At 36.9% G+C, this 144,179-nt stretch overlaps 1 protein-coding gene and 2 long non-coding RNA genes across 3 annotated transcripts; 1 reads left to right on the top strand and 2 right to left on the bottom strand.

Annotated features, from left to right (window-relative positions):
• Positions 1–1,081: 1,081 nt before the first annotated feature.
• On the top strand, positions 1,082–20,823 carry LOC115413025 (uncharacterized). Its single transcript, XR_003934417.1, has 3 exons — positions 1,082–1,399; positions 16,627–16,641; positions 20,813–20,823. It is a non-coding gene; the product is annotated as an uncharacterized LOC115413025 (long non-coding RNA).
• A 23,244-nt stretch (positions 20,824–44,067) lies between these two features.
• mao (monoamine oxidase) lies at positions 44,068–134,350 on the bottom strand. The gene is made up of 15 exons (XM_030124764.1): positions 134,227–134,350; positions 94,199–94,293; positions 93,965–94,102; positions 63,274–63,378; positions 63,094–63,185; positions 61,807–61,948; positions 54,438–54,587; positions 52,337–52,496; positions 51,037–51,133; positions 48,937–48,990; positions 48,793–48,850; positions 48,605–48,702; positions 47,470–47,581; positions 46,222–46,284; positions 44,068–46,128 (listed from the first exon to the last, which is right to left on the bottom strand). The coding sequence occupies exons 1-15, from the start codon at positions 134,279–134,281 to the stop codon at positions 45,973–45,975; spliced, it is 1,575 nt and encodes a 524-aa protein (XP_029980624.1). The 5' UTR covers positions 134,282–134,350; the 3' UTR covers positions 44,068–45,972.
• On the bottom strand, positions 95,338–118,561 carry LOC115412329 (uncharacterized). The gene is made up of 3 exons (XR_003934334.1): positions 118,435–118,561; positions 98,947–98,957; positions 95,338–95,347 (listed from the first exon to the last, which is right to left on the bottom strand). It is a non-coding gene; the product is annotated as an uncharacterized LOC115412329 (long non-coding RNA).
• Positions 134,351–144,179: the final 9,829 nt, after the last annotated feature.

The following is a 144,179-nucleotide window of genomic DNA, read 5'->3' as shown; positions in this document are numbered from 1 at the left end:
TGTGATTCTGGACTCTTCGTCCGGGCTGTGAACGGGGAATATGGATGGTCAGCACGGCCGAGCCGGAGGATTCCCGTCAACACCCCGACTAGGGCAAAACAGAGGATAGTCAAAAAACAAGCCAGGTCATACACAGGAGGGCAATTCAGGAGGCAACGGGACATGAGGGAAAGGCTACTCACGGTCAGGGTCCAGGCGAGGGTCGATACACAAGGTAACACGTTGGAGGCTGAGGTAGTCAGGGAATAGGCAGAATCAGAAGTCGATGTACGAACCAGGTCAGAACCAGACGAGCAGGCAGACAAGGAACAGGCAGGATCGGTGGTCGGAAGGCAAAACGGGTCAAGAACGGGCAGACAGACTGACAGGTATCCAAAAACGCTGGTAAGTGAGCACACAAAGGTAGAACACAAACTGGCCAAGAAACAGGGGAAAACACAGGGTTTAAATACACAAGAGGGAGGGAAGACAATTGGACACAGGTGGAGATAATCAGGGAGGAGTCAGGTAATCAGGAGCAGGTGAAACAATCAAGGAGGGGAAGTAAAGACACCAGACATGACACAAGAGGGAAACTTAACAAAATAAAACAGGAAATGACAGAGAAAACAGAAAAGACAGACACAGTCTGGGAGCAGACATGACATTCTGTAAATGATGTCTTTGCTGATAAAGTCATTTTTTCTTAAGTTTTCTGTATTTTTGATATAATGACCCTCAACTTTGATCTGAGCTTTACTCATCTACATTATCAATAAATGAAATATAGTGAAATAGCTGATTTTCACATTAAAAAACACAAAACACAGAGGATAATATTCTAATAAATGGTGATAAAACACTTGAAAACTGTTAAATACAGAGAAAAATCTTTATGGGTTAAATTTAAAGCTGCACGATATTGGAAAAAACCACCATTACGATTTTTTTTTTAACCCTGCGATATATATTACGATATGAAAAAATACTCAGGAGGATATAATAGCTGTGTGGTGCCGACATAAATGCTCAGACAAATTAGTTGTGTTACCTCTTGTTGTGTAAGGGCACTGTCAACACAGAACATGTGTTTCAGTATCATCCTTCTTGTAGCCAAAATAATTCCAGATAACAGACATTGCTTTTCTTTTTGGCACCAAGTCTTCATTTACAGTGATTTTCTCTTGTTTGTTGCTCACTTTTCAAAGTTGTTACCAGAGATTCACTCCAAAGTGATTAAGAACGATTGTGATGGGTGGATCGCTGCGTGCAGTGTGTCATATACTCTTGAAATTAGATTAGAACATTTTGAGTTCATTTACCTCCTACATCACAGGACCTGCGATGTGACTATTGCGCACTCGTACATCGTGATGTTGATGCTCAAAAGATATATTGTGCAACTCTAGTTAAATTTGCTGTGCCACAATTGGTACAAAGTTATGGATTGTGGTACTTTGTCACAAGGTTATACAGGGTGGGGAAGCAAAATTTACAATATTTTGAGGCAGGGATTGAAAGACAGTGTATGACCAGTTAGTTTATTGAAAGTCATGAGAATTTATTTGCCACAAGAAAATGTACATAATATAAAATGTTTTTATTCTATGTGTCCTCCTTTCTCTATAACTGCCTTCACATGCTTCCTGAAACTTGTGCAAGTGTTCCTCAAATATTCGGGTGACAACTTCTCCCATTCTTCTTTAATAGTATCTTCCAGACTTTCTCGTAATTGTTTTGCTCATAGTCATTCTCTTCTTTCCATTATAAACAGTCTTTATGGACACTCCAACTATTTTTGAAATCTCCTTTGGTGTGACGAGTGCATTCAGCAAATCACACACTCTTTGACGTTTGCTTTCCTGATTACTCATATGGGCAAAAGTTTCTGAAAAGGTATGGATAATAGTGTTAGGTATGATTATGACATCAATATATGTTTGGTTTCAAAATAATTGACGTAGTGCCCGCTGAGAAAAAACAACTAAATGTTCATTGTAAATTTTGCTTCCCCACCCTGTAACAGTTCTGGATTTTTCATTATAGTTTAGTTTTATTTAGTTTTGACTTTTTTTTTTCTCTAATTCAGTTAGTTGTAATTAGTTTTTAGAGCAGATTTGCTAGTTTATATTAGTTTTTGTTATTTTCTAAATGCTTAAAAATGCTTAGTTTAGTTTTTGTTTTTTCATATCTTTCATCTTCTTCACCATCGAATTCAAATAAATCCCAGACAGGACTCTGCTGCTTTCTCCCAAATTTAGTCTTCATGTTTCCAGGTAGAGTGGGGACCAGAAGACGACTCTAAACCACAAGTGACAAGAAGTGACGGACCGTTAAATATCATACGGTGCAAGCAGCTAAAATTGCTTGAGGGAAATAAATCAATTTCATATCAATCCGACACTGACAAAGACAAAAACGAAGGGAATTTTATCCATAATTTTTATACGTTTTAGTTAGTTTTGTAAACACACAATACAGTTTCAGTTAGTTGTGTTTTTTTTTTTTTTTTTCTTTTAATTATAGTTTTTATTTATTTCAGTTAACGAAAATGTTTGTACAATTCTAGTTTTTGTCGTTTCGTTAGTTTTCGTTAACGATAATAACCTTGCTTTGTCATTGGTAAAAGTAGATCCCTAGAAAAAGTTCTGAAAACATGAGTGTATTCTAAGTAACCCTTTCAACACTACACACACACACACACACACACACACACACACACACACACACACATAGACATATATTTGCATACTGGTCAATCACTGTACTGAAAACATAAACAACTGGGGATTCAGGTCACCAGTGGAAACAGAGCAGCTAAGGAGATTTCCCACTGTGGAATATTCTGCCGGGGCTTCAAAGGGGAGGAAGGCAGTAAGTACAGATTGGATTTGGGTGCTGTTGGTGTGTGCTGCAGTAAAACCATCTCAGAGCACTGAGTGGTTTATCTCCTCTACTGCCTGGGCAACTGCCTCTCTACCCCCCTCTGAAGGGAATTAGGCTATTAAAAACCACACACATGCATGCACACACATTTATGCAGGCTGGACTCACACACAAACACACACATTTACCCAAAACCAGAAGCAAAATGTGGAGAGTGCAGTACATTTGGATCAAGCTCACTCAGAGTAGCATGGTTTCCGGGTGAAAACCCCCCAGGGGGCCCAACACCATTAGCATCAAATGGACTCTTTATGAATGTAGGGGCAGGAAACAGGAAGGAACAGGTGCTAAAATGCGTCAGTCTGTCACTCTCACCATGAGGCTGATTACTGGACATCATACAAGCTTCACACCACATTATGCACAATCCCACACCTGATTTTCACGGATTGTGGGATATTTTTGTGCTTCGGGAGGTGAAGCGGTAATAATGAGACCTCAGTGGAGAGATGGTTAAGAGGTCAGCACGTACTCAAACCTGAAATGTTCTTTCTTTTTTATTTCCCTGTAAGTTTTTCATTATTAGTAAAGTGATAGTGAGCTGTTGTCTCGCTCAGGGCAGCCCAACCTCTCCTTTCATCTTTTGCAGATCAAATCATATTTTAGTCTTGTGGTAGTCTTACAGTTCAGTATAACAGGTTTACCCTCTCCAGCTTCTTCTCACTTGAACCCTTTCATGCATAGTGGTCACTCCAGTGGACAGTTCTTCTCCAGCTGTTCTCTTGTATGTTCATGGGTTTTGTTGTTTTAGTTCCATATCAGCCGACACAGTGGACATTTATGCATCATCCTATACACTGACATTCATACATTACTGTCACTGCTGCTCTTCATAAACCTGATCTGCAGTAGCATGTTTGAGTGGAAATCAATTGCTAATTGTTATTAGACTGTAATTAACAGTTTTCTGAAACAAAAGGCTTTTTTGTTGCATATTATCTCCATGAAGTGAGTAATAACTAGTATCAGAGTATGATAAAATACGAGAAAACATCAGATTAGCGGCATCAAAAATGTTTTTAGATTGTAGTTTTCACACAGTATAGAAGTTTAAAAAAAATGCCTTAAGTTTAAAATTATTTTAAAATATTGAATTGAGATGGTAGATATGTTTTTTTTTTTTGTTTTTTTTTATGGTGTGAATGCTCGATGCTGTACACATTTAAGTTGATGTAAGCAGTGTATTAGGTGAAAAGGACAAGCAAAAAAATAAGCTTTTGCTTCTAGCCTATTCCTTTTTTGGTTTTTATGTTTATTACGATTAATGCACTAAGTGCAATGATTAATGTAAAACCAAAATTAATTAATTAATTAATTCATTCATTCATTCATTCATTCATTCATTCATTCATAGTATATCACTTTCTGATGATGGGTTTTAACTGCATGTTTCTTTGCTTCAAAAATTAAACACATGGTGTCCAGCTAAGTGGACATTTTTGTAACTTCATGAAAATAGGTTCATAAAAAAATGTCAATTGCATTGTTTGGTCATGCCTAAAGAGGAATAAAATCACTAAAGAAAAAATATTGACTGAGGTTCTCATAATTCATGCATGAAAGGGTTAATGTTCCAATAAAATACAGCCTGGCTAATATACATTTTTCACAGTCCTTCTTAGACAATAAGCAGTGTAGACAACCAAAAGGTGCATTTTATCCAGGCCTAAAGGAGGAAGCAAAGTGCCATGAATTAAATACCTGATGGTAGATGTTCAATTTCAGCAGAATAACAGAAACCAGTTTGGTGTGTTTTCTGTCTCTGGAGAAGTCATGGGAACGGTGCAGAAAGATGATGATGTTTACTCTGCTCTGTTTTCCTCTGTGGTTGAATCAACATTAGTTTTACCATCTGCTGCAGGTGGAACACAGCACGACATGGTGTTCTTTTCTTGAATTTATGTTTTTGTGACGTCTAGTGGAATTATTGATCGCAAACAAATTGAATAGACTTCTCTACAGTTTTTTGTTTGTAACAAAGGATTGAAGAGAAGTCTATCCAGTGTTTGTTCTGTCTGTTGTTACCGTTTTATTCAATGGGATATTAACTTTGGTTCACGCAGAAACATTGTAAAGGATGGTTACGCTTAACACTGGATTCAACTGCTATAAAACCAAAAAAAAAAAAAGAACATGCCTGTTTTGAACGACTGTAGCAATATGGCCATAAAGACGAACCACTCACTCTGTCTCTCTAAGGGAAGAAAAACATAACAATTCTTATTTTTATCAGTACTAACAAAAGCATAATTATGAATATTACTCCATTTATGCAGTTAAATCCTCCAATATTCCCACAGATCTTCACATTGAACCTTAATCTGCCAAAAAAGTTGAATATTATTCACCAAATTGATCTGGCCTGATTCTTACTGTTATGTGGAAATAAATCAAACTTATCAACAAAGTACTGAAAAAAACAACCTCTAGAAACTCTAGTGACGCTGAAAGAGTGACAGTCTGTGGAAAAACCTGTAGTTACTGACTAAAAACACTGTTGGTTTTTAGACGTGAGAAGATACATCACACTTTAAGTCTTTTCAAAACCAAACTAGTCAGTGTAAAATGCACATAATTACCCCGCCCCCTGAAGGGGAGGCAAGGGGTTAACACTCTCAAGGCAAAACTATTGGTTGAATTCATACCAAATTTGGTTTATCGATTGCCAGTGACCCAGAATAATCCTAATTACATTTTGGGAACAGCAGGTCAAAGTTCAAATTTTTCATGACTTTTTCAAATTTTTTTTTTTGCTCCTGTTCACTTATAATGGGTGAAAGTTTACATGTCTGTAGCAGCAAAACTATTGCTTGAATTCAAACCAAATTTTGTTTATAGATTGCCAGTGACCCAGAATAGATCTCAGTCCATTTTGGGAAAAATAAGTGAAAGTTAAAATTTTTTATGAATTTTTTACATTTTTTTTCTCCCCATTTACTTATAATGGGTGAAATTTCACATTTGTCGCTGCAAAACTATTGGTTGAATTCATACCAAATTGGGTTTATAGACTGTCAGTGACCCAGAATAGATGTTATGACATTTTGGGAAAACTAGGTCCAAGTTAAAATTTTTCATGATTTTTTTTAATATCTTTTTTTTGTCCCATTTACTTAAAATGGGCAAAATTTCACATGTCTATAAAAACATCAATTTTGTTTCAATTTACTTCAAACTTGGCACATACATAGAGGCAAATGATATGCTGACATCAGCACATGCATAGACATGATGACATCAGCTGGATCGATGCTACAGTACATGCGAGGGGTGGGGTTTGTTGTGCCTGGCACCACTTGTTTCAGTATGTAACACAGTTATATTAGACTTTATTATTACCAGATTCTTCACTAAGATGAACTGTATTTTCTCTCTCCCCAAAAAGAAATAGATTTTTGACAATGATTGCAAATTGCTGAAGTTGCTAGTTAACTGAGTGAAGTGTTTTGATTATTGTTATTTTCTTGTTTTACTTCACAATTAGAATTTTCTTTAAAAAAAAAATCATACATGTTAATGCACAGGTGTCAAACATGCGGCCCGGGGGCCAAAACCGGCCCACCAAAGGTTCCAATCTGGCCCGCAAGATGAATTTACAAAGTGCAAAATGCAAAAATTACCCTGAAGACATTAACAGTCAAGGGCATCAAACTCGAAAATAACGGCATAATAACCTAGAAATAATTACTCCAAATTTTCTTCTTGGTTTAATGTGAAAAAAAAAAAATGGCATCATGCCTGTGAATAATGGCAACACCAATTTTTTCTCTTTGATTTATTGCAAAGAACAGTAAATTCGGATATCCTTTAACAAGAAAATGACAATAACCTGAACAAATATGAACAACCTGGAATGTCCAAAGAAAAATAAGTGCAATTTTAACAATATTCTGCCTGTTTTGTGTCTTGGTAGTTCTGATCTGTAATGCACATGTAGAAATCATAAGTTGAGGCAGAATATTGATAAAATTGAACTTATTTTTCTTCTGAAATTTCAGTTTTTTCAGGGTTTTCACATCCTTTTGTTTTGGATAGAAATAGTTTCATCATTTTATGTTATTTTTTCCACTAAAAAATTTGGAGTTGTCATTATTTATAGGTTATTATGCTATTATTTTATTGGTCCGGCCCACTGCAGATCAAATTGGGCTGAATATGGCCCCTGAAAGAAAATGAGTTTGACACCCCTGTGTTAATGTAATGTGACGACATTTCTCACAGCATCATTTCTATTCGGACCGCAGCTTTCCATGCAGATTCATTTTCCATTGGACAGATTTGGGAAAACACTGGTCCGTCTTAAGGCCCAGATGCATGAACTTTGAACTGCAGCTTTACACAACGATCACCTTTGTAGAGCGAGTTCAGGGACAGAGCAGACTGTTCTGTATTCACTGGGCCTGCAGGAGATTAGACTGGAGAGCAGCAATTAAACCACGACACAACTCTGCCTATCCCCCTCCACCTTTCTCTCTCCTCCCACCTCATGCGAGACTCACACAACTACAGGTTACTATGGAAACTACTTCCCTCCCTCCTTCCCTCCCATCTACTTTCCCTCTTCCTCATTCATTCGCTCTCAGTCTGACTTTTGCTTCCCCATCCTTATGTGTTTACCTTGTAACAGACCATAATAACCATCCTGCCTTTTTTTAATCTCTTCATTACCTTCTTCACCACCTTTCCCATTGTCCCTTCTCCATCGTCGTTCCTCTCCCTCCTCTTCCCACCACCCTCCATGTTGCTCTCTCTATCTGACTTTCTATCTGTCCTGCTGCTTGCAGCATGAAACCAAATGTCAGGTCTGAGCTGGCACTGAGAGAAATCATAAGGGAGGCAGATGGATGAGCAAAATGAAAAGAGAGACAGGCAGAGGGAGGTGGAGAAGCAGTGGGAAAAAGACACAGGGAAGGTGGAGATGGTGGTGGAGGCGACCAGACGCAACTCCTCTACAGACAGAGAAGAGCAGTGGCATCAACAACACATGAAAATGATACAGCTGACGTTTTTAACACTTTTTTTTTTTTTTTTAATTTGTTTAGTTGGACACAGATTTGATCTATAAATAAACCACTGAATGTAAAAAATAGTAATCAGAGAAAAAGGCCTACACTACATGAACAGGAAATCACATAGCAAAACATACACTGTTGCCCATAAAGTTCGAATAAATTATTTTTACCTCTTCTCATGATGTGATTGTGACATGAATGTGGTTTATAGTTGATAGATAAAGTGTAACTGGGACTCATTATGTAATCATTGAACTTGATTAACCCATAAAAAACTGGTACTAATTTTGTGGCAGTTCCCAAATGAATTTTGAAATAATTCATCACTATTTCTTATAATATAATCCTCTGTATTTAGCATTTTTCAGTGTAAATCATGCACTTTTCCATATTCAATTCACTGATCATGTAGCTATTTATGAAAACTCATAGAAAATTCAAACGTTATTACATCAGAAACCGAAAAAACTAAAGAAAAAGTGAGTTTTTTAGCAAAGATATCAATAATTGAATGGGAAAACAAGTGTCTCCATCCACTGTCATTTATCAAAGTCCACAGATTTACTGATGAATCAATGTTGTAGAAGATGGCGGTGTCTCCACGTTCACTACGGAACCTCTGTACGTCCAAATGGGTCATATCTGATGACCATGAAAAGATGATAAACTGAACCAAAGTAACTCAAAGGGATTTAAAAGTGCTTTATTTTTTCTCCCACTACGACTTAACCCTTTATTTGGCAAGTGACTATTTTTGGTAATTTCATAAAACATTAAATATGGGGCCAATCCCGTGCTTTGGTGAAGTCAAGAAGCATGTTGGGTTTTATAACATACAGTGATTCAGAGAGATTTTAGAGACATTTTGAAGCTGTAAACAGTGAATATGAGTGATTTTTGTCAGTTTATGACCTTATAACAATTGTTTTATAGCATGTGTTTACTTTTTAGCAAGTGCTACTGGGATGTTTTATGGCAAGAGGAGGGAGACTGTTGTCCATGCAACCGATGAGGAGGATGTCCAATGACACATAAGTTTGAAATTTTAAATTTCAGAGTATTTGAGTGCCCTGTAAAGGGTTAAGGCCTATTTGCATGGGACTAGTATAACCTGTGATTTGGAAATGAAACCCTCATGTCTGTTTAATCCAAAGTCTGTTTTTTACTTAACTTTACTGTCATTATGTTCCAGTTCTGATGTCAAGGACAGGGTCATCACATACAGATCGCTGTTGAAATACAGAAAAATGTTCTTAACTGTAGCTGTCGTTTGTCATCCATTTCATTGTCATTTCAGATGTCGCTCCTCTGAAAGGTTTCAGTTGGCTCTGTCAGTGACTATCCACGCTGAATTGTGACATGAACCCCTTGAATTTCCACCTGAAACACATTTCAAACTTTAAATTTATCGTTAACAGCACAGCTCCCATCATCCATGACCAGGAAATAGACTGAACAAGTGGTGTCAGGCACAGTAAACCCCGCCCCTCACATGTGCTGTAGCTTATTTTGGTATCGATCCAGCTGATGTCATCATGTCTATGCATGTGCTAATGTCAGCATATCAAATGCATCTATATACTGTATGTGCCAAATTTGATGTAAATTGAAACAAAATTGATGTTTTTATAGACTTTTGAAATTTCACCCATTATAAGTAAATGCGAGAAGAAAAAAGATTTTAAAAATTCATTAAAAATTTTGAATTTTTATCTACTTTTCACAAAATGTAATCACACCTATTCTGGGTCACTGGCACTCTATAAACCCAATTTGGTATGAATTCAACCAATTGTTTTGCTGCTACAGACATTTGAAATTTTGCCCATTATAAGTAAATGGGTGAAGAATTTTTTTTTTTTTAAATTCATTAAAAAAATTTCAGTTTGACCTACTGTTCCTAAAATGTAATCACATCTATTAAGGGTCACTGGCAATTTATAAACTCATTTTGTTATGAATTCAACCAATACTTTTGCTACTACAGACATTTGAAATTTCGCCCCTTAATAAGTAAATGGAAAAAAAAAAAAGATTTAAAAAATTCTGAAAACGTTTAAACTTTGACCTAATTTTTCCAAAATGTAATGACATCTATTCTGGGTCACTGGCAATCAATTATACCCAATTAGGTATGAATTCAACCAATAATTTTGCTGCTACAGACATTTGAAATTTCGCCCATTATAAGTAAATGGGGAAAAAAAAAAAATTAAAATTCATAAAAAATTTAAACTTTGACCTACTGTTCCAAAATGTAATGAGAATAGTTTTGCTGCTAGAGTGTTAACAGCAAACACACAAAACGAAGCGGAACAAAAACAATACCCCTTTCCTCTCCTTCAGGGGACGGAGTAATAAATCAATGGAGGAAACAAGAAATACTGGAGATTCACACAGGACTAAGATTATTATTTACATGAGACTAACATCATGGACGACCTCCACAATTATTATAAACTGACAGAGATTCACTGACAATACCAGTTCTGCTCACAAAGGGATTTATCGGCAATTACTGTGACTTCTTTTTACAGAGCAGAAATTGTCCTTGTATTGGTATATTTCATTGTTTTATTAATACTCTGACATTTTAAAAGCTGTTTTGTTTTGTTTGAACACTGGTCTTGTTTCATATGAAAATCAAACTGTCAAATAGTCTGTAAACAAGAACAAATACAACAATTATTGAGATAATTTGAGTTAATATACGCGTCTGTTAAATGTCAGTTCTATGTAAAATAAGACATAACCTGCTGTTGTCGGCTTCTACTGACTAAAATAACTTGATATAATTATTTGTTGAACCACCTACAGTGCTCTATTAATGTTATACCGGCAAACAGAAAAGTTGAACGAAAGCTTATAATTCATTTAATGTTTTTTATTTAAGTGCGACAGGCTTGTCAGCGACATGCGTTTCTTGATTTAAGGCAGCACTGAACAAAAATGTAAATGTTTTTTTTTATTTAAAGAAAGAATTTTCAAAGAGAATGTTGGATCATGAGACTTTAAGGAGTGTGATCTGTTTTGTTTTGCTACGGGGGTGTGATGCATGTCCCCTCATGCCATGTCAGACTGGCTTGAAGATCAAAGTTTCTTTTCTGTGTCACGAGTGGGAACAGTCACCCTTTTTATCACAAGTACTTTCATCACAATGTACCGTTTCATCACGCACATTTGGCATTTAATTACCTTTTCATGGTAGTGAGTTGACAACTTTTAACACCAATGTTATGCAAGTAACCCCATTTTTTTAATGGCTAAAGGAATCTGTTTTTCATCCTGTTTTTTTTTTCCTTTCCACTGTTGGAACTTATGGAATTTATCTCTCAGTGATGAGAGATAGGAAAATTTGAGATTTTGTGACCTTGCTGTGACCTTGAACTTTGGCCTGCTTGGCCCAAAATTTAATGGGTTTGTCCCAGGGCCTAGGCCTATCTGTGAGTACAATTTGGTAAAGATGGTTGTAATCGTTTTCCCGTAAAGTTGCTAACAAACATGCAAAAAAACAAACACACAAAGCAAAGTGATCACAATACCTCCTGGTGGAGGTAAAGAGAAATTTAGACATATTTTCCCCCAGGATGTACCTATTGATGACCTCCGATAAATGCAAAAAAATTATACTCTTGCTCTGAGCCATCCCAAAATTAATGAATTTTCAATTAAATATTGGGGCCAAAAATAGGACCAAAATTGCGACATGAAAAGCTGGTGAGGTAGAGCTGGGTGTCATCTGTGTTACAGTGAAAGTTGATGTTATATTTCCGGAATATATTGCTGAGGGGAAGGAGGTAGATGATGAAAAGGAGGGGCCCCAGTACAGATCCCTGGGGCACACCTGAAGTGATGGGAAGTGGTGGGATGTGACAGATTTGAGCTGAATAAACTGAGTGCAACCAGAGAGGTATGATTTAAAGCAGTCTAATGGAGTGTGGGTGATGCCGATGGAAGATAATCTATTGAGAAAGGTGTTGTGACAGATGGTGTCAATGGCCGCGCTCAGGTATATACCACTTTAAATGAAGACAATGTGTTAAATTTGATGATTCTAGTGGCCTTTCTAATACAGACATGTGGGTTTTTCATGAATCGTCAGTCTCATTCCAGGTTTCGCGTGTAACCCATTGTGTCCACTCGTGTTACATGCTGAACCTGCCCATTTAAATATATTAAAATCACAAGTGATTTTGCAGCAGTGGTCATTTTTGTGAAACACTCTTCTTTACATAATTAGTTTGATTGCCAAAATGTACCTGTTAGAGAATAAAAAGACATATATATAAAAAAAAGTGTGTAATTTTCATGTCCTTTTTATCGTGTTACATGCAAATTTTTGTACAAGAATAATATAAAAATGTGTTTTATCTGAAAAATAGTTTCTCTTTTATCTCAGTAAATATTTATTTTTAAAATAGACTCAAAGTGCTTCCAAACTTGCTTCATAACATTAGTCTACATCTGGTTTGAATTTTTCATCATTTTTCATTTTTTTTAGGGACCAGTTTCATAGAAGCACCCAGTTATTAAAAAAAAACACATATAATACATACTTCCCATATGTCCTGATAGTATCTTATTACAGAGACTGACAAATATATTTGTGTGGTCATTATAACTATATTAAACCAACAAATCTAATGTTTGGCACAGAACTGCATGAGTCCTCTTTTTTTTAATCACCTCTTTGCACATTTCCATGTCCTGGTGTTTTCCTCTAACTCTAAGTGTTGCAGTGCCAAACTCTAACCACTCATTACTAATAAGACTCATTATTATAGCCTCATTTAGTCAAGCTCACTGGATGTAGTCGCTGGAATAGAAGTGAATATTGTCTTTGTGCAGTGGCAGTGATTGCTGTTCTCTGTCCTTCCGCTATCTCTACATTTTCCCATTGAAAGTCCCCTTGGCTACGTGAAAGAACAACCTCTGAGCAGCAACTACACCCTGACATGCAGGTTTTTTTGTCATATAACGTGCCTCCTCATACAAACCCTGAACAACAGTGGAGGATAGACTTACACTATATGGACAAAAGTATTGGGACACTTTGAATTCAACTATTTCATTGCTAATGGGCTGAACTACAAAATGACAATGACAAACATCATAATATCATTTTATATTGTAATAAATATCATTGCATGTGACATTCCTCAGGTAAATTTGTTTACATTGGCATCTAGGTTTATAAAATACTTCAGAGTTTCTTTGTTGATTTGTTATTCATTATGATGTTTTAATAATATACTGTACCTCTACATTTCTGGAATATAAGTCACATTCTGCTTCAGATAAATATTATAAACCACAAGTAATTATCTGGTTTCTTCAACTCTCACTCATTAGTTTGACATTTATTATGATAATTAGCAACAACTGACTTTTTTTATCATGAGAGTGGGAAGTTTTACAAGCTGTTGGTGTGATGTGTCATTATATGTTTCTATACGTTGTGTATTTGCAGCACTGACATGGTGCTAACCAAGTGTGACGATAGGTGTAAAGTAAGACTAAGCCTTATTCTATTATTAACCTTCTAATGTTAGCCCATTTATGTGGAATACCTGTGGTTTGCAGAAACATACCCTATGGCAAGTGCTTTACTTGACAGACTAGATGTTACTAGTTAATGAAAGGTCAGACAAAAGTACAATATAAGTATAGCAGGTAATAACATCAAGATACAATGATGAAAAGTAAGAGGAAAAAAAAACTTGTACGAAGTCTTTAAGAGGTATTAAAAGCTACGAGAATAAGAATAAAATAAGTAGTGCTGTCAAATGATTAAAATTGTTAATTAGATTAATCACAGGGTTGCTGTAAATTAATTTTGATTAATCATGATTAAATATCATTTGTTTTTAATCTATACTAATCAAGTTTTATTTTACATGAACAAACAGACTCAAGAAAGAACGGAATATATATGCACTTAATGTATCTGAGGCAAGCCGGGTGATGCGTTAGCCTAAGTGCTAGCAGAATCCCCAACTAAAGTATGCTTCGTGTTAATGTGGTATTTGGAGCTGGAAGTGCTTCGGTGAAAAGAAAACTCCTTCCCGCAGAGAGTGTATAATACTTCATGTCAGTTGAGTGTTCCATGTTGTTTTTTTTGTTCTCATATTTCCATCCAGAGGGACAACGTGCTGTTTAGCGTCTTCCATCTTTATGGGTTGGTTCTGCTGCCTGTCACTATCAGATCACATTTGCACATTTGCCCATGCGTGATGCTAACTCTACTTGGACGAACTGACCCAAATGCGTTGGCAGAGACGTTCAAAGTCATCTGCACTACAGATGGGTAAAATTTTTAATCAGATTAATCATGACGATGGATTAATCCATGTTAACTCGTTAATTATGATAGCCCTAAAAATAAGATGATGGGTTTATAAACATCCATCCATGAAGCAGACAGCAGATATGAATGTTCAATAAGATTCATTCATGACACTTTATGTCTATTACCACCCATATAAAATGGCTGCATGCTCCTTCATTTCCATTTCCAATCCTCCATTTTTCCATTTTTCTCTGCTTCTCCATCCCTTGTCCGTCTGTCTCCAATCCCAGTCTCTTTCTGCTTCTCCATCGTCGGCCTTCGCTCCTCTCGCTCCACCCATGTGTCAGAGTTGGAGATGAGGTCAGCCTCTCCACCAGCCTCCCAGTCCGGCTATCAGCCATGCTACCCACAATGCCGGTGGCCAGCGGAGCGTGTGAATGGGGTCATGCCTGGGAGATGGAAGACAGAGAGCGAAGCTGCATTCCGTGAGGGAAGAGCGGGATAACAATTCCTGAGGCTCTCCCTTCTGCATTAGCAATAACTGAAGGCCTACAATACAGTTTGTCCCTTTCCTCATGCTGAAAGGGCCAAGCAGAGGAGATGATATATGCTCTGATGAAAACGTCCCTCCTGCTGTGTGCACATCGAACAGACTAAAACCTACTGGAGTATTCGCCGTTCTCCAGTGCATAGTAGGCGTTTGATTTGTTCATATTCCCTCTTCGTCTTTTTAATGCCAGTGGGAGATGGTGCGTTCGATATATTTTTGATCGTTCTAATCATTCTTCCATTTCCTGGAGCATAACTCAGCCAAGTACAGATTTATCACCAGCGTCTCTCTGCTTCTGTTTGTGTATAAATAAACGTCTCTAATCAGTGTCTCAGGTTGAGATGAGCCATAAACTGGATATGAGGAAAAATGATACTCACTCGACTGTTTTCCACCACTTGAATTCAATTAACAGGTTAATGGATGCATTCATGGTCTCCTCGCAGGGTGTAAATTAAAAACTTCAGTTGGGTGTAAATGAATATTTGGGCCTCAGTGGGGGAAGGGATGTACAACAGTGCATGAACACTCCACTAAGAAAAAATGTTAACTGGTTCAAATGCTATTAACTTCTCACCTCCATATCATATAGTGCACATAATCTTTGCTGAAGTAGAAGCAAAGATGTTTGAGTAAATAAATGACTGGTGCAAGGTTCAAGTATATGCAAGTATTAACCCATAAAGACCCAAGGATACTTTTATGTCAGTTCCCAAATTAATTTTTCTCTTTTTAACCTTTCTTAAATGATTTATCACCATTTTTCATAATATTATCCTCTCCATTTTGCATTTTTTTCAGTGAAAAGCTGATATTTTCCTATACTAGCGGCTAGGGATGGGAATCATTAAGAATTTAATGATTCCGATTCCATTATCGATACTGCTTATCGATCCGATTCCTTATCGATTCACTTATCAATTCTCATTGAGTGAGGGAATAAAAGAGTCCAAATGGGTGTGTTTGCATTAACTGTCTTTTATATTTCCATCTCTGCACAGAAAATATAACATATACAGTATGTACAAATAATAATAACAGATGATGCCGGGCCAGGTTTGGCGGGGGGGCGTACAGTGAAAGTGAAACTAAAGACACTTTAATAATTCCTCTGTTGCCGCATTTCTACTACGTGGAACCGGTTCGACTCGGCTCGGCTTGTCTCCCGTTGTTGTGCACCTCATTTCCTTTCCCTTCTTATCTTCATAAACTTGTATTTGAGGAGTTACGACGTTTGTTGCCCACACCGGAACTGGCCCGGTGTTCACTCTGCTGCTACATTCACAAGCGCCGCTGAGTAGCATACCAAATATGTGACATTCCTGTAAATGAGTCACATGCTGTGGACAAATATTTGAGGATATTGGAGGGATTCCACCCTTTTGAAGACATGGAAGCTTTGACAGTGTTCCAGTGGACCTGGTGTCATCTTTTTAGACCGTTTCTGCCTCAACGCCATGTTGGCTACGTTCTGACCAAGACAATGCAGCGTACGTGTGACGTCATCGCGCATGCACAACGAAGGCGGATTCGATTAGCAGAATTGTTAAGCAGGAAGGCAAACGATTCCAAGGAATCGAACCACTGGGAACAGCTTCTCAAAAAGAACCGGTTCTCGATTCCCACCCCTACTAGCAGCGTTGTACCCGTGGTGCCTCTGTGTGATAGCATGATAAGGAGAACTTGTCTGCCGCCAATATCCATTTGTAAACTACCATTTAATCATGCATTGTGCAGGTAATAATTTGAGCCAACATGTGAGGCATGAAGGGAAGAGCATGTATTTGTTTGGCCTGTCAAGTATGATTAAATTCATACAGCGGTAGTGAACTGCAGCCTTCACATTGTAGCATCGTCTGCTAGCAGTAGAAATTTCATGAACGGCAGTATAACCACCTCCGAAAATGGAGTATGGCAGCAGGGATGAAGAATTCAAAGTAGAGAGAGGCTAAAATCACCCAGCATACCTCACAACATTTGAATACGGACATAAAATTGTGCCTAGTAGATAGTCAGGTAATGTTTCTGTTCATTTGGCGAGTTTGGCAGCGATCAGGCCTGTGAAGGCTGAGGAAAATCCATACAAACGCCCTCCTGTGCTGCAACAGCAATGGGACACAGAACGTGTATTATTTAGTAGGATTTATTTTACTGATCATGCACTTTAATCACCATGCCGAGATTACGTTTGAGGGTTATTGTTACGACCCATAGGTGGGTCTGTGTGTCGGTCTGTGGGTGTGTCATTCTATCTGTCCATGAGTGGGTAATATCTTGCAGGTGTGGAGCCAGATCCCACGCACGGATTGGACCAGCCAGGCATGGGAGGGACTGTAAAGATGACGAAGCTGGGCTGGTCCATCGTCATCGTTCCTCTACTCCCAACCCCGTCTTCACTCTGCCTTTGTTCCTGGTTGCAGCAGTAGGGGTGGGCTGCCCGTTTCTTTCACCTTGTTTTCTCATGTTTAAGTAAGTAGGAAGGTTAGACTTTGTATTTTGGTTTCCTTTCTTTTGCTGGTCAGCCTCGCTTCCTGAGTTAGTAAAGTTATGTTTGTTATTTTGGCCTGAGCCCACCCTGAAGACCAAGCTGCCGTTTTGTTGAGTTTATATTACCTGTCTTTATATAGTTTGTAAATAAACCACTTATTTGTTAAAATGCACAACCCGTGTCCTGGAGTTTTCTCTGTGGCTTGGGAGTGAGGAAAGGTGTCCACTAATTCATGCCATGCCCTAGGGTCCCCTAGCCGAGGCGTAACACTTCTCATATCAAAAACAGAGAAAACTTGAGAAAATGTGACCTTCTCACTAAAATTTATCATTAACTGAACATGATCCTAATGTCTCCATCCACTGTCATTGATCCAACTCTATGGGTTTTACTGGTGAATCAGTGTTGTTCACTACAGAGCCTCTGAACATCCAAATGGGTCATATCTGATGACCATGAAAAGATGACAAACTGCATTTTACGCCAATTATTTACATGGATTGAGCAGATTAGTGGCTCTAAAGTTATTAAACATTTTAGATCAGTAGATGCTTTTGGTCACTGGAGTATATTTGGGTCTTTATGGGTTAAAGTAAAATAAGGCTTTCGAAAAAATAATTTTACTGACTAAGAAATAAAATATCTAGTGCTAGACATTGACGGCAGCCAAACGGATAAAGAAAATGTCTGTTCCATGAAGGTTGAAACACTCTGGGTGCACCCGCAGGACACTGAGGATACAGAAGAAAGAACATGAAGAAGAAGATAAGAGGGAGATTATGTGAATTAGGCTGCAGCCACGACTGTCTGTACTGCTAAATAGTTGAACCATGATAAAGCATTATGCAAAAAGTAAAAGTTAAAAATGTTGAATATCCTGATATTGTTCCAAAGCTGACATTTGGTGCACAGTTTGACCATACAGCATCAAGGTTATAATCGTTTTGGATTTTTCATTATAGTTTAGTTTTATTTAGTTTTGACATTTTTTTTCTAATTCAGTTAGTTTTAATTTGTTTTTAGAGCAGGTTTGCTAGTTTTTAGTAGTTTTCTTTTTTTTTTTTTTCTAAATGCTTAGTTTTATTTTAGTTTTAGTATTAATTCTAGTTTTGTTGTATCTTTTCTCTTCTTCTCCATCGTATTCAAATAAATCCCATACAGGACTCTGCTGCTTTCTCCCAACTTTAGTCTCCATGTTTCCAGGTAGAGTGGGGACCAGAAGACGACTGTAAACCACAAGTGACCATAAGTGACGGACCGTGAAAAACCGTATGTTGCTGCTAGCTAAAATTGCTAGAATGAAATAAACTGATTTTGAATCAATCCAACGTTGACAAAAACGAAAATGAAGGGAAATTTATCCATAATTTTTTTTATCCGTTTTAGTTTTATAAGCACACAATACAGTTTCAGTTAGTTATCGTTTTTTTCTTTTTAATTATAGTTTTTATTTATTTCAGTTAACGAAAATTTTTTTACGATTCTAGTTTTTGTCATTTTGTTAGTTTTCGTTAATGATAATAACCTTGCACAGCATGGCCTTGATTTAAATGAATCCATTTTAATGATGATGAACCTTAAGATATATGAGCCTGTAGTCCAAAAAGAGATTTCTGATCAAGTTTTACCATTAAGTACCCCTCAGAATAGGTTGGTATACTTTTCTGCTGCAGTAAGATTTTTTTTTTTTTTTTTTTTAAAAGACCACATCTCCTTCCTTTATCTGCTGACTGTTGCTACTGTATATATCTCTTTTACTGTCGATCAGATTATGTGGTAAAAATAGGGCACTGTCCCATTCGGTTTATTCATAATTTTGATGGCAAGTGATGACGGCATTCGAAAAGCACTCAAGGGAAGCATTAAATTATGATAAACAATGTGTCTGGGTATAATATAGTGAAAATGAAGGCACGTAATTTCACTGAATCATTTCACTGCCAAATCAAGTTAAATGCTAATGGATGGCAGTCACAGTGCACGGATGCACACGTATGACAGAGACAGGCACAGCTCCACTCAGGGGGTCTCTAAATAAACACTGTAGGGTAATGATGAGGGGAAGAAAAGATGGACAGAGAATGAATCACGCAAAGGTGTGGATAGAGAGAAGTGCACATTTCAGGGTTTGTGTAGAAGAGGTTATTTTAGCTGCAGTCAGCCTCAGTCAGATTAAGATTAATGGGCTGTAGTGACTGGGAATGGGGATGCTCACACCATGTGCATATACAGAATAAATTATAGATCAGATCACAATAGACTAGTTGGTCCCGCCTCTCTTTCTTACGTAGTGTGAGTTTGTTGCCAAATATAGCATGGTGATTGGCATGTAAATGTGACAGTATCATCCACAATAACATAACGGTCGGTTTGTTCTAAGGTTGAGTGGAGTTTGCAGCAAACCCATAAAAAGTGTTTCCACCAATACAAACAACTGTACAGTCACAGAAAAAATCATTAGACCTTCAAAAGTCATCAAAAACAATGGTTACACTGTAAAAAAAAATCTGTAATTTAACAGAATTTTCACTGTTTATTTTACAGATTTTTCTTGTGTTTTTAAAATACAGGAAACTATCAATGAAATGACATAAATAGACTGTGATTTTACATGTCAAATGTAAAATAACATAAAAAAAACTGTAACTGTGAATAAGCATAAAATTTCCATTTTTTAAAAGATTTATTTTTTTCCACAGAAAAATAGTTAAAATAAATTTGCAAATGTATTGCAATTTCGCAAATATTTCTTTTCTATTTATGAGATTAAAGTGTTAATTTAAAGTTTAATACTGTGAAAAAAATAAAACGAGATAAAATTACTGACAGTTAACCGTAAAAGAAGTATTTGTTCTGTGAGTTTAACAAGACTTGTTTGTTAATTGACAAATATCTTGTGTAATTACAGGAGGTTTCACAACAAAAATGTTGAATAAATGTATTTTTGTGAATGTGTAACATGTATAAGCACTGATAAACAGTCAAAATACAGTTTTTATCAGTGGATTGTACAACTTAGTCTCACTGAAAATTATTTATATATATTTATAGGTAATTTGATTGTTTTAATACATGTAAATATTCGTTATTAAACATTAAAAAGTCAAAAAATATGCAAAATTTCATGTGAAGTTAGGGCAAAAAACTATTTTAATTATGGAAAATTACCATATTTTATGAGATGGTTATTTTCCGTTATTTAACAGTAACAACTGCTGCCAGAATAATACTGTTTTTTACGTGTTTTTTTTTTTTTTTTTTTTACAGTGTATGCAATCAAGTACTAACTCCTGTGTGTATCATGTGACTAAAACAGACAGAAAAGAAAACATGGAATGCCTAAAAGCACTGTTTTTGTCAGTACAATGCCATAGATATTTATGTAAGAACTGAAGTGATTTTGGTTATTATCGAGAAAACATGGAAAATGGTTAGATATCAGCTCTGAAATTAACCTCTTATGAGCTATTTTTGTTGTTTTCATTAGATTTGTCCAGGCTAATCTACCTTTAGTTGTACCAGGCATTAAAATGAACAAGAAACTGAAGAAAACAAGGGCTGGTCTAATAACTTTTTCTGTGACTGTATGTTCTGTATGTATTCACCTGCTGAAGTGGAGTAAAGTTTGGTAAACTGAGATTTTTGATTTCAGGAAATAGCCTGGTCCACATCATTGAAATGGTTCAAACATAAGCCAGTTTTTTTTAGTAGTTATTCATGGAAAATTTCATTTGTACCTTCTAATAAATGATTTGGTTGATCTTTAAATCTCAGGTCAAACAGAAGTTTTAATGTTTGCTGTGTCAGGCTTTAAATGACAGGTCTGTGTACCAGCTCGCTGAGATGTCAAACTGTTTTTGTTATTCTGCCACCCTTTTTTTCTTTCTTTCTTTTCTCGCTTTATCAATGTTGTTTTTTTCACTTCTGATCGTGCGTTTGTTCTGTTGATACCAAATATGAAGCACAATGTACCACTCAGGGAATGTCATGTCTGTACTATGATAAGGCTTTGCAGTAAACAATATCTGGAAAAAAAAAAAAAGACTTTGTGATAGAACTTAAAATATATAAACATAAAGACTACACACCTGAAAGATGGAGCGGTAATGTCATTTCAGCATTCACGCTCCACAATCTGTTCAGTTCAATTCAATTAATTCAATTAATCAATTTTAGGAGATTATTTTATTTTTAAAAATCATACAAGTTTATTTTATTTCTTTGTGCAAATTATTTTTTTTATTATAAGTTTCTTTCTTTTTTTTAGGAGATTTTTTTTTTCATGCAAGTGTATTTTTATTTAAGTGGTACATTTATTTTTTCAGATACTTCTTTTTAAATAAATCACAATCTCTTTTTTTTTTCTTATACTGGATAATTTTTTGGGCTGTTGCACCTCTGGGCCACTGCTCTTCAGTGTATGATAATATACAAGCATAGAATTACAAAGAGAAAAAGTTCACAAAGACACCTTACAAAAGTGAAAATGATAAAAACAACCCACCAAGAGCATAAAACACACAGCATTAATCACAGAGCATTAGTCACACAGTAAAAGCATGGATGGTGGAGGTTGGTGTCAGATGAGCGGAGGCAGGTGGGAGGGAGGGGTCCTGGTGATGGAGGGCTTTGTGAGTGAGGAGGTGGACTAAGAATGGGATCAGCTGAGGGACAGGGAGCCAGTGGAGAATCTGAGGGTCAGGGGTGATGTGGTCATGAGACTGGAAGAGGATGGAAAATCCTACCTCTGAAACAGATCAGTGATGTAAAAATACCGAAAACAAGCGATTGCCTGATCTCATTTTCAGCCTGGAGACATGTATATATATATGGTGCATAGACAGTCTAACATGGGAATAGTACAGGACATATATATATTTCATTCTCAGTGGCGTGACTTTTGACCTTCTTGTTTTAGTGTTTTTATATTTCTCTTGTAATTCTCCAACTTGGAAATGAAGAAGGTAGAATTACATTCCTTTTATTCCCATCAAAACATAAAATAGAGCTCAATAGTTGTTGTTGAATTATTGTTTATTGTTTGGTTCACTGCAAAAATCAAAATCTTCCAAAGTGTATTTTTCTCATTTCTAGTCAAAATATCTCATCACACTTAAAATACGACATAATCATCTAAAGAGTAACTGTTCAGTGAAATATAAGAACTTATTTTTAGACAACAGATCTGGAAAATCTTATTTAAAGAAATCTTACCAAGATGATTTTCACTTGTTCCATTGGCAGATTTTTTTTTTTGCTTGAATTAAAAAAAAAAAAAAAAAAAAAAAAAAGAAAGAAAAAATCTGGCAATGGAACAAGTGAAAATCATCTTGGTAAGATTTCTTTAAATAAGATTTTAAAGATCTATTGTCTAAAAATAAGTTATCACTTCTCACTGAAAAGTTACTCTTTAGATGATTATGTCGTATTTTAAGTGTGATGAAATATTTTGACTAGAAATGAGAAAAATACACTGGGTAAGAATTAGATTTTTGCAGTGTTTTATTTATTTTGAATATGCAGCAAAACAAAGTAATCCTACTCAGTTCTTACAAGTGAAACAGATTATAAGAAAACACAACAAAGAAACAAAAAAACTATACATATACATGAAAACAAAGTATGACTTCATTTGTACATTCAAAAAGGAGTGAGAGGAAGTGTAACTTATTTAATCCACCCCTTCTCCACACAACAGTTTATCCTTCAGCTTCCTATCAGTATAATATAAATAAACATCGTAATTATTTTAATTATATTAATAATGATATAAATATTTTGAATTAAAATTGATAACATTTTGTTAAGATTCAATTAAAATTGTATTTATTGTACCCTGCTTGTAGCACTTTGAGATTTTTAGCTAAAAATGTAAAGTGCATTATAAATAAAATGTATTATTATTATTATTATTATTATTATTATTATTATTATTATTAATAATAATAATAATAATAATAATAATAATAATAATAATAATAATAATAATAAAAATTAAAAATAATAATAATAATAATAATTGTTTTGTAATTAGGTCAGTTTCATATCCTAGTTACTAATTTTATATCAACATTACATGTGTATTTTTCACAGAATTAAATTAAACGTATCATGAATATACATCACTAAATGTGTTTAATAGGTACAATCTGTTATCGTGTATTTTAATTTTTTTTTTACCCTGTAGTGAAATGGTCTGAGTTCAGTCATGCACTGTATATATTTAGGCCTTTCATTATGAGCGTTAATACTGAATGGCATGTGACATCTTTTATTCATTTGATTGAGACTTGCCTAATGGCAGAGTCTATAAAAAATATTTGGATTAAACTACCACAGGGTTTAAAGGCGGCCTAAAACAATGATCGATAACAGTGAATTATTTTATTTGTACCTTAGGCAACATATGGCACTGCAATAAATGCTATGTGCAGTATTGAAAGTTTCCTTCTCCTGGAGGCTTCATTCGTTCTGCTTCGTTCTTTACTGCAGCCGCAACAATTCAACTTCTCTCAGGACTTTTCTGTGCAGCTCTGTCAGAGGATGCATTTATTTAACTTCACTTAAACAGCTCAATAACAGGATGTGATAGTGGTAGATAATCTGAATCTGATCTGTGCTGTCACATTTAATCCGTAAAGACCCAAAGATCCACTGGCAACCAAAATTATTTACTAATATTGAAAGTTAAATCACTGTTGATCCACTAATCCTATCAATACATATAAATAATTGGTGTAAAATGCAGTTGTCATCTTTTCATGGTCATCAGATATGACCCATCTGGACGTTCAGAGGCTCAGTAGTAACCATAGAAACACCGTCATCTTCTACAACATTGATTCACCAGTAAAACCCATGGAGTTGGATCAATGACAGTGGATGGAGACAGCTGTTTTATTTTCAGTTAATGGTGTATTTGAATGAAAAAGTCACTTTTTCTTCCATTTTCTCTGTTTTTTGAAATAATAACCCTCAACTTTAATTTGAGCTTTTATGAAAATCTACATGATCAATGAATTAAATATAGAAAAGTACCTGACTGGCACTGAAAAACACAAAATACAGAGCATAATATTATAATAAATGTTGATAAATCACTTAAAAAAGGTTGAAAATAGAGAAGAATGGACACAAAAGTAGCACTGGGTCTTTATGAGTTAATGTAGTATCACTGTAATATTGTGAGCATGTAATGATGATGCAGTTTGTCATCTTTTCATAGTCATCAGATATGACCCATTTGGATGTTCAGAGGCTCCATAGTTACCATAGAAACACCATCATCTTCTACAACATTGATTCACCAATAAAACCCACGGAGTTGGATCAATGACAGTGGCTGGAGACACTTGTTTTTACATTAAGTTATCAATATATTTGCAGAAAAAGTAACTTTATCTTCACTTTTCTACATTTCTGACATAAAACTCCTCAACTTTAATCTGAGCTTTTAGGAACATCTACATCAGGGGTGTCAAACTCATTTTAGTTCAGGGGCCAGATTCAGCCAAATTTGATCTGAAGTGGGCCTAACCAGTAAAATAATAACATAATAATATATAAATAGTGTCAACTCCAAACTTTTCTCTATGTTTTAGAGCGAAAAAAATAAATTTACATTATGAAAATGTTTACATCTATAAACTATCCTTTCATAAGATGTGAATAACATGAACAAACTGAAAAAATTAGTGTAATTTTAAAAATATTCTGCCTCAGTTTATCGTTTACACATGTAAACTTGCAGATCATAGTGGATCTACAAATGCACAAAACATTTAGTAACAGGCAGAATATTGTAAAAATTGTACTTAATTCTCTTAAGACATTTCAGGTTATTCACATTTTTTTTGCAAAATTATACTTTGTTTTAGTATAAATACGTGAAAATATTTACATTTACAAAGAGAAACATTGGGAGTTGTCATTATTTATATGTTATTATGATAGTATTTGACTAGTCATGCCCACTTGAGATTGAATTGTTCTGAATGTGGAAACTAAACTAAAAGGATTGTAAATACCTTCAGTGTAATTTCTGCATTTCACAAATTCCTCCTAAAGGCCAGACTGGACCCTTTGGTGGGCCGGATTTGGCCACCCGAGCCACATGTTTGACACCTGTGATCTACATGATCAGTAAATGAAATATAGGAATTTCACTGAAAAAAAAAGCAAAATACAGAGGATAAAGTAAGTAAAGTAAAGGATATTACAATAAATGGTGATAAATCACTCAAGAAAGGTTAAATATAGAGGAAAAGTCATTTGGGAAGTGACATAAAAGTAGCACTGGGTCTTTATGGGTTGATGTGTTGCCTAAATAATAAGAAGAGCATTTGGTCTTTTATTTTTTGTGAAACTCAGTTTAACTGGATGATGAACACTTTTTGCAGCGCATACCTCTTGTCCATATTTAGTCTTATCAAGAGCGAAATCTGGTCAAACGAAAGGTCACAAAAATCAATTCAGATATTGATTCCTGTTTTTTTTTTTTTTTTTTTTTTAAGGAAAATCATTGCTGCATCTGTCTTGTTTGCAGCCACATTCATCTGGACACTTAATAGCTTCCTGTGAAATACAAGACTCAACCAAAAACAGGTGACGAATTAAAAGAAAAGCCAACATCAAGTGTCCACCAAATCAGCTTCAATGCTCCTCGTTATCAATTCTGCGAACTCTACCAGAGCAACGCCCACTATTCTTCCAATAGTTCCTCCCTCATTTGCTGTTTTGATGATTGTGGTGGAGAGTGCAGTCTGACACCGTCCGCCCAAAGTCTCCCATAGGTGTTCAGCTGGGTTGAGCTTTGGTGACTGTGAAGGTGAAAGCACATGACGCACATCAATTTCATACTCATCAAACCATTCAGTGATCCCTAGTGCCCTGTGGCTGGAATAACAGCCTGAAAGAGACCACTGTTGTCATGTTTTTCCTTTAATTTGTCACCCGTCTGCACCCTCTCCTATTTCTCCTCCCTGTGAAAATCCTCCCATGTGGTTTGGGAGATACACTTGGCTCCACAGGTAAGCAGATGGAATTTGATGACTTTCTTGCATCTTTGCTCTATGATGCATTCGAATTTGCATACACATAACGCCTAAGTTCCCCGCAGAAGGGAGCACTCATGCTGGGTCTTCGTTGAGGCGGAATAATCAAATAACACTCTACACAGTTAGCTTTCCAATATGATTAAGCCAGGTTGCCATTTGTGAAGACTAATTTAGAATGAGTTGTGATTAGCTGTTTCCACCCTCTAAGGCATTACGCATTTAAATGGAACACATTTTACCCAGCTGGGAATATGACAGTGGCAGCTGATTCTCTTAAGTGCTGCACTTGAGTGTTTATTTCCCTGCTTTCACTGTAATGGACCATTTACCTACATGGGCAGAAGACAGGAAAATAGAGCCTTTATTGTATAGAAATGAGAAAGACTGTTTTCGGTTGCTACAGATTGCACTGCAGTCCTTTTACTTGAGGGATTAAGACTCAGAAACCCTCCCTCGGCTCTCCCTCCCTCCCTCTTTTCCTCCTTTCGGACTGCAGCTGAGGGTGGATTTACTATTTACCCCAGTTATTTATCACTTTAGAGCTGTGATGGATAGCCCTGCAGGCCCAGAGAGAGTGACATACTGCCGGGTTGGAATTAAAACTCTCAGCCTTGTGTAATGTGATTTGATTACTCTCTCGTCCACCGCCGTTTGGAAAAAACTCTTCTTCTCTTTATGGCTAAGTCATTTCTGCTTGGAAGGAGACGTCCTGCACCACAGTGAAGTTCAATGATCAGGACCGACACAAGACCCCCCCCCCCGCCCCTCCTGTTATCAGAGTACCTGAGAAAATGGTCTAATTTTCCTCTCTGTCCACACTTTCCCTTTACCTTTCCTCTGGATGTTTCTGCGCTCACCTCCTTTGGCCTTTTGCCTTGAAAGATCTTCCCTCTCTCTAACTTTTCTGGCTTCACCCAGTTTCTTTTGTCTATGTGCTTTGACAGAGTGAGTGATGCTGATCGTTACTAGGCTCTGATGGGTTTGTATCTGATGAAATCCTATTCAGAGCTCTGTCAGTGTCACTGAGAAGCCATTCTGAGGCTAATGGTCCAGCTCCAGCACTAGATCTTTGTGATACACCCGACTACAAATAACCAGCAGAGTGTTGAGGTAACTACACTCAAATGTCAGTAATGCAAACAACTACTTCCCATGGTAAAAGTTTAACTACTGGAAGTCTTAACGAAGGAGAAATGTAGTGTAATTAACTGAAATATTTCATAAAAGTACAGTCTACTCTCGTTAAACCGCCCGCCGTTATACCGCCATTTCCGCCTATCGCCATCCACCAGCCCAGTCCCATGCACAAACAACACTTATACCATTGATTTCCCGACTGTTATACCGCCAGCGTGATTGCCATCGAGTACACATAAATTTTAACAATGCACTGAAACAAACGCGCCAGACGCTGATCGCGACAAGCTACGAGTAGGTCTACGGAACGGCCACCGTTCATTTATCGCAGAACACTCAGTAGGTCAGGATGTCGGGAAGAGGACGTGGGATTAAGCCAAAGCCTCAAGATGATGGGGTGTCATTTCCCGACACGGTATAATAATGCTTAAAATGTTTCCCCACTTTAAATGATCCCTTACAACATAACAGAATCAAGATTTATTTAGAAACGCAATTAGAACGGGTTAACGGAGGCAGCATAGACATCATATAGTAAAGACATGCACATTATGGACGCAACCCGTTGTAACGCCATTTTCGCTATACCGCCAATTTGGCCGTGAACGGAAGTTGGCGGTATAACGAGAGTAGACTGTAGTTGGAGGTTTACTGTGTAAGACTGATGTGTGATTGTGTTGATACTTATGTGGAGTTGGTGTTACAGTCATTTGTTGACGTCAGTGGCTGCATTTATAAACTGTAGAGCAGTGGTTATTTTTTAGGTCAAGTACCCCCCCAAATCACTCAGACTTATCATTTAGCAACTCTTTTTCTTATAATTTTTCTTGGGTTATATCTGTCTTGTCTAATTTAAACTTGTCACATGTGAAATATAATTTTAATTTAGATAGTTGAATTCTTAAGTTTAATCACATATTAGCTAGTTTTAGTTTAGATTCTTTTGTGTCACTGGTTAATGTTGAAGTTCTTTGGATAGGTCACATCTTGGTCACATACTGAACTGACAGGTTTATGATCACAGGATTTTACCTTAGGCCAGTGTTTCCCAACCTTTTTTGGCTCATGACCCCATTTTAATATCACAAATTTCTGGCGACCTCAGACATTCAAAACGGAGACTTTTTTTTTTTTTTTTTTAGCTTGTTTTTGGTTGAAATTACTGCACAAAGTGAGAATTAGATTTTCCTTGGTCAGGATATGTACAGTCAGTCCAGCTTGGATTTACAAGGCTGACAATTAATACTGAACAAACAAGAACTCAAACTATGAATTATGAAAGAACTGCAGCATCTGAAACTGACCACAATGAACATTTGAAAGATAAACAGAACCACAGTGCTTCAGTTTCAGCTTCAGAGTTTGTCATGTCTTTTAAGGATTGTGATTGTCTCTCTCAACTCACCATATATTTTTTATTAGTAAGTTTTTCTTTTTCTTTTTATCAATTACTAGAAATTTCAGGCGACCCCATTTGAATTCCAGGCGACCCCATGTGAGGTCCCGACCCCAAGGTTGAAAAACACTGCCTTAGGCACATTTTTAAATACACATGCCCACAGACGATCATAAACAACTAGAGATTGAGACGTAAACACTAAATAGGGGGTTTTCTATAGAGGTATCATATCTGCCTGACTTTAGAGTCAGATGACACCAGTCCATTTTCTGTGACCCAGCCCACCTAGCACAAGGGGGTCAGCCCATAGTTTGGAGATCAGTTTACATGGATTATAAAAGTGATGTGCATTGGAATGTCTTGATCCATTTCCCGACTTGGGGTGTGGATCCTCAGCTGAGTTATATTTTGTTTGTGATCAGATCAAGTCAACAATAAATTTAAAAAATGAGACCAAAACGAATCAGGACTTATTCTTGGAGCTGCCAACAAAAGAACACGCTAACACATGTTTTCTTTTATTTTTTTTGTTATTTATTTTATTTTTTTTTTTTTTTTACATTATTTTCATCTTGTTTCATTTTCTGTCTTATGTTCTTTGGGGCATCCTGTGTGTGGGGGTGCTCCAGGAGTACGGGGTGGATGGCCCCATGCTAGCGGCCATTCAGTTTTGTACCGAAGGAGTGCAAGCCTGGTCCACGTAGCCGGTAATAAGTCAGACCTGTTACCAGTGAGGGTTAGACTCCACCAGGGCTGCCCTTTGTCACTGGTTCTGTTCATAACTTTTATGGACAGAATTTCTAGGTGCGGGGGGGGGGGGGGTGGGGGGGGGTGGTGGTGGTTAAGTTCAGTGGCGGAAGGATCTTGTCTCTGCTTTTTGCGGATGATGTGATTCTCTTAGCTGCATTGAGCAGCGACCTCCAGCTCTCGCTGGGGCGGTTCGCAGCCGAGTGTGGGGCAGGTGGGATGAAGACCAGCACCCCCAAGTCTGAGGCCACAGTCCTCAACCAGAAAAGGGTGGACAGGCAGATTGGGGCGCTGTCTGCAGTGACGTGGATGCTAAACCGGTCCGTTGCGGTGAAGAGAGAGCTAAGCCGAAAAGCTTACTGGTTGATCTATGTTCTGACCCTCACCTATGGTCATGAGCTCTGGGTCGTGATTGTAAGAATCAAGGTTATTATCGTTAACGAAAACTAACGAAAAGACGAAAACTAGAATTGAAAAAACATTTTCGTTAACTGAAACAAATAAAAACTATAATTAAAAGAAAAAAAACGATAACTAACTGAAACTGTATTGTGTGCTTACAAAACTAACTAAAACATAAAAATTATGGATAAAATTCCCTTCATTTTCATCTTTGTCAGTGTCGGATTGATACAAAAGCAATTTATTTTGCTCAAGCAATTTTAGCTAGCAACACCGTACAGTACTTCAAAGTCCGTCACTTCTTGTCACTTGTCGTTTAGTCGTCTTCTGGTCCCCACTCTACCTGGAAACATGGAGACTAAAGTTGGAAGAAAGCAGCAGAGTCTTGTCTGGGATTTATTTGAATACGACAGCGAAGAAGATAAAAGATATGACAAAACTAAAATTAATACTAAAACTAAACTAAAACTAAGCATTTACAAAAAAATTAAAACTAATAAAAACTAGCAAACCTGCCCTAAAAATGAAATAAAACTAACTGAATTAGAGAAAAAAAAATCAAAACTAAATAAAACTAAACTATAATGAAAAACCCCAAACTATTATAACTTTGGTAAGAATGAGGTCGCAGGTACCAGCGGTCAAAATGAGTTTCCTCCGCAGGGCCGGGCTCAGCCTTAGAGATAGGGTGAGGAGTTCTGGGAGAGACTCCCCCACGTTGAGAGGAGCCAGTTGAGGTGGTTTGGGCATCTAGTGAGGATGCCTCCTGGACGCTTTTACATACACGTACACTACTGTAGAGGCAGTGCAACCAAGAGAAAAGCTATGAAATAAAGTAACTAGACAACTGGGAATAATGTAATATACACTCATGAAAATAAATGAAAAATGTAGGGTGTAAATGATGGTCAGTGATTCTGATTCTGGCCATCAGAGAAGGACTTGTAAATCCTGACGGCCCACCACTGACAAAATATAATGCAAATATGTCGCATGTCAGAAAATAATGCAACTCAGCTAAGTGTAGTAAAAGATTTTAAGTGAAACGTTTAGTAGATATAAAAGCAATTACGAAAGGAAAAAACATTCATAGGTGTAGTTAGAAAGACTTTTCTAAAAGTGTTGTGTTGACTCATGCAATAACATGTCAGTCATCATAGAAGCGTATGGTGGTGAATTCATGCCTGTATTTTTATTTTTTATGATCATATCCTTTAGTTTCTTCCATTGGTAACATTTTTGGGTGTAAACCTTTGACTGTGCAGCTCTAACCAACAAGAGTCGAACAGTGTGTGCATCTCTCTCTCTCTCTCTCTCTCTCTCTGCATTCTTTATTTATAAAGCTGTTTCTGGTAAACTGCCATCTTGTATCACCTGCTTGTTACAGCGGCCCCCAGGAAAACAGCAAACTTGATGCAATGCCTTTCTGTAAGAGTCTCTGGTGTTTTTACTGAACCTGGAAGTGCTGTTTTTAATTTCTATGCTCCCATTAATTCTAAGTTTATTATTTTTAATTATTACCCTGCCCCCTGAAGGGGAGGAAAGGGTATTGTTTTTAGTTTGTTTTTTTTCTTTGGTTGTTTAACACTTTAGCAGCAAAACAATGGTTTGAATTAATACCAAATCGGGTTTATAGATTGCAAGTGACCCAGAATAGATGTGATTACATTTCAGGAAAAGTAGGTCAAAGTTCAATTTTTTAAAATGAATTTGTACAATCTTTTTCTTCCCATTTACTTATAATGGCCGAAATTTGTTTATGCTGACATCAGCACATGCATAGACATGATGACATCAGCTGGATCGATGCCAAAATAAGCTACAATACGCGCAAGGGCCGGGGTTTGTTGTACCTGGCACCACTTGTTTCATTATTAATATACAGTCGAAGAAAAATTATTAGACCACCCCTGTTTTCTTCAATTTCTTATTCATTTTAATGCCTGGTACGACTAAAGATACACTTGTTTGAACAAATATAATGACAACAACAAAAATAGCTTGTAAGAGTTTAATTTCAGAGCTGATATCTAGACATTTTCCATGTTTTCTTGATAAAAAGCAAAATCACTTCAGTTCTTACATCAATATCTATGGCATTGTACTGCCAAAAACAGTGCTTTTAGGCATTCCATGTTTTCTTTTCTGTCTGTTTGAGTCACATGATACACACAGGAGTTAGTACTTGATTGCATAACCATTGTTTCTGATGACTTTTGGTGGTTTAATAATTTTTTCTGCAACTGTAGGTTTGTCTCTTTACAACACAGTCTCATTTGCAAGAAAGACCTATTTTACACAGAAAAAGTCTGCAGTCAATAAAAACAGTCATATAAATATGCAGTTAAACACCACAATATCAAGAGTTTCTAAATATAGACGACGTTAACATTAAAGTGAGAGGGTGTGAAATAAGCTCAGTGAAACCGAACAGATAATTAATTTGAAACAGGAGCAAATGCTTATAAATGTATTCTACGCTTCTTTCAATAAAAGTTTAAATTCTTTATATAATAACTTTATAAAAAAAAAAAAATAGGACCAATGGCCCTGTAGCTTACCGGCCAAATTAAAAGCTTTGGGAAATGTATCCAGATGCCATTTTTTATCACCCAGTTCTGTGTATTTATTATATTACAGAAATAACACAAGCTGAAAGCATGGACGATTGGGATTTATTCTTTGATCAACCTGGCTTTGTTGAAACAAGTGTTTCACACATATTATTCTGGAAACAATGTGCATACAGTCATGGCTTGATTGACTTACCATAGGTCAACTTTAGTCATAAATTGTAATGAAATGTGTTGGTAATATATATCTTAAAGTATGTAACCATTAAATAACAATGGAAGGACTTTAAGGATCTATATGCAGCAGAGGGTGCCTGAATGCCTTTGGAATGAAAATATGGTATTTCAAGACGGGTTATCTATCATGGTATTTGGGGGGGCTGTGTGGTCCAGAGGGTTAGGTGATGGACAGACATACCAGAGGCTATTACTGCATCGATCCACTTCCTATCTTTTATAATGGGGAAATTTTTCAAAGTCGCACCAAATCCAGAATCAGATCCAAATCCAAATAATTTGACTAACTTTTGATGACATCATCATAAAGAAGCTGTATACCAAGTTTGAAGTCAATCGGAATTGTAGTTTCGGAGAAGAAGACAATTGAAAGTTTTGTAACGGACGACAGACAACAGACGCCGTCGACGCCACCGGACGCCGCATGACAACAATAGCTTACAGCCTATCGGCCTGTCAGCTAAAACACCATCTAAGACTTAACATTCTTGTGAACCTTGGTGTATTAAATCAATAGTCGGAGTCATAACTACTCACAGTATAGTAGTATATTGTATATCTTATTCACTATATATTCTTGAGTTGATGCTCAGAGCTGTAATGTAAATGGAGGACGGTGTAACTTTGTCCTTCTGTGCATAACTTCTCTGGGAACATACTCCATAAATCACAAAGGTGGACAACTGGAGACCAAATTCTTCCTCGTCCAACCAAAGTGAAATGTCTAACAAGAGAAGACGCTGTAATCAATAGAAGATCTAGCAGAAACTCTCAGAGAGGTCCCAGCAGCCCAGAACAATAACTTGGAAAGCTTGTAGCACTGTGATATGCGGATGCTCTGAACACCTCAGGCTCAGTGCAGGCTGAGAAAGCTCCATCCAGGCCCGGAGATTCATAAAGGACCCGCTGTTAAAGTCAGGTGGGATAAGAAGCAATGACGGCTCTATTACCTGTAAGATACTGCCTTGGAGAAAAGTCTGACGACAGTGATTGAAATAACAACTGAAGTAATGGAAATAAAACGACTGTCAGTATTTGTAAAGTGCATCTGTGCTTTATGAATTATACACTGAACTTTTAAACCATTAAGATAAAATTTTGTTCCTAAAATCCATGTGAACTGTTTGACCACCTATGAACATTTCTATCAGCACTAATGTTTACCCTTAAAGACCCAAACAGAACCTGAAACCAAATTCATCTACCGATGTAAAATGTTTAAGACATGTTCATCCACTAATCCTATCAATACATGTAAATATTTGTTGTAAAATACAGTTTGTCATCTTTTCATGGTCATCAGATATGACCCATTTGGACGTTCAGAGGCTCCGTAGTGAACGTGGAAACGCCGTCATCTTCTACAACATTGATTCACCGATAAAACCCACAGAGTTGGGTCAATGACAGTGGATGGAGACATTTGTTTTATGTTCAGTTAATGATATATTTTGTTGCAAAAAGTCACTATTTTCTCAGTTTTCTCTGTTTTTGATATAATTACCCTCAACTTTAATGTCAGCTTTTTTTTTTTTTATTATTAGTAATTTTTTATTGACATTCAGTATCAGACATTCACATTCGGTACATCATATGTATATATCATACATCTGTTGTCTGCTCTAAATGCTAGAATAATGTTTTTGTTTTATGCCAGAAAAAAGAGGAAAAGATATGTACAAGTAGAGAGTGATCGTTTCTAATGTGAGCTTTTATGAACATCTGCATGATTGGTCAATTGAATTTCAGAAAATGCCTGATTTTTACTGAAAACACATAATACAGTGATTAATATTATTATAAATGCTGATAAATAATTGAAGAAAGGTTAAATAAAGAGGAAAAATTCATTTAGAAACTGCCACAAAAGTAGCACCAGGTCTTTACAGGTTAAATGAATGAAAACTGAAAAGACAAACACGTATTGACTGGAAATACTCAAATACTGCACATTCCACTAATGAAAAATACATTCTACCCTTAAGGCTTTAATGGAAGTGTGTTCAGTTTGCAGGATTGTTGTGCATCTACATACATTATAAATGATAATCAAAGATTTTATGGTTTATTAAACCCTGAAAACTCATTGATAAAATAAAGCAGGACAGCTATACTTATACAACACCTGCCAAAATGATTTTCTTAGACCTTTTCCGGGAATTTTAATATAAAACAATACTGTACTGCAGCTTTATTAGCATGAGTTTTAGATATTTTAAAATGTAAAATGTGTGTTTTGTTGTTTACCCTAACACTTACATCAGAACATATGTATATTACGGTGGCAAAACACAGATTAAATAGAGGTAGTTGTATGTACATTATGGTAAGGCTTGTAAAAACAGTAATCAGAAAAAGGTAACACTCATCAGTAGCAAATTTGTGGATCTTACTTGGATCTTCATCAGGTCAGAAGGTTTGAACAATGGGAAAAAAAACACATATTTGTAGATGTAATGATCCATGCAACAAAGAATGACAAAAAATCAGTGGTAAGTGATTCATTAATGCACATGAAAATGTGTGATACTGAAAGAAAAAAAGTAATGCAAAAGTCAAGCTTCAAAGTCTCCAAACATGCATGTAGTCAAGGGAGTGGGTTTGATTCTGACATTGGTGGGGACACAAAAGTGCTCCAAGGCAGCACTCCTGAAAGTTGATGTTTTTTTTGCATTTGCGATCACAACTTCATGTCATGTACAGCTGATCAAACAAGCAAACAATCATAGTCGGTTCTGGCCATTTTGGCACCCTAGGCGAGATATGAATTTGGTGCTACCCCCCCCCCCCCCCCTTAAAAAACACACACATGCACACAAACACGCACACACACACACACATATGGGGGGGGGCATGAAGAGGAGATACATGAAGCATGAGAGGAGATGCGCAAAGCAGCCAGCAGTAAACCACATAGAAACATATAGAAACCACATAGAAACATAACTAAATCAGATAGAAACATTTATAAACCAGCCAACCAGCAGTAAACCACATAGAAACACATATAACCCAGTTCAGCAGCAGTAAACCACACCTTAGCAGATCTCTCATATCTTAATCATCTACAGTTCCATTATTAGCCAACTTTGCTTCATTTCAGTTCAGCTAGCTGTTACTAGTAAAATCAAATGTTTTTTAACATTATAAAAGGTTCCATACCTCTGTAATTGGATTACTTTCTGCCTCCTCTTCTAAACTGTGCAGCTAAGGCCTTGGAAGGCCTTTTCATGGTGATAAACTCTCCAGTCCTTACCTGGATGTTTAGTTCTACACCAGGCTAACACTGTGTTCAGCTCTGTTCTGTCTCTGTCACTCACACACACACACAGTGAACACCGGTCTGGGAGAGTTCACCTGAGAAATTACAGGGGTGTGTGTGTGGAGGGTTGTTGTTTTGTTTTTTTCTCATTTCTTTATTTTTAAGACAATTAATGAGAAATTCTCATGTTATCAGTTATCAGCCTATGCCACTAACCAGCCCTGCACGCACGCACATGCAGGCAAACAGACATGTACAAATGTAAATGACACCTCTGATATCCAAATCCTTCTAGCTGACCTGACCCAGGCAGAACAAATGCAAACAGTTTGACAACTTACGCTAAGCGGTTGGAGATACGAACTGCCTCCTGTCCGGTCCGACTAGCGGTAACTGTAGCTTTTACAAGTTGATGGAGTTACAGCGGGGACGGCCAATCACATGTACAACAGCAAAACCGCAGAGCCAATCAGAGAGTGATAATTAGGTTAGAGGCGGGACTTCTAGCAGAGACCGACTATTAACTCTTTGTGTGCCATAATAATTGACTAAACACTACAGACAGTGGTTTTATTGGTAGGGACAACACAGTAGTGGCTGGATATTGGTAGGGACATGTCCCTAGTGTCCCTACGCAATTCTACACCCCTGCATGTAGTTGTCTATTAAAAGCCCAACCAGGGTCTGCAAACTTTTGTTTCTTTCTTTCTTTGTTTAGTTTTGTTTTTTGGAAATACTGTAAATTTGGTAGATAAGAGGAGTGTAGCAATGTTGCCTTATGTCATTTTGACAAAAAGCTCTTCCCATTAGATCCTTTGGTGAACTTTGTTACTATATTTGACCCTGATGCCCTGTGGACTGAATCTGAGACCTGTGGATGAGAAAACATTCAGAGGCTCAGTCTAGGAGTAAGGGCATTTAACGGCCGATTGCAGGTGATTTCACTGTTGAAGGAACTTGTGTGGGTAAGGTTGCGGGTGGATGCCATTTAGTGGTTGTCTAGGCCACAGCTCCAAGTCTCCAGGCCCCACAACACTGCCATCTGAATCCAATCCCCAGTCTGACGGATTGGGAGGCAAATTGGCAGTGTCAGATTTCATATCACAGCAAGCTGCAGTGGGGCCAGGAGCAGGGCTGTAGTCTAATAAAGAAAGGACAGTGTGTGTAAGGTTGTGGGGGAGCATGTATGTGTGTGTCTGCATGCAGATGTATTTACACCTACATGAAATGAAGAAAAACAGCAACCCCAGCATCAGTGGTGTGGCCACAGCCCAAGCAGCTGCTCTGCGATGCAGTTACACAACCTGTTTTTTGCAGCATATGTTGTCGGAGGCTTGTAGCGTGGTATTGGAAAGAGGTTGCAGTGACTAAGCCTGGTGTGTCAATCTGGGATTGTACAAGCCCCTGGCTATCACAGCTCAGACTGTAGTGATGGGAGCAACGTAAGTGACATATGTCAACCAGCAAGACCAGCCCAGGAACAACATGACTAACCCCTGTTCCAGATTAGTGGGACGCCAACACCATATGTGTCTTTGTGCTTGTAAATAGTTCTTTAAGCTATCATCATGATGGAATAAAGACGATGATGTGTGCTGGTTGGCTTTTTTTTTTCTTTTCTTTTTTATTGTATACTGTGCACATAAATCTGTTTTGAGTCTTGCCTTAGCGGTGGTTATCTGCCCTCTAGTGGCCACTTTCATTACTGCAGCTAAAAAGCACTGCTCAAGACTGTTCCAGCCCTTTTTTTTTTTCCTTTTTTTCTAAATATCTGGCCAGTGTAAGGTAAATAGAACTCAGTCTGTTTCATTTATCAGTTGATATGCTTTGGAAGTCAGCAATTTCATGAACAGATGATAACAAAAGGCAGGGATGAACAGAGAGAGAAAGAGAGAAACAGAAACAGAGACACCCACCAGAACAGAAGAGTCGATGGCTTTCTTCCTCTGGTGTCTTGCTTTTACACAGTATATCCAACTGCATATGCCCACCCCCAAAATAACCAGAGAGATACCACTTTAAGACGAGTAAAAGATTTATTTCACATTTTTTTCTTTTTTAAATATCACCAGCTTCGTTTGTGGAATCAAATACATCAAAGAATGGATTTATAGGTTTAGTTTGAGAGGCTCATATGCACAGAAGGACCAGAGGGATGGAAAAAGTGACAGGTCTGTGGAAAACCATAAAGAAGGATCAGATAGTGACGGTACATTTGACATCTGCTGATGGTTTGGTGTGAGTGTGTGTGTGCTGGCTTTGTTTGTTCACTGAAGTCGGATAAACGTAAACATGAACACATTTTAACTGGCGGGTTACACTCCTTCTGTGATACAAAGACACAGTTTACTTCTAGAGTCAGCCTGGGGTGGGGGTGGGGGTGTAAAACCAGTGCATATGGTGAGGGATGGAAGGTCAAAGGTCAAGGTGATCAGCTAAAGGCTACGTGAGGGCACTACAGAGGGTGACACTGAAACCACAATACAAAACACACACAAACTTGGCTTCACTGGAGATAAGAGATTTGATCAACCAAACAGTCTGAGCTCTTTTATTCACAGTGGACACTGTGTTTACGCACCCAGCTTTACCTGAGTCCAGTTTACAGACAGTACATAACTCAGGTAATACGGGGGGATTTTACAAACGTTTTGGACACACTAAGAGGGACAAGGTGTTGTTTTGCTGGTCCCTGTGTATAAACCATTAGTGATAATGCCTTTAAAGGGGCAATTCGTAAAATAGTTTTGTTGGAAACTGTAAAAAATGAACTGAAATTATCAACAGAGCGTGAAGAAATAACTGTTTTGTGGTTACGGAAATAATGTATTGTGATCTGGGGCGCCTCTTGAAAGCTAAACGTTGTGGGCCCTTTAGAAAATTCAGTATCTTGTGGATTTGTCAGAGCGGGGGTGGGGTAAGGGCAGCAATTATATATGTGGGGGTGCGGTCTATAACTAACGTAACTACCCAGATAGCAAAGACATACTGGGACGGATCTGGAACAGAATTGCACCCCGACTCAGCCAGAAACCGTTTGGCAGATCCGTCCCGGTGTCCAAACGCACATCGGGCCAAAACAGGTACTGCTCTGCAAAACGGATCTTCTACAGAAATGGTCCAGCTCCATTCAATCACGTCTAGAATATACACAAGAATCATGTTGGCCCAGATTTGTATTACGACTCTGGTCCAGATTCATATTATGATTCTGGTCCAGATCAGCATTCCAACTTTGAAAATCAGTCTTGGTTGTGTGATGGGAGACTGTTCTGGGCCGAATCCGTACACCAGCACAATTCCGGAACTGCTAGAGAGGGCTGAAAGACGGATCAGATGCAGATTTGGTCCAAAGTCAGAAAACGGATGTGAGCTATAAATGGATGGAAAGGCTTTAATGCGGATCCGGCCCAAAGGTAAGTGCTATCTGGGTAAGGTGGTGTGAAGCGAAAGTGAAACTTAACATGCTTTCAACGTCCGACTTCTGGCTTCTGTTCCTCGATTATATCACAGACCTTACATGAAATTCTCTCAACCTAACCTGTATCCACTGGACCCCCCTTCACTGCTCTATGGGCCACCCGGAATTTGTCCCCCCCCCCTTAACAGCGCCCCAGATTGTGATGAAGAGATATAAATTAGGCCCATTCGGTGTCATATCAAACTGAAGACAGATTCAGCAGGACTGAGAATAAAACTTGAGAATCCTGAATATACAAGAATTTTTGAAGAATCCCTTTTTTAGTATTGAATAATAATAGATAACACCTTATTTTAGTTTGAAGAAATCTGATAACAGTAGCTGCAGAAACAAGTCAGGGTTCCTACAGGTTTCTACAAGTTAAATTTAAGACTTTTTAAGACTACTTAGATCAGAATTTAATGTCTATTTCACAGCCATACATGCTAAAATTTGTGACTTCTAAAATTTAGGAAAATGTATTTATTTACTCCAACGCCTTGATTCCCATCATTCCAAGTCATTTCTCACTGGGAGCTGCAAAGTTACCAATAATTGGTTCCTAATTTCAATATAAACTGTCGGGTTGGAAAATGTGGAACCGAGTCAACTAACGTTACTTTCTTTGCAGCTTGGACATTTAACAGACACTTTTAAACACAATACAGCCAACCAGTTCATGGCAACTGACCTTAAGACCTATCATATATAATTTAATACCTTTTAAGACTTTTTTAAGGTATTAAATATACATTTGGAAAATCAAGACTTTTTAAGACCCTGCAGGACCCCTGCAAGTACAAAGATTTATGTTTGTTTTCTAGTGGTGTAGGGATAATTTAGAACAGCTTCAGAAAAGAAATATATTGTCTCCTCAGAACCCAAATGATTCACAACTGAGTTTCACTATTACTGACTCTTCATATCAAAACACTTTCATTTGTTATTTGTCTGTTTGCATATTTTATCAGGTTTTAATCCTGTCTTTTGTGGTGTTTTTCTGGTGTTCTCTAGCATCATTCTCATTCTTTCACATGCTTTTTTTCCTCTTGTAACACCTTTTACAGCTGAAGCCTGTCCTCTGCACCTTACATGGCTCTGGTCCATTCAGCGTTTCTAAACTCCCTATAAAACAACTCTACGACCTATTCTGGGTCCGCAACGCACACAGATTTAGAGAAGTGACCAACCGTGTATCGATTACACTGATATCCTGTTGTTTTTCTTTTCTCCACACACATTCGACACCATTATGTACACTTTAGTCACAGTGAAAAGGTTTCCTGCCACTGCAAGAGTCTCCATTCAGTGTTTATTTACAGGTCTTGTAAATAATTAGCAGCCGGTGCAGTTTATCTCAAATTAGCTTTTGGTTTAATCAGTGGTATAAATCTAATCTGGGCTTGTTACTGTTACCGTGTACCTGTGCAGACGTCAGGAACACGATGTAACAAACAACAATGCCGAGTTTTGTCTATTGGCAAAAAAAGGATTAAAAAAACTTAGTCATTTAGATGTGGAAATAGAACTGACATGTCAGTTCGGTAATAAATAAGATACAGGATGATGGTTTCAGCTGGAAGTGGGAGAACACATTGTTACCCAGGTGTTTGGTTCAGTTTGTTTGTTTGATTGTTAACAGTGTAGCAGCAAAACTATTGGTTGAATTCAAACCAAATTGGGTTTATAGATTGCTAGTGACCCAGAATAGATCTGAATACATTTTGGTAAAAGTAGGTAAAATTTTACATTTTTTATGAATTTTTAAAATCTTTTGGTTTTTTTTCCCCCCATTTACTTATAATGGGCGAATTTTTAAATATCTGTAGCAGCAAAACAGTTGATTGAATTCCCACTAAATTGGGTTTATAGATTGTCAGTGACCTAGTATAGATGTGATTAAATTTTGGGGAAAAGTTGGTCAAAGTTTAAATTTTTTATGAATTTTTTACATTTTTTTCCCCTCACATTTACTTGTAATGGGCACAATTTCAAATGTCTGTAGCAGCAAAACTATTTCTTCAATTTATACCAAATTGGGTTTATACATTTTCAGTGACCCAGAATAGATGTCATTACATTTTGGGAAAAGTAGGTCAAAGTTGAAATTTTTTATGAATTTTTAATCCCCCCCCCCCCCCCAATTTACTTATAATGGGCAAATTTTTAAATATCTGTAGCAGCTAAACAATTGATTGAATTCCCACTAAATTGGGTTTATAGATTGCCAGTGACCTAGAATAGATGTGATTAAATTTTGGGGAAAAGTTGGTCGAAGTTAAAATTTTTATAAATTTTTTTACGTCTTTTTTTTCATATTTACTTACAATGGGCACAATTTCAAATGTCTGTAGCAGCAAAACTATTTCTTCAATTTATACCAAATTGGGTTTATACATTTTCAGTGACCCAGAATAAGTGTCATTACATTTTGGGAAAAGTAGGTCAAAGTTAAAATCTTTTATGAATTTTTAAAATCTTTTTTTTTTTCCCCCATTTACTTATAATGGGCGAATTTTTAAATATCTGTAGCAGTAAAACAGTTGATTGAATTCCCACTAAATTGGGCTTATAGATTGCCAGTGACCTAGAATAGATGTGATTAAATTTTGGGGAAAAGTTGGTCAAAGTTTAAATTTTTTATGAATTTTTTACATTTTTTTCCCCTCACATTTACTTGTAATGGGCACAATTTCAAATGTCTGTAGCAGCAAAACTATTTCTTCAATTTATACCAAATTGGGTTTATACATTTTCAGTGACCCAGAATAGATGTCATTACATTTTGGGAAAAGTAGGTCAAAGTTGAAATTTTTTATGAATTTTTAATCCCCCCCCCCAATTTACTTATAATGGGCAAATTTTTAAATATCTGTAGCAGCTAAACAATTGATTGAATTCCCACTAAATTGGGTTTATAGATTGCCAGTGACCTAGAATAGATGTGATTAAATTTTGGGGAAAAGTTGGTCGAAGTTAAAATTTTTATAAATTTTTTTACGTCTTTTTTTTCATATTTACTTACAATGGGCACAATTTCAAATGTCTGTAGCAGCAAAACTATTTCTTCAATTCATACCAAATTGGGTTTATACATTTTCAGTGACCCAGAATAAGTGTCATTACATTTTGGGAAAAGTAGGTCAAAGTTAAAATCTTTTATGAATTTTTAAAATCCTTTTTTTTTTCCCCCATTTACTTATAATGGGCGAATTTTTAAATATCTGTAGCAGTAAAACAGTTGATTGAATTCCCACTAAATTGGGCTTATAGATTGCCAGTGACCTAGAATAGATGTGATTAAATGTTGGGGAAAAGTTGGTCAAAGTTTAAATTTTTATGAATTTTTTACATTTTTTTCCCTCCCATTTACTTATAATAAGCAACATTTCAAATGTCTGTAGCAGCAAAACTATTTCTTCAATTCATACCAAATTGGGTTTGTACATTTTCAGTGACCAAGAGTAGATGTCATTACATTTTGGGAAAAGTAGGTCAAAGTTGAAATCTTTCATGAATGTTTTTTTTTTTTTTTTTTTCTCCCATTTACTTATAATGGGCGAAATTTCACGTCTGTAAAAACATCAATTTTGTTTCAATTTACTTCAGACTTGACACATATATAGAGGCAGTTGATATGCTGACATAAGCACACACATAGACCTGACGACATCAGATGGATTGATGCCAAAATAAGCTACAATACATGCAAGGGGCGGGGCTTATTATTATTTAAGGTCAGGTTAGTGGTGGTCAGATTAAATGCCATATTTTATTCTATAACCAGGATTCAAGTATTTGCCATTTATATTCCTGCTGTTTTCTGTGTAAACATCATATCCCAAATACAGTGGTGGAAAAAAGTTTTTGGACACTTGGACATTTTTCCACAATTATGCTAACATTTGAGATTGTGTAAAATTTTAAGGCTGTTGAAAATTTTTTTTCCACTACTGTATATTCCCACCTCGCACAGACACCCAAACTTTCTGTTAAAATCCCCCCTCCCACCTTAATCTTTCTCTGTTGATAGTTTGGAGTTTTACGAATTGTCCCTTTAAAGCAGCGACCCGGTCCGTCTGACCTCTGACCTCCAGTGCAGGCGAGAGGAAAGAGGAGCGTCCGAGTGTCAGAGTCACACAGGCACTTGAGAAAAATGACAAAAAACACGACAATGTCCATTAAGGCACAACAAATACTACACTCAAACACATCAGTCTTTGGGACAAGAACAGTGTGATTCTCTCAGTGGGCACACAGGTACACGAACAGAGGAAACAGTTCAACACACTCAGGTTGGTTTACGTCACATCGACCCCAACAGATCATCATCACAACTCCTACACTGATCAATGACTGGTAATATCAAAGTGCAACTCAATCAGAACGATATTAATCCTCATGGCATTTTACTTCTGTCTGCTCGTTTTCAGTTTCTTCATTTATTTTGTGTTTTCATCAGTGCATCTACTCTTAAACTGTTATTTTACTGCATTACCGTTTATTTTCACGTTGATTTTTTTTTTTAATATCACTGTGATCGTCTTACTCACCTCAATACATACAAGTCAAAATAAAGGCTGAATGAGTGAATCATGCGTTAGTTTTGAAATACATTTACCAGAATCAACAATTTATATTTACTGCAACATTTTTATGAATAATGACGTTTCTGGATGGATATTTTTTGCCCTATATTTATTGTAGGAAGAGGCAGGTTTACTTATCTGACAAACTTATCTCAGGAAACATAATCTAGGATCTTGTGTAGTTTAAATAAAGTATATTTTCTTTAAGTAAATAACACATAAAGTATCTAAAAGGTGCAACTATGTACAGTCGATTATTAATTTATAGATTTTAATTTACTAATTGGAGGAACTGAGTGAGCTATACTTTGTTCCTTCACTTTACACACATACTGAATGTCTCTAAATAGTTGCCAATGTCAGTAAAGAAATCAGAATTGGTTAATTTGTAAACCTTAGTATATGTTGTTTGAATGGGTGGGGTGCTATACTTTGGGTTAATTGACAGAAAGTAAAAAATATATAGATCTAAAAATGTCTGATCATCATAATTCCGCAACTAATGATGTGTGAAAATACATTCGAACGCTTCCATTACATTTTCCATTGAAAGATATCCATAAACAGCAGCTTAGTAGCACTACATTACCCCTAAATGCAGGTTTTCAGTCTATTTTTACTATCAACAAATCTGCAGAAAAGACCAAATTCTCCTCTGTGGCTGTTTCACTCCTTTAAACTGTTTTTGTTGTTGGAATTCTTTAAAAAAAACTGGTGCTTGAGATCATTGTAATGAACAAAGAAATCATGTCCACCAGTGCAAAAGTATGGCTCCCTGATGTGTTTTTAATAGTTTTGGATGAAAAAAGGAGCGCTATGACACTGGGAAATGAGGTTTGCAACATCAGCTGTTTTCGCAGACGTTATGTTGATGAAACTGTGGATTTTCCGTGGGTTATTAATAAGTTAATAATCCATGTAAAACGCTTAATGTGGGATAAGTGTCAAACGGTCAAATGCAATATTAAAAGGACTTGAAAACCTATTTTCTTCTCAGATTAAAAAAAATAATAATAATAATGTACAGACTTAAGTTGACATGTATAAAACCCTTCTTCACTCTAATTTTGTGTGATTTTATATCCACGTTCTATATTTTTTCATTTTTAACACAACCACGACATGAATTCAATGTTGATTTGCGTCTTTTCACTGGATTTTTTGACAGTAAAAATAACACAAAACCACAATACTCCTCAGATTTTTGTGTTGGACAATGAAACAACTCTATTCTGTTGCTACTGAGACTCAAATAGCTGTAGCTGCTTGCCCCGAAATAAATCAGCACCTAAAATCAGCAGAGGTAAGTAGACACAGTTGATAAAACACACACATTTGTACACAACTGACACACACTCACACGCATGCATGCTCACCAAAGCATGTGTGTGCATGCATGCAAACGAAGCTCATACACACACGTTAATTAAGCATTACGAGTTAAAACTCACGTAATCAAAGAAGTGAATGTCATTGGCAATGTGTGGAATATTAGTAGTGATAGGTTTTTCTTTCTTCTTTAAGAATAGATTCATTTTTTTCTTCATTTGTTTAACAATCTGAATCATGCTCAGTGTGACTTTTGTATGGTTTTACACTGCAATTACTTCAGTCGTCTCAAACCAGCATCTCTCAGCTGTAAGTCAGCTCATTACTCTCTTTGCAGACAGACAGTGCACAGAGTGATGTTGCATTAGTTTTACATGAGCCAGACATTTCTATACTCTATACTTCACTACTTTGTAGTTTGGAGCCGAAAAGTAGTGCTTTACAAGTACAAGAGTACAGTGTCTATGGAGATGTGCCCCTTCAGATACAAAGGAGTGAGGTGACAGGTGTGGGTGGTTTAACTCCGGGGAAGGACGCCCTTCTTATAGGCAATCACGCCTGCTGCCGTGGCAACAGACAGGACGGTGGAGATTCCTAACATCTTGAAGACACCGCCAACTGAAGGCAGATTCCTCTCCCAAAAGGAGGTGACGAAGGGGAGAGCAGGGACTTCCTGAGGAGGGGACAGATTGGACAACGACGTGAGTGAAATTAATTTTTTAAGCGTCATTTGCTGTGTAAATATTGAGACAGATTCCTTCCTCACCATGGACTCAGGCTCCTGTTGCCAGATCTGACTCGGGTGGATTTTTCCCATGGCACACAAGATCTGTAAAAACAGATTTAATTTATTTTTTATTTATATCGGCTAAAATTTACTTAGGGGGTCAAATGAGTGGCCATTTTTGTCAAAAAAAAAAAAAAAAAATTGTAAGAAATGCATAGAACTGTGTTGAAATAATGTTAATACATTTGTGCACAGACTACTGATATTATTTGACAGTGGAAGCTATATTTTCAGAAATACTGGATTTTGAAGAGCACGTGTATGTGAAAACTTTTGCTGGTGGATGGACGTGACATTACCCATGATGATCTGGTCAGTACCAGTACTTTATTAGTAATAAACTTATATACTTACTATTGTAATTCTCCTCTTATTCATAAATGTTAGTATTGTGGATCTAAAACAATAACAGCTGACACAAAAACACAAAATGTGGCAGTGGACGGATGTGACATGGTTGTTACAGATCCCATCATACTGATGCTCGGCAGCCATGTCACCGTTTACACTAATGATCCCTGTGCAAAAACTAGTGTCAGAATTATTTATTGTATAGTTTATCATCATACTAAAGAGTAAATAACAATATAGAATTGTTATTTCTTTATAAAAATGCTTATTATTAGAAAACTGTTGATTTAAAAAGTGACATGTGACATTCTTAATATATGTATTTGCGTAACATAAGCAGGATGGATCAGCACCATACTCCATATTGCAACCTGTAAAAATAAAACATGTGATATGTAGGAGAGAATCTTGTAAGAAAAACTGGGGAATCTAAAAGAATAGAATATTTGTTTTTCAGGTAAATTCAGTTAAAATATAACTTGGCCATTTGTGACATGAAAATATAGCATTAAATGTGATGAAATTGGACATTTTGACCTGAAAACATAGTTCATATGACCATCAACATGTTGCAACAGAACTGAAATCCTGTACATTTGCATAACTTGCATTTACCAACACAAAGTTCCTTTGGGGATTCGCTTATATTGATTTCTTATGCACAAAGACAGAAATAAGACCTCTAGGCAAATTTTAGCCCATATGTATATCTCCAGGGGTACTGCCTTGCTGAACTACTTGAAGTTTTACAAGTTACGTTTGCAAAGTAGCTTCCCCAACACTGATGATTAGAGTAAATGTCCAAATAAACACCAGGCTACATGTAATCGGTGCTTTGTTGTGCAGTGTTTTGAGTTGTTGTGTTGGTCCTCTGACCTCCCGGGCTGCCCTCTCTCCTGCCTCAACCGCCCCCTCCATGTATCCGCTCCACTCCGTCGCCGTCTCTGTTCCCGCAAAATACAAATTGCCCACCGGTTCCCTCAGCACCCTGAAAGTGAAACAAAAAGAAGTTTGACTCTGTAGTATCATGTTTTCTCCTGGGCAGAGTTCTAAATTAAAACCTGTTACGTTTCCCCCAGAATCAAAATTTACAACTCAGGAACAATGGTCACAAATTGGGAAACTAACAAAACAAACTGCACAAAAATTTAAATTTAATTTTATGTTTGTTTGTTTTTTTTTAATATGTATGTGTTTTGTATTTAACTGAAATAAACATTCATTCATTCATTCATTCATAAAACAAAAAAGGTCAAACCCATAAAAGGCCCTTTTAAGGGTTCTAAAAGGTGACTGAAAAGAAACATTTACAGTCACCTACTGAGTTTATCACAGAGATAGATTAAACAATGGGAGTCTGTGGTCAGGATGGGGGGTGGGGCAAACGGAAGTGGGAGGGACAATCTGCTTTTAAAGACTTCAACTGACTAATTACAGCTAGGTGAGGAGAAACATGGCAAGTGCACCTGATAACCACTAACAACCTGTGGACAAGACCCAACCAGGACAGAAAACCCCTGTGCTACGGTATGTGTGTCTGGAACAAACCCAAAAGAGTAAAACAGACAAAAAACCATCTGAGCACATTTGGATGTCATGTCTGTAAAATCAACACTGGTAGAACATGACATTTAATATATACACATTCCATATAAGTTCCCTGTTTGGAAAAAAAAAAAAACTTCTTAAAATAAATCTCCCCTTTTTTCAGTTTTTTCTGTTATATTTTGTTAGATAACATACATAAGAACAAAAAGATGTCACGTTTTTACCCTTATTTTCACTATTCTTACTTCAAAATCCACACAAACTCCATTACATTTTTCCCCCAGATTTTAACCATTTAAATGCCAGTTTGAATACATGCTGACATGTTTTATTTAAAAAAACAAACAAAAAAAACCCAACACAAAACATGTAATATTTTCCATACAATAAATAAGGCTCAATCTAATTAGAAGATTTCGGGGACTTCATAGTGTGTTTAGTATTTTGTGTGTGGTAGACTTACTTGCCGTACTGGGTCAGGATTCCAGGGGGGAAATATGCCGTGTAGCAGCCCCCAGAGTACTCCTCTTCACACCAGTTCTTCTCCTCATAGTGCACCGGCTGACAGACACACAGCAGACACATGAATGCTCCAAGTATTTACTCCATCCCAGTCTGTGTTTTTTAGATTCAGTCTGAACTCAAACTCACATGCAGAGCCTCGTCTGTGCCGAGCACTTTGGAGTAGATCTCGCAGATCCTCTTCAGCCTGAGAACGACAGCAGTTTGGATTAAAAACGTCAATGAGTCTGAGACAGCGCATTAATTAAAGCTGCTGTATTCGCTGGGTGTCACCTCTCTTCTTTAGTCAGGCCTGAGAGCTTTCTGCACTTGCGGGCGAGGATGAATCTGTAGAAGAAATGAAGTCACAAAAGAATGATTTTTACCAGGGGTATGAAACATACGGCCCGCGGACCAAACCAGCCCTCCAAAGGGTTCAATCCGGTCCACAGGAGGAAAAATTACACAGAAGACGGTAACAGTTAAGGGTGTCATTAAAGGAGTGATGTTTTGCCTTTTTCTTTTTTTTTTTAATGGAATTATGCATTTTAAATCATTTCCCTGTGGTCTACATAAACTGTAAATGCTATGCTTGGGTCTGAATTCTTCATTAATTCAACTCCACAGGTCCATCTTGAAACCCTATTTCTGAGTAATGACACCAGAAAGGTTGTTTTGAGCGCTGGCCCTTTAAATGCACATGAGCCACTTCACACCCCGCCCCCTCCAGGTTATTAGCTGTGCTGCTCTGTCCCGTTCAACCAACAGCTGCACATTTTAGGTAATCGGCTCGAAGTTCGGACATATTTTCAACATGGACTACAACCACTGCTGCTGACAAACAATTATGGTTTGGATTAACCCTCCAGTATCCCATCCAGCAAGGCCCTTACTGAGCACCAAGTGTGCCTTTTTTGCACACTTGTGGAATAATGTCAAAAAAAATTCACACAGTTTGTTTTTAATTCTTTTACACTTTTTTCTATTTCATCAACTTGAGCCGTAAATAAAAATACCAAATACTCAATAATTATCACATGTTTTAACCCTTTAAATGCCGTGTTTGTAATGTAAACAAACCTTTTTTTTATGGATGCAAAAAAGACAAAAACTAACATTTTTTCAATATACTACATAAAAAGTGGATCACATATTTGATTTTTGCAGCCTGGCATATGTCAATGATTAACTCCAACATTAGTTAATTTGCATTATTATTTTTGGCACTAGGTCAAATGTTGAAAAATACTAGCATCTGTCACCAAGTGTGTGTAAAATGCACACCTATAAATCAAACTATTAAATATTATATACTGATTTATTTTTCTGCTCTAATTTGATTTAATTTTTGTAAATCAAGGTCAGCCCTAATCATACAGATCAAATGGAAGAAATAGTGCATTTTAGGCACACTTGGGAGACAGATGCTAGTCTTGTAATTTTCTTTTGTTTACAATGTGCACATTTTAGTTGGTGGCCAGAATTTTAAAGGTCATGCAAAAATGAACAGCTGCTGAATTTTAACCTTATTTAAATTGTGAAAAATAATATGAAGTTTTTTAAAACGAAGTGCAAAGTGTGCCTAAAAGGTACACCAGGATACCAGAGGGTTACGGTTATTCATATTTTGTGAAAGGACAGTTTGTAAATGTAAACATTTTCAAACTGTAATTTTCTTTTTTTTGCACCACAACAAAGAAAAATTTGAATTTGTCATTATTAATAGTTTATAATGCAATTATTTTTCTGTTCTGTCCTATTTGGGCTGTATGTGGCTCCTGAACTAAAAGGAGTTTGACATCCATGGGTTATACTGTATACTAAATATGCTTAATGGTTACATTAAAGTATGCAGATGCATGCTTTGGTCTGTTTTTCTTGACCACTTCCACAAAATTAAATCTTCTGTTTAGGGAATGACTTTTCCAGCACTAAGATGATACACAAATAGTTTTCTTAGTTTGTTGCAGAAGAATTTAATTTGCATGGTCAGAGTCCTGACCTCAATCCCTGCATTGATTCGAAAGGCTTCCAAGTAGGACACACACTTCAGAAACAAGATATTCACTCATGTCCATATACTATCGGCCATGTAGTAGTTTGCAAAATTTTAGCTGCACCTTAAAAATGGTCCTTGTTTGACATTACAGGGGTTTATAAAGCTGGAAAAATTTGAAAAAAGCATCATACATCATACTAACAATAAGGGAAACCTAATATGGACCAAAAGAATTGATCTATTTAAACGTTTGTGCACTGTCTGTACAGCGCTATAATCGATCAGATCTAGTCTAGTCTAAACTCTGCTTCATTCCCCCCTTTCCTCACTACATATGTTGCATCATTGTAATATTATCCTCATAATTTTGCAGATGACAGGCTGACATTAATCACCCCATAATGGCAGGAACAGTCCCATCAGGCTTTGTGTCATCCAGGGTCAGACCAATGGGAGCGCCCTCCTCTTCAATCACCATACTGCCACAGAAACCTGGGAACACAGTGGAAAACAAACCCACACTGTTAGTTATTTGGACCAGTTATTTCAGGGATGATAAGATTCAACAGTATTAACATTTTCATAGAGTAAAGGTTCAATCTTGAGACATTTTAATTTTTTAAAATATGTATTTATGCCTTTATTATTTAGTAATTTGATGAATAATGTTGTCTTATTATTATGATTATTATTACTATTATTATTATTATTATAGCATTTTACATGTAATATAGACACTAGATGTCCTCTCTACACTGTTTCTAAAGCACACGCCTTATTTTCCACTGCTGTCAGTGGCTTGTTCTTGGCAGATCTTGTGTGAAATAAACAAAACTTTAGGCTGTTACAGAAGCTGAGGCGTGTTATTAAAGTGTGACTGCAGGCAGAAAAAGGAAAAACAGACTTTATAGAGACTTCCAGGTCTGAATTTCTTTTTTTTTTTGGACTTGTCTAAAGGTTTGACATTATTTGATATTGTAGACAAAGAACATAAAGGAGATTCTCATTGGGCTGCAGGACTAGAAACACATATGTGAAGTAACAGTGGCACTTTCTTTAACAGTGCATTGCAACAAATGGGAATTGTACTGAATAAGCAGCTTAATATGTACTTTATCATTATTTTGCATCGCGTTGGCCTCAATGACAGACATGCACAAACTTATTATCTGTGTGATTTTGGAGTTTAACTTGTTAAGGCTTGTTTGTCTGGATGTAATGTAATGAATTAACAAGTTAAAGAAGAGTTAAACCAGGATTCCCAATTTTCACTGACTTAGCTGCACATTTAGTCAAAGTCATAATTCCCCATGTAAAATAAAATTTAAAAAAAGGAAAAAAAAAAAAAGCACAAAGTAAAACAAAATAACAATGTAAACATAACAAAGTAAAGTAACACAAAATAAAATAAAATAAAGTAACCCAAAATAAAACAAACTGTAAAAACACAAAATAATATGAGATAAAATAACATAAATAAATTACAATAAATTGAAAAATGACACACAACACAAAACAAAACAATATGTAAACACAACATTAAAACAAGAAAATAAAAACAATACAAGATAAAACTAAACTAAACTAAACTAAACTAAATAAATAAATAAATAAAATGGGGTTCCTTTATTCACCCCGAACGGCAGGAACTACCCCATCATAAACACCCCCACCCCCACCGTCCCATCTCTGTACCCTTTTTCCTCCAGAAGTTCTCCTTGTAGTACACCATGCACTTGATGACGGAGCCCATGGGGACACGGCTGATCAGCTGGTTCCTCAGCGGCGGCAGCTCAGGGTTAAAGTGAATCTTCAGGTTCAGACCAGGGGGCGTGGCTACAATCACATACTTGGCCTAAAATGAAGACACATGACATGGATGGGGGACATCAGCATGGACAGAGGACGCATTTAGGTCCACATATAGTCGCGGAAAAAATTATTAGACCACTCTTTTTTCTTAAATTTCTTGTTCATTTTAATGCCTGGTACAACTAAAGGGACATTTGTTTGGACAAATATATGAGAACAATAAAAATAGCTCATGACAGTTTAATTTCAGAGCTGATATCTATCCATTTTCCATGTTTTGTTGATAATAACCAAAATCACTTCAGTTCTTACATCAATATCTATGGCATTGTACTGACAAAAACAGCGCTTTTAGGCATTCCATGTTTTCTTTTCTGTCTGTTTTAGTCACATGATACACACAGGAGTTAGTACTTGATTGCATAACCATTGGTTTTGATGACTTTTCATGGTCTAAAAATTTTTTCCACAACTGTCGTCACATATGGCAGCAGGTTGAGATGCAGCCAGTAGATGGTAGTAGAGGACAACAATATCTGCATGTGCGCTTCATGGTTCTCACTGTGTTGGTGCTTAGAGAACATGTGCACACCTTTATCACATCATGTCACATTATTCCATAGGTATTGAACTACCGTCCAATGGAATATTAAAACATTTAGAGGAGGAAGATGATGTGTTCCAGTGTTTAACACGCCTATTATAGTTATAATATAACTGTCTGAAACGTGCATTAATCTACAATTATTTGGGTTTTGTACAAGAATGCAATTATTTATGTAATAATTAATCGTGAACCAATATTTCATAATTGCGACACACCTAGTAATTTGGATTTGAAGCACTTTTTCTCTATATATTGAACATTTGAGAGAAAAATAATTTCGATAACACACTCCAAGCCAAGTACAAGTACAGTTTTTACCTATTCCTTCTCAATGAACTGCCTCCTTAGTCGAAAACATTTTATTTTATGAGTGATTAAATATTAACTGTGTAAAAAAAAGTTAAAACTTAAGAACAATACAGTCTTCATATTGTTTGACTATGGACAAATGTATTCAGTGACCCCTACATTAACCACTGAAGACGGTCTAGCATGTTGCCACAGCCTGATAATAATAATAATAATAATAATAATAATAACTTTATTTGTATAGCACCTTTAAAAACAAAGTTTACAAAGTGCTTTGACAGAGGGCACAACAGCAGGATACACGAAGAAAATAAAATAAAAACACTAAAACAGAAGCAACACAATTAGAGAGATGTATGAACAAGTTAATTATCAAACAAGATCAAATTTAAAATTAAAACTAAAAATTAAGGTTAAAAAGGCAGTAGACATCACATAAAAGCAATTCTATAAAAATGTGTTTTAAGAAGTGATTTAAAAGATGTTACTGATTCCGCAAGCCTTATCTCCTCGGGCAGGCCGTTCCAAAGTTGAGGGGCCCTGATGGAAAATGCCCGGTCACCTTTTGATTTAAGCCTCGACTTCGGAACAGCTAGGAGCCCTCTGCCCGAGGATCTAAGGCTGTGTGCTGGCTCGTAGTCAACTAACATTTCTTGTATATAACTTGGGGCCAGGCCCATTCGAGCTTTAAAAGTGATCAGTAAAATCTTAAAATCAATTCTAAAACATACAGGGAGCCGGTGGAGGGATGCGAGGATGGGAGTGATATGATGGTGTCTGCTAAAACCAGTGAGAAGCCTAGCTGCTGCGTTCTGGACCAATTGGAGGCGAGACAGTGATTTTTGGCTGATGCCAGACAGAAGAGAATTACAGTAGTCAAGTCTGCTGAATATGAATGAATGGATGATTGTTTCTAGGTTGTGGTGTGGGACTATTGGTTTGATTTTGGAAATAGTTCGTAGCTGGAGGAAACAGGATTGGATAACTTTATTAATGTGTAGTTGGAAGGTAAGCTGATAACAAACACATGGCTGCAGCAGAGTCCTAAAGCAGCTCTGAGATTCTTACTTTGTAGGTCTGTTTGTCCACCGTCTCCACCACCACTATGTCCCCGGTCTGGTCAATCCTGTAGACGGGGGACTCCAGCTTCACCCGGTCACCCAGCTCCTTGGCCATACACTCGCTGATCTGACTGGAGCCACCCACGAACTTCCTCTCCTGCAACGGTGGAAGAAGAAATCAGGAATCATGCCCCGAAGAGCAGTAGTTTAAGTTCTAAGAAGAGAAACTATGAGAACTGGACGGATGACGAGGTCCATCTGCAGAATACACTCCTTTGAGCAGGTTTGTCACACTCATTTTAGTTCAGGGGCCACATTCAGGCCAATTTTATCTCCACTGGGACGAACCATTAAAATAATAGCAAAATAACCTATAAACAAGTGGTGCCAGGCACAACAAACCCCGCCCCTCGCACATATTGTAGCTTATTCTCCAGCTGATGTCATCATGTCTATGCATGTGCTGATGTCAGTATATGAATTGCCTCTATATATGTGCCAAGTGTGAAGTAAATTGAAATAAAATTGATGTTTTAGACATTTGAAATTCCGCCCATTATAAGTAAATGGGAGAAAACAAAGATTTTAAAAAATTCATAACAAATTTGAACCTTGACCTACTTTTCCCAAAATGTAACCACCACTATTCTGGGTCACTGGTAATCTACACTGAACAAAAATATAAATGCACGACTTTTGTTTTTGCTCCCATTTTTCATGAGCTGAACGGAAAGATCTAAAACTTTTTCTATGTACACAAAAGGCCTATTTCTCTCAAATATTGTTCATAAATTTGTCTAAATCTGTGTTAGTGAGCACTTCTCCTTTGTCCTTTGCTGAGATAATCCATCCACCTCACAGGTGTGGCATATCAAGATGCTGATTAGACAGCAGGATTATTGCACAGGTGTGACTTAGGCTGGCCACAATAAAAGGCCACTCTAAAATGTGCAGTTTTACTGTATTGGGTGGTCCAGGGGGGTCAGAAAACCAGTCAGTATTTGGTGTGACCACCATTTTCCTCGAACAGTCTTCTTCATGAATTCTCTGAAACAGCTTTGGAGATGGCTTATGGTAGAGAAATGAACATTCAATACACAGGCAAAAGCTCTGGTGGAGATTCCTGAAGTCAGCATGCCAATTGCATATTCCCTCAAAACTTGTGACATCTGTGGTATTGTGCTGTGTGATAAAACTGCACATTTTAGAGTGGCCTTTTATTGTGGCCAGCCTAAGGCACACCTGTGCAAAAATCCTGCTGTCTAATCAGCATCTTGATATGCCACACCTGTGAGGTGGATGGATTATCTCAGCAAAGAAGTGTTCACTAACACAAATTTAGACAGATTTGTGAGTAATATTTGAGAGAAATAAACCTTGTGTGTTCACAGAAAAAGTTTGAGATCTTTCAGTTCAACTCATGGAAAATGGGAGCAAAAACAAAAGTCGTGCATTTATATTTTTGTTCAGTATATAAACTCAATTTGGTATGAATTCAACCAATAGTTTTGCTGCTACAGAGATTTGAAATTTTGCCCATTATAAATAAATGGGGGAAAAAAAATTAAAAATTCATTAAAAATTTGAACTTTAACCTTCTGTTTCCAAAATGTAACCAGATCTATTCTGGGTCACTGGCAATCTATAAACCCAATTTGGAATGAATTCAACCAATAGTTTTGCTGCTAGTGTTAACAAAGAAACAAAGAAACCAAAAACAATACCCTTGCCTCCCCCTCGTGGGGTGGGGTAATAATGTCAAATCCATGTTTTTCTCTGTTTTATTGCAATAAAAAACATTACATTACAAAAAGAAACTGCCTGGCCAAAAAGAAGTCGCACATGCAATATTTGACTGCACCACCTTTGGTTTGGATTACAGGAGACATTCACTGTGACATCGTTTTTTGCTACATAATGCTCATGTAGTGTCACAATAAGGTTCATAATATTTTTTTCATCCATAGTTGCATTAACTTTTGATTACTGATGATGGAGAATTGGACCACCGCATCAAGTCTTCATCATATCCCAAATTAGGGTCTGGACTTTATGGAGGCTAATCTATGTGTGTAAATGATGTCTCATTCTCCCTGAACCATTCTGTCACCAACCTGATGATCCTGATCAGTCCTGGTATTGTCCACTCTGTTTGACATCGGAGACATGAGAGGCTACTTACTGCAGTTAGAATTAAATAAACAGCCTGGACAAAAAAAAAGCAACTGCCTAGATTTAATCAAAACAATAGTTCAGATCCTTCCATCGGTCAGTACTGCAGTGGTTAATAATGTTTCAGCTGTAACGGGTTATTTAACTCTAACTGATGCAGTAAGCAGCCTCTCATCCTACTATATAATGCACGCTGTGTCCATCCGATCGATGTTGCAGCACAGGAGGGCGTTTGTACAGATTTTCCTCAGCCTTCACAGGTCCGATCGCCGCCAAACTCACCAAATGAATAGAAACATTACCTGACTATCTACTAGGCACAATTTTATGTCCGTATTCAAATGTTGTGAGGTATGCTGGGCGATTTTAGCCTCTCATGCTATCGTACAATGGCACCACGGGTACAATGCCGCTAGTTTCTTCAATGTAAAAAGATTGGACAATGCCAGGATTGATCGGATCATCAGCTTGCGGATCTATGCATACCTCATTCAGTCTCCTCCAACACCTCCGCTCTTACAGAACAGCCCCAGTTCATACTTATCTGGCTAATGTTACATTCCCTAGTGATTTATGTTAGTGACAAAAAAGTTTGCCGGTGAACTTTCCATCCTAATATAGCTAATATGGCCAAGCTCTGGCTTCGTTTCCTGTACAAGTGCTCCAAGACTCTGAGAACGCACGATTCATGCACAAAGAGGAGTACGCACAGAGGGGGGAGGGACAAATGGTAGTTGAGTTTGATAGACATATCACTGTTCAATAATTTCGATGGGCTGGTTAAAATGATTGGATGGTGTTTTTTCAGTCCTGTCCGTTCCGCAGGTGATTAATTTTTTTTTATTTTTGTGTTAGAGCATTTAAATAATTGGTTGTAATCAGGGTGGGAAGGGGATTTTAAGTAATATAGTAAAAAAATGTCCCAGGAAAACATCTCCTACCCCACCTTTAAGAATCGATATTTCAGTGTCGACTCTACACTGCTGAAGCGGGTACACCAGGACTTTATAGTGAAAAGGGTCTACTCTTGCTCTACTGTGATACTTTTAAGGGATTTGATGTGTATAAAATACTTTTATCCAATCTGATCCACCGTGAACTGAAACTCTGCCAGACTAATAAAACCTAGATTTTGAGGCAGGCTGATAAAATCTGTTGATTTATCCTGTCGTTACGTATCTGTTATCCTTAGTCCCTTTTTATTTATTCTTTTTATTTCTCTACAACTTCTTGAACCAGAGGGAAATATATCTGCAGAGCTCGAGCCAGCAACTGATGAATGAGGGGGCGGAGAGATTAAATGCAGCCAAAGCAATGATACCCGAAATTAAATAGATGATGACCTTTTCCATATGGTCAGTGTCAACTCCTCTCTGTTCTCCGTGATCAGAAACACATTGTGTGCATTCCACTGTGGCATTTGGATGTATTCTCCTGCCAGTATGTGGAAAAGTAAGAGCTGAACTCAAATTGGACCTGGCAGTAAAATTGTGCGAGTCTGTGTTGATATTTTGCGATTAAAATGAGTTTATTTATTCAGCCTCAAAAGGAGTTCTGCACTGAAACTTAACCCATAAAGACCCAAACAGCCACCGTCGACCAAAACCATCTACTGATCCAAATGGTTTAATACCTGTTAATCCACTAATCATATCAATACATGTAAATATTTGAGGTGAAATGCAGTTTCTCAGCTGTAAAATGTAATCAGATGTGACCCATTTTGACGTTCAGAGGCTCTGTAGTTACCGTAGAAACACTGTCATCTTCTACAACATTGACTCACCAGTAAAACTAATGGAGTTGGACCAGTGACAATGGATGGAGACACTGGGTTTATGTTCAGTTATTTATTTGTTAGCTGAAAAAGTCACTTTTCCTTCAGTTTTTTAATGTTTTTTCTTCAATAACCCTGAACTTGAATTTGAGGTTTTATGAACATCTACATAATCAGTAAATAAAATACAGGAAAATACATGATTTACACTTACAGGGTGGGGAAGCAAAATTTACAATGAACATTTAGTTGTTTTTTCTCAGCAGGCACTACGTCAATTGTTTTGAAACCAAACATATATTGATGTCATAATCATACCTAACACTATTATCCATACCTTTTCAGAAACTTTTGCCCATATGAGTAATCAGGAAAGCAAACGTCAAAGAGTGTGTGATTTGCTGAATGCACTCGTCACACCAAAGGAGATTTCAAAAATAGTTGGAGTGTCCATAAAGACTGTTTATAATGGAAAGAAGAGAATGACTATGAGCAAAACTATTAGGAGAAAGTCTGGAAGATACTATTAAAGAAGAATGGGAGAAGTTGTCACCTGAATATTTGAGGAACACTTGCGCAAGTTTCAGGAAGCGTGTGAAGGCAGTTATTGAGAAAGAAGGAGGACACATAGAATAAAAACATTTTCTATTATGTCAATTTTCTTGTGGCAAATAAATTCTTAGGACTTTCAATAAACTAATTGGTCATACACTGTCTTTCAATCCCTGCCTCAAAATATTGTAAATTTTGCTTCCCCACCCTGTAAAAATGCAAAATACAGAGGAACAATATTATAATGAATGGTGATAAATCACTTAAAAATGGTTAAATATAGAGAAAATTTCCTTTGGGAACTGTCACAAAAGTAGCTCTGGTTCTCTATGGGTTAAGCATGAAACGTATCTGTGAACACATTTGGCCTGAAAAGTTGCAAAAAATAAAAAATAAAAATCGTCTACCGCTCTCAGACATCAAATCACTGTTTATGCACATACCCATAAATGTTCCCATGCATTTCAAATGCGTAAGGAGATCTAGCAAACAGGAAATGACAACAGAGCTGGCAACAACATCATCTGTTTATCCAAACACAATCCCAGTCCTTAGTGTCTATGGCAACGGGACCACTCAGCTTGAGAAAGTACGGCAGCTCAATGTGCTCCCCCAGCGCTCCAAGAAAACAGCTTTTGTCAGGCCAGTAATTATGCTGGGCTGATCTGAGGATAACCAAAAGGTAAATGTCCAAGGGTTACTTTAAGAGTCTGTGGGATCTGTCAGCGATGCTCAGAGTCTAACTTTACATCTGTGAATGCATGTCTTCGGTCTGATAATACCTCTTTTCTGCATCAGCGCTGATTTCTCAGTTTGCTGTGACCATTTTATCGCATCTTGCAGTGATTTTGGAGATGGAGCTGCTAAAGTTATAACCAAGAGTCAAACAGTCTGAGTATTTCATGTCAAACACAGACAGCAAAGTGAGAATTAGTGTGTGTGTGTGTGTGTGTGTGTGTGTGTGTGTGTGTGTGTGTGTAACAACATGCTGGGGCGCCGCTACCAATTATAGACCCCATGGAAGGTAAATGTTGGAGGCCCTTCAGAAAAGAAATTATCTGTAAATCCAGGGTGAGATTTGTTGGGGGGTGGGGGAGATCAGCCCCCCTCTGGTTTTTACATCCCTACTTCTGCTCAATGAATTTCATCCTTGGGGGGGGGGGGGTGACAAACCAATTGAAATAACAGGCAGGTTGGGACTGAGTTTTCTTACACCTATATCCTACATTAAGCCTCAGACACAAATGCTGCTATGAACAGCTACGAACACCGTGTGAACGATTTATGGACCATTTCGTATGACCTTCTCAAGGCGGCCGTATAAGAATGGCGTGTTCATGTGTTCCTAAGTTCGTTGCCAGGTGAGTGATCTTGTCCAAGATATTCCACGAACGCAGGACAAAACCCCCTTTCGCACGGCGCACAAACAAATACCTTATGAAAAAACGTAAGAACAATGCACGACGTTCGTGGATCAGGAGGGTGTTCCAGGACCCACATGTTCCTGCGCTGGCTGCAAGTAGATCACAAGAACACATTACGTTGTTATTAGGGGTTCCTTACAGCATTCACACGAACAATCGCACAGACAGAGATTGGCATGGCTTTCTTAAGGTGGACGTAAGGTGTTTCTATAGGCAGTAGTGTATCATTTGTGCGGCATTCTTGACGTTCTTTGAAGAGTCGAAGACAAATTTTCAAGACGGAGTGAATGACTGGACTCAAACGCACCGTGCAGAAGGAAATAAAGGGTTTTATTAACAGAAAAATAAACTTGAAACAACACCACACAGCATAGAGATAATGCACAGTCCACAGGAACGAGGATCAGGGTGATGGATGTGCGTGTCGGACGGTTAGTGTTTTTAACCATCACTTCCCTCTATTATTCTTGTGTATCTTTGTTTTATTCTTATACCTTCTACTTCAAATTTCTTCATCTGATGTCTTATTATGACTCCTAATTTCTAACAGTTCAGGTCGGTTTTCCCACAGTAATATGTGATTTCAGCACCACGGACAGCGCACAATCCCAAACACATCAAACGCACGTCATTCTAAAATGCTTAATGAAAAAAAGGTTAATGTAGTTTAATGTCTGAAAAGAGCATCATTCATCATCAAATTATGCGTGGACATCTCTTGTATCCCCACATATTTTGATGCCCCTATCTATGTAGAACTGACTAAAAAATCCATTTCTCTTCCGGAAACACTGGAGATGTAAACCTTCTTTACCAAGCATGCTGCTATAGTTCTTACTCTGCATATTCTGGAAAAAAAAAACAACAACTTCAGCACCAGATAATAAGGGAAGTAACAAATGTGCTGCATTGTGCATTGATTTATTGCTTGAAAATTTAATCAGCAACCATGAATACTGGCAAACTTATTACTCCGCCCCCTGAAGGAGAGGAAAGGGGTATTGTTTTTGGTTCGGTTTATTTGTTTGTTTAACACTCTAGCAGCAAAACAATTGGTTGAATTCATACCAAATTGGGTTTATAGACTGCCAGTGATCCAGAATAGATGTCATTATATTTTGGGACAAAGTTAACATTTTTTTATGAAATTTTAAAATCTTTTTTTCTCTCCCATTTACTTATAATGGGCGAAATTTCACGTCTATAAAAACATAAATTTTGTTTCAATTTACTTCAAACCTGGTGCATATATAGAGGGAATTGATATGCTGACATCACTACACGCATATAAATGATGACATCAGCTGGATCGATGCCAAAATAAGCTCAAATACATGTGAGGGGTGGGGTTTGTTGTGCCTGGCACCACTTGTTTTGGGTTTATTACGTCTGATTCAAGGAAATACTTGAGCCTTCCAGGTGTTTAAATCCACCTGTGGAGCTCCACCCACCTGTCCTCCGTTAGTGGTGGAGAAGATCCTCATGGTTCCTCCACACTGTTTGACGTACCAGAGGAACCAGAGCGCCGACACCTCGTGGGGTTCAGAGGTCACGTTCACATTGACAAACAGTGTGGCGAAGCGACGGACAGTACTAGGAATAAGGAAGGATTGAAGGAACATTTAGTGTTTTGGTGTTAAAGACCTTCATCCATCAGACTTTATCTGATCTGTTGATTTATGAGTCGTTATTATTCACCTCATTTGGTTTAACAACTCTATTAATGATTACAATATTAACACTTGAACTGATGTGAAGATCTAAGAAGTTAAAACTGATTTCACCAGATATGTAAAGATCTTGATGATTATGTACACATTTATAAACTGTTTAAACATATTTTTATTGTTTAACCCTCCAGTATCCAGGTGTGCCTTTTAGGCACACTTTGTACTTCATTTTAAAAAACTTCATATTATTTTTCACAATTTAAATAAGGTTGGAATTCAGCAGCTGTTCATTTTTGCATGATCTTTAAAATTCTGGCCACCAACTAAAATGTGCACATTGTAAACAAAAGAAAATTACAAGACTAGCATCTGTCTCCCAAGTGTACCTAAAATGCACTATTTCTTCCATTTGATATGTATGTTTAGGGCGGACCTTGATTTACAAAAATAAAATCAAATTAGAGCAGAAAAATAAATCAGCATATAATATTTAATAGTTTGATTTATAGGTGTGCATTTTACGCACATTTGGTGACAGATGCTAGTATTTTTGTACATTTGACCTAGTGCCAAAAATAATAATGCAAATTAACTGATGTTGGAGTTAATCATTGACATATGCCAGGATGAAAAAATCAAATAATATGTGATCCACTTTTTATGTAGTATGTTGAAAAAAAAAAAGTTTTTTTTGTGTTTTTTTGCATAAAAAAAAAAAAAAGGTTTGTTTACATTACAAACACGGCATTTAAAGGGTTAAAAAAATGTGACAATTATTGAGTATTTGGTATTTTTATTTATGGCTCAAGTTGATGAAATAGAAAAAAGTGTAAAAGAATTAAAAACAAACTGTATGAAAAAATTTTTGACATTATTCCACAAGTGTGCGAAAAAGGCACACTTGGTGCTTAGTAAGGGCCTTGCTGGATGGGATACCAGAGGGTTAATGTGATTATAAATAGGAATAGAAAAGGTTTATTTAGCTGTATTTAAACTCAATCTGATTAATCTTGTTAAATAATTCTGCCATTTTTCGCTTTTTAAGACTCTTTATCTCCAGTTGTTTACCTGGTCCAGCAGACTTTTTCAAAGAGCTGTTTCATGGTCATCTTGTCCCATTCCTCAGCGTGAGGAGCTCTCCAGGGAGCCTCTTTGGGGATCTGAAAAACAGATGGCGAGAAACGGAAATTAGCAACAAGCTGCAAGTGTGAGTGTGTGGAAAGTGACAGCGGTGAGTCCTGGTTTTACCTCCTTGCCCATCTCGTCCATCGTCCTAAACAGGTTGTTGAAGTCCAATAAGACAAAGGGATTCCACATGGGAGGGAAGGAGCCTTTAAATGGGTAAGACTTTCCCTGTTGGACAAACATCAGAATTATATCAGTTACATACATATTTACTATGCAAATGCAGCCTCCAATAAATGACTTAGAGAAGATTTATGTGTGTATAAAGTATCATATTTACATACAAAATGCAAAAAGTAAGATTAGCATCACTCTTGGCAACAGGTATTTGTTAATGGTGAATTCTAAGTAAACAATCGCCTATAAATAAACACAACCTCTGAACATAAATCACATTAAATCTTATGTTTCACTAGTCCAATGCATTTGTGTCATGGCATTAGTTACTTTTAACATTAAGTAAAGTAAAGTAAGTAAAGTAAATTTTATTTATAGAGCACTTTTCACAGACAGAGTCACAAAGTGCTTTATCAATTCAAATCAGAATCAAATTAAGTTTACAGAGACCCAACAGAATCCTTCAGGAGCAAACACTTGTGATTGGTGACAGTGGCGAGGAAAAACTTCCCTTTAACGGGCAGAAACCTCGAGCAGACCCAGACTCCTGAAGGATGGCTGTCTGCCTTGACCAGTTGGGGTTAAAGACAGAGAGAGAGAGTAAAGGAGGAGAAAAGAGAGAGCGATAGAGATATAGAGAGACTGGGGGGGGGGATGACACATGGAGTACGTTATGATGAATACATAGAGTGTAATCAGTCTGTGGTGGTCCTGGGTCAGGTGGGAGACTAAAAAGCCTTTTTGAACAGGAGGGTTTTGAGGTGTTTCTTAAAGTTCTCTACAGAGTCCATGGACCGTAGGTGTAGAGGCAGGTCATTCCATAGACGTGGTGCCACAGCTTTAAAAGACCTGTCACCGCGTGTGCTAAAACAGGTCCGTGGAACCATCAGCAGGTACTGTCCTGAAGACCTCAAGCTACGAGTCGAGCTGTAGGGCTGGATCAGGGAAGCAATGTATGCAGGGGCCTGGCCATGTAGGGCCCGGAAAGTTAGCACAAGAATTTTGAAATGAAGACGATATAGAACAGGGAGCCAGTGGAGAGATTTAAGGATGGGAGTGATGTGGGTTCTCCTGTTTGTGCGGGTCAGGAGCCTGGCAGCAGAGTTCTGGACAAACTGTAGACGGGCCAGCTCCTTCTTGTTTAAGCATGTAAACAGGCTGTTGCAGTAGTCTAAGCGAGAAGATACGAAAGCGTGAACGATCATCTCGAGCTCATTTGTGGACACCATAGATCTGAGTTTGGAGATGTTGCGTAGGTGGAAGAAACAGTTTTTGACTAGGTGTTTGGAGTAGAATTCTAAAGACATGTCCTGGTCAAAGATGACACCCAGATTCCTCAGTTTTGTCTTTACCGAGGAACTCAGGTCTCCAAGGTGATGTTTGATCCCTGGGATTGCACTATCCGGGGCAATGATGAGGGTCTCAGTTTTGCTGGAGTTCAGCTGGAGGCTGTTATCATTTAGCCACTGCTTCAGCTCTGACAAGCAGTTGATTAAGGAACTCAGTTTGTGGGGCTCAGAGGAGTTAAAGGAGCAGTATATCTGGATGTCATCCGCGAATAGATGATAGGAGACATCACTGTACTGTCGGATAATGTGGCCAAGTGGGAGGACATAGAGTAAGAATAGGACTGGTCCCAGGACAGAGCCTTGGGGCACACCACACAGTAGATCCGCTGAGTCAGATTGGAAGTTGTTTATTGACACAGTGAAGCTTCTGCCGGTCAGGTAAGAGGAGAACCAGTCTAGCACATGACCTGACATCCCTACCAGGTCCCTCAGTCTCTCAATCATTATGGTATGGTCCACTGTGTCAAAGGCCGAGGAGAGATCTAGCAGGACCAAGACCGTGGATTTCCCGGAGTCAGCCGCCATCAGGATGTCACTAGACACTTTTAATAGTGCGGTTTCTGTTGAGTGGCGTTGTCTAAACCCAGACTGAAAAGTGTCATAGATCTGGTGTGTCTCCAGAAAAGCTGTAAGTTGTTTAGACACTGCTTTCTCAAGGATTTTGGCCAATAGGGGGAGCTTTGAAATGGGCCTGTAGCTTTTGAAGTCTGTGGGGTCCAGTGTGGTTTTCTTTAGTTTAGGTTCTATGATGGCCTGTTTGAAGGAGCTGGGAAACAAACCAGTTGTGAGCGACAGGTTAAAAAACTTTATGACCCATGGTCCAATAGTGTCAAAGACACCGACAAGGAGCTTATGGGGGAGGATGTCTGCAGAGTTGGAGGAGGGTTTCGTTTTGGATAAAAGTGCTGAGATGTCCTCCAGTGTCACAGGGTCGAAAGAGGACCAGGTTTGCAGAGGGGGATCAGATAGGGTCAGACGGCCAGAGGGTGGTGGGATATTGTGTTTAATATCCCTGATCTTGTCTGTGAAGAAGTTTAGGAAGTCATTGCTGTCAGCTTTACAGAGCACAGGGGCAGCAGGGACAGCAGGGGACACAATGGACTGGATTGTGTCAAAGATTACTTTGGGGGTTTTCTTGTTTGTGGCTATAAGTTTGTGGAAGTAGCTGGATCTTGCCTCCGTAATCATTTTATTTAATGAGGTTATGAGATCTTTAAGATGTAACCTGTGTACTTCCAACTGGGTTGATTTCCAAAGACGCTCAGTTTTGCGACAAGTTCTCCTTAGGTTTAAGATGTTTTCATTTATCCAGGGACAAGACCACTTACGAGTGACATTAGTTTTCACGGGAGCCACCTGGTCAAGAATAGAGCTGCAGTGTGTGGCAAAGCACTGGATAAACTCATCAACATCGGGACACTCATTAAGAAGACTAGGGTTAAACAGGGCACGGAAATCCTGGGCTGTGGACTCTGTAATGATCCTCCTCTTGGCCCTTCTAGGTGCAGGCTTGGGCTCAAGAGGCACACATAAGTCAAAAAACACACCACAATGATCACTCAAGTGGACATCCTCAACACACACATTTGTGACGTGTAAGCCCAATGAGAAAACCAGGTCCAGGGTATGTCCTTTCTTGTGGGTGGGGCCAGATACATGTTGTTTGAGGTTAAAAGTGTCAGTCATGGCTAAAAGTTCCATTGCTGGGCTGGATGAATTGTTATCAATGTGCAGATTGAAATCCCCAAGAATTAAAACCTTCTCCAGTTTTATTATTGATGTAAGGAAATCACTGAAATCGCTTAAGAAGGCACCAGCAGGGCCAGGGGGACGGTAGATTAAGAAACAGTAAAACACACTGGACGAGCCAATCTTGATCATTTGTGACTCAAATGAGGGAAAGTCATCGGTGCTCATCCCTCTGCATATGTATTTGTCTTGGTGCACTACAGCAAGGCCACCGCCCCGGCGACAGGGGCGGGGCTGACCAACAGCAGAGCAGCCAGGAGGGCACAGTTCATTTAAATGAATGAACTCCCCATCCCTTTGCCACGTCTCCGTCAGGAATAATGCATCCAAGTTCCTGTTGGTAAAAAGCTCATTTAGGGAGAAGGATTTATTGGCAATGGAACGTGCATTTAGTAATCCAAACCGGCTAGGTGGTGGTGACATCATGGTGTTCGTGTCCGCTGTGTGTAATGGGATTTGTGTCAACCACCTACGGTGCCTTTTAGCAGAGTGAAACCCCATACGAGACCTGGATATGACAGGAATGGGGAAGAGCAAGGCAGAGGTGTAGGCTGCTGGAGATGGGGAAGGAGAAGAGGAATTCACTGAGGTGGTTAGTTGACAGGTGGACAGTGAGGGCCTGGGAGAGGAGGAGAGATCAGTTGGGGTGTTGTTTATTCTCACTACAGATTTTATAGGAGACTCTGAACGTGGTGATATTAGATGTGACCAGCAGGGGGAGCAGGTGACTGCAGCAGAAGAGGGAGGGCATAGTCACATTGGTGTGGGTGTGGTTTTGGTCAGGACAGCGTGTTGGATGTTTTGAGCCAAGACCTTGCTGCCTAGTCTAGAGGGGTGGACACCATCGGACTTGTAGAAGGAGGGGCGGTTCCAGAACAGATTAAAGTTATCAATAAAACTGAAGCCGTTCAGAGCAGAGGCGGACTGGAGCCAGGTGTTCAGGCTGAGGAGTCGGCTGAAACGGCCCACACCACGGGCAAAGGAGGGGAGTGGCCCGGAAATGAAAACAGCCTTCCCGGATCCTTTCAGTTTATCAAAGAGGTTTTTAAAATGAACCTTTGTCACTTCGGACTGTTGAAGAGAAGTGTCACTGAAGCCCACGTGAACTATGATCCGGGTAACGGTGGACGGCAGTGAGAGCAGCAGCTGAGGGAGTTCATGGAGGATGGAAGTGACGGTGGAACCAGGAAAACACCTGGTTATGGCGTTAAAGAAACGGACGTGACGGATGATGGAGTCCCCGAGGATAGCGGTGGTCGGAGGGAAAAGTGGTCGAGGAGACGGTGTTGAAGGTGAAGGGTTCCTGGTCTCTCTAGGTAGACATTCCACGGGTGGACCGTCGGAGTGACGGCGGACGGCCTCTCGGAGGAGGCGGCGCCGGGCAGAGGAGCGGACCGAGGAGCGGGGACCCTTGTTCGACGGCTTCACAGGAGGACCGGCTTTAGGACCGTCGCCGGTAATCAGCTCGGTGGCAGCCACGGAGTCAGCAGGAGCCGGTTCCGGGACAGAGCCAGGTGGGATGGGAGCACATCAGCCCTGGCGGGGGGAGCCGGAGTGTTCTCCACGGACAGGACGGCGAAGCGGTTTGATGTGCTGATGGTCGGCGGTGGTGAGTCTTTGCTCGTGTTCTTTTTGCGGCCACGAATCACCACTTCAGACCAGGGTGTAGAACACGGGGGGCGAGAACAGGCAGAGGAAGGATCCCATAACACCGTATCATCACAGGAGGCTTTGGGCTTCTCTGCGCTTTTCAGGAACAGACTGGACAGTGTGGGAAGGCGGCTGGAGAAACCACAGAGCTGGGCATTTTTCTCCGCGAGTTCAGCGGAGAGGCGCAGTATTTCCTCTTTGAGATCCGCGATAGTTTGGTAAGCCTTTACCAGGGTTTTGTTTGCTTGGACGAGAGGACTATCTCCAGCTGATGAGGATGACGCCATGGTGGAAGCAGCGAGATACCAGGCAGAGCGCGGGAAGCGGTGGGTGACAACCAGAGGTAAGGATCCACTGACAATACTGACCTGTCCTGATGAAGGTTTGGGTTGATAGCGTCAAGTTAAAAAGACACGGTTAAGAGGTTGGGTTCAAGTGAGTAAGCGTTGAAAGGCAAGAAATAAGTAGTTAAAAGGCTGGAATTCTGAGAGTAGATCTGCCGGCGGTTTGACAGACGCCACGCATGCGCAGAAGACGAGGAAGTGAGGAAAAAAAAAAAAAAAAAAGACATTACAGCATTACAGCTGTAAGACTGTTGTAAAGACATTACAACATTACAGCTTTTCATCCCACTCTTGTCCAGTGCATCTCCAAATATGGGTTTAGGAACTTTTCCTCTTCCTTAAACTAGGCAAACTCTTTAAAAACCATCTTTGATTAAGTACTAAAGCACATTATTGTGAAAAAGGCCTGTTTTTTTTCCTAATTCTTGAATAGGTGACTTTTTGGCAACATGTGCCAATGCTACAAACATCCGATGATTTTCTAGAATATGATGCATTGCTGTAAACTAAGATACCAACAATATATAAAGTACTTCAAATGAGCTCAACCTTAAACATAAACATGAGTGAAATGTAACATGCACATTTATGCAATGGTGAAATGAATCTAAAAACATAATATACATGTAACATTTTGATAGGGAACATTCTATTGTTCAACAGCTGTTAACAATTAATACATGTTTTTCCCAATGTTGTGGATGATTTTCAATGGAATCTCAAGCTGAGGCATGATCAAAAATAGCAATATCAACAAACAAAAATAAGAAAAAATCCCAACATTTTATAAATTTAATGATAATAATAATGGATTAGATTTATATAGTGCTTTTCTATGAACCCATACTCAAAGTGCGTACAGAGGATCCATTATTCATTCGCTCTCACATTCTCCCTCTGGTGGTGGTAAACTACATCTGTATCCACAGCTGCCCTGGGGCAGACTGACGGAAGCGTGGCTGCTAATCTGCGCCTACGGCCCCTCCGACCACCACCGACCATTCCCACACATTCATACACCAGTGTGAGTAGTAGCACTGGAGGCAAGGAGGGTGAAGTGTCTTGCCCAAGGACACAACAGCACATGGACAGAGCAGGATTCGAACTGCCAACCCTTTGGTTATTGGACGACCCACTCTATCATCTGAGCCATGGCCGCCCCAAATTTAGTGAATTACCACTGTTAGGAAATGATTAGTGCTGGGCAGCGATTAAAATTTTTTAATCATGATTAATCGCATAAACTTCTAGGATTAATCGCAGTTAATCGCACTTGTACACAAAATTAAATAACAAACCCAAACATTGTGTAGTTGGCAGTTTATGCCAAAAGTACAGAAATATGAGCATTTGCAGCAAATAGTGCAATAGCATTTAAGAGCAAGTAGTCTGTAAACACATCAAACAAATAAGATGCTTTTTAACAGTAGAACTGCATTTTCAATTAGCAATGTAAAACAGTCATTGAATCAAATATAAAACCAAACCAATATGCTACTGTCAGGCCGTTAACATTTCTACTAGTTTGTTACAGAAAAACTATAAAGACTTGAGTCAGAGCCACAAACATAACATGAGCTACTGAAAATAAACATTTACAAATCTGTGTACTTGTTTTCCTGAGTTATTATCATAAGCAATAAATATCCTTGTTAAAGTGAGGTAAAGTAGTTGAACACAAACAAACGTATACAGAGATGATTTACTGTTTATCAGTCTTTTTAGCCACTCCATCTTCTGTTTGCTTAGCTTAGCATAGTTGCTGACTTTGGGTGATCCCAGTTTACCAAACTCAGCATCATTTCAAATGATGCAAATTCAAATAAATATATTCATTGTGAATATTTCACTAGAGGTTGCATGTTGAATATTTACAGAATGCAAATCTTGTACTTGGAGGAAGCATTTTCATGGGTTATATTAAAAATTTCAATCAATGTATTATTATTCCAAAGGCTAACTCTTTCTTGAGCTCTTCTCTTCACATTAGACTATATTATGAAGTCTGTGGACTAGTACAGATAACATATAACACTTGTGATTTAATATTATAAACTAAGTTAAATGACTTAAAAAAGTATCTGTTTAAAGTCGAAATACTTCTATTTACTGTCATCAACCACATTAGTTAGCTGTAAAATCCAGAATGCTTCGTCATGGTGAGTTGGGAAGAAATCAGCAGAATATGTTATATTGCCGGTTGTGTAATGTTAACAAGAACAATAAGGATGTTTCTACCTGGATTATTGCTCTATTGCTTAGATACACAGAAGGGAAAGACTGCAACAGGGTCAAAGTTTGTTGTGTTAACTTTGAGATTACAGGTTAAACTCTGTGTCACAAGAGCGTTTGGTATTTCAAAGACACATGCATAGAGGTAGAACACTTAAATGCTTTCTAACAACAACCTTTTAGGTGTGTGAAGAAAACAGTATTTGCCAGTTGAAGCATATTAAATAACCAGACTGTGGCTGTCATACGTAACATCTTTGACGTTTAGCTCGTCAAGCAAATGTGTTTTAAACCCCATTAAACGCCAGTTAAAGACACACACAGACTGACTTCGTACAGCGATGCCTTTGTGTGGATGGTTGTTCTGTTGAAGCTGCACAGATGAAACACCCAAGAGTCTGTGCAGCTGCTATTAAAGCTGTAATGACTTCCTATTGATTACAGTGTCTCATGTGTTCTTGTCTGTTCAGAGGTTAAACCAGAGCTGGAATTTCATTTTATGAAGGGGTATTGTTTTTGGTTCGGTTTGTTTGTTTCTTAACACTCTAGCAGCAAAACTATTGGTTGAATTCATACCAGACTGGGTTTATAGACTGCCAGTGACCCAGAATAGATGTCATTACATTTTGGAAAAGTAGGTCAGAGACCAAATATTTTTATGAATTTAAATTTTTTTTTTTTTTTCATTTAGTTATAATAGACAAAATTTCAAATCGCTATAAAAACATCAATTTTAACTCAATTTACTTAAAAGGTTACAGAGATATACAAATAAATTTTAGACATCGCTCTGCAAAAATATCCAAGTGATAGCTTGTTTTTGAAATTTTTACCTCCGCCAAGTAGGTTATGTTTTTGCCGGCGTTGGTTTGTCTGTTTGTTTGTTTGTTTGTTTGTTTGTCTGTCTGTGTGCAAGATAACTCAAAAAGTTATGGATGGATTTGGATGAAATTTTCAGGAAATGCTGATACTGACACAAGGAACAAATGATTACATTTTGGTGGTGATCGGGGGTGGGGGGGCCAACTGATCTGCCTTGGTGGAGGTCTGCGCTCTCCGATTGCTTTTCTAGAAAAGAGAGCGCAGAACTCCATCAAGGCAGATCAGTGGGCCCCCGTGGCCCCTCCACTCCCAATCACCACCAAAATGTAATCATTTGTTCCTTGTGCCGGTATCAACATTTCCTGAAATTTTCATCCAAATCCGTCCATAACTTTTTGAGTTATCTTGCACATGGACAGACAGACAAACAAACATTGGGCGGGGGGGGCACTGATCTGCCTTGGTGGAGGTCTGTGCTCTCCGAGTGCTTTTCTTTTCTAGTTTGTTACATTTTTTAATCTTTTTCTTTTCCCATTTACTTATAATGGGCAAAATTTCAAACGTCTATAAAAACATCAATTTTGTTTCAATTTACTTCAAACTTGGAACATACTGTATATTTTTTATATTTAAGAAATATTGAATATGAATGAAAGAGTGGATCGATGCCAAAATAAGCTACAATACGTGTGCGGGGCGGAGTTTGTTGTGCCTGGCACCACTTGTTTATAGACATGAACTTGGATAAAGAGTTGTACATTTATACTGAGTTTCCCAAAGCCAGAGTGCACACACAGTGGACACAGTTTCCTTGTACCATGCCCACGGCCTGGTTCACAGGATGTACAGGATGTGTTGGGATAATCCTACCACCGGGCAGCTGTTTCACTGCATACCACCGTTACACCCCCACCCCACACCCCCCGTTTATTTCACACAACCACAACAACATCCAAGCAGCAACTAAATACTAAAAATGGAAAGTTTTCACCAAAATGCATGTTTTAGTTTGTGGGGATTTAGTCATTTTTAACCTCAAAGCTCACATCCCCAAGCAAAACATTAACCTCATAGCATGATTAGTTAAGTCATGTTTTTTTTTTTTTTTTTTTTTTTTTTTTAGGACAAAACCACTGATGCAAAATGAATCAGCAGTGTTAGGAAAGTAAAGTTAAGTAGATATGACAATTTGGCCAAAAATATGACTTTAATGTGCAATTATGCCATGAAGCAAACAAAAAGAACTTCCTCTGACAATGTTTTATAAAGGTACTGTCATTGAATTCTGCACAAGATGTAATTCATTTTAAGAAATACAAACTAACCAATCAACCTGAGATGTTTCTGCTTCTACAGAACGATAGCGGATTACATTGAGCTAACAAAGTGACAGATAGGTCTGGATACTCCTGTCTCACATTATCTTTGGTGAAAGTTTTCCGGTCCTTATTTCCAGCTCTAAAAGCTCCTGAACCATTAGCGACTGTGCATGTAATCTAATGATGAATGATTCACTGTAACGTTAGATTACAATCAAGAAGAATAGCTGCAATTCGTGCTTTTTCTTCAGTTTCCAGTAGTCGACTGTTTTCATATAGGCAGGTTACTAGTACATTTAGACCTCAGTAGTTGTAAATAACTTATTAGGAGGAATTGTTCCATTCCTATACATGATTACTAACCACACCAGTCCAGAGTCCAACTGAACTGTGGTGGTTTGGTGATCTGTACTTGGACACAGTACAAAGTGAACAGAACGGAATAGACTCCACAGGTCAAATGTGCTTGGCCGTGGTACATTTGGACGAGTGAGAGTACAACTGGAATTATGTACAAGGGTCACAAACGGCTCACACTTCTGGTTTTTATAATAACCCTTTCATGCACGAATTCTAAGAACCTTAGTCAATATTTTTTTCTTGAGTGTTTTTGTTCCTCTTTAGGCATGAAAAAACAATGCAATTGATTTTTTTTTTTCTTTATGAACGTATTTTTCATGGAGTTACAAAAATGTCCCCTCAGCTGGACACCATGCATTTAAGTTTTGAAGCAAAGAAACATTTATATAAAAACCATCATCAGAAAGTGATATACTATGTGAAAACTATGAAATAAAAGCTTTTTTTAATGCCACTAATTGCTAAATTGCTACTGTTTTCTCACATTTTATCACACCCTAATATTAGTTATTACTCATTTCATGGAGATAAAATCCTCCTGAGACCCAGGAAATTGACAGTTTTAGCTTTTTTACATTAAAAAATGTTCTTAATTGGAAACTGCATCATGCAACAGTTTTTTCAGATACATTTTTAAAACTACTTTTATTTATTGATAGTTTTTTTTATGGAATGTCCTTTGTAATGGACAGCATTTTTAAAGTAAAACTGTCAAACTTTTGTCCCCTACAGAGGACAAAATGCATCGCTGGGTCTCAGGAGGACATGCAAAAAAAAAAAAAAAAAAAAAAAAAATTGTTTGTTAATTACAGTTTAATACCAATTAGCAATTGATTTACACTAAAACATGTTACTGCAGATCAGGTTTATCAAGAACAGCAAAGTTACAGTAATTGTATGAATTGCAGTGTTTTGGATGATGCATAAGAGTCCTGATATGGAACTAAAACAACAAAACCCATGAATAAACAATAGAACAGCCGTAGAATAACTGTCCACTGGAATGACCAGTATGCATGAAAGGGATAAAGTGCTAATATTTTTACACATATTTCTCACAAAGATGATTAATCAGAGCTATAGCTGCCATTTTATGGTAGATATTGAGAAATAATAATTTATCATTAACCATTATCCTATGATGCAACTCTTAACTCTTTAAAACCTGACATGTCATTGCTGACACACCCTGCACATATGCATTTTGGATGACTGTACCTCTTTCACTTGTTGTGCAATTGGAAAAATTCCAACGGTTTGAGAAACCTGAGATGTTGCACATTATACGCTTTATTGGGTCATTACAGTAGTTTCGCTCCCCCCTGTACTAGAAGCTGGAGAAGAGGCAGTTTTAGCAGTATTATAACATGCAGGAAATTAAAAATGACAGCTAGATTTTGAAAGTTCAAAGTGCTCTGGAAAAATGGGCAAAAGGACTCAGTCACAGCATATTTTCGAACCTTTTTTATCGTCAAAATAAGAAAAAATAAGTCCAGACAGACCATGTTAGGCTTAGGGTTTAAGGGGTTAATTGTAACTGTACTGTTGTTGCATACTGTGTAAATTTGTATGTATTAAGAAGTTGTTTTATTTTATATTTTATCTTTTTTTTATCTTTCTCCTGCTACAAAAACCAGGACTTGGGTTACTATGTCTGGTTCTATCATGTACCATTTACTCATAAAGACCCAGTGGTACTTTTGTGGCAGTTCCCAAATGAATTTTTTTCTATATCTATAAGTGTTTTTATCACCATTTATTGTAATATTATCCTCTTTATTTTGATTTTTTTCAGTGTAAATCATGTATTTTCCCATAATTAATTCACTGATCATGTAGATGTTCATAAAAGCTCAGAGTAAATTCAAAGGTTTATTGTATCTAAACGGACAAAACTGAAGAAAAAGTGACTTTTTTGGTAAAACATAAAAGCAACTGTCTCCATCCACTGTCATTTATTAAACTCCATGGGTTTTACCGGTGAATCAATGTTGTAGAAGATGATGGTGTTCCCATGGTAACTACTGCTAAAAACTCAGAGCTACTTTTCTGGCAGTTCCCAAATACATTTTTCTCTCTATTTAACCTTTCTTAAGTGATTTATCACCATTTATCATAATATTATCCTCTGTTATGCATTTTTCAGTGTACATCATGTATTTTCCTATATTTAAATTCAAAGGTTATTATATCAAAACAAAGAAAACTGAAGAAGTGTCTTTTTCAGCAAATCTATCAATAACTGAACACAAATCGAGCGTCTCCATCCACTGTCACTGATCCAACTCCGTGGGTTTTACTGGTGAATCTATGTTGTAGAAGATGACGGTGTTTCCACGGTAACTACAGAGCCTCTATATGTCCAAATGGGTCATATCCAATGACCATGAAAAGATGACAAACTGTATTTTACACCAATTATTTGCATGTATTGATCAGATTATTGGATCAACAGGTATTAAACAGTTTAGATCAGCAGATGGTCTTGGTCACCAGTGGATGTTTGAGTCTTTATGGGTTAATCGAATGACAATAAAGCCGAGTGTGAGTCTGAATTGGAGTCAAAGTTATGAACATTGACCCCTACATGGTAAGATCCACTGCTTTTATTTGTAATATGACATTTACTTATTCTATCACTTTATTTTTCTAATGATCAATGACAGCGCGATGGGATTATTTTCTAATACCCGGCATCTCAAGGCAGAAACACACTAGGGGTGGATGCGGCGTCTTACAATGTACAGTTTACCTGCTGCCACATCCTGAACAACAGGTCTGTCACCATGGCGACGCTGATGAAGTGAATACAGAGCGACGAGTGCAGAGACGGGGAGGGCGATTGGGAGAGAAGAGGATGCACGGCAGCATCTGTTTCCACATCAGTAAGCACCAAGTCAGCCTCAGAGAGAAAGTAACCGTACACCACATGAAGGTAACGCTGCCGCTGACGAACCGACGGGAACTGACCACGGAAACGCCACTCATTTACACTGTTTTAAAACCGAATACTCAAACTCCTTTAACATACATACTAAGGATTGTCTCTGGTCTCAACTATTGCAATATAGTACAGAATCTTTTCAGCCATTTTACAAGTTTTATCAAAAGCCAGTGGAAACAAATCTTATTTATTACCCCGCTCCCTATTGTTTTTGGTTCAGTTTGTTTCTTTCTTTTGAATTCACACCAAATTGCTTTTTTTTTTATATACTTTATTTTTAACCGATTTTACCTTTTTTAACAAACAGACAGTAAAACAAAAAAGTAAAGACATACGAAACAAGAGATGTCAACAAGCACAGACAGGGCAGTAACAAAAATTAAAGTACAGCGATAAAAATGTGGGTCAATGAGTCACAATGCTATCCAATCATAATAAGAGGGTTGGGTTAGTTTGGGTATTGTCCTGTTTCAGTCCGTGTCAGATCATTCAGATATATTCTCATGTTGCATCCGATCATGTCCCGTAAACCTGCTGACATAATTACATCCATCATTTTCATAAACATTTGTGCACAATTTCTGGAGTGCATATTTACACATGCTGATAGAAAAACACGCAGATGTTGAGGTATATGTGTATTTCTCATGAGAAAAACAAGGTGCTGTTCTATTGGGGCGTCACATCTCCTGGGGTAGATGTCCATTTTAGCCAAAAATTAGTAAATTTGTCCAAATTATGGTTCAAGGAGAAAGTTGGTTTTTCCATATTGGTTATTTCTTTAATAATTCCAATCCATTCCTTCTTTGTTGGGGGTTCTTTGCTCAGCCATTTTCTTGTTATGGCTTTTTTACAGGCTGCCATCATTGTATTAATCAGATATTTGTCTCTAGAGTTGACTGTGGATGGTAGATTTCCAAGATAAACTGTGCAGAAATCATGTTTAATCTTGAGATTAAACATGATTTCTGCATTTAATCTTGAGATTAAACATGATTTCTGCACAGTTTATCTTGGAAATGTACCAAATTGGGTTTATAGATTGCCAGTGACCAACAATAGATCTAATCACAATTTGGGAAAAATAGGTCAAAGTTTAAATTTTTTTTAATGCATTTTTAAAACCTTTTTTTCCCCATGTACTTGTAATGGGCAAAATTTCACATGTCTGTAGCAGCAAAACTATTGGTTGAATTCATACCAAATTGGGTTTATACATTGCCAGTGACCCAGAATAGACGTCAGTACATTTTGGGAAAAGTAGGTCAAAGTAAAAAAAATGTATGAATTTTTTACGTCTTTTTTTCCCTCCCATTTACTTAGAATGGGCAAGATTTCACATGTCTATAAAAACATAAAATTTGTTTCAATTTACTTCAAACTTGGCACATACATAGAGGCAATTGATATGCGGACATCAGCACATGCATAGACATGATGACATCAGCTGGATCAATGCCAAAATAAACCACAATATGTGCGAGGGGTGGGGTTTGTTGTGCCTGGCACCACTTGTTTATCATATAAATTTCTTCTTTTATTGGTTCTGTTTGTATCGGATGCTGCTAATGACAGAGCTGATCTAAAAATGAACTGACCCAAATGATAAAACACCTTTTGAATGTAGATAAAATAAAGAGAATGTTTCTTAGATTTGGATCATTGAGAAGGCCATCTATAAGTAAGTGGATGTAAATCATTTTAGTTCAGTTGCTACAGCTGCAATTCCAGAAATACACGCTTCATTTAAGAATCTATGTGGGGTTTGTTCACAAGACCCTGTTTGTAAAAGAGCCTTGGCATCATTTCACAAGCATCCAGTTAATTAAATGAATCACTTAGAATACAGCAGCTATTGTCTCTCTTTATCTTTAGAAAACAGTTTCCATTGTTGTTTCCATCTAAAAACTATTTAGAATACAATCCCTATTGTCGTCTAAATGAGCCCAGCCTTTGATCACCTTGTAAATTCACTAGTCAGACAGGATATCACCTTTTTTGTGATATAATCCGTCTCCACTGTGCAGTGAATAAAACTCCCTGAACCAGCCACAGCTTTGGGCTTTGAAAAGATTTCTTCTACAAGTAACGTGCAACTTTCTTGAACCTCATTTCTTGAACCAATTTTCCTGTCGATTTCCGAGTATGGTGACATTAGATACATGAATATTTCAACTATGAGCCTTAAACCTTCAACGCCCAGCAATAAGATTCATTATTGTTGAGAATATGACACTCACTGTGGGCTGTACGCTATACCCATCTGCAAGACATGATAAACACTGCATTTTCTAAAATTTATAAACACAATTAGCATTTTTTTTTTTTTATCCTCATGTATCACTATCACCGTATTTCCTCATATAAAAATCAGAAGTCAGTTGCCAGGAGGTTTGGCTGAGAAAATATAATGTTGGATGCACTACTCTACTGTTTTATTTGAGCAAATTCAGACAATGTCATATCTGGTTTCATTACCTTTGGAGTGCATTTGTGTTAATATCTGAGCCAAAAAGTACTTTGTAATAACTTATAAATGCCACAAGATGGCAACACTTTGACAATAAAAGCCCTGTAAACTCCATAGGGCTTTTAAGTTGAAATTTTTAAGGAAGTGTAGAGTTTTCACTAACATTACAGTAAAATACATTTGTCTGATATATGACCATTACGTCCAGTTCTACTAATTAAACAGGGAATAAAAATAAAGAGTTTAATATTTTACTTAGGAGTTAGAAGAAGCAAAAAGCAGTTAAACTAAACATAAATATTACTGAATGTGTAAACTAAGCCTCCTCTACTGCTGGGGCTGTTTAGCTTTCTGAATGTGAGTCAGTGGTAGTGCATAATAGTTTAATACTTCATTTATAAACATTAATGAAATGACAAGTTTCCTGTTTCTAAACAAAAATAGATGATCACCAGTGACTGACTTATGCTACTAGTAACCCATACAGACCCAAACATCCAGCAGTGACCACAATCATTTACTGATGTAAAAAATATAAAACCTGTTGATCCGCTAATCCCATCAATACATGTAAATACTTGGTGTAAAATGCAGTTTGTCATCTTTTCATGGTCATCAGATATGACCCATTTGAACGTTCAGAGGCTCCATAGTTACCGTGGAAACACCATCATCTTCTACAACATTGATTCACCAGTAAAACCCATGGAGTTGGGTCAGTGACAGTGGATGGAGACGGTTGGTTTATGTTCAGTTAATGCTATATTTTCCTGTAAAAGTCACTTTTTCTTCAGTTTTCCCTATTTCTGATATATTTACCATAAGCTTTAATCTGACATTTTATGAACATCTACATGATCAGTCAATTAAATGCAGGAAAATACCTGGTTTTAACTTAAAAATGCGAAATACAGAGGATAATATTAGAATAAATTGTGATGAATCACTGAAGAAAGGCTGAAAATTTTGAAAAATTCATTTGGGAACTACCACAAATGTAGCACTGGGTCTTTATGGGTTAAACGTCCACTGTGTCAGGCGGGTTTCTTTACCTTTACCCTATATCTATTTTAAACAAACCATATAAACCATATAAACCATATAACTGCATTAATTATGGAAAAACAAATACACTTAAGATTATTGGCCTCCAGCGTCTTTGACTTAAACGACAGATAAAGATACTGTTAGAAAATCCTAATAACATACTTTTGTGTGGTGTAGGTGCAATCATGAGTCACTTCTGTTGGTTCCTGTGAACGTGCAAATATGCACGACGTCCACATGGCAGACGGACAGAGGACACAATCCATGCTCTTTCTCAATCTTTGATAACCAGGGAAAGTATTTAATCAAAGTCTGCCTCCCCAGCTCTGATAGAGATACTTTATTAATAAATCCAGTGCTGAGAGCTGCAGCTGCCTGTTAGGCAGTAGTTTGCTGATAAGGGAAACCAGCGCTGGCCTTTTGGATTACAATCTGCCATAGAAAAGCTGATTAGCTACGCGGCTTTCTTGAAAGCTAACTCTAATTACACAATGGCTTGGCTCACATGCTGGCTTCCTGCTCAAGCTACTGTCAAGTGCATTCATGAAAGCACTATCATATAAGTCAGACTACGACAATTTTAGTCCGTAAAATTGACACTTACGCTGTGATCAGAAAAGTTAGACATGGCATTCGTTTTTAGAGTTTATCAGTCTGAATCAAACCTCGGCTAATCCAAAGCTACTTATAATCAAAATACAGTGTAGTGATACTCAACAGGGTGACTCCGTTTGTTGTGATGAGGAGCAAAAAATACAAAGGTTTGGATAAAAGTCACACAACCACATTTGACTCAGTTCTACTGCAGCATCAGACCACATAAACACACACATCCCATAATAGTATATTACAGTCATAATTTTAGAACTAAATAAATAAACAATGGTGTATATCAAGACTGAGGAGAAATAAAGGTTAAAATTGATCCAAAACCCTTTAGAATACAATACAATGTCTCTCTATATACATTTTAACTTCTGCTACTATTACTTATATGAGTTAATAGTGAATTTAAAAATATAGTGATACTATTGTTTATTTAAGACGTATTCCTTGTTGTGTTGAAGAAACGCAACCATTCTTTTACAGCAGGGGTGTCAAACTCATTTTAGTTCAGGGGCCACATTCACCCCAATATGATTTCAAGTGGGTCAGAAAGGAAAATAATAACAGTGAAAAAAGTTTAATTACATTATGGAAGTGTTTACATCAATAATGTTTCCTTAAAAATGTGAATAACACGTACAACCTCAAACGTTTAAAAAAAAAAAAAAAAAAATCAGTGTAATTTTAACAATATTATGCCTCAGTTTACCATTTACATTTGTGCATTACAACTTACAGATCACAGTGGGTCTACAAATACCAAACCTGGGGGGGCAGAGCCTTCTCCATTGCAGCTCCAACCCTCTGGAACCCCCTCCCACCTTCTATCCGACATTGCTTCGACCCCAACACCTTTAAATCCCTTTTAAAAAGTCATTTATTTAAGATTGCTTTTAATGTTTAATCCTAATGTTTAATGTTTAACTGTTTCATATTCCTATACCTGCCTTTTGCACCTGCTTTTAATCTGTTTTTAATATGTCCGGTTTATGTTTTAATCTGCTGCATGTAAAGTGTCTTTGGGTTCTATGAAAAGCGCTACACAAATAAAATAGATTATTATTATTATTATTATTATTATTATTATTATTATTATTATTATTATAAATAAACAAAACATTTAGTAACAGGAATAATATGGTTGAAATTGCACCTATTTCTCTTAACCCGTAAGGACCCAGTGTGACTCTTGTGTCAGTTCCCAAATGAACATTTCTCTCTACTTCACCTTTCCTAAGTGATTTATCACCATTTATTATAATATTAATCCCAGAATTTTGCATTTCTATTTTCCTATGTTTAATTTACAGATCATGTAGATGTTCATAAAAGCTCAGAGTAAATCAAAGATTATTGAATCAAAACAGAAAAAAAGTGATTTTTTTTTCAGTCAAACATATTAATTGAACATAAACCAAGTATCTCCATCCACTGTCATTGATCCAACTCCATGGGTTTTACTGGAGAATCAGTGTTGTAGAAGATGGCGGTGTTTAGCCTTTCTTAAGTGATTCATCACAATTTATTCTAATATTATCCTCTTTCACATTTTTAAGTTAAAACCAGGTATTTTCCTACATTTAATTGACTGAGCCAAGCCCGGATTAACCATATGGGCAACTGGGCAATTGCCCAGGGGCCCGCGATGTCTGAAGGGCCCTGGGTAGCTCGGGCATAACGAAAATATCTGGTTATCTTTTGCTTATAAATGAAACTGTCCGCTGTCCGGAGCTATTGCACTGCACAGAAACCCTGCTCCTGCTGTCTGTGACCGTGAGCTGAGACCCTCTCCTCATTGGTCAGTCCAAAAAGCAAATCAGCTGTGACGCAAATCAACGTGCGTGCACTGAGCGGGATGTGAGACGTCAAGAACTATGTACGTACGCGAATCAAAACGATGTTTACATTGCACTTACTTTAACTCTCTTGTTGAATTCTGAGGTGACAAGTGGATTTCTGTTTAACTCTTTCTTCGCCAATGACGAGATTTTCCGTCAGTCCGTGTTTTCACTGTTATGCTATAGTTGGAGGTGTTGCGGATCATGTGAAATACTTTCCTTAGTCCAAAAACAAACAGTTAAGCAGTTTTTTCGGAAAAATGAAGGACCGGGTTAAACGCTTTTGCACTGGAGTCTCCGTATCCCATGGCAACGCATCCAGCGGCAGTCACTGAATGAGGAAGTGCAGACTGTGCAGGAACCGCGCGCAGTTTCAAAAGCCTTAAAGATGATTATGGAGACAGAGTCTGACAGTTCAATATGTGATGGAGCTACAGAAGAACCATTTAGAGACAGGAATGGAGAAATAGAAGGTGAGGGAGACGGACACGGAACACGGGAAACACGGAGCGGCTGAGGTCCGACACGGAGATGGGGGGGGGGGCACGGAGCGACACGGAGAAAATGACAGACAGGAGGAAGAGAAAAGAGACATTTCTAGGGGACATTCAAGGAGAAGACAGACAACCAGACGTGGGACAAGACAAAGGACAGCTAGTGTTCATCTGTTAGAGTGAGTTCAGATTCAGACTGAGGACACAGAACAGATTCAGCTGTAGAATGTCAGCAGGGACACAGGTAAGACACTGTTTGATTTAGCTTTTGTATGAAATAAATAAATAAATAAATACATATATTCATCCAAAGATAAATAACTACATGTCCATATAATTATTTACAGATCAAACACAGCAGGTGGTCCAACAGGAGGATGTGGTGCAGCCAAGCAAAGGCCAGAAATCTGCAGTATTTAGTGAATTTGTTTCTTTTTTTCTTGAAAATGAGGAATATTGAAGTGTTTATATCAAAAAGCTAAACTAATATGTTGTTACTTATAACTGATGTATGTCAAAGTGTAAAGTTTAGAAGGAACCTGGTGCTTTAGAAGATGTTTGGTCTAAAGTTTGGTGTGGATTCCACTAACATTTTGTGGAATGATGGGATATCTTAGAGCTGTTTGTTATTATTATTGTTGTTATAATTATTTTATTTTGTGATTTTGAATACAGTGTTACTGTTGGTAAAGAAGAAAGAGTCAAAAATGTAAATAGGAAATCAGTTTTATCTTGAAAATCAATGTCTTTGAAAAAATTCAATTTTCTCAGTTTTTTGCTCTAAATTCATTTTTTTCCTGAAAATGACCAATATTCAAATATTCATATCTCACGAACGAATGAAGATAGAATAAAATCGTTTTTTGTGTTTAAAAGTTGAAGTTCTGTTCTTTCTTTTGATGTATTCAGTGTTCACATACTCCTAACACAACATTTTCAGTGAGCCTCCAAAGATGAGTGAAAATGACCAAAAAGGCTGGCGCTGGCTACCAACTCAATGGAAAATGCTCTGGCGGGGAAAGAGTAAAAATTCATATCTGAGTCTATCAGATTATGTTTGTGTTTTGTCTGTGGGCTTTTTCTGACGATTCAATACATTCGTGTTGGCAAAAAGTGTTCTTAAATATATACTGGATACTTTGGAAATGGTTTCTTATTTATTTTTTGTGAAAATGGAGGACACTTCCCTCTCTTTCTAATGTTGTGGATCAATTTTAGATTATACTGATGCTAATGTGTTTTGTTTTCATATCATCATATGCAAGTGAGTGGCCTTGACAAGAGGCTATAGGGGTGCACTTGTAGTTCTACGAGCATTTACACATTTGTACATCAAAATGCATTTGATGATAGTTAGATATTGAAGTATGGGGTATATTTACATATATTCCTGGAACTTATTCTGTATTTTGCCAGATTATAGGGATCCTGGGGTTGTGATGATAGGGCCCTTGAATATTGTTGCCCAGGGTACAATGAAGTGTTAATCTGGCCCTGGACTGAGCATATAGATATTAATGAAATCTCAGATTAAAGTTGATGGTAATTATATCAGAAAGAGTGAAAACTGAAGAAAAAGTGACTTTTACAGGAAAATATAGCATTAACTGAACATAAACCAGCCGTCTCCATCCACTGTCACTGACCCAACTTCATGGGTTTTACTGGTGAATCAATGTTGTAGAAGATGGCGGTGTTTCCACGGTAACTACAGAGCCTCTGAACGTCCAAATGGGTCAAATCTGATGACCATGAAAAGATGACAAACTGTATTTTACACCAATTATTTACATGTATTGATAGGATTAGGGGACTAACAGGTATTGAACATTTTAGCTCAGTAGATGGTATTGGTTGATGGTGGATGTTTGGGTCTTTGTGGGTTAAAGACAGCAGTGATACAAGCTAAAAATGCAAGAGCTGAAGCAAGGAAACGTCAGAATTTTAACATATACACCTTCCTTCTGCTCTCAAAATCGAGACTGAATGTAAAAATGCAGAGGGCAAAACTATGACATTTATTGAAAAGTGAAACCACCTCGGACAGGAAGATAAGTATTGAATATTTGCGTCAAAACTTGCCACGTTCATTTCTAATAATGTGTGTTAATTCTTCAAAAAACAGGTAAAATAACCTTAAATGACCATAAATGGAGGAAATATATTTATGGAAACTAAAGAGAGGTAGACAAATACAGACATTCATGAGTTTCTGTGCTGGGTATTCCATTTTTACAACATTTTTGCAGAGTCAGCCGTGACAGCGAAAACAAAACTAATCCCTCCACACATATGCAAGCAGAAAAAGCATGAGTGCACAAACACAGACGAATATGCCGTCTGCCACTGATAGGGGTGACTAGCATTTGATGAGGTATGCTGCCATGGAAACCTGCCAGAAAGCTACCAGTGGCGTGTGTGTGAGTCCATCTTTGAGTGGATCTTACAGAGATAGTAGCTAAGGAGACACTCACAGGAGCTCCAACACATGGTTCCACATGCAGCCTTCATCAGTGCAGCTGCCTAGTCCCTTTGTTCAACCACATTTCACCCCCTTCCCAGACCGCTCTGTCTGTGCCAAACGCCGTACTGGTGACATTTCACAGCACTGCTGAAGTAGGTCATGCAAATAGTACATCAGTGTTGTGGACAGAGGCCTGAGATGACCACCACACTGGACTGTCCAGGACTAGTGCAGAGGAAGATGACTTCTATTATATGTATTACAACTGAGCATACCAGATTTCTTCAAATGAATTACATCTTGTGCAGAATTCAACGACAGCACCTATGTAAAATGTTGTCAGAGGAAGTTCTTTTCGTTAGCTTCATGGCATAATTGCACATTAAAATCATATATTTGGACTAGGGATGTAACGATTACCGGTACAACGTAAACTGCGGTAAAATTGCAGATGGTTAGTATTAGCGTTTAAATTCGAATTATCATGATAACCGTGTTTGATTACCGCACTTTTAGGGAAAAAAAAAAAACAATGTAAAGATCTGCTTTTATGTCAAATATTTGAGTATAGTTTTAATTTATTACAATTTTGATTTTCTATGCCTAATATTTGGAACCAATATTCATTTTTAAAGTCTTTGAAAAGGTTCGTTAAGCATCTTTGTGTTATTTATGCAACAAATTATATACATTTTTCAAATCGAATTTTATATTTTTTTGTGTTTTCTGACCTTTTATGTTGCTATAGTAGGTTAAAGTGAAAAAAATAATAGGCTGATGATATAGATGAAGTTGTGCTGAAAAAAAAGATACCAAACATGGGTATAGTAAACATTTCTTTGTATAGTATATATATATATATATATATATATATATATATATATATATATATATATATATATATACACACACACACATATATATACATATATATATATATATATATATATATATATATATATATATATATATATATATATACACACACACACACACACACATATATATATATATATAGAGGCAAAATCAAAAGTACTGAAAAACGGACAAAATAGGCTCAGACCACTAAGGGTTAATATTTGAATGTTTCTGCAACAGAAGGTACATTGTGCCTATTATTTTATTTTATTTTTATTTTTTTTAAAAATACAACTTGGTTAAATTATTTCAGTACGTCTATAAGTACTTCTTGAACATTTTGAGCACAATTTCAACAATACCGCGATAATAATGATAACCGTGATCATTTTGGTCACACTAACCGTGATATGAAATTTTCATATCGTTACATCCCTAATTTGGACAAATTGTGATATCGGCATAACTTTACTCTCTTAGCACTGCTGATTTATTTTTCATCATTAGCTTTGACCTGAAAAAATATGACGTAAGTAATTATACTATAAGGTTAATGATATGGTATTTTGAGAAATGCACAATGTCAGTGTTTCTCAAACTGTGAGGCTTGAGTATTGAATGCAGATTTATAAATTCAAGAAACCTGAATTATTATGCAATTATGCTATGAGGGTGAAGTATGTACAGCGGTAAAAACTAATGCTTCAGAGGAAAAATCATCTTCTATAAACCATAATGATAGTATTTAGTGTGAATTCCCTTTAAAATTAACATCTTTAACCCTTTTGTTCAGACAATATGACATTAATTGCATTCATTTTCTGATGTTTTACTCTAGGTTTCATTCATCTCATGTCAGATGTTTCTAAGTGTTTGTGCTGCTTCTTATCATGGGGTCAGGGGTCACATTAAATAGTTATTTTAACCTTTACAAACTATTTAGTTCAGTGTTCTGTTTATCTTGTAAGGCTGTGCAGATATTTAATGTATTTTCTTGCTGTATCTGAAGAAAAGGGAATGAGAAATAAATATGTACGCTCATTTCAACTCTGCAAAAACGGCAAAACAAGCACAATACTGTCATTCAATAAATTCACTTATGAGGTCAAATTTGATCCAAACAGATCTTCAGCCAGTATCACAGAAAACAGGGAAATACCCATTGTTCTTTGTAATCTATTAAATTATGTAGCTGTTGTAAATAATTTATTGCAGGTCATAAAGCGCAGACTACTATGTTGTTTGTGGCGTCTATTGTATAATTTGGAGTAACAGCCGTGATTAGATAAACACCTTATTCGCTGTTTAAAAGGAACCGACTTTACAGTCAAATAACAAACAGTAGGAACAGTTCGTGCAAAAAGGAAGCTGCTTTCAGCGTCCACAAAGGTAGGTATTATAGAGACGCTCATTTCAACCCTGCAAAAACAACTAAGTACAGTCGATTTGGATTTGTGAATAAAAGCGCTACATGTTCCATTTGATTAGTACGCTGCATGAGTTTCAGCGTTTTCTCTTCATTCTTATCTCGTTTTAAGGTAAACAGTAAAAACCCATAAACAGTCACTCATGTTCAGTGCATATCTACTATACCTAAATCCAGAAGCAAGGAACAAGGAAAGGACTAAATAATCTGAGTGGGCCCGCTGTTATTCCGTCAACACCTTTATCAGCATTAGTTGATACAATTTTCCAAGAATGATACGATAAGTAGGTTTATTTGGGGCAATTTCATGTCAGTTCAGGACATGAAGTGAATAAAAGGAGGCTGCGATCGCAAATACAAAACAGTTTTTAACGTCCTAAACACAAAAATATAAAAGAACAGCACATGACAGTGGGGATAAAACTGTGATATGCTTCAGGAAGTGCTTCATATGTCTGTAAAAGTTTCTGCAGGAGTGTGTTTTGGTCGATAAACATAAATAAAAAAAGGTGGAGTGTGTTTCTGTTTTTCAATAGTACATTTTAGGGTTATTATTATATTATATTATCATATTATTGTTTGACTCTTGTATCAAGTTAGCGATAAAGGTGTAAAAGCACTGAGGGGTAGGATTAAATAAGTTCATACTTCTTCCCACTCCTTTTCGACCATGCAAAATTCAGACTTGTATGTGCTTGGAGATAGATTCTGTCCATTTGAATGTTTTATTTATTTATTTATTTATTTATTTTTTGCATGTTCGAAATAAATAAATAAATCAAAGCAAATCAAGGGTTAAGTAAAAAGCACCAACACAAACAAACAAACTGCCCGAGACTGTTCTTACAATGTTTTAAAAGTTGTTTTGCAAACTGTTTTGTAAACCAGTCAGACGTGAAAATAAGATGGAGTTTAATCCCAGGTCACATGTATATGAAGATGAATTTTCTTCCAGTGTAATATTATGTTCAATGTGTTAATCAATCAATGTGTCATCCTCACTTTTACTGTTATGTTAAGGCATATTTTGTATGCAATTTTGTATTTTCTTACATCGTGAGTATTTAGAGCAGGGGTAGCAACCTGTGGCTCCGGGGCCACATACGGTTCTTGGGCCCTTTTCCAGTGGCTCAATGTGGCTTTGTCAAAAATCATATGGAAATGAATAACACTTTTTTTTTTTAAACATATTTTGCTATTATTGACACAATCAAAATTATTGTAAAAACATAGACTACTGTCCAAACAAATTAAAAAAATAGTTGTAGTAGGAGTGAAAGTAGACTGCTTTTTAATTTCATGATACTGAAGGTATTTGTCTTTCATTGCAAAGAAAGCCTTCACATACCAAGTGATTTTTGCTGCAAAATGAAAATAATGACAAACTTCACTGTTTTCTTTAGTTTTGTAACTTCTTTGTATTTCTGTAAATGCACTGAAACTATTATTTATTCTCCACATGTTCTGTACAAACTAATCCTAAAGAGCTTCTTAAACAGTCACCACTTTGAGGAAAAATATAAGGGTACCTTTTGGCTCCAGACCATTTAGTTTTTCTATTTCTTTCCTAAAATGGTTCTTTAGATTGTAAAGGTTGTCGACTGATGATTTAGAGGTAGACTGATATATCGTGCCGATATATTGATTTTTTTTCAACATCAGCTATCGGCCTTAATTTTTTTTTTGAAAGCAGATATTTGATCAGTAGTAAAAAAGTTATAAGATATTTGATCAGGCACCTGTGTGGGCAGCACTTGAAGTTCCATAAATGTTAAAAGAGTATTATGTGTAGGTGTATTAATACTTTCATTTATATTGCTGCATTAAAAATCTTAGTTATCTAAGTGTCTCAGTTGTATTTTATGGTCAATGCGCTTTAATGTGCTTTAAAAAAAAAAAAAAAAAAAAAAAATTTGGTCTGGCTGACCAAATTTTAAAAATCGGCATAAGTCTTAGAAAAACCTATATCTGTCGACTTTCAGGCATAACAGTTGTTCTTTTTTTTCTATTATTTGATTTTTTGTGTATTGTTTATCATTATTATTATTATTTTTCTATTGCTTGATTTTTTTATTTGTGTACAGGGTGGGGAAGCAAAATTTACAATGAACATTTAGTTGTATTTTCTCAGCAGGCACTATGTCAGTTGTTTTGAAACCAAACATATATTGATGTCATAATCATACCTAACACTATTATCCATACCTTTTCAGAAACTTTTGCCCATATGAGTAATCAGGAAAGCAAACGTCAAAGAGTGTGTGATTTGCTGAATGCACTCGTCACACCAAAGGAGATTTCAAAAATAGTTGGAGTGTCCATAAAGACTGTTTATAATGGAAAGAAGAGAATGACTATGAGCAAAACTATTACGAGAAAGTCTGGAAGATACTATTAAAGAAGAATGGGAGAAGTTGTCACCCCAATATTTGAGGAACACTTGCGCAAGTTTCAGGAAGCGTGTGAAGGCAGTTATTGAGAAAGACGGAGGACACGTAGAATAAAAACATTTTCTATTATGTCAATTTTCTTGTGGCAAATAAATTCTCATGACTTTCAATAAACTAATTGGTCATACACTGTCTTTCAATCCCTGCCTCAAAATATTGTAAATTTTGCTTCCCCACCCTGTATTGTTTATTATTATTATTATTTTTATTTTTGTGTCATATGTTTTGTATTATGTCTGTGTCTGAAATAAACTAACCTAAACTAAACTTCTAGCATTTACACTGTACATGTTTTCTCTTCCGTGCTCATGTTGAGCTCATCTGTCCATTGCAGTTCAGTAAGAACTGAGTAAAGTGTAGGAGAAGTTTCCAAAGGCTCCGATGTTTCAGAGTGATCTAGAGTTCCAGACCTGCAGTTGAACGGTTGCAGCTTAGATTGATCTAACCCTAGTTTTACAATTTCACATAAATACATTTTTATTAAATTTAACCCAAAAAGTTAGTAACCCTATTCCCAAAACACCATTAGTAGTTTGTTTGAATATTTTAGAAAGAGAAATGAGACGTATAAATGACAGTGATGACTAACCTCAACCTGACTCAAACCCTAAACTTATTTTTTCCAGGACTGCATGAGTTTTTCCATAATAACTGTTTTTAGTTGAAGTTATGTGTTAAAAAAAAATCAGCAGTCTGTCATAAAGGAATATCTTTTTCCTAAAATCTCTGGTAATTGTTTCTTTTTTTCCCAAATATCTGGTACTTATTAAAAGTTTTCTGCAGTGATGCAAAAAAAAAAGTTATAATTGTCGTGAGGTGCTTTACAATCTTAAGGTTGAAAAGTTGAGATTTTCTCTTAGAGGCTCAATTAAATTATTTCATACCACTTGGGATCCATTTTTACGGTATTTCAATTCTTTAAATTTTCCTCAGAATATAGATGATTAAGCATCATTGAGAAAGAGGGGAAAGGAGAGGAAAAGAGGGAATGAGAAATTACGTGTAGTCTTTTCCTTTCTTCTCTTATTTCTGTGTACTATACTAACTTTTTACTTTTATGATTTGAGTTCCTTTATCATTATTTATGGTTTCCGTTTTTTGATTTTCTTCTATGTTTTGTTTTTTTTTTTTGGCCTGTGGGTTGAGTGGGTGGGAAGGGATGGGTGTTGACAGTCACATATGTCATTCTTGATTGTGCATTGACTGCTACGAATTGATATGTCTGTCGTGTTCATTGAAAATGTTCAATAAATATAGTTGGAAAAAAAAGTTATAATTTACCCAGAAGTCAATGCAAATACATCCTTATTCAGGCATCTAAAGCCTATTAGACTATTACTGGTTAGATTTCATCCTTAGTACAAGTATATTTATGTAAAAATCATTCCCACAAAATGAGTATAAGACACACAAATGCACACAGGAAGTGCAGTCGTTTTTACAGTTTTACATACAGTATGAGGAACAACAAATCCAATCAGGTGGAGGAACACGGCTGTTTTAAGGACAACGGTGACCCCACGTTAATGAGATATGAAGCACATAATACCAAGACCAAAGAAACATGGCCTCTGTCTGTTTGTGTGTCTTTGCTACTCTTTCAACCACTCAAAGAAAAGAGAAACCGCATTACAAAACTCCCTCTGGCGAAGATTAGAATCTACAGTCGCTAATGCTGAAGAGGAGAGGGGCGGCTGGCTGCACGGCTGACACAGAGTAGGATTTAATGTTTGGTTTTCCTCCCTGTAATACCTACCTTTGTGGATGCTGAAAGCAGCTTTCTTTTTGCACATACTGTTCCTACTGTTTGTTATTTGAAGGTAAAGTTGTTTCCTTTTAAACAGTGAATAAGGTGTTTATCTAATCACGGCTATTATTCCAAATTCTATAATAGAGGCCACAACAATATAGTAGTCTGCACTTTGTCATCTCCAAAAAAATTATTTAGAACAACTACATAATTTAATAGATTACAGAGAACAATGGGTATTTTTCTGTTTTCTGTGATACTGGCTGAAGATCTGTTCGGATCAAAGTCAATTTATTGAATGACAGTATTGTGCTTGTTTTGCTGAGTTGAAATGAACATACATATTTATTTCTCATTCTCTTTTGTTTTAGATAGAAGAAAATACATTAAATATATGCACAGCCTTAAAAGACACACAAAACACTGAACTGAACTACAAAGGTCATAAAAGTTAAAGTCACTATTTATTTAAAAACTGAAAAGTTCTCTATCACATTTTTCATTTGTTTGTTTGTTAATACTCTAAGCAGCAAAACTGTAAGTTAAATTCATACCAAATTTTGTTTATATATTACCAGTGACCCATAATAGATCTCATTATATTTTGGGAAAAGTAGGTCAAAGTTCACATTTTTTCTAAATTTTTTAAAAACTCCCCCCCCCCCCCATTCACTTATAATGGACAAAATTTCAAATGTCTGTAGCAGCAAAACTATCGGTTGAATTCATACCTTATTAGGTTTATAGATTGCCAGTGACCCAGAATAGATGTGGTTACATTTGGGAAAAGTAGGTCAAAGTTCAAATTTTTTATGAATTTTGAAAATCTTTTTTCGTCTCCCATTTACTTATAATAGGCAACATTTTAAATGTCTATAAAAACATCCATTTTGTTTCAATTTACTTCAAACTTGCCACATATATAGAAGCAATTGATATGCTGACATCAGCTATCAGGAATGGGTATATAAACAAAATTATTCTAACTTTATGGGCAATAGTGTCTTAGTGCATCAAATATTTGCACATGCAGTAGATTTGTGACTAAAGTGCATCAAACTCACCTTTTTCATATTTAATCACACTTTAATTTAGTAAAATGAGGCAAAGTATTCACATTGTTTTCCAAATTTAGGAGGTGTTTTTGTCTGATCTCCGTCACTAAAGTTTGTCGTATGTGTGCAAATGTTTCACAGTAAAAGGCTTATTAAGAAATCAGCTTAAACTACATCGAGCTTTTAATGTGAAACAGTCTGAGGACATTTTAATTTATTTTTAAGAAAATATGACCATATTTAGCCAATAGGGATGGGAATCGATAAGAATTTAACAATTCCGATTCCATTATCGATTTTGCTTATCGATCCGATTCCTTATCGATTCTCTTTGGGGGAAGGAATAAAAGAGTACAAACAGGTATGTTTGCATTAACTGTGTTTTATATTTCCATCTGCACAGAAAATATAACATATACAATATGTACAAATAATAATAACAGATGACGCCGGGCCCGGTTTTGGGGGGGGGGCACGGTGAAAGTGAAACTAAAGACGCTTTACTAATTCCTTTATTGCTGCATTTTCACTACGTGGAACCAGTTCGACTTGGCCTGTCTCCCGTTGTTGTGCACCTCATTTCCTTTCCCCTACCTTCGGAAACTTGTATTTGATATGCACCGCACCGGAACTGGAACAGGGCCCAGATGACGGCCTGGTGTTCACTCTGCCGCTACATTCACAAGCGTCACTAAATAGCGTATCAAATACGTGACATTCCTGTAAATGAATCACATGCTGTGGACAAATGTTTGAACATATTGGAGGGACTTCACCTTTTTGAAGAAATGGAGGCTTTGACAGTGTTCCAGTGGACCTGGTGTCGTCTTTTTAGACTGTTTCTGCTTCAATGCCATGATGGCTACAGTCTGACCAAAACAATGCAGCATACGCATGTCATCGCGCATGCGCAACAAAGGCAGAATCGATAAGCAGAATCTTTAAGCAGGCAGGCAAACGATTCCAAGGAATCGAGCTACTGGGATCCAGTTCTCAAAAAGAACCGGTTCTCGATTCCCATCCCTATTAGCCTATGTTAAAACAAAAGCCTTCAAGGTTATGTTCTGCAACAGAGCGAACTGAGGAAACATGGTGACTAATTTAGTAAAATTCTTTGTTCGTTTTCCGTTTAATGTAACATTTGTTGGTACAGTCCACTAGATGGTGCTCTGAGGTCCACATGTACTTGGAGCCAGTATTTGCTAAATGTACACATCCTCACAGGCCTTTGGACACAGACCTACATTTCCTGTTGTGAAATATGTGTGGCCCCAGATGTTTTGGTTTATCTTTAGGTTCAATCTGAAAGGCACATCTGGAAAATGTACAGGTCCGTCAGTGAACCTCCACAGATACCAGATTCCTTTCTGCTGTTTTCAACCTCACACAGAGGGAGGCGGAGACTCTTACTTTGGTATAATGCACCAGGTTCTCCTGCTCGTTGACTTTGTAGGTTTTAACGCCATATTCTTTGGCCAGTCGGAGGATTCGGTTCTGAGTTGGACCGATGTAAGCCCCGCCTAGGTCGACCCACTTGGTCTCCTTATTCTGCAACAAGGACAAACGTTCACAGACAGTTAGCTGTGGAAAGTCTGAAGAGGGAAATTCTTACATTTACAGTCGTAGTGACTCTGGAGGTCTTACCCGCACGGTGAAGGTACGACCTCCGACCCGATCCCTGGCTTCCAGAACCACGGGGCTCAGTCCACTGGCTTTCAACAGCTTGGCTGCACTCAAACCTGGAAAAAACAGAGAAAGAAAAAGGTGAATAAAACACATAAACACATGTAGCACAAGAACACACACTGTAGTGGAGGTGCAGATGCTTTGAATATAAATAAGTAAAGAAATTGAGTCAGAACTTCAACTTTTTTTTTGATCAAGGTCTTTTTTATTTTCAGTCTTCAAATGTACAAGAAACATACAACTTGAACATGAAACTGTTTTATCCAGTTCCTATCCAACTACCCCCCCCCCCCCCCCCCCCCCAAGTACTGCACCTTCATTAAATTTCTATATTGTACTTTAACTTTTAATTGCAAAAAAAGCTCTGACAAGTCAGAAAGTACAAGCTGTAAAATTTACTAAAATTAAAAAAGAAAACAGACGCCGTTTGAAGGAAAAATCTACTGAACAAAAATTAAAACATTCAGCTGTAACTTCAGTAGAGCTATACTGAAGCATAATGAATTAATTTATGAATTAACCCAGGAAAACTCAGGAAAGTACAAGTTTTGGCTTTTTTTAATTAAATAATTGCCTATATTGGAAACATCATGATGAAACCGTTTTTTTCAGATGCATTTAAAAAAAAAAAAAAAATTTCATGGCATCCTTTGTGATGGACAATTTTTTATTATTATTATTATTTTTTTTTTGGTATAAAGCTGTGAAACTCTTGTCCACAAACATGGACAGAAAACCCATAGCTTAATGTTAATTAAGGTTTGGCTTTCTGCAAATCCTGAAAAATGGTAAAAATTGCAAAATCAAGATAATTAATCTGGAGACATTTCTTACTCAACAGAAATCCAAAGTACAACCTGTTTGATTCTTGTAATATATTAAATGTGAAGGTGTTTCTCCAGTCATACATGTGTATTTTTGTAAGTGCTGTCTTCAGTTCATGTAGACGACAACAATTGACTAAAATCAGAAATCATCCATAATATACATAAAAAAAAAAACAATTAATTTTCTAGTCATCTGGTTCTAAACTTCAACTAAATAAATAATAAAATTAAAAAAATTAAAAAAAACCCAATGGAAAATAATGATCAACTGGACTCAAACCTGTGAAGTCAGTATTATTAACTGTTCCTCTATGATCAGATCCTCTTATCTATGAACATGGTAGAGGTTTATTTTTTTTAAAATGTATTTTCTCACAGTAAAAGTACACAGGAGTGGCAGAGGAATGTGAAACATGACACAAACCACACCTTTGTTGGAAGGATTAGATGTTTGTAAGATATATTCTTGATGAAATAACACAAAAAAAGATGCACAAAATGGATTATTTGGAAGAAACCTGACACAAATACTGACAAATCCTACAATACATATAAACCTGTCTATTCTTTCTACTGTTTTTTATTTATTTATTTATTTCTTAGAAGCAGGTCTCTTACAGGAAAAAAAAAAAAAAAAAGAGAGAAACAACCGGTGGAGGAGATGAGAGCTGGGGGAAGGAAGCAAGAACCTTCCATAACAGATCATAAACCAGCTGACCTCTGATCATGTGAGGGGAAAGAGCACGGAAAAGCAAAACGTAGAGCACAACTTTCACATAAAGTGACTGCAGAATCTATAGCAGCAGCACAGCTTTTCACACACTGACCCCAGGCAATGTTTGTCATAACTTTAATTCAATAAGACATAACATAAATGCACTTAGGCATTCAGACACACACGCTGAGGATTAGTGTGCAGCGTATGGCTGAGCAGCACTGGACTATGTCAAACAGCAGCCTTTAAAAGCCTCATGAAGACAAAAGTATGTGCACACAGGAACATGACACAACTTCCACAAAAACAAAACATAAAAAATATTAAAAACAATAAGAGAAATTTAATTAGAGCTGGCTGATATGTCCGAACGTGTTATTAAAACTAATATTTTCATATTCTCCGTATTGCATTATTAAAGGTCATGCAACGATATCCGTCCAGTTTTTTGTTTTTTTTTTGTCTGGAGTGGAATTTGAAGAAACAAGATCATAATTTATGGGTTTAAATTATTAGTAAAAAATGCAACAAAAGGGGGAAAAAAAAAAGACACACCAACACCCAACAAGATAAAAATGACAAAACACATCTATCGTCCTCGACTAACTGTAAAATATGGTTATTTGAAGTTTTTAACTCTTCTTTATGGACCAAACATGATAAATACTAAACAAACAGCAGAATATTTCAGACATATAATTATAATAAAATGTTCATTAAACTTGCACAGATAAAATGTAGTAGAAACAAAACACTGCAATGTTCAGGTGTGTTTTAACTGAGAATGTGAACAAAATAAACACTAAGCATAAAAGAAAACTGTATACCATAAATAATGGTCATAACACTGGTCAACAACAAATTTATTGTTTAAGTTTTTTGAGCTGATTTAGGATAATTTTGGTGTGCTGAATCCAAAAATCACTTTCATTTTGCTCAATCAGGTCAACTTTCTGAACTATGCTACATATCAGCTTTTTAACATTTTTGCTTACATTTATGGGCATTTTCACATCATTTGATACAAAATTCTTTCATATTTCTTGCAATAAACAAGTTCTGAAGATTTTACTTTTGCCAATTTATGATTAATGGTTTTTTTAATATTACAGGTGAATGAAATGGCTTCGACTAGAAGATCTTGCAAAAATAAGCCTGACGTATTCTGCTACATCTGCGGTGAATACACCATTGTACCTAACAGGAATCCTGTTAGAAAATGATTTTTTTTCTCTTAAAACCTATTTTGGGTGAGAACTACAGGGTGGGGAAGCAAAATTTACAATGAATATTTAGTTGTTTTTTCTCAGCAGACACTACATCAATTGTTTTGAAACCAAACATATATTGATGTCATAATCATACCTAACACTATTATCCATACCTTTTCAGAAACTTTTGCCCATATGAGTAATCAGGAAAGCAAACGTCAAAGAGTGTGTGATTTGCTGAATGCACTCGTCACACCAAAGGAGATTTCAAAAATAGTTGGAGTGTCCATAAAGACTGTTTATAATGGAAAGAAGAGAATGACTATGAGCAAAACTATTACGAGAAAGTCTGGAAGATACTGTTAAGGAAGAATGGGAGAAGTTGTCACCCGAATATTTGAGGAACACTTGCGCAAGTTTCAGGAAGCGTGTGAAGGCAGTTATTGAGAAAGAAGGAGGACACATAGAATAAAAACATTTTCTATCATGTAAATTTTCTTGTGGCAAATAAATTCTCATGACTTTCAATAAACTAATTGGTCATACACTGTCTTTCAATCCCTGCCTCAAAATATTGTAAATTTTGCTTCCCCACCCTGTATATAAAAAAATCAACTGATAAAGTCACAACTAGAAGTACTTGGAGAGTGCAGACCTCCGCCAAGGCTGATCAGTGGCCCCCCCCGTGGGCCCCCCCACCCCCGATCACCACCAAAATTTAATCATTTCTTCCTTATCCCATTTCCAACAAACCCTGAAAATTTCATCCAAATCTGTCCATAACTTTTTGAGTTATGTTGCACACTAACGGACAGACAAACAAACAAACAAACAAACCCTGGCAAAAACATAACCTCCTTGGCGGAGGTAAAAATGTAATCAATTCTGTGAGAGGATCAAATTTTTCTAAATCAAATTAGCAAAAAAACCTGACCTGATTGAGAAAAACAGATTGTCATTTCTGCAAAATGGTCCTAATTCAGTTGAAAAAACCTAGACAACTTGCAAAAAACATTTTTTTGTAACCCAGTGTAATTATATTCATCATAATATAACTATTAATATTGGCCTAATTTTTCCACTACTGCATGTGCACAGGTTGATAAAACCCATTACTTTAACATGTAATAACAGTTGGTGAAACTTGCATAAATAACGTATTTTATTATCGTTTCCGCAAATTTGACTCCGTTACATCTTATTCTTCTTCTATTAGGCTATAAGTTAATAAAATAAATAATATTGCCCACATCCAATACTTCACTGAGTGGCTTTGTAGATTTTATTTATATCATATCTACTATGACTTTCTTTCAGATGGTTTATTATTATTATTATTATTTTTTTTGTTGTTGAATATTTCAGTAAAAGATTACATTATAACTGAGTATAAGAGTATATTTGAGTCAAATCATTTTTTTATTAACAAATAGAAACAGATATACAATACATTTATTCATAGTTGCTTTCAATAGTCCTGCATTTGTGCACTGATTTATTTATGTTTTTAACATTGCACTTTGGATGTGGGCTGATGTCTGTGGTAAGCTGCACATGAATTGCCCGTATGGGATAAATAAAGTTTTCTGAATCTGAATTCATTTTATGTGATGCAAAAATTCTTTTCTAATGAATGATGCTTATTCATAAGGTGTATGAGTGTAACTGAACTCTTACTAGATTCATAAAGTGGTGACACAGAGTTAAAAGAATAGACAATAATATCATGAATCACTATAATTTGTCAAATTAATTATGAATATTGTGACAGTAAACTATTTTCATTGTAGTTAAGGTGGATGCAGAGATAACTCATCATTTTAAAAGTGGATTTTACTCCTAATACATGAGTTGGTTTGTAAAAACTATAAAAGCTTAAGCAGCAGAGACTGTGTTTTTGTATCTTTTACACAGTACCTGGTTCTGCTCAGTGTCTCCAAAATATCTCCAGACACACAGTGGACCTTTCAATTGCAGATGCCTGTAATAGTATAATGACACTGGCCGACACTGCGATTGGATTAATTGTCCAGATCTATTTTTCAAAGGTCAGGTCGGTGTCTTGTGTCAGACAGAAAACCAGGTCTCCACATCAGAAAATATTTTACTGGTCTAGAATCAAAAAAACGCTCATGTCGAGGACAGCGGTGGGATTTAGACCAAATAAAACTTTCTTAACATTTGAACAAAAGCCTAATCCAAGGAAAACTGCATTTTTGGGAACAGTGGAGAGGTAGATAGAGGAAAACGGCAGAAAGTAGGGACAACGTTTTAATATTACTGGTATTTTCACTGAATCTATGATATAAACGTAATGAAATGTGCCACTGGTGTTAGTTTGATCACCTACATCAGGGGTCGCAAACATGCGGCCCGGGGGCCAAATGCGGCCCGCCAAAGGTTCCAATCCGGCCCGTGGGAGGAATTTGCAAAGTGCAAAAATTCCACAGTTAAGGCTGTGGAACTCATTTTCCACATACAGACCAATTTGATCTCAAGTAAAATAATTACCTACAAAAACTAATGACTCCATATTTTCTTCACGATTTGATGTGAAAAAAATACTATTACATTATGCCTATAAATAATGACAACTTTAATGTTTTTTTTTTGTTTTAGTGCAAAAAATAACATTAAATTATGAAAATATTTACATTTACAAACTATCCTGTAACAATAAAATGTGAATAACCTGAACAAATATGAGCAACCTGAAATGTCTAAAGAAAATTAAGCACAATTTTAACAATTTTCTGCCTGTTACTAAGTGTTTAGGGTCTTTGTAGATCCCATCCATAACGCACTTGTATAAATGATAAGCTGAGGCATAAAATTGTTAAAATTGCAGAAAGAAATTTCAGTTTTTTCAGGCTATTCACATCTTTTTTGTTTGGATAGTTTATAAAAGTAAGTATTTTCATAATTAAACGGGGTTGTTTCGCACTAAAACAAAGAAAAAAATTTGGAGTTGTCATTTTTTTTAGGTTATTATGCTATTATTTGACTGGTCCGGCCCACTTGAAATCAAACTGGGCTAAATGTGGCCCCTGAAAGATAATGAGTTTGAGACCCCTGACCTACATCAAGTCACAATCTACTAAAACAAAGAAACACGGAGAGAATATTTATTTACGTGCAAACTTTTCCTTCCAGTTCAATGTGTAAACCAGCAAATAATGTTAAAATATTCCTGAATTGTACTTTACGCCTTGAAGATTTTCCATCACCATTTGATCAGAAGGTTATTCTGAGTCTTTGATGCCACCATTAGTTAATTTTTTCTATAAATTTATCATCAGTTCCAAAGATCATTTATTGCTTCATTGATGGTTTATATTGGCCCAGAGCCTGCGCTGGGTTCACATTACAGGAAATGGGAGTGTCTCACATGTAAAAAGCATGAAGGCCATTCTCAGTGCAAAGGTGGAACTGGACTATGGCGACACATTCTCCTCATGTTTGGCCCTAGTTTTAACTGAGACCCTCTTAAACCATAGAATGTCTTCCATCTTGGACTGGACAACCACTAGTTTTCATAAATACTTTTCTCATTTTTGCACAGATAACATTATATACACTACCAGGCAAAAGTTTGGACTCACCTTCTCATTTAAACGACATGAGATGGACCACAGATGGCCAACAAGTGCTCAGCATCATTTGGAACTCCTTCCAGACTTTTGGAAAACATTTCAGGTGACTCCCTCATGAAGCTCATCGAGAGAATGCCAAGAATGCGCAAAGCAGTAATAAAAGCAAAATGTGGCTATTTTGAAGAATCTAAAATATAAAACATGTTTTGAGTTTTGTCACATCTTTTTTAACTACATAATTCCATCTGTGTTCATTCATAGTTTTGATGTCTTCAGTGAGAATCTACAATGTAAATAGTCATAAAAATAAAGAAAAACCAGGTGAGTCCAAACTTTTGCCTGGTAGTGTATATGTCATTAAAAACTAAGTAACTGTTGCGTTAGCCAACATTAGTTTTCCACAGCCTGTTTATTATAGTGTAATTACAGTGTGTTAAAGACAGTATTGCACTAACCTATGGCTCATAGCATTAATGTTGCTAGGCTAGCGGTTCAGTTTTTATATCATTCTTTATATCACTCCGATATTTCAGCATCTGTTCGGTTTCAGTCAGCGAAAAAACATAAAGATGGGGAATCACAACAACTCCATATTCCATGTACTCAGACATTCAGTGAGATTTAGAAAGTAGGGATGCACTGATACCACTTTTTTCCAGACCGAGTATGAGTACTTACATTTGAGTACTTGCCGATACCGAGTACAGATACGAGTACTTAATAATCCCATTCCAGTTCTTAGTTCCTTTTGTAAATGTGCTTTATTGTCGTTGTCATTAGTCTGACTGGAACAAAGTGCTGCTACTGACATTTAATGTGTTGGAATGAGCGTTTGTCAATTAATCCACCAGGGGGCACCGCTCTGAATTAACCATACTGGACAAATACCACAAAGAAGAATAAAGTTTTTTGAGAAGAAGAAGAAGAAAGTCAGTAATAACAAACATGGAGACGACAGAGGCAACACTAATGTGATACTAATATTGCAGTGTTTTCGCTGGTAAGGTTTAACAGCTTAGCTTCAGCAGGAAGAGAAAAGATAAATGAGTGATACGGTTTGTTTTCACTTCCGCTGGCGGTGGTCCACACCGCTCCATACTCCTGGCCCAGCCCTGGGTAGCTGTCCTAAATCTGTCAGTAGTTTTTCTCTAACTCACACAGTCACTCTTTGAACAGATCCTCTACCTCCACGGTTCCCGCTGGTATTCTCCATCTGGGTACGCATCCGCCAGCACCTGGAAAACGGATGGAAAGTACGCAGACGACGGACAGAATGCTGCGTCCGTATCTGTCTGTGTCTTTAACGTTACTGTCAGTCAGCGTTACTTTTATCACCGTCATTTATTTCGTTAAATCTCCACACTCTTCACACTCCCCACACATTATTCCACTGCTGCGTACCTGCTGCACTGAACTGTGAATGTCACACAGCCGTAAATGATATCGGTGCAGTTGTATCAGATTACTTTTACAAGTATGAGTACAAGTACATACACTGAGTATCAGCCGATGGTCGATACTGATATCGGATCGGTGCATCCCTATTAGAAAGATGCTATAGTTATCCTAGATTGAAAATATTTTTGATTTATTATAAAAGTCAGATGAGGCAAATTAAGAAAACACTGCAGATGAATGTACAGGACCATTTGGACTTGTGTTTACATTAGATGCTGACAAAAAAAAAAAAAAAACATTGGCACAAAGTCTAAGGTTATGTTCACACTGCAGGCAAAAATGGCTCAAATCTGACTTTTTGCACATATGACCCATACCTGTTCTTTTTAATGACAGACTGAACATCACAAATCAGACCCAGGCCACATTCATATGTGATCCTAAATTTAATTTATTTATTTCATTTTACCTTTATTTAACCAGGTAAGTTAGTTGAGAACTGATTCTCATTTTCAGTAATGACCTGGACATATAGAAACAAACAACCAGTCACTCTCACACCTATGGGCAATTTAAACAAACAATTAACCTTCTAGTGCATGTCATTGGATGGTGGGAGGAAGCTGGAGTACCTGGAGAGAACCCACTCAGACTCCACACAGAACGGTTCCTGGTGTTGGAATCAAACTCAAGACCCTCTTGCTTCAGCATTAACCACTGCACCAAAGTGCCACCTAAATCATATATCTGATGTTCAGCAATGCAACTTAAGTCTGAATGGTCAAGTCGCATTTTATCTGACTTCTACATCACTGAAATGAGACACACGTTACAATTCTGTGCTGGAGGAGGCGGGACCCAGCAAGATCCATATTTACTTCTGTAAACACAGTGTACTGTGTTTGACGTCACATCTTCTATGTATGTGGTCAGTCCAGGATCGTAAACTGTTCACACATGAGTCTGATGGCACTGACGTATAATCTGAACCATGCAAAAAAAATGGATTTCAACAAAAACACCTACAGTGTGAACACAGCCTAAGCCTTCACGAACCAGAAATAAACTTACACAACTTGCCCATAATTTTAAGATTTGAGGAAATTGTGATTCAGAACCAAATCCATCTGATCTTCTGGCCTGATGTCCTAGTCCAACCTGTACCAAACCACACAAAAGGCGCCCATTTTCTGTCGACCCTGGAGTTTTTCTGATTAGTGCAAAAACACGGCAGGTAGCTCATAATAAACAGTAAAACACCAGCGTTCCATGTTCTTCTCCCAGCTCAAAGTTATCTCCCAGTAGGCACCCACATCTGTGTAAATGTTTTCGTAGCCTTCGTTCCAAATTCTCCCCTTACCTCCTCATCTTGCCTCCTTATTCTCTCCTCCCAAATCCTGCTAAGCTCTGTTGATGCATGAAAGGTTTATGTGAGTTTAAACATAGTTTGTCCCGTATTACCAAACTTCAGCCTCCCCTTTTTGTGAAAAACCACACACCATGCAAAGCTTCAGAGAAAGCATTAGCTCTGAGCAGAGGAAGCTCACAAATCTCCCCTGTTAAATTGATGCTATTACCTGCACTCTACGCTAAAGGTCAGTCTCTTTGAAAACAAAGGCGATCTGTCTGCATCTGTTGTTTATGCCCACAGCAATCAGTGCAGACAGTACTCTCCTGTTCCACAGCACTTTAATCCAAAAGCTTGTTTGGCCTAATTGAGGAACGGTGTTTTATTGATGTATTGTTAAAAATATATATAGGCCTGTAGCAGATCATAAATAAAAAAAGAAGAATGAGACTGTCAGACAACTCTGAAATGGAAAGGACTAATGACCGACACTGGAAAAGTCAACAAGATTGTTTGCAAAGTAAACTTCTGCAGTGGTGAAACAGACTGGCAGAGTGAATATCAACTTGTGTGACTTGTGACGACGCAGGAAAAAAAAACAAACAAAAAAAAAAACGTGGGAAAACAAGTGCAGAATTCCAAAAAAATAATGCTACAGAGAAAAAAAAAAGTCAGAATAGAAAATAAGCAACCAAATAAAATGCCACACTAGAAAACATTCCAAACACTTTGCTGTTCAGCATCTACTTTAACCCATAAAGACCCAAAGATCCACTAGTGACCAAAACCATCTACTGATCTAAACTGTTTAATACCTGCTGATCCATTAATCCTATCAATCCATGTAAATAACTGGTGTAAAATACAGTTTGCCACCTTCTCATGGTCATCACATCTGACCCACTTGGACGTTGGAAACACCATCATCTTCTACAACATTGATTCGCTTGTAAAACCCATGGAGTCTGATCAGTAGTCGGTTTTAAATTGACCCTCAAATTGCGCAAATATAACTTGCGCATAAAAATGTACCTAATAGAAAAACGACAATTTCGCCAAAAGTCTCATTTTTCGATCAAAAGTTTTTGCACTGGCAAGAGGTGGTTTTTCGGGCATAACGCACATGGTACATCACGCAAAACTGCAATGGAAAGACCTTTTTTTGCAACTAGAGTCAGGTGAATTCAAAAAGTGGATGTTGACGTACGCTACAACAAGCAAAGAAGAAGAAGAAACATGTTGCTGTATGTGTGGACACACCAGGAAACCCAATCATGTTTTAATTTAGTACGAGATAGAGGGGTAATAGATAATAATAATGAATATATTTGTAAATCAATATCATATTTACGTTTGTCGCCATGTTTATGGAATGACTTACTGTGTCATCTCGCGATAATAAATAAACAAATCATCGCATTTGTGATTTAATGGAAAAACCGACATTACGCACTTCTGTTTTTTTGACGTTTGGTAAATATTGGTAAAGTTTTGCGCAGATTTCCAATGGAAAAGCGACTAGTGACAGTGGATGGACACACTTGTTTTATGTTGAATTAAAAATATATTCTGTTGAAAAAGTCACTTTCTCTTCAGTTTTATCGGTTTCTGATAATAATAAAATATAACTTTAATCTGAGCTTTAAATTAAGTATGGGAAAATATACAATTTACATCAAAAAACACAAAATACAAAGGATAATATTATAATAAATGATAAATCACTAAAGAATGATTAAATAGATGGAAAAATTCATTTGGGAGCTGCCACAGAAGAAACACCGGGTCTTTATGGGTTAAGTATTTCCTTCTGTTTTTACACAGTTCATACACAGGGAGCAGGAAAAGGTGAGAACATGGACATGAATATACAGCGCACATATGAGTCGGGCGTTGCTATTTTTGCACTCCTCCTCTGCAGCAGTTACAGGATGAACTGCATTCCACAAAACCATTTAGAAATGATCGAAGGCCTGAGCAGAGGATGCACGGGTTAAGAAGTTATCAGGTCCAGAACTTAGAGAATCCTGACGCTACTCATTGGATCTGATGTTTGTGGAATCTGTAAACATTTAAACCCAGGACTTCACTGTGAGTCTGAGTTTCCATTTTAACATCTTCCTTCACTCCCATCTGTTTGTTCTGTCCAGACTGTGTATGTTGCCAGCCTAAGGAGTGTTTCTCATCTTGTCACTGCAGATGGACCTCTGGGTTGTGACCTGAAGTGCTGGCTTTCCTGTGTTTTGCCATATGCCTGTGGGGCGGTTGTTTAGTCTCCTCTATATATAGGGCTGTGCTCTGCTTACAGCTGTGGATTGCATATACCACACTGCTCAGCCTGTGTTTCGGTATTGTATACTTGGGCAGGGATGTTGTGTTTGGAGAAAATCCTTCTCAGACACGCCAGCTACAAATGGAATCACAATGTTGTTGCTAATGTTTTCCTTTTTTTAGCTCACCGACGGATAGGCCACGAGTTATTGGGAAGGTGTTGTTTTTGTCATTTTTGTTAGCAATTTCTTCAAACATGACAAAACTACAGGTTGGATTCATTTCATATTTTATGTGTAGTTTCCTAGGGATAATGTCTATAGAGTTTGTTCACAGTTTTGAAGAAAGTTTGATTTTTGAATTAACCCTTTCATGCATATTGGTCACTACAGTGGACAGCTATTCTACATCTGTTCTCAAATATATTAATGGGTTTTGTTGTTTTAGTTTGATATGAGTTAACTCAATGGACATCTATGCATCATCCCATACACTGACATTCATACCATTACTATAACTTTGCTGTTCTTGATAAACCTGATTTGTAGTGACATATTTGAGTGTAAATCAATTGCTAATAAAAATTGCACATATGATAAAATGTGAGAAAACATCAGATTAGCTGTATTAAAAATGTTCTGATTTTGTATATCACTTTCTGATATTCAAAAATTAAACACATGGTGTCCAGCAGAGTGGACGTTTTCGGAACTCCACAAAAATTATAAAGGTAGATTTGTTTCTTTATTGCTTTAACTATAAAAAATATTTTCATTAAAAAAAAAAAAAATCACTAAAAAAAAAAAAAATCACTTCAAAGAAAAAAAGTGTTCAAATGCAATTTTTTGGATCGTAATTTTTTTTTTTTTTTTTTGCATTCAAACACTTTTTTTAATTGAATTTTTTTTTTTAGTTTAAGCAATAAAGAAACAAATCTACCTTCATAAAAAAAACAGGTTTATTAAAAACATTCAATTGCATTGTTTTTTCATGCCTAAAGAGGAATAAAAACACTCAGGAAAAAAATCTTGACTAAGGTTCTCATAATTCATGCATGAAAGGGTTAAACATTTGCCTTTACTTCTAATGGACCGTATTTTAATGACTTATTACAAGGAAATGGTTAGAGATATATAGTCATAATGGTTAAAGATATATAGTCATATATAGACTTTTATTTGGGTTCATGACCTTTGACCTTGTGTGACCTTGAGGGGTCAAACTCAAGGTCACCAATGTCTAAATTTCAACAATCTTCTTCTCTAAAACTACTGGTTGGACTCATTTCAATTTTTTTTTTTTCCCCGTAACTTCCTTGAGACAATGTCGACAAACTTTGTACATAGTTTTCAGAATTTTAGATTTCAGAATTTCTTAAGTATTAAAACATTTGCCTTTACTTCTAATAGACCATATTTTGATTATAACATGGGAATGATTAGAGATATCAATATAGTTACTATTGAGCACTGATAGGAAGTCACATATGGATTTTTATTCATTTGTTGAGCTCTCTTCCAGTGAAAGAACCTCCCATTTCTGTTGGGAGATTGATCTCCTGTATCAACACCACAAGACTCTGACAGAGACAGAACCTGACAACCTCACAAATTCAAATTGTTATTAACTCTTGGTAGAACATGCCGGTCAGATACAGGGCCATTGCTCCTATTTTTTGTGCTGTATAAGTATAACTGGAGTATTCTACAGTGAAGTTTTGCACATATGAGTTGGACAAATCAAGGAGTTTGTTGTATCACAGTTTATTTCAGTTCATTTATAGTGTTACATTATCCACTTTTACACAGAGATCCCAGAAAAAAGGTGAGATGGTGATCCCACCTTTTTGGCGCCATTGACCGATTTCCACAGCCAAGCCAAAGGAGTAACAGAGGTCAGACAGGCTGGACTTGTACACAGAGGACCTGCATTCTGGAATCAAAGGGGCAGTGACACAGTGTATAGTGTGATGTATAATTTGCGCATCAGAAATACCCCGAGTATAGCAGTGATGCTAACCTCTCCAGAGTTGGCCCGTCTTTCACCGTTCCACAAATGAGTCTCCCACCCGAAGTAACAACAGCCCGTGGATCTTAGTGTCTCCCCAGTTTGACATCTTTCTGGTCACGTTGGTATGTTTGTTTACTGTACACGGCCCACACTCATTTCTAAATCCCCCCAGGTCAGGGGTCGCATACATACATCATCAAAACGTCACACCTTGATTGCAGAACTAGAGGTGTTCCTTTTACACAGCGTGCCATTCCAGAATCATGATTCCATCTTTATCACAGCTCTGTTACTACCTCCAGAGGCGTTCCAAAGCTGTGATAAAAGTGGGACCAAATGATCCCACCATTTCATTTACACAGAAGTCATTCTGAAATAAAGGTCAGACATTCCCGTAACAGAAGTGTTCTGTAAAAGGGGCTGTTATTTCCTGACACTAAAGCCTTTAGTTTTCACCTACATTAATTTGCAGACTTTAACATGTTATTTTAGTGCTGCTGAAGAAATAATGATAAATTAGTGTGAATCCATCACCTTTGCAGGTATGTTGGAGTGTACAAATGTTTTGGCTCATAAAAAAAAAAAAAAAAAAAGAAAACAAGGCCGATTAGACCTGGGTATTTTTGAAAACACAGGTATAGCTACAATAGCATGGATCTGACTTTACATTGTGTAGATATTGCCAAATTATTGCAATAATATCAGTATGGAATGATGCAAAAATACAGTTTCACCTTCACACAAAGCAAAATAGAAAAAAACATCGTCTGCATGGTGAGAAATTTGGTGTTTCAGATCATGGATAGCAATTATATCTCTAATAAAGATCATCCTAAGCTCATCATGTGATCTTTTGGCCAGATCACTCAGCCCTGGTGTTTTTTTTTTGTTTTTGTTTTTTTTAATCTCCAGTCTTCTCTCTCTGTGCCTGTTTCAGTATGAACATTCTCAGCTGATAACCCCAGTTTCTGTTTGAATGGGGTTGGATCACAGGGTGAGCACTGACGCATTTCTCATTCTAAAAGGATCCTTCATCAGTAGTCACTTCCTTCCAAGTCACTTCCTCTGTAAACCGGACAGGACTCCTGCCTTCTGATCAGTTCACTCATGAATGGAACAGACCAACAAGAGCAGAAAAGTACCGCTCTCCTGTCATTGGATCTGTAACAGAAAACTAGAAAGTACATTCACCACAGTAATAATAAAGGTGAAACAGCTTACATATGTTGTGCTGCATAAGTATCATTGTATATTTGTGTAACTGGATAGAACACAGTTTACTGAATATGTGTTTTTTTCCTGCTTCTTAGTAAGACATGTTTGTATCTCTAAGGTTGATATTTTACAAATTAAAGAAAAAGGACTTTTCATTTTCATGCATTTCATGCCTAAATTCAGGAATAAAAATGGTTTAATTCCAATTAAACTACTGTCTATATTATAATTTGATATTTTTTGTGTTTTCTTTTCTCAATATTCCTTTTTAATATTTTATTTTCTTGTAAAAGTTTCAGTTTATTTCTTCAGAATCCCACTGAACTCCCTTCGTATGTGAATTGCTCTATATAATGTAAATAAACCTGTCTTGTCTGGTTTAATACAAACACCTGATAAATGCATTTAATGACAAAGCAGTCTGCTCTGGGGATTTATTTGTAGTTGTGGTTGAAGAGGACTGTGGATATTTTAAGAGCGCCAAGGACACAAAGGATACAAAGATACATCCTTGAAATTTGTCCAAAAAGCCAAAAAGAAAAACTCAATACTTGGAAGGATCCTTGACATTGGAACAGTCCTCTGGTGAATACTGATGATGGAGCTTTATGTAAATGCATCTTTTATGGATCCTCCCTTGTGATTAAGAAATGGCCTTGGTCTCTGTAGGGTCTCTGGTGAACTTCCATGTTGACAATTTGGTCATCTTCAGTGAGCATAGCAAGTATAACCAGATTTATTTAACCCATAAAGACTAAGAGCTACTTTTCTGGAAGTTCCCAAATAAATTTTTCTCTCTATTTAACCTTTCTTGAGTGATTTATCACCATTTATCACAATATTATCCTCTGTGTTTTGAATTTTTCAGTGTAAATCATGTATTTTCCTATATTTAAATTCAAAGGTTATTATATCAAAACAGAAAACTGAAGAAGTGTCTTTTTCAGCAAATCTATCAATAACTGAACACATATCAAGCGTCTCCATCCACTGTCACTGATCCAACTCCATGGGTTTTACTGATGAATCAATGAATGTAGAAGATGATTGTGTTTCCACGTTCACTACTGAGCCTCTGAACGTCCAAATGGGTCATATCTGATGACCATGAAAAGATGACAAACTACATTTAACACCAATTATTTACATGGGGGCCCACTTTTCTAGAAAAGCACTTGTAGAGCGCAGACCTCCGCCAAGGCAGATCAGTGGGCCCCCGTGCCCCCCCACCCCACCCCGGATCACCACCAAAATTTAATCATTTGTTCCTTGTGCCAGTATCAACATTTCCTGAAATTTTCATTCCAAATCTGTCCATAACATTTTGAGTTATCTTGCACACAGACAGACAGACAAACAGACAAACCAATGCCGACAAAAACATAACCTCCTTAGCGGAGGTAATAATTAGCAAGTCAGTTTATTAGCTCATCAGTAGTGAGTGCATTGTGTGGATCTGTATGAAAGTCCGAAGCCCAAAGCCAAATCAACCTAACCATCGGTCCAGAAAAGGAGACAGAGTTTGCCAACACTAGCCCCTTTATATACAGGGTGTCCCATAAGTCTCCATACATAGGAAAATAAACGTTTCTTGACATGAACCATTTTTATTTATATAATATGCTCTATATGACTGCCATTTTGTCGGGAACACATTTCAATGCGTGTCTGCTGAAGAACTATAAAGAAGAAATACATGTTAGAACCATATATGTATGGAATGTATTATGTCTCCTATGTATGGAGACTTACGGGACACCCTGTATAATGCAACCTGCTTTGCAATTAAAGGTGTGAGCCAATCTCCCTGATAGGTCCACAAGACCAGATCTCAACAACAAGCAACACAGGAACTGGACTTGAGACAAGAGGCCATCCCAGAATCAGGACAGTGATGGTGAGCTAATTGCTACAGCTACACTGATGACAGCAAAAACAACAAGGGGGTTGAGATTCCCCCTTGTCTATTATTAAAAGAGGCTGGTGTCAGCTCTCATAAGCACAGAAAATGACTATGGAGAAAGCATTTCATCAGGATACAGTGTAGTTTAATGGTAAGAGATGAGTTATAGCCCTTTAACAGTGACAAAAACACACACTCTTTATAGCAGTACACTGGTGACTGCATTTCTTGCAATGCCACCGGTGGGCTTGAGTTGAGCTGAGACCAGCCAGTTCATGCTGCTGAAAACAGTGTTGTTTTGTTGCAGATCTTTGGAACTGGGATAAAAGCAGTGGCTGCTTGTCAACAGGGGGCACTAGGATGCCCCACCTGTCTCACATGAAGAAGATGATAGGAATCAGTCAGTTAAACAATCATCTTCTGAACCACTGCATCCTCACTAGGGTGGCGGGGGGGTGGTGGAGCCTATCCCAGCTACCTATGGGTGAAGGTGGGGTTCACCCTGGACGAGTCACCGGTTCATCACAGGGCTGATATAAGGCCCTTTTCCACCGCAGGAACTTTGTGCATTACCCTGAACTTTCAAAGTTCCTGTTTCCACTGAAAATTACCCGGGTAAATGACTTTCCCCCGGCCCCAAATTTACCCCAAAAAAGTTCTTGGTAGGGAGGTAGTACTTTCCAGATTACCATGAACTTTAAGGGGCTGGGCTGTGTGCTGCAGAACACTGAGTGGTGGACTAGACTCGCAGGGTTTCCGCATTCTGTTCACCCGCCAATATTTAATTAATTCATTTAATTTCCACAAGCTTTGTATTTTGATAATTCGGAAAATGGACCAAAAGAGAAGCTACAACAAGTGGACGGATGATAAGGAAATTCAGACAGACTTTAAATCGCCAACACGAAACAAGCGAGGTTCAAGTCAAATAAAAATTAACAACCAATCACTCTCACATTCACACCTATGGGTAATTTAGATTATTCAATTAACCTATTAGTGCATGTCTTTGAATGGTGGGACGAAGCCAGAGTAGTCAGAGAGAACGCATGCAGACACTGAAAGAACATGCAAACTCCACACAGAAAAGTCCCTGGTTGATGATAGGAATCATATAAAATAATTTTACAAAAAACATTAATATTTAAATAAACGATCTATACACGATATAGCCCATGAGTACTGTGTATAATCTGCATTCAAGTGTAGTTTAAAAATGTTTTCGGTCGTTCAGTGAACAGTCAAGTCACGTTTCCTGTTTTGGGGTACAAAAATGTGTGCCCAATGCTTATAAACGACATGTGCGCAGTAGACCCCCTCCAATACAAGAGACAGGTGAGCCTCGTGGTGCAAAAAAATGCACGCAAGCCCCACCCACAGGAGTAAACGTCACATCCCGAAAACAATCAAGACCTTTATCAGAAATGGAATCAGCGAATAGGTCGTTAAGTAATACTACTGGTTCATATGTTCGTGGCTGGATAGCTCAGTGGTTAACATACTGGCTTTGAAGCGGGAGGCCAGGGGATTGCCGGCAGGAGTGGTATTTCTTATATCTTTTAACCCTCACGTTGATTTTCTGTTGTTTTAATGCCATGTGATCTACCTGCACTACCTTCACCCCTGGTCTAAATGCATTGAACATATTATCAATGGAAAAGACACTTGTCAGGGACATACCTGACTGATAATAGTCATAGAAAAATGTGCATGTTTGAAGGATAGACGTGTGAAATTTACATATAAAAAAAGATTTTTACTGAAAACACATATTGTGTATTTTTATTTTAATTTAACCCTTTCATGCATAATGGTCACTCCAGTGGACAGTTATTCTCCAGCTGTTCTCTTGTATATTCATGGGTTTTGTTGTTTTAGTTCCATGTCAGCCAGCACAGTGAATACTTATGCACCATCTCATACACTGACATTCACACAATTACTGATAAATACTTGATAAACCTGATCTGCAGTAACATGTTTGAGAGTAAATCAATTGCTATTTGTTATTAGACTGTAATCAACAGTTTTCTTAAACAAAAAGTAAAATAAATAAATTATGTCCATGAAGTGAGTAATAACTTGTATTAGAGTATGATCAAATGTGAGAAAACATCAGATGAGCTGCATTAAAAAAAATTATTTCATAGTTTTCACACAGTATATCACTTTCTGATATTGTATTTTAAATACATGTTTCTTTTCTTCAAAAATTAAATGCATGCTGTCCCGCTGAGTAGACATTTTTGAAACCCCATAAAAAAACAGGTTCATTAAAATTTCAGTGACATTGTTTTTTTCATGCCTAAAGAGGAATAAAAAGACTGGGGGAAAAAATCTTGACGAAGGTTTTCATAATTCATACATCAAAGGGTTAAATCAATATTTTAAGAAAGTGGTGCATGTACAGGTATCCTAGTGGTGATATGTGGTTATAGTGCAGCTGATAACTGACTTAGATACTGCGCCCCAACATGAATTTTTTTCAAAAGCCGCCACTGGATAGAAGTACGACTGTGACACTGGTCAAATTCAGAACCCAAAAGCTCCAACTTTGTGGTTGGGAACATCCAGTTGAGCAGTCATGATGCCATGTGCAGAAAAACTGCACCAGGTGTACTTTTTAGACACAACTTTACTGAAATAATAGCGAATCAAAGATCTTTCCGTTGTACCTCAACTTAGATAAAAAGGTCAGCGAATGCTTGTGGTAAAAATCTTGGATAAACACAGAACGGATTTTTCCTTCCCGCTGATCCCCTCATCTGTTCGCTCTGAGTCACCTTTTCTCGGCAGTGCATGATATTTATCAATCAGATGCAACGGCTTTGAAGCGCAGATTTCCTCTCATCTGGTGTGAATTCAGCGAATCATCTACAGACGTTTACAAAAGGAAGAAAAGGAGGAGTGAGGCTATCAAAGTGTGATTATCTGTACCACAAGAAAGATGGATGTCAGAGTGTGGAAACAACAGCAGAGGTACAAACAAATACAAGTTCTAGTTTGGAATATAATGGACTTGTGGAGTACAGAAATGTCAGACACAGATACTACTACTAAGAGGATTTCATTGTACCTGCACAATGACAATACAAGACATTCTATTCTATTCTATTCTATTCTATTCTTGTTTTTTTTTAACCAGGAATAGACAGAGAGATGATAATTCACTGCTAATAATTAATCTTTTGTGCATTTGTTAATGTTAATGTCTTTATTCACATCCTGCATTAATATTTCAATAAATTTTTGCTCTTTTGCACATTTTTATAACAAAAATGACTGATCTCCTACTTATAAAGTCTCAATTATTAAGCACTGTGGATAGGCTGCTTTAGTTGTTACACATAATTCCTTGCTTTTTTTTTTTTTTTTTTTTTTTTTACACATAATGCTAAACTAAGTGTTCCGCTGGCCTACTATTTAGCATGCATGTCACCTAATGCCGTGACGACATTAAGTGACCTGTCCTCAAAAAACAAACATCTGGGACACCACTGCAGGGAAAAATAATGCCAGAATACACAAGTCACCTTTGCAGGCCACGTTAGCACTGGCAGAATACAGAATACTTCCACACAGCTCAGAAAATCAGAGTGTACATTGAATAAAAAAAAGGTAAACTCCTTTAAATTTAGATGAAATAAGCTCAGCAGCAAAAATAATCCTGTCCACATCTTTCTAATGTTAACTTTTAATCGTGCATCTTTATCAGTTGTGACAGCAGTCGAAACATACAGTCGCGGAAAAAATTAAGAGCTGATATCTAGCCATTTTTCATGGTTTTCTTGATAAGAACCAAAATCACTTAAGTTCTTGCATTGTACTGCCAAAAAAAGTGCTTTTAGGCATTCCACGTTTTCATTTCTGTCTGTTTTAGTCACATGATACACACAGGAGTTTGTACTTGATTGCATAACCATTGTTTTTGATGACTTTTGATGGTCTAATAATTTTTTCCGCAACTGTAAATGAACAAAAGATTGGCTAAAGATAAGTAAAATAAATCTAAACATACAAGACAAACACAAGTAGATGATAATGACCCAACAGACTGAACAAGATGAAAAACAATTAAAAACATGACAAGGCAAAAACTGATGTAAAACACAGAACAGGATGAAAACAATAGAAAAGAAGACCAATATGACCTTTAAAAAATGCAACAGGAAAAACAGACGTTGAACACGACAAAAATTACACCCCAAAAATGGCAAAAAGACGAAAATTAAGTAAAAAAAAAAAAAAAAAAGCAAGATCAAAACGTCCTAAAAACAAGACAAAAACAAGGTAAAAAAAAAAAAAATGAAAAAATGAACATGATGATGTAAAAGATAAAAAAAGAAAAGAAAAAGAAAGCAACATAAACGACAGGACAAAATGAACGTGGTATAAAGGATGGAATAGGATAAAAACATGGAACAGGAAAACAAGGTAACATATGAAACAATATGAAAACAGTGAAAAAAATGCAAGAAAAGAACAAGACACGGAATGAGATAAAAAAGACGTAAAAGATGTAACATGATGAAGATGGAAAAGATGGAACAAGACAAATACGATCTGAAAAACATAAGAAGAAAAGAATTAGAAAAGGTAGAACAAGATGGAAACAAACAAAAGATGGAAGGAAATGAAAATTATGTAAAGGACTGAACAAGACAAAAACGATGTAACACATGGAACCAGATGAAATCAAAACAGATGGAACAAGATCAAAATAAATGCACAATTAAACAAGAAAAGCACTTGGAGAGCACAGACCTCTGCCAAGACAGATTCCCCCATCCCCCCCCCCCGATCACCACCAAAATGTAATCATTTCTTCCTTGTGCCAGTATCAGCCTTTCCTGAAAATTTCATGAAAATCCGTCCATAACTTTTTGAGTTATCTTGCTAACAAACAAACATGCAAACACACAAAGCGAAGAAGCGAAGTGATCACAATACCTCCTGGCGGAGATAATAAAGTTATTTAAATGATGGAGCAAAAATATCCCAAAAAATAACAATGTAAAAGGCCACACAAGATCAAAATGACATAAAAAACACAAGACAAAAACTATGTGAAAGACAGAGCATGACAATGTAAAAGATGAAACATGATGTAAAAGATGCATTAAAGGCAAATATGACAAGAAAAGGATGTAAAATAAGAAAAAAACAAAGGAAAAGATGGAAAGAAATGAAAATAACAAAAGATGGAGCAAAAATTATCCAAAAAACACAGGAAAAAAATTATAAACAAAAAACAAAGATGGACTAAAAATAGATGTGACTTTAAATATTTACATAGACTGTATTCTTGTTTATATGTATATATGTGTATATAATTTTTTTTAACATCTGTGATTGTACATTGTCATTTTATGCAATCGTTCTTTCTTTCTGGCGATGCTAGCTATTGGAGATGGAAACTACCAATAGCTATAATCTCTTTATGTGAATCACCAGTTACTACAGCTTGTTTGTAACAGGTAGAAGTTATACTATGTCATTTGCATTGTCCCTATTAAATAAACTTTATCAATAAAATAAAAGCTCAACTAGATGACAATGATATAAAGGGTGAAACAAGACAAAAATTGCAGAAAAGATGGCAAATAAAATGATGTTGCAGACAGAACAAAGCCAAAATGTCATATAGTAAAAGGTGAATATTTGTGTTTAAAAACTCTTTATTGTCAGTACATGATGCATAAATATAGTATGTACTGAACTCAGTTATAATGAGAAAACCACAATGTGTTGAATGAGAAAAAGGCTACGTTAACATAAACATTTGGTGTTATATTGGTAAAGCAAAGGTAGAATCATCATATTTGCAGATCTCACTACTCTTATGTATTTTTGGGGTAAATCTGCGTCTGTGGTTAGATTCATGGCGTCTCCCTGTGTCCGTTATCGCTGTGGGCGTCCACACTGCCCCTCTCCACCTTAGGCTCCAGTCGACCTAATTGACTGGTCAATCTGAGAGGGTTCAAAGAAGAAACCACACACACACACACACCACCGTACGTACATGTCATCTACATCCACATCACAAACCTTGGTATTAATATTTTTTACTTGGGATGCAAAAGCAGGTACGATATAGTCTGCTCACAATCATAAATCACCCTGTGGATGTTAAAAAAGATCCAATATGTGGTTAAATCTGTGCAGAACGACACACAAATACAACAACACACACATCTCTGTCTGTCACACACACACACACATGCACTTCTTTTCATCCTCTGCCCTCTGTGCCGGAAAATGAAACAGGGACAGACACAGTTTCCTTGACGACAGTAGTTGTTAAGATGTAGCCACTTGGCAGGAACAAACTGTATTTGTATACCGTGTGTGTGTGTGTGTGTGTGTGTGTGTGTGAGAAATCCCCTTTTAGCTCACTGTTTAGAGTAATTATCTGCCATCTTTGACTTTGATTATCATCTATCAACCGAAACAAACATAAACACAGCCACGCATACACCAACACACACACACACACACACACACACACACGCAGACACACTTTGATCAAATGCATGAACACACTCTGAAAGCATCTGCACACAAAGTACAGCCACGGTTCTGTTACTGTTACAGACTTACACTGATGTTCCATTACATTCTGACCACTGACAGACGAGGGGCTATTAATACTGATTATCTCAGTCCAGTGGGACCCGTCGGTGGGCGGTGGGCGGATATATTAGGTAGCAAGTGAATATGGAAACCTCGAAGCTGATGTGTTTGAAACACAAAAAAGGGCAAGAGTAGGGATCTCCTTCAATGGTCAGAATGTTACGGCTGATAAACTGAAGAAACAGAAAAACTATGCGGACGTTTCTGAGCCTCTCTAGCGAAAACAGATGTCATATTAGTTTTTTCCTGGTGTGACAGCCCAAAGTATACCGCCCCCCCGACTGGCATATACCTGAGGTTAAAGCGGCCTAGGCCAGATTATACGCCCATGATATCTGTAGTGTTGAGTAATATACACAAGAATTACTTAATTTTTACCCCGCCCCCTGAAGGGGAGGCAAGGGTACTGGTTTGGGTCCAGTTTGTTTGTTAACACTCTAGCAGCAAAACTATTGGTTAAATTCGTACCATACCATGGGTTTATAGATTACCAGTGACCCTGAATAGATCTGATTGCATTTTGGGAACAGTAGGTCAAATTCAAATTTTTTTATGAATTTTTTTAAATCTTTTTTTCCCCATTTACTTATAATGGGCAAAATTTCAAATGTCTGTAGCAGCAAAACTGTTAGTTGAATTCCCACCAAACTGAGTTTACAGATTGTCACTGACCCAGAATAGATGTGGTTACATTTTGGGAAAAGTAGGTCAAAGTTCAAATTGTTTATGAATTTTTAAAATCTTATCTTATAATGGGCAAAATCTCAAATGTCTATAAAAACATCCATTTTGTTTCAATTTACATCAAACTTGACACATATATAGAGGCACTTGATATGCTGACATCAGCACACACACAGACATGATGACATCAGCTGGATCGATGCCAAAATAAGCTACAATGTGTGTGTGTGTGTGTGTGTGTGTGTGTGTGTGTGTGTGTGTGTGTGTAGGGGGTGGGGGGGTTGTTGTGCCTGGCACCACTTGTTCAGCATTTTATTAGGCTTCAGCTTGGTCAGAGAAGTTAAAGGAGAAATCTAACTGACTTAAATCTGAAAACTCTAAATTACTTTTAGTACTTCAACCAGAAAAACCTTAATCAGTGAAACTACTAGACTTCCACAAAGATCACAGATTACTACCACACTTCACAGTAGTGTTTACACATTAAAACAAAAGCACATCAAAAACAAAACATTATAATGCAAATGGAGCAATGAACATTTACATAGTAGGGGGACTTGCTAGTCTTAGCACTTGAAGTTTCAGGACATTATGACTTTTATTATATTATGAAAAGTCAAATTAAAAGAACATTATGTAGCACTTTGGGTGCCTTGAAAAGCACTATAAAAATCTAAACCATTATTAGAAAAAAAAAAAAAAAAAAAAAAGTTTGCAGCAGCAGAAATAACTGCACAACCAGGGTTCAGATTCAGTATCAGTGTTGCCCTTTGAGGATTTCTTCCCTGATGTTTATACTGAACATTTTCAGGCCAAAGAACTGCTTCCTAAAAGTTATCAAACCAGTGGCTCTACCTCAGTGTTTTTCAACCTTGGGGTTGGGACCCTATGCAGGGGTCGCCTGGAATTCAAATGGGGTCACCTGAAATTTCTAGTAATTGATAAAAAAAATAAATAAAAAAAATAACTTACTGATGACAAACAGCGAAGCTGAAACTGAAGCACTGTGGTGCTGTTTATCTTTCAAATGTTCATTGTGGTTGGTTTCAGATGCTGCAGCTCTTTCATAATTCATTGTTTGAGTTCTTGTTTGTTCAGTATTAATTGTCAGCCTTGTAAATCCAAGCTGGACTGACTGTACATATCCTGACCAAGGAAAATCAAATTCTCACTTTGTGCAGTAATCTACACCTGGCTTTTCTGCCTCCATCCATAATAATATACATTAAATATAGTATAAGTATAGATATGTTTAGACAAGGAAGCTTATTATTGTTATTAATTTTGTAAGGAGAAGGGGTGGGGGTTTATAAGTTATGCTTCTTCTCACTCCTTTTCGAATATGTATTGTATGCCTTATGTCTTATGTTTCAAAGTTTTGTTTGTTTATTTTTTTTTGACATTCATATTCAAAATAAATATATCAATCAATACATTATATAGTCTAAATGTTGTCTAAAATTAACGTTTATTTGCAACATAGTATAGCAAACTATTACATGATCCAAAACAAATTAATTTTAGCAAAAACATGTCTCTGATTTGAATGTCTGCGGTCGCCAGAAGTTTGTGATGTTAAAATGGGGTCACGAAACAAAAAAGGTTGGGAACCACTGCTCTAACTTATCCACTCTTGACAAACTGTTTGTAAACCACTGAGTACTTTTTTGGCAGTCCTATGCAGGATGTCCTGAAAGCGCCTCTGTCTAGTTCCTGTTTCTGCATTTCTTTCTCCCTGCTGCTCAGTGGTCTTCCTTTCATTCTCTGCTCACCACCTGTCCTTCTGTTTTCACTTCCACTTGCCCTTTTGTCCTCCAGTGTTTTCCAGCTGTATCAGAAAACTATCCCATAATTCACAGTTTCTGCTGTACAACTTTATCTCTATAATTGACAGTTATAACAAGATATTAAAACAGACACTTATGGCAGTATGTCTCACCACAGTGTAGCAGATAAAACTGTATAAGTAGAATGTTTTACAAAATATCAACATTAGCAGAAATGATTGATAATATCAAGCTTCTAAACTAAACATGAACTCAACAGAAACAATAAAAAAATTCTTAACTATAAATCAAACTCATAATTTTCTTGTTTCGTCTTTTTCGTTGTTTTACCTTTACACTGTTTTTTGTTTTTCTTTTTTTTTAATCTTGTTTTCACCAACTGGAAACACTGACTTTAATGAATGGTTTAAGAATGGTTCAAACAAAGTTAAAAAAAAAAAAAAGCACCTATAATCAAAAAGATATTTTACAATTAATATTTTATGTTCAGTGCTCCTCATTTGTCTATTTAAGGTGTTCATTTCAATGGTTATCCAATTTCAACTGGACAAACTGTTAATTTCCAACTGTGATTTTTTTACTCAAACACTGATTAATCAGATATTAGATAAATAAACTGTTCTTCTGCCTTTTCAAACACCTGTCGATGCCAAGCTGCTGAACGCTGTCAATGTCTGACATTTTATTTTCTTTGAAAACACGCAGGCGCATGTGTGTCTACGAAGTGTTCTTTTCCCAAGAACACAAACAAATCCAATACCAGCTGAGTGACAAGTCAGACACTTGAATCAGGGCCCTAAAAGGCTCCATATTGATCTGCAGGGTGAGGCATTTACAAGGCATGCTGCAATCACATTTTCTCTGTCTCATGTTCTCAGCGCCGAGACACTGATTGGCTGTTTACGGGCAACAAACCGAGAAACGATATTGACAAACCATTACATGATGTCCTGAAATTCAGACGGACAGATGTGAGAAACAGCCAAGAGGGGAGTAATACGAGGAACAATAACGAAATGTGAGGATTGGACTTCAGAAAAGGTTAGAAGACCTGGCCACTGATTAACATTCTAGAAACACTGTTTTAATCACTGCAAAAGGTTCTGTTTTTCTTATAGTAGAAGATTGATCCATTGTGCCTAATTTCAATGCTATTCTCAATATCAGCTATCATGTGACTGGTTACATTAAATACATCTATTACAGAAAAGCAGTGTGAAACAGTATTTGTCAAGCAAACACAACCAGAAAGTATAGATGGGAACATTTCACACAGAATGCACCTGCATCAAAACCTTCATTTACCCCAGACAGAAATGAGGACTTTTCCAATTGTGCAACCATCCAATGTCCACATGCACTTTTCTCACAGTCACTGTCATCATTGATAAGACTAACAGCACTGAGATTACTGTCACGCATAGACACATTCAAGGCAAACACTGGCGCAGGCACGCAGAAAATTACACATGGAAACAGACATGAGCTGTCCATTTAATGATTATCATCTGACGGCTCAGCCAACAGGTTCTCCTGTTTGCACAGCTGGACAGAGAAAGTGGAGTTCTAGGATTGTACTCATGTTAGAATAATCAAAGAGGTTGCCAGAGAGGCTATGGGTTTTACCCTGCCAATAAAAAAAAAAAGATCAGGAATGATGTAGCTTTGGCTAAACGGTGTTAACCCTTTCATGCACACTGGTCACTACAGTGGACAGCTGTTCAAAAGTGTTCTCTTGTATATTCATGGATTTTGTTGTTTTAGTTCCATATCAGCCAACACAGTGGACGCTTATGCATCATCCCATACACTGCAATTCATACCATTACTGTAACTTTGCTGGTCTAGACAAACCTGATCTGCAGTAAAATGTTTGAGGGTAAAAAAACTGCTAATTGTTATTAGACTGTAATTAACAGGGTTTTTTTTTGCATATTATCTCCATGCAGGTATGTTAAAATGTGAGAAAACATGAGATTAGCAGCATTAAAAATGTTTTTATTTCATAGTTTTCACACAGTATATCAGTAAATACATGTTTCATTGGTTCTAAAACTAAATGCATGGTGTCCAGCTGAGTGGACATTTTTGTAATTCCATAAAAATAGGCTAACAAAAATCAATAAAATTATTATTTTTATGCCTAAAGAGGGATAAAAACACTCAGGAAAAAGTCGTGATTAAGGTTCTCATAATTCATGCATGAAAGGGTTAAAGACCAGGAACTTGTTGCAACAAATGCATGAGTTTTGTCTGGAGAATCAGCATGGGACTGAGTAGGAAGAGTTAGTGACTACCAACAAGTTAAAAAAAACAAAAAACAAAAACAAACCATGGACGCACATGTGTTGAATGGATTAAGCCCTGTGCTGTGGATGGAGTTTCCTCTGGAGGCATATACATTGCGGGGGGGGGGGGGGGGGGGGGGGGGCACTGGATTTCAGACTTCAGAATGTCTTTCCATTGCTTTACAATCCCTGCTAACAGGCTTCACATATGAATATACATGTCCTTCCCTATTTGCCAGAGAAGCTGGTACGGCATCTTGGTGGGTTTGACTTGGCAGACACGCCCAAACCACCCCATCTGTCCCAATTGAATCTCTTATTTGTTCATCTATTTGTTTGTGCATCTTGTCCAAAAAGTCTTATTACAAAGTTGGTCACAATTAGGTTTATTCAGCTCTGGCTTGAGCAGGTTCCAATAAGAAGACAAGGGTGGATTTTTGTTTGGACTCAGATACTGGCTGTCCTCCTTAAGAACCACTTGACTTATGTAAATGCCTCTGCTGTCCTGCTGGTTGTGATGTGGACCAGATCTCACATTGTTCAACCCATTTCCACACTTCATTAGCATCATCCCAGCACTGTAGATACATTTGACACCCTCCCATATCGATATGGAATATATATGATTGGAGTTGTATGGCTGGGTCTTGGGCGACATCGAGCACAGGATTTAGCAAAATAGCATTGGGAGAGAAGTTGTTTTGATGGAACATGTGCACATGAGGAAGCAAATGGCTAAGCAATAATAAAAACAATAATACTAAATCCATACATGTGACACATAAAAACATGCCATTTCCAGGGTAGAGTTGGATCTCAGTGGTTGCACAAGTTCACTTTGCATTTTCCATAGGATGCTCGATCAATCTGCAGCCATTAGACTAAGCCTTTCCTGCTTTGAGCTTTACTAAAACTAAAACCGCACACAGCACCTTACTTACAGTTCTGCAGTATATTTCAATGGTTGCTATTCCTTCATGGTAACACAAGACTTTCAAAATGGTCATGGACAGAATGAATGGAGCAGGAACAGAAGATGAATGATAAAATCTACTGCCAAAGTATTTCCTGCAAGCCAAACTACTGGATACCAGCATACCAGTACTAAAACATGGAATCACTCATGTGAGACTGCATACTAACACATGTTGGTAGGGTAGAGGTGACTTTAGGATTCCCTTACACACTGGATGATCTCGCACAGGCAAACATCTACTCATATCAGACCCACAGATGATACAAGATGTCAAACCCTTAACTAAAAAACAAAAACAAAAAACAAAAACTAAAGTATGACTGCTGAAATCATAAACAATAAACCAGAAACAGTCATCAAGCTAATACAAACTGTAAGCCATCACTAATATATATTGTGATTGTTTTGACAGATAAGTCCCAGCTTTAGTGGGAGTAATCATTACTGGGGTTTGTACCAACCAAATATATAAACCTTGTGTCTGGTGAATATGTCTTGCTGATCAGGGCATCTCTGCTTCATTTATAATTTTATGTTGTGACTTGTTTTTAACTGTAACCTGTATATTACACTTGGCTATATTGTGATTTTGATAATAAAATATAAAACTATATTAAACCACACACATAAATATAAAACCCTGACCGATAAAAGCTCAGAAGACAGACATACAGGTCAGAGTGACTCTAGTGAACCCTATCTACGTGTCTGCTGGGTGTGGTTTTAGTTGTCCAAGCCTGAGCTTTGACTGTTTAAACAAAGACAAATTTAAAGAATGTCGGCATACATGACTCGCACACGTCAGCTTCCTGTGAATAAACCTCCCAGTTCCTGCTCCTGTAATTTCATTTCATTTTCGAGTGTCTTCTCTAATAATGTTCTACAAATGTGTACATATAAATGTTCTTAAAATGAATGCCAGAGCAGAATAAATTTACTGTAATTTTCATAAAGTTATATTTTGCACCTAAAAGTGCATTGGAGTGTGTTCTTCCCCTTTGCCAAATACTAACAGTCATTTGGCAAGAAAGCAGACGTGGAAAATGTCCTCATGTGCACTGAACTGTGATTTTTTTTTTATTGAGCATGTTGTAATTTTACAGCCATTTAACTTTACTGCTGCCTCTCTGAGTAAAGGTCTACAAAGAGTAGAAAGTTTATATTATGGGCTGCCCGCCAGGAGGTGCAGCCAGACTCTCTAAATCATCTATGGGAGAGTTTATCAGAGGTAATGGCACCAACTGTGGAGCAGTTTTAACATAGACGTCCACTCCAGTTCCTCGTCCTTTTATAACACATTTATCATTTTAGACTTGCCTTATATTTCATTTTCATGTTGCGTTTATGCGCGTTTGGTCAAAGGTTAATTCACTTCGTTATCCCTGAAGGGAAATTCAGTTTATGCATTTTACCCGTTTTGTACCAAGCATTAGAACTAGTGATTAGTAGGACTGCAACTAACAATAATTTTAACAATCGATTAATCTGTAGATTATTTTAATTACTAAGTGATTCATCAGATAAACACAAAAGACTCAATTCTCAAAGATAAGTGTTAAGCCCAAAGCAATATAGGCTGCAGACAACTCACTAATGATCACATCCCTGCAATGGCCTTGGGTAATGTTAGCGGATGCTAGCCTGCTACCTAAACTTGTTATGGTTAGACACTAGCATGCTATAGTCTTCAACCAGCTTTGGTTATGGGTATCAAACTAGCGTTGTATGTATTAGTTTCAGTGAAACGATAAGTAACGTTAGTCTAGTGGCCTAATAAATAGAGATGGATGAAAATATTATAATTTCAAAGACAGTGTCTAACTAGCTAGTGGGCTAAAGTAATCATGACATGTAGGTTATCTTAAGCTAGGTTTCCATTATGTTTGCGGTGGCCACAGCAGCCCCGTTTGCCTGAAATGTAGTGTGCCATGGGATTTTGGCCATTTTTTTCTCCATATTCAATTTTTGTTAAATAAATGGTGCACTACATTTTGGGCAAACAGGGCTGCTGTGGCCACCACGAACATAATATAAATTTTGTTGTTGCAGCACTAGTGATTAGCATTAGCACTGCCATTGAAGGTGCTCAGGGACTGCCTCTAAACCAGGGGTCGGCAACCCTGGTCCTACAGAGCCACTATCCTGCATGTTTTAGATGTTTCCTTCTTCCAACACACCTGATGGTCATTACCGGGCTTCTGCAGAGCGTGATGATAGGCTTATCGTTTGAATCAGGTGTGTTGGAAGAGGGATACACCTAAAACATGCAGGATAGTGGCTCTGTAGGACCAGGGTTGCCGACCCCTGCTCTAAACTATCATCAGTACCTTGGTCATGGTTCCAACACTGTTTAAAACATTTTTAACTGTGCAGCCAAAAGAGATATTTCACCTCAGAGAGTCGATACTGAATATACTGTACTTACTTCCTTCCATCTGTATTTTAAAGCCCCCACATTCACATTTTAATAAAGAGTCGTGCACCTGTACTTCACCTCTCCCCTTTCTTCTCTCTTGGCTCACTGTAGTGATTTTTCCCACACTCAGGCTTACCTCAGTGATGATTACCACCAAGTCATAAGTCATTTAATTCCCAAAAAGAATGTGCATGTGCCGGCGGTGTGGAAATGCCTCTGTTTCCAGAGGGATGACACTTAGCCGAGCAGCTAATGAGCTGTGCAGATCAGGCTGTAAAAACATCAGACCATCAAGCACCAGCAAGACCCATTTATTTGACTTCACCACCTCAACCATCAGTGAAATGCAACAAATAGAGCACTTTCCATTAATATATATATATATATATATATATATATATATATATATATATATATATATATATATATATATATATATAGTATCTTCAATTTCTCTCAAACATTATGAGATTATCTGCATGTGAACCCTACACAAACCTTAGGAAAACCCTGTTTGCCCTTTCTCCTTCCTCATTTCTTTTCCCTTTATTGATTTCCACATTCTGAGCTGCTCAGACAAAACAGAAGGAAGTGGTTCCCTCCTTCGCTTCCCCATTAAAGTCTGTGTTTTTTCTGCTGCTCAGTCTCTCCTCCCCCTTCCTCCACCTCCTCAGCATCCTCCCTGCTGCTGCTTTGATAACAGGCTGTCACAAGTGTTTAATGTTTCTTCAGAAAGTGCTAGCTGTCCCTTAAGGGCTCCAGTGTTGCTGGTGGGTGGCTGGCAGGCAGGCAAATGACAATTGCATTTGCAGGCAAAAGGACAACCACACATGTCAGAAGAGAGGGAAACAGAAAAGCAGAGAGAGCGAAGAAGGAGCACTCCTCCTCCTCCTCGATTCATCTGTGCTTTGATTGGACAGTGATTGTTATATGTGGACCTCATTGCCAGCCAGTAAAGGGCAGCGGTATAAACAAATGCTGTAATTACGAGACCCTAATGTGACACAAGGGAAGAGAGGCCGAATGAGAGACAGCCAGCAGAGGGGCTGTTTGCCAGTACTATTAAATTAACTTTTTTCTGTACCGTTTGTTTTGCCTGTTTGACTGGTATTTGAACTGACACTGACCTAAATTCTTCACTGTCTGACAGACAGAAGGACGTGCAGGCAGGCAAACAGTCGATTGAACTGTCAGTCGAACTGAAAGAGGACAGCGGTCGGGCCGGGGGAAGTGAAAGGACACAGGACGAAATCAGTCAACACTGAAAACCTGACAGGCTACGAGCACACAGCTGTTAGAATGAAAGCTTTTTACACGGTTTCAAACTGGGAAAGTGCTCATGAACAAGCAAACACAGCAGACATTAGAGGCTGAGATTCATTTCAGAGCTGATAACAGATCATTGGTGATCAAAGACACTGATATATGTTATTTCCCTGCACTTTATTAACAGTTAATTTATTCATTTGGACTCATTCTCTGTGTATTGTATTGTATTATTGTAGTGTTTTACACTTTGGCTTCTCTTTGTTCTGTGTATGCAGCAACCAATAATTTCCCATCCTGGCATTAATAAAGCATTTCTGATTCTGATTTAAATGAATGAAATTTCTGAATTTGTAATGCACTGCAGAAGGATTTATGTTGTTGTAATGTTTATTTACTGAGGTAAATCACACAGATCCTGATATTGAAAAGATGCAGCTGCCCAACATGATATCATGAAATCGCATAAATATGCACAGCACTTTTAATTTGCATTAATTGGTGTGTTATCTGTATGCATTACAAGCTGTCCGCATGTATGTTTACGCCGCATCAAATATCACGCACTGAGGATTAGGGGTTACAGTTATGTGAACTGGAGATCTTGGCATAAATTGACACGTGACTAAATGTCACTGAATAACACACGAAAGGACGAAAATGTGTACGTATAGCACGCCAAATGCCATAAGAACTGGCGTGACATACAACGCGATTTCATGAGATCAGTCTCAGCTGCCTATACAGTATAAAATATAGACAGTTGCAGTATGAGGTTTAAGGCACTTTCTGAAAAAACAGAACTCGGATTCACCTATCAAAGGATGAAAAAGTAAAAACTGAGGATGCAATGATTAACCCTTTAACCCCCGATGTGTCTGTGGTGAGCATTATGAACATATAATTTATTTTAAATATTCATAAAAATTCAACTGTTTGCTCAATGAGAAAAAATGTAAAACGTGTCGAAAGAATAGACTTTGTTCTTTCCGTACACATCTGAGCATGCTCAGTGCATCCCCCACCACCTGTGAAATGGGGGGTAAAACACAGAAAGTGAGTGAGACTGACTCAATCTGCTGCTACAATCTGGCCTATTTACAGCTGCAATTGTTGTAGATGTTCATTAATATGCACTGTCCCTATTAAATAAATAAATAAATAAATAAATAAAAAATGGTTTGGGCTTCTTTTTTTTTTTTTTTTTTTAACCGTTTTCCTTATGGTTTTTTGTTTTTACTGTTGTTTGCAGTATTGTAGTGATTTTCCTTTATTTATTTAAATTTTTTTTTACTGTGTTTTTACAGAGTTTTGATGTGTAACCACTTTTTGGAGTTCAACCAGTTGTTGAAAAGCAGAAAAAAAAGAGCCCCAACACAAAAACTACTGGGCCAAAATTCAAATACTTGTTGTTGTTCAGTGTGTTCCAGTTCACAGTTCATATTAACATCCTAAATCTCTTATTGATGTACATTCTGGGTTCATTCTTATTTAGTAAAAACCTATAAACCTTAAATTCCTCTCTTTGTCTTTTTCTGTTACTCCATCCTCTTTTGACCCTAAAACACAATAAAATAAAACCAATGAAGAAAAGGAACACAAGCTCATACTCACAGCAGCTTTTATCACACTTTTACGGCTGCAAATTCACAAATGCACGTTTACCTGTAATAATGTCTCGGGGGTTAAATGATTAAAGAATCGCTCTGAGTTTGGGTCAATGACCAGTGAATCATAACTGAATCAAATCACGAGGTCAGTGAAGATTCACACCTTTAAAGGAGTGATATTTTGCTTTTTTTTAAATGTAATTATGCATTTTAAAACATTACCTTGTGGTCTACATAAATTGTAAATGCTCTGCTTGGGTCTGAATTCTTCCTTAATTCAACTCCACAGGTCCATCTTCAACCCTATTTCTGAGTAATGACACCAGAAAGGTCGTTTTGGCCCTTTAAATGCAAATGAGCCACTTCAGGCCCCGCCCCCTCCAGGTTGTTGGCTGTGCTGCTCTGTCCTGTTCAACCAACAACTGAACATTTAAGGTAATCGGCTCAAAGTTTGAACATATTTTCAGTATGAACTACAACCACTGCTGCTGACAAACAGTTATGTCGTACTCGGAGAAATGTCCGTTGGAAGTCTTGACCTTATGTGCGCAAATGTTGTGACGTAACTAGTTATAAATGGAATAGGAACAGGTTGTAGAAATCCAATCGATTTTTGCCAAAATGAATATAAAGATAGTTTTGCAGCACCTGGAGGGTTCAAATTCAAACTTTCTGAACTATTAGGGCCCAAATACACAAATAAATGTACCAAAGACTAATAAAAGTGGGTTTAGAAAAATATGATCCCTTTAAAATCTGGACATCAACATTTACTCCAACATAAACATCACCACAAACCTGTCCAAATGCCCTTAGGCCCAGAGTGCAATTCAGTGATATTTCAACCAGGTGTGTTGTCAGTGTTCGCCTTGAATTAATGAGATTAAAAGCAATACATAAATGTTTTTCAATCTCTTTCAATCCCTTTATACTAGATCTCTGTCTACAGCGTCTACTGCGCCCTTTAATCCAATAAATGATTCATTAGAATTCCTCTGCATGTAAGTTAGTTGTGCTATTGATTTGTCCTATTGTTTATATGTTAACAAATTAATTATTCATGCGTTTGGTTTGTGCAGTGTAACTACACAGTAAACAACCATATGTTGCTTTCAGGGTCATTTTAAAAGAAGTGATTCTGATTTATTTGCTTTTATTTACAGAAACTACTACTTTTAACCTGTCCAGCCATCCAGTTTTCTCAGTGTATTCAATACTGAGAAAACAGTCTGGAACTGAACTGATCGCTGTGAAATATGCACCATCTATTCCATTTTGAACCAATCATAAGTCTGGGGGGCGGGTGTTTCACAATGCATCATATACACCAACTTCTTTTTGTCAAAGTCAGTTCCAAGTCATTCTTACTCTGAAAATACTCTACACTTATTCTTTTTATGTGAACATTCTTTTAATTTCTGGACTAAAATTGAAAAATATATCATATCTAAAAGCAATAATAAGATACCTATAACATCCCAAAATTGTAATTAATATTTTAAACATGATATTCACAATTTAGAATTTGTTGTAAATTTGTTCATGTTATTTGGAAAATTTCATATACATAAAATAAATACACTAAAACACACCCAAATTTGAAAATCTTCCTATTGGAATTTGAAAATTATATTAAATCTTTAGAATTTATCCATAATTTAAAAAAGCTCTAACACCCTGGCTATTTATAAACAATTATTTAATATTGACTGAACTCTCTGCTGTATTTATTTATTTATATTTGTTAGATCTGTTATTTTTATTTATTTATTTACTTTTCTATACTATTATTTGTATATTATGCTTTGTATCTTTCATTATTTTCTTAAACTTATATGTTCAAATGCCTTTTCCCTTTTGACATCTTGTTTGTTCAAATTTTTTGTACCGTATACTCAAAGGTTTTCAACAAAGTTGGGGAAAAAAAAAAAAAAAGTCAGTTCCAAGTCCACAAATCTTACAACTGTTGTCGGTTGTTTGTTTCAAAAATAAAGATTGAATTACAGATTACACTCTATATTCTTAAGTTTCTCTGACAAAAGAATCACGTCTGTCTTATCTGTGATTGGTTTACTCAGCACCTGTTAGTCCCACCTTTATATTTGGATTCAAGCTCTGCAATTCCAGACAGATTTCTGATTGAGAAACACGGACGGCTTTTGGTAAATACATAATATATACAGAATAAAGGAAAAAGAAAGAACCTGATGAGAGGGGTCTCTACTAGGATGATGATGGGGTGTAAACCAGATACACTCTAGTACTGTGAGATTATGTAATGCTATACTGTATTGTTTTAAATGAATAGATAAAAGATAAATGGCAGACAAGTTTATTTTGTTTTCCCTCTTTCGCTCAGCAACAATGATCTAATCAATCTGCAGCCATTAGATCAGTGGTTCTCAACTTTTTTTGACTCATGACCCCAGTATTTTTGTGTAATTCGAAAGAAAAAGTTTCGGATCAGATCTTCTATAATATACACACTTTCTGTTTTTTCTTCTCCTTTATAAAATAAATAAACAGTCTCTTCAGGTCTTCAAGCATCATCTTCCACATGGATTAATATGTTTCATCATTCTATGACATATTACAGTTGCAGTTGATGTAAATTATGCAGGTGCAACTGTGATTTCACTTTTTCGGGATTCATTTAATCCACCAGAGAATGGGAGATTAATGAGAACAACTGCTGTTGTGTGGATTTGTTGCTGGTGTTATTCATGTTGTTGTTGTTTATGATATTTTGTGCGTGTTTTTTGTTTGTTTGTTTGTTTGTTTGTTTCTTTTTTTTGTTCAGTTTACTCAGTTCTTGTTGTAGTTATTATCATTATAATTATCACCATGGTTGTTATTGTTATTGTTGATATTTTCTTGTGAGGGTCTTTGCCACCTTCTTTTTCTTTTCCTCCCCCCTTCACTCTCTCCTCCTTTCTTCCCCCTTTTTTCTCCTTCCCTCTGTTCCTTCCTGTCAGACCACCATTCCGCTGTTATGATTCTAGACAAGTATAGAAAAATATATATATCGACTAAAATTTGCTTAGAGGTCTTATTTATGTCTTTGTGCATAAGAAACCAATATAAGTGAATCACCAAAGGAACTTTGTGTTGGTAAATGCAAGTTATGCAAATTAACAGGATTTCAGTTCTGTTGCAACATCTTGATGGTCATATGAACTATGTTTTCAGGTCAAAAATGTCCAATTTCATCACAATTAATGCTATATTTTCATGTCACAAATGGCCAAGTTATATTTTAACTGAATTTACCTGAAAAACAAATATTCTATTCTTTTAGATTCCATAGTTTTTCTTACAAGATTATATACTACATATCACATGTTTTATTTTTACAGGTTGCAATATGGAGCATCATGCTGATCCATCCACGCCACTTTTTAAATCAACAGTTTTCTAATAATAAGCATTTTTTATAAAGAAATAACAATTCTATATTGTTATTTACTCTTTAGTATGATGATAAACTGTACAATAAATAATTCTGATCCTAGTTTTTGCACAGGGATCATTAGTGTAAACGGTGACATGGCTGCCGAGCATCAGTATGATGGGATCTGTAACAACCATGTCACATCCGTCCACTTCCACATTTTGTGTTTTTGTGTCAGCTGTTATTGTTTTAGATCCAGAATACTAACATTTATGAATAAGAGGATAATTAGCAGTTGTAAGTATATAAGTTTATTACTAACTAGAAGCACTCGGAGAGCGCACACCTCCGCCAAGGCTGATCAGTGCCCCCCCCCCCCCCCCCCCCCGTGGGCCCCCCCACGCCAAGGAGGTTATGTTTTTGCCAGGGTTTGTTTGTCTGTCTGTCTGTCTGCTTGTCTGTCCGTTAGTGTGCAACATAACTCAAAAAGTTATGGACAGATTTTGATGAAATTTTCTGGTCTGCGCCACCCCCCGTGGGCCCCCCCACCCCCGATCACCACCAAAATTTAATCATTTCTTCCTTATCCCATTTCCAACAAACCCTGAAAATTTCATCAAAATCTGTCCATAACTTTTTGAGTTATGTTGCACACTAACGGACAGACAAACAGACAGACAGACAAACAAACAAACCCTGGCAAAAACATAACCTCCTTGGCGGAGGTAATAAAGTACTGGTACTGACCAGATCATCATGGGTAATGTCACATCCGTCCACCAGCAAAAGTTTTCACATACACGTGCTATTCAAAATCCAATATTTCTGAAAATATAGCTTCCACTGTCAAATAATATCAGTAGTCTGTGCACAAACGTATTAGCATTATTTCAACACAGTTCTATGCATTTCTTACAACTTTTTTTTGACAAAAATGGCCACTCATTTGACCCCGTAAGTAAATTTTAGCCGAAATATACCCACCAGAGAATAACTGATTTTACATACACAGACACAGTACACTGTAAAAAATGACTGTAGAATTAACACAAAAAAATTGTAAAATTGCAACATAAAAAAACTGTAAGTGACAATACAAAGCAAAGTTATTTATTTGAAAAGATTTTTGTGCTAACAATTAAATCAAATATAGCTGTAGTTTTTACAGGAAGAGTGCATGAACAAAACCAGATTTGTATGTAGAAATTATGTATTTCTATTGTTTTTAGAAAAAAAAACTGTACATTGAAAAAGAATGTGATGCCATTTAAATTGCAAGACCATAATGTTGAAATAACGGCCTATTTGCTTTTTTTTTTTTTTTAAATGAAAAAGTTCTAAAAAAGTAAAAATTTAACAATGTAACATTTTAAATTTGTAAATTAATGGGTTGGTAGAGCTGGTAGAGCAGCTCGTCCAGTAAGCAGAGGGTTGGTGGTTCGAATCCTGGCTCAGACTGTCCATATGTTGAAGTTTACATGGAAGACACTGAACCCTGAATTGACCTGGTGGCTTTGGATACCATGAAGGTGTAGAAAATGCACTGAATAAGTGCAGTCCATTTACCACTTAAATCTACATGTTTAAAATGTTAAATCTACATGTCACTCCATAAATATGTGTGCAGTTGGATGTGTTTTTTACAGTATTGTTCTGGAAACCACAGCTGCCAGTTTTTTTCTGTAAAAACAACAGGATTTTTTTTTTTTTTTTTTTTACAGTGTATGCATTAGAGACATAATAATAAAAAGAAAACCACTTTTGCTTGGAGTTTGCAGACATGACTCCTGGTGTTTATTGTGCATGTATAAGTGGCCTTTATTCTGTGAATCACTGAACCGCCCCACATATCCAGCCAGTACCACCATCACCACTGCTGCTGCTGCTGCTGCTGCATGCAAATCAGCTGCTGACAGTGGAAGAAACCCTGGTGGATTTCCACGGCTCACATGCGGACTGAGACTGAAGAGGAACACAATCATATGGGATGTAAAACCCAACGGGGAGTGGGGGGGGTGGGACAGTTACATGACAAGAACACGCACTGTATCAGCCACGCAGATTGGATCTAGTGTATGTACTGATTTCTGAGAGCCCGTTGTGTTATGTAATCCAAGTCTGCTGTGGCTGATTAGCTGCTACTTAACCGGTGATACAGCGGTGGACAGGAGGAGGAAGACACGCCACCGCGGACACGGACGACACTGGATGGAACACCGGCGAGCAAACCCACGCATCCTGCTCCAACTCGAGCCTCCTGCGTGTCTGATCCCACCTGACAGCTTTGTGCACCACTTCTGACCGACAACAAACGCGTGTCTTCCGTGCAACAAGTCAGCTCACGCGCAGAGCTCATCAGCTGCGGTTCAAATCCATCCACTCACTTTGTTTACGCCCAAACTGCGCACGCGGCAAAGTGAAGTTTTCCCACCCGTGACTCCTACCTGATATGCCTCCGCCGACCACTATCACATCGTAGGTGTTGCTGGGTGCAGTCATGGTGCCTCCTGGTCCGTCTGTGCCGTGTCCGCCCGCCGCTGAACGCAGGGCGCGCGGAGGAGCGCATCTGTATTAAAAGCGCCGACCAGGCCCACTGGCCGCAGACTCCGCCCACCCATAGTAAAACACGCACTGCTCCACGGTGAGGGGGATTTACAGCAGGGGTGTCAAACTCCTTTTCTTCCAGGGGGTCACATTCAGCTCAGTTCGAGTCATTTATATTCTGATGTGGACTGGGAAAAAGTATGGTTATTACCAAAGGAAGTTTTTTTATTATTATTATTATTATTTCGAATAAGGTGAGAGAGGTGTCTTTAAAACTGTTCCACAGGTGTTATCCAGTTCATTCAGCTTTAGTTAAGGATAAGATTAATGTCGACCCTCTTTGCTCATTTTGTCATAATTCGGATGAAACATTAACTCATTTGTTTTGGGAATGTGCCTTCTGTCAATTTTTTTTTTTTTTTTTTGGTGTGATATCAATCTTTTTTTAAATAGAAAGCTGGATATTTCTTTTAACTTCAAAACTGAAAATATTTTATTTGGTTTCTTTATTTCTGATCTGCCTGCTCAGAAATTGTTTATTATTATTTCATTTCCTTATTAGTCAAATTTCATATACATGCCAGCAAATTTGCCAATCAGAAACCCAGCTTTGAGGTCTTTAAATCTTACTTGAAATCCTACTTAGACACACTTAAATTTTGCACTAACCCTAAAACTATGAAGACTAAAGCCTTATGTGACAAATTTAAGTTGTAATTTATTTTTTTTTTTTAATTTTTCTCTTCTTGTTTATTCCTTTACTTTTATTTATTTAATTTACTTACCTATATATGTATTTATATTTAATTTCTTCCTGCCTCACCTCAAGCATTATGTTTTCTCCATGCCATGTTCTGTTCTATGTATATATGGTATTATGTAAATAAAGTATGAGAAAAAAAAAAAACAACCAAAAAAAACATTCAGCTCAATTTGATCTCCGGTGGGCCGGACCAGTAAAATAATAACATAATAACCTATAAATAATGACAACTCCACATTTTTTATATGCAAAAAATAACATTAACCCTTTCATACATGGTGGTCACTACAGTGGACAGTTAATCTACAGCTGTTCTCTTGTATATTCATGGGTTTTGTTGTTTTAGTTCCATATCAGCCAACACAGTGGACGCTTATGCACCATCCCATACAATGTAATTTATACCATTACTGTAACTTTGCTGTTCTTGATAAACCTGATCTGCACTGACATGTTTGAGGGTAAATCAATTGCTAGTTGTTAACAGTTTGTAATTAACAGTTTTCTTAAAAACAAAAAGTTTTTTTTTTGCACATTATCTTCATGAAGTCAGTAATTACTAGTATTACAGTATGATAAATTGTGAGAAAACATCAGATTAGCTGCATTAAAAATGTTTTTATTTCATAGTTTTCACACAGTATATCACTTTTTTAAATAGCGTTTTAAAAACATGTTTCTTTGCTTCAAAAATTAAACACATGGTGTCCAGCTGAGAGGATATTTTTGTAACTCCATAAATAATAGGTTCCTTAAAAAATTTCAATCACATTGTTTTTTGTCATGCCTAAGGAGGAATAAAAACACTCAGGAAAGTTCATGCATCAAAGGGTCACGTTTTCCTAAAACAAACGTATGCTATCTTTATGGAGAAAGGCTTTTTGGACATTTTTGCTAAAAATGTATTTATGATTAAAGTTCAGTTTATGCTACGAATGATCAATTGTAATGTATGTATCAGACTCCAATTGGACACATTTAAGTATTTTTTGGGAGAAATATTCATATTCAGTTGTATAATAATTCATGAAAGGGTTAAATTATGAAAATATTCTCATTTTACAAACTATCCAAACAAAAAAGATGTGAATAACCTGAAAAAACTGAAATTTCTGAAGAAAAACAAGAAGAAATAATAATAAGAAAAATCTGATCAATATTCTGCCTCAATTTATGATTAATACATGTGCATTACAGATCAGATTTACCAAGACACTAAACAGGCAGAATATTGTTAAAATTGCTCTTATGTTTCTTTAGACATTTCAGGTTGTTCATATGTGTTCAGGTTATTGACATTTTATTATTAAAGGATATCAGAATTTAATGTTCTTTGCAGTAAATCAAAGAGAAAAAATTGGTGTTGCCATTATTTATAGGCATGATGCCATATTATTTTTTTCACATGAAACCAAGAAGAAAATTTGGAGTCATTATTTCTAGGTTATTATACTATTATTTTCCAGGTTGATGCCCTTGACTGTTAATATCTTCTGCACTTTGCAAATCCAGTTTGGAACCTTTGGCAGGCCGGTTTTGGACCCCAGGCCGCATGTTTGACACCTGTGATTTACAGGAGGCGTCCGTGACCTGCACAGACCTGACTATTCTTCTGGAAAAGTCAGTGAAAATAAAGGACTTCGCCCCTGATATCGGGGCATTTAAGGTGTGGTTCAAAGTCTGTTCTTTATCAGTGGAAGTGGGGTGAGTTAGTGGGCAAAGTGTGAATTAAGTGTAAATGTGTGTGATGGGGAGTTTCACTATGACTAATACACATTTAACCTTTTACTGTAAAATGAACAGAATGGAAACATCTTCTTTTCTTTGCATTGTTACTTCCTTGGACATTTATTATATTAACCCTTTCATGCATAGTGGTCACTCCAGCGGACAGTTATTCCACAGCTGTTCTCTTGTATATTCATGGACTTTTATTGTTTTAGTTCCATATCAGCCAACACAGTGGACGCCTATGCATCATCCCATACACTGCAATTCATACCATTACTGTAACTGTGCTGTTCTTGATAAATCTGATCTACAGTAACATGTTTGAGTGTAAATCAGTTGCTTGTTATTGTTAATAGACTGTAATTAACCTTTTTTCTTAAACAAAAAAAAATAAAAATTTTTTTTGCATATTATCTTCATAAAGTGAATAATAACTAATATTAGAGTATATTATAATATGACGAAACACCAGATTAGCAGCATTAAAAAAAATTATTTCATAGTTTTCACACAGTGTATCAGTAAATACATGTTTCTTTGTTTCCAAAATTAAATGCATGATGTCCAGCTGAGTGGATATTTTTGCAACTCCATGAGAAATAGGTTCATAAAAAAAATTCTTCAATCGCATTGTTTTTTTTTCAGGCCTAAAGAGGAATAAAAACACTCAGGAAAAACATCTTGATAGGGTCAAAAAACGGTATTCAAAATCTCTCTGACGGGACATTTTAGAGAAAATTTGACCCACGTTTTTACTTTTAAATTCATTTTTGCTTTAGTTGGACCACAAGGGATTATCCAAAACAAGGAGCTACTTTATATTGAAATAAATGTTGGAATGGCAGTCAATTAAAATTTGCTCTCTGACTGGGCACTACTGTGTTTTGACCCATTAAGGCTCTCATAATTCATGCATGAAATGGTTATTAATTTATTTATTTACACGCACACGCACACACACACACACACACACACACACACACACACACATAGGCTTGTAGCAGCTGAGATGTCCATATGTTTATTTTATTTTTAATTTTTTTTACTTCAAATATAAAAAAAGGCAAAAAAAAAGTAAAAAAAAAAAAAAAACATTTGAAAAGGAGCGAGATGAAGTACAACTTATATTCTCCCCTTACCCTATCTTTTTCTAATGATCACAACCTCCCATGTCAGTTCCTCAAAGTACCTTAACAAATTTTACACATGTCAAAATAAATTCTAAACAATCCTGCACAAAACACCAAAAATATTATAAGTTCACTCACTGCAGGAGTGTACGTATGTGTAATGCAGGAGTGGGGCCCATGACTGACAGGGGCCCCAGAAAATAGCCCATTAATCGAACTTATTAACCAGTCACCATAAAATAACATTTCATTCACAAGGCACAATAAGCTTATCATTAGCCTCATAGCATAATTGCCTAAGTCATTTTCTTTGGGGTCAAATTATGATAGCTGCATAAAATGAAGCAGTAGTGTTAGGAGAATAAAGTTACACAAATATCACAATTTGGCCAGAAATATGAATTAGGCAATAAAGCTTATGATATGTGTTTTTTGCATTAGTTTTGTTTTGTTTTTGGCAACAAATAACTGAACAAGTGGTGCCAGGCACAACTTTGTTGGTCGATGTTGTGTCTCTAGTAAGTTATAAACACAAGATATAAGAATAATTACCAAAAAAAAAAGCAAAATAAGAAAAAAAAGAAAATCTATAGACTTATATACAGAAAGATACAACACTTCTATCCAAAACTATATTTTATTTGTATTTGTATATCAATGTAAAAAATAATCTAATACTGTCATCATTAAAATTATTATTCAAATGTTAAAGATGGCTTACACCTTTCTCATCAATCTTGCACAAAATCATAAAATCTACTATAAGCAGAGTATTAATCCATATCTGCACAGTGTTGTATTTTTTATGTTTGCAGCACTGAAGTGGTGGGGCACAACGTTCATTTTTCATGCGGCCCCAAATCCCCGATGCCCCCCCCCCCCGACTCATTTTATAAATAATAAAAAGAAAATGTTATTGTACTCATATAAATACTTGGACTGTGAGACAAATATTCTAAATATTAAAAACAACTCTCATATTCATTGCGATCTTAGTCTGTCCAATTACTTTTGAGCCTCTTAAGATTGAGTGACTATATTTAAATGGTTGTAATTCCTAAATGTAATATTTGTGTTAAACACCTTGAATTAAATCTGAAAGTCCAAACTTCACTCACATCTTGTTTGCCACATCTTAAATCCACTGTAGTGATTTACGTAGGCAAAATTACAACATTCATGTATTTTTTATTTATTAATTTATTTTTACTTTTTAATTGTTCATTTGTATAGGGACAAGTATACACAGTAGCACCGATTATTGCCTTGGCTAATTTGCAATACTGATAACAAGCTGGACATTAAAAGTGCATAAAACGCAACATATAAATAAATTACTTAATTAATAACATGCACTGTTGTGACCATACTTATACTTACGTTGAAAATACAAGTGGGGAAAAAATAGAGATGATGATAAATTATTAGCATACATTTAAGATACAAGACCTAGTTCAGATTTTTGTTTTCTTTTTAAAGAAAAGTTTATATAAATTATCTTAAATGATGATGGACTAACATTAAAATGAGTAAAAATCAGTGGCAAGAATTATCTTAGCTTCACTATGTTTAGTATAGACGAACAATGAAGCTGTTTGTTTGAGTGTTTTTAGAAGACTATTTATTGTCTGCAGTTTTATTGTTATATTGCTTTACATTGAAGACCTCAGTTTAAAAAGTCCATCAGACTGTTTAGGTGTGAACGGAGCTGCATATAGACAGTTACGACACGCTTTGATGTCGCCGCTCTGGTGATCACATTGTTCATGTAAGGCTGAATAGTTCCAAACGAACTGAGTGCTGTCATGTTATTCAATGGGACAAACAGCAGTGAACATGGTAAATCTGAACATAAACCACACACAACCATTGCATCACTGCTGTGTGTACTGTTGTGTGTGTTTTACTTTTGAGTAGTGGGGTTGACCACTGAGAGGACTGACTTTATTACTCTGAAAACTTAAATTTTGGGGGAAAGGTTTGTGTTAGCTTGGATAGGCTACTTACGTGAATGGTGCTAACAAGTTTATTCATTCTGCAGTTGTACTGTATTCATGAGGAGAAAATTTACCATTTTTACAAGCAGAAAACAGTGATTAGCTGTGAACACTGTGTGCCTACCAAGCTCTGCTCTGATAACACACTCAATAAATTACATTAACCAGCAGACAGCATAGCTAACTTAGCATGCTAGCATTAGCACAGATGCTAAACTCATTAAAAACTCAACATTAGCAAACTCAAAACTCAACAGAATTCTTACAGGATGAGTCGGATCTTACAAAAGCCAAGTCACAGAAGTTTCACTTCCTTTAACTCCATAATTTGTGGTTATGGTGGTTAAATCTGAACAGCTGGACAAGTCAAGCTAGCAAACTATAGGGCTACATCTGAAAATAGAACATAACAGTTGTTTAAGATTTAAATCTATACAAACACTAACACATACCAAAGAAAACAGAATTGACAACACAAATGTCCATTAAAATAGGAAATACACTTGATAATTTGAAAGATGACGATATCTTATCAACCTGGAGTTGCCGAAGCCGCTACACTCAGTATTGGAACTATTGGCTCCTCCATAACCCGGAAGTTGGTCATATTTCGTCCACCATTTTTTACAATGGTATCTATGGAAGTGTTGCGACTCTGTTATGTTGAAGGCTCTGGGTGTGAAGTGACTTTTTTGTGACTAATTTCCTGTTAGATGGTGAACTAAGACTTGGAGCCTGTCCGCACAACAATGAAATTATGTCAATCCGCAAAAGTTTAAAATCATTTCAGCCTTTCGTCCACATGACACCAGCGTTGTCAGTGCCCTGAAACAGTATTTTTTGAGAACGGGTCCCAGAGCGGAAAAATCTCACAATGCCGTCCTCACGTTGCTGTGTGGATAGGCAAAACACCACTTTTTGGAAACGATGACGCCATATCACATGACCAGAAGAAGAAAACACCAGATGTAACATCCAGTAACAACAACAACAACAATAATGTCGGATTACAGAGTTGTGTTTGTGCCGTAGGTGCTGTTAAGTTTATTAGCAGTACTACAACAAAACCTGGTGAAGCTGTATCAATTTGACCAGTGGAAACACATAAACAGATATACACATGTCAGATACTTTTAAATCCACCACAGTGTCCTGCTAGAAGGGTGACCCAGACCCTGCATTCTTTTATGGTTTTAGTGTATCCTGTGGCTCTCTGTGTTTGTGTACAGCGCCACATATAGGTGTGGCATACATATTACACTGTTTTAACCCAGTGCTTCTGTTTCCATCTGGACGCAGATATTTCTTGAAATGATACGTGTATGGATGCCAAACTTTTAGATCAGGGGTGTCAAACTCATTTTCTTTCGGAGGCTATATTCAGCCCAATTTGATCTCCAGTGGGCCAGACCAATAAAATAATAGCAGAATAGCTTAAAAATAATGACAACTCCAAATTTTTTAGTGCAAAAAATAACATTAGATTGTGAAATATTTCTATCCAAAACAAAAAAGATGTGAATAACTGGAAAAAAAAATAAAAATTCTGAAGAAAAACAAGTACAGTTTTATCAATATTATGCCTCAACTTATGATTTATACATGTGCATTACAGATCAGATCTACAAAGACACTAAACAGGCAGAATATTGTTAAAATTGCACTTATTTTTCTTTAGACATTCCAGCTTGTTCATATTTCTTCAGGTTATTGACGTTTAATTACTAAAGGATATCTGAATTTAATGTTCTTTGCAGTAAACCAAAGAGAAAAAAAACTAGTGTTGCCATTATTTAGAGGCATTATTATATTATTGTTTTCCACATTAAACCAAGAAGAAAATTTGGAATCATTATTTCTAGGTTATTATGCTATTATTTTTGAGTTTGATGCCCTTGACTGTCAATATCTTCAGGGTAATTTTTGCATTTTGCACTTTGTAAATCCATCCCATGGGCCAGATTGAAACCTTTGGTGGGCCGGTTTTGGCCCCCAGGCCGCATGTTTTACACCTGTGTTTTAGATGAACCCATGAAAAATACCATGAGTGTTGTCATCTGGACATGGCCACAATGTTGTGAACTGGAAGTTTATTGTGGAAGGGATAAAATCAGGTTAAGGTCAACAAATTTTCAGACGTTTACTACAGTGTACAATAGTTTCTGGCAGAAATTCCTCAATTACTGTTTGCCATAATCTAATCTTTGGACAGGAAACATGACTTCTGCCTTTACTCTTGACTCTGTTTTTTGTGTCTGTAGAAGTTCTCCCCTATGATAGAGGGTATTGAAGGATTGAAGGGGTAACAGTCCACACTTGGTTCTATGTAACTAAATATTTAAGAGCCTTCTATTTGATAAGTACTGCATAGGTTTATATATTTTAGGTGCATCAAGCTCTTTAACTCTGATTCAGTGAGTAGCTTATCATGTCTTAAACAACCATCAGTTTGATAGAGACTGTGTTTCAATGGAAAAAGGTCATGTGACCTGATGAGTCCAGATTGATCCGGTTCCAGAGTGAAGTGATGAAGAGATTACCCATCATGCCTAGTGTCAACAGTACAAACCTGTGGGAGCAGTGTTATGATCTGGGGTTGATTCAGTTGGTCAGGTCTAGGTTCTGCAACGTTATGTATCCATAAATCAAAATCAGCTGAACCTGAATAAACTGAATGAGCAGGAGATTTTTTCCCTCTCTGATGACACGAACATATTCCAAGAGGATTTATCAGGATCAAATATAAAGAAAGTAAAGAACATTTCAGGGAGCATGGGATGTCATTTTCACACATGGATTGGCCTTCACAGAGTCCAGACCTGAACCTGGTTGAGAATCTTTGGGATGTGATGGAGAAGACTTTACACAGAGGTCCAACTCTGTCGTCATTAATACAAGAGCTTGGTGAAAAATGCAATAATATAGACTGATATAAGTGTTGAGACATTCATTATGATATTGCACAAGCATAAAGATAAACAATGAGTTTCTTAATACCAAAGATAAAGTCTAATTAAAGCTAAGGTTAAATATCAGACTGTGGGACTTTTTTTCTCTTTTGCCACGTTGTACATATATTTTACATTTTGATGCAGACCAAGAAGACACAGTCGCAGAGGGAAGGCCTGTATTTATTTATTTATTTTTAATTCCTGCAATTTTGGCTCCTGCAGCTATAAAGGGACGATAAAAATATAACTTGTACAAACCTATCAGTGTATTCGGGTGTTTCTATGAAGCTGGCCCCTAAAAACAGGACAGAGGGGCTAAAAATTCAGACCAGATGTAGACTAATGTTATGACGCAAGTTTGGAAGCACTTTGGGTCTATTTAAAAATAAATACTTACTGAGATAAAAGAGGAAGTATTTTTCAGATAAAACACATTTTTACATTATTTTTATACAAAAATTCGCATGTAACACAGTAAAAAGGACATGAAAATTACTATATATATTTATATTTTTATATCTCTTTATTCTCTCACAGGTACAGTTTGGGAATCGAACTAATTTTGCAAGGCAGAGTGTTTCACAAAAATGGCCACTGTTGCAAAATCACTTGTGATTTATATGTGTTTAAATGGGCAGGTTCTGCATGTAACGCAAGTGGACACGATGGGTTAAAAACAAAACCCGGAATGAGACTGCCGATTCATGAAAAACCCACATGTCTGGATTAGAAAAACCACTAGCATCATCATATTTAACAGTGTCTTTATTTATAGCGGTATATACGACCATTTAAAGCCATGTTTTCCAGATCAAATGCACTGACACCTAGGTAGCTTTTCCTATCCCAATTTTGGTCCGATTTTTGGCCCCAATATTTCATCAAAAATTCATTAATTTTGGGATGGCTCAGTGCAAGAGTATAATTTTTTTGCATTTATCTGAGGTCATCATTAACAGGTACATCCTGGGGGGAAATATGTCTAAATTTTTCTTTTATTATTGGGTCTAAAAAGCTGGAAAAGTGCCAGGTACCAAAATGAACCCAGTTTCATAGAAGCACCCATTTAAATAACAACAGGAATCCTCACGGGTCATAACCATTGGTACAGCTAAAACATGAAGTTGTAATGATTCAAGCAAAATTCTTTTTTTGTCCATCTTCTGCTGCAGCTACAGCAGTGCAACATTGTGCAATCATCACACAGGACTTTGCACTTTGCTCATATTGTTTTATAGTCTACACCAGCGGTGTCAAAGTCATTTTAGGTCACGGGCCACA

The sequence above is a fragment of the Sphaeramia orbicularis genome, chromosome 21 (genome assembly GCF_902148855.1).
Source record: "Sphaeramia orbicularis chromosome 21, fSphaOr1.1, whole genome shotgun sequence".
NCBI lineage: Eukaryota > Metazoa > Chordata > Actinopteri > Kurtiformes > Apogonidae > Sphaeramia > Sphaeramia orbicularis.
The sequence above is the reverse complement of the archived record's forward strand: the minus strand, read 5'-3'. Positions and strand labels throughout refer to the sequence as shown.

Bases quoted from the DNA above. Each gene is read 5' to 3' on its own strand.
- mao (XM_030124764.1), bottom strand. From the start codon at position 134,281: ATGACTGCACCCAGCAACACCTACGATGTGATAGTGGTCGGCGGAGGC. The intron at 51,134-52,336 runs GTACAGAGATGG...CTGTGTTCCCAG, and splicing joins GAACTTCTGGAGGAAAAAGG to GTTTCTGTGGCAGTATGGTG. The intron at 46,129-46,221 runs GTGAGGAAGGAA...TCCCCTCCTCAG, and splicing joins AACAGGAGCCTGAGTCCATG to GAAGTCCCTGCTCTCCCCTT.